We start from the raw sequence: 142,677 nt of genomic DNA on the forward strand, positions 1-142,677 counted from the left end.
GGCTACAAGGTGCCTCATCTTTGCCACATTCTACAGACTGGCCAGGAGACTGCAGGCCACTGCAGCTTCCTAATGCCACTCAGGACAAGGCCAGTCCGCAATTTGTTTCACTGTGAGACGGCTGCGCGGTCAGAGCCCAGACACGGTCATCAGACTCCCGGACTTGGATTCAGCTCCACATGGTGTCACCCTGGGTAAAGGATGTACATCTCTGCGTGCCTGGGTTTGTCACCTGGCAGCATGGATGTTCAGGCAACTGACCCGTTAGGACTGCAGCAAATGAACAGAAGCTGGGGGAGAGCGCGGGCTGGTGCTGTACGGAGCTCTGGCGCAGAAGGCGCTCACCAGGGGTGCCCAGAGCCGGGGTCTGTGCGCCGCGGGCTGGATCCGGGTCACAGGCTCTGGGTGGACAGAGTGAGAAGACAAAATGAGGATGTACTCCTCAGATGCTCACGAAAGGCCTCCTTCCCCTTCTTTGGGAACGACCCCCCCACCCCCTCCCCCCGACAGGCAGTCCCAGGCCGCGCCAGGACTCGGCCGCAGGCAACTCGGAGGAGCGCGAGCCCAGGAGCCTCGGGAGGGCCTCGGGAGTGGGGAGGTGAAGGGGGCGTCCGGAGGGCCGCGGGTGGGAGACGGGATAGGGAGGCGGGGAGACGGGGTGCGGGGTTGGGGAGGCGAGGAATGGAGGTGGGGAGGTGGGGAGGGGGGCTTCGGGAGGGCCGCGGGTGGGAGGGGGATGGGGAGGCGAGAAGCGGGGGCAGGGAGGCGGGGAGCGGGGCCTCGGGAGGGCCGCCAGTGGGAGGTGGGTGGGGAGGGGGGCCTGGGGAAGGTTGGAGCCCGCTGAAGGCAGGCGATGACGCGGGCCCAGTGTACGTCTCCTGGGGCTCCTTTCTAGGCCCAGGGAAGCTCCGTGTTGGTTTCTTTGTACTCATATCACACTCACTGTATTTCTTCTTTCCTTTCCTCTCCCAGCAGCTGTAAGCGCCCTACAGTTTGCATGGGAAGGCAACAGGGACTTCCCTTTTGCACTGTCTGCGGGTACCGCTGTTCCAGCCCTGAGAGGACGAGGGGACGCTGCGCTGTGGGGAAAGTCCGGGTGGCAGGAGGTGGCGGGGCTCCTGGAGGAGGTGTTGGGATGCGCTGCTGTGGCTGCTGAGAAAGGTCCCGAGGACGCAACCCGCCCCTTCCCCCGAGCTGCGAGGGAGCCCCGCGGGGAGGACGGGCAGGGTCTCTCGGAGGGAGGAACAGGGGAGCCCGGAGTCTCAGGGCGGCGGGGAGCAGAGGCTCTCAAGATGGCGAACGTCCCCAGACTGCCCTCCCTGCTCACTGCAGGGTCGCGCACCGGCTCTGCTCCGGGCCTCCCCTCAGCCCTGGCCTCCAGGCAGTTTCCATTTTTGCTAGGTGGATTCTGTGCGACTTCATTTATTCAGTATCTGGATCAACAAATGAACACTCAGAGAGGAAAAGGGTGTTTGGAGGGGTGGAGAGGTTTCCAAGCAGGTGCCCACCTGAGGGCCCCCTGAAAGGGGACTTAAAGCCGAGTTTCCAGCTGGGCCACCCTTTTTTTTTTCTTTCTTTCAGAAATATAAACAAAGAACTTGAATTATTTTGAAATAACTGTTGGTAGCTGGACTGTGTTCTCTCGACCGCAACATTGCTCTGGGACTGAACCGCGTGGGTCTCTGCTCTTCCTAAGTGTTACATAAGAATAGCGAACCCATGAGGTCAGCTTCTAAACCAGTTTCTTCCCATAACCTCCTGGACCAAGTCCCAGGCAAGGCCCAGAGGAGCTCAGGGTCCCACTCTCCCCGGGACACTCCTCACTCTCTAGTTGGAAAGAGGAGATGAATGTCCCCCAGTAATTGAAGGCTGCTCATGTTTGTGTAGAAAAGGCAAGCACAGGCCCATATTCTAGAGGATTGCTTGTGGCAGGCGGAAGGCCATCAAAGGCAAAACGAAACAAATGAAAAGGCATCTTTTGAAGCTAATGGAACAGATCAGGTGGTCAAAAATGGATAAACAATGGCATTTGGAGCAAAACTTTCAGCTTCTTCGTTTTAGTTAGACAGCCCCGGGAGGGCATGGAAGCTTCTCTCCCTCCTCATATGTCTTGCCCCAGGCATCTCTGTGTCTCTCTCCTCTGTAACATCCTTTATAGTAAGTGTAAGTAGGCCTTTCCCTGAGCTCTGTGAGCTGCTCTAGCAAATTAATCAAGTCTAAGGAGGCGTCCTGGGAACATTGATTCGTGGGAACGCCAGTGAGTCAGAAGCACAGGTAAGACCACCTTGCCATTGGCATTGGAAGTGGAGGGCGGGCTTGGGACATGAGGCTTGGGCTTGTGGAGTGTGAGGCCACCTCCAGGTAGAAGGTGTCGATGTTGGAATTGTCCGATGTAGAACTGCCTTCTTGCTTGTGGTGGAGAGAAAACCCACACATTTGGTCACAGAGGTCTTCTGTGTTGATTGTTGTTGAGTGAGAGAAAAAAAGTACTTTGGTTTGTTCTGATATTTTCAGAAAGGCTGTAATCAGTTCCTGGGCAATGCATCATAATACCTCCGCCTCAGTACACTCCCCATCCTGAGGGGTGGCGCTTGCCATTTCTGAAAGGATGCCTCTTTGGGGCCTGGGAGCAAGGCAAGGCTGTGTCATTTCAGTCCTCTCAGCCCAGTCTCCACCAGGCCCTGCCAGCCTAGAGTGAAAATGCATCTTATTGTCCTTCTGTCGCCTTCCAGAGCCAGACTCCTGACCAGAACACACATGCCACGCATGCATACACACACATTACACACACAGGCCCCACATGCATACACAGGCACCACACATTCATATGCACACAGCACGCAGGCATACACACATGCCACACATGCATACACACACACCACACCATCCCACCCACATCACATATGGTATACACAAGACACAACACACCGCACCATAGTCACATATGCTAAACATACCACATCATCCACAAGTGCACCTACACATGCCACACATCATGCCACACCATGTATGCTACTGCATGTTACACCATCCACACACACCAGACACACTACACACATCACACATACACCAGACATATTACAACATCCACACAAATATCCCACACATACCACACAATACACACACGCTTGCCACACACACACACCACAACACACACGCACACGATACCATGTATGCTATACACAAGTGCATGACATACCACCTAGACACACACATGCCACTCATACCACACTGGGCACACCACGCACACATCACAGGCACACACACCGCCTACTTGAATTCCACATTATACTTCCAGATACCACAGAAAACAGCATCCAAATCACACAAACACACAAACTGTGCACATAGACACATATACCACAAACATACCACACATCCACACACACTGCATACACACACCACATACAGAGACACAAGCCACATACACACCACAAAGTACACATTCCTACACCCAGCTCCTGCCATCGACACCGCAAACACGTTTTCACATGCTCATTCCACATACTTATGAAAACAAAAGCCGTCATAAACAGCACAGTTCAAACCTGGGTCAATTAAAAGAAGAACAAAACAGTTGTAAAAGAAACACAGTATTCTAACATGTTCACCTCCTCTCCTCCCACATAATAGTCATTTCTATTGTCATGTGCTTCACTCATCATTTTCTTTCCTTGAATAGGATCTCTGTGACATAGACAAAGCCACACTGAACTCATTTCCTCCAGAAAAGGCTGAATCCAAACTTCTCCCTGGCCACCTCTTCAGCTCTGGGGTATCCCCATCTGATATGAGAAGATAGGAGGAGGGAGGGAAGTAAAGATCTTTCTCTTCCAAAATTGTGTTTCATGGGAACCATTTCATTTTTTATAATTATAGCAAAATATAAGTTTAAGATTTTTTGTGTGTTGTATTTGGGTTTGTAAAACTGAAAAGTAATCACTGGAAAATATATCATTTATCCAATACCCAAATATTTCCAAATATATCCAACATCCAATATCCAATATATTTGGAAATATATCCAAATATATTCAATAGAAATTGGATAAATAACTTGCCAAATGCTGAACAAACAAAAGAGGAAAATATTACTGATCAACCCATTGAAAGAAAGGAAGATAAAGTCAGAAATACTGGAAATGTGATAAACGTAAAAGATAAAATAAGACTATTACTGAATGTATTGGTTATCAGAATACATCCAAAAATAAGTGGACTAAACTTCCCTATCCAAAAGCTAAGTACCTAGAGTGCTTCAAACAGCAAAACCTGATCCATCTAAAGTAAAATGAAGCATAGAGGTTGATACTTTGACATTTAGGAGTTAGGCAAGGATCTAGCAGATAAATTCAGATATAGACAAAGCAAGGAAGGGAACATTTATGTCAAATAGAGAAAGAAAGCCTAAAAATAGTCAATGAGGCAAAAATGATCATATTATTAATAAAATATACAATCCACAATGAAGACATTGAAGTCATGAACATTTGCATTTCAAATACTAGTCTCAGAGGAAATAATGTGAAAATACAAAACATAAAAATTTGATAAAATTGTTTGGTACTGAAAAGCTCTAACACATTGTACAGAATTTTGTGGATTAACGAGATAAAAAAGGACATACAAGGCGTGAATAATGTAATTAACAAACTTGGCATAGTACCTACATAGACAACATTGTAAGCCACAAAGAGACAAAGTAATATATTAACTCAATATTTATAAATATTGATAATGAATTAGGTCTAACAAAGTCTATTCTAAATAAGGTAGAAATTCTACAAGCCTTTTTCTGTCCGTACAAGTAGTAAATAATGACAAAAGGATTATGAATTTTAACCACATATAACTGTAAAACTACTTTTTTTGATCAAAGGACTCCAATCCCAAGGAGGGAAAGCTTTTTTCAAATGCAAATTACTTCCTTCCCACCTTCCTTCGGATCCCTTATAAGTAATCCAGGTCATAGGTGATTTTTATCAGACTTTGAGGGAAATAGTTCAGTATGATGCTATTTTAAAGTTCCCAAAGCATAGAAAGTTTAGAAATTGTTTGAAATTGATTATATAAGGCTAGCATCACATTTAAGCCCAAACTCAACAAAGATAACAATGAAAAGCATCTATAGAACAATTGCACTTAAGAGTATAGATATAACACTTCCTTATAAAATATTTTTACGTTAAATCCAGGAATAAATTCAAAGAATAATATACCACAAACTGCCCAGCTTTATTCCTGGGAATATGGAAATAATTTATTAGCATGACATATATTAATATAATTTATAATAATAATTTGTTAAAGGAGAAAATCCAAGTAATTATCACACTGATTACTTCAGTGGCAGATCATACAATTCAACAACTGCTCCTAAGTGTGTTTTCCTCACATCCTGGAGGGTATTTGTCAGAAGAGCTCAGCCAGCATTATACTGAGTGCTGAAGCACAGGAGAGATCCACGGTAAGGGTAGGAAGAAAATGAGGATGTCCACTCTCACTCAGCGTGATGTCTCAGCATTGCCATGCAGCCACATTCTAGCAACTTCAAGGAAGAAAGACAGATATGTTAATTATACAAATACTGGAAAGGAAGAAATAAAATGTTTGCTGTATTTAGATAACAAGACTATTCTAAATCTCTGCAAAGTAATCCATAAATATAGCAAAGTGTCAATTAACATCGCAACAGCATGCATTCTAAAAGTCATCTGGAAAAATGACTGAACTAGCAATACAAATGCTGATAACAGAAGAGAGGCACCGAGGGGCTTCCCCGGCAGGTTTTGCACTCTCACAATGCCAGGATGCCTTCCACTGTGCGGGGCACACAAGAGCACATACACATGTAAAGGTGTCTCTTTAAATCTCCAGGAAAAGGACAGATTAGTGGGGAATGCGTTGTGACGACCTACTAACCATCTTAGGGGAAAATAGTGTTACAGTCTTACCTCATACCTCACACCAAAATGAATTCCAGATGGGCTAAATATTTTTAATATTTAAAAAAAAAGAAATCATAAGGGCAGTAAAAGAAAACATTTAGTGAAAATTGTATGAATATCTGGGTGTGAAAGTGCTTTCTAAGCAGGCAACCAAAATCTGAAGTAATATAAGGAAAAGACTAATAGATGTTAATACATAAAAACTTAAAATGTGCTCTGAAATAAAACAAAAACCTGCCATGTACAAAATTAAGAGATAAGGAAAACTGGGGGAAATAGCGAGGAGGAAGGGAATTGCCAAATACATATAAAAGAATTAAAATTGCTATTACCTAAAAAGATCTTATAAAACTGTTAGGAAAAGGCAAACACACCAACTTTTAGAAGCAGAGAGAGAATACAAACAGGCAATTCAAATAAAACGAAATGCAAAAGACCAATAAATTTGTAAAAGCCCCAGTGAGGTATAATTTATAGCCCCAAACCAGCCTAGATTAAGGAGAATGTTAAATGTGCAAAAAGATTATGGACACCCTTGCCCATAAACAGCTGTTGGGGATAGAGTCACGGCCGACCTCCAGGACAACAGGCAGGAATTGGAAGCACACACTCCCTCAACTCCACCGTAGGAACTGCAGCCTCAGAACTGGTTCTAAAGAAAGAGTTCCAGGGTGCATAGCTATGCGATCAGGCAGTCCTCACAGTGCTTTCATTTTTAACAAAAAAAAAAAAAAGAAAGGAAAAATTTTAAATGACCATCAATATAGGTTTAAAGAAAACTCATAACCCTGTTCTATAAAATATTATCCAAAAATTTACATATGACACAAATCCATGTTTATGAACATAGAAATCTATTCATATTGACTACTAAATAAGGAAATCTGGATAAAGAACCGTATGGATAATATAATTAAAAAGTAGGGTGTGTGGGTCTGTCTGTCTAGAATAAAGCATGACCCCAAATATTACCAATGATTAAATTATGGCCTGAGCCTATTGACATAAGGCGGTACTCATTCATGCAATGTTAATTCAGAAGGCAAGTTGGATACAGAATGTAATCTCTAACTACCACCACTCTCAATTTGTCTCTCTATATAATGTGGATTTTTAAACTGTAAGAAAAATGACTGAAATAGTAACGGAAATTTTCTCTGGGTAGAGAGATTTAGAAAAAAAAGTCATTATTTTCACCATCTAAATTTGTGTATACCTCCTCAATTTTCTGTGGAAGGTGTATTAGTTTGCTAGGGCTACCATAACAAAATACCACAGATTGGGGGCTGAAACAATGAAAATTTATTCTCTCACAGTTGTGGAGGCTGGAAGTCTGAGCTCAAGGTGCTGGCAGAGTCCTGAGGCCTTTCTCTCTTCTTGGCTTGCAGATGCCCTGTGTCTTCACGTGGTCTTCCCCCTGTGTGTGTCTGTGTCCCCATCTTCTTAGAAGGACACCAGTCAAATTGGATGACAGCCCACCCTAATGACCTCATTTAACTTATTTACTTCTTTAAAGATCCTATCTCCAAATACAGTCACATTCTGAGGTGCTAGGGGTTAGGGCTTTAACACATGGATTTGTGGGTGGGAATGCCCAATTCAGCTCATAATAGTTGGCATGTGGTAATTCTATAATCTGAGGAAAACGTTAAAACAAAAGGAGAACAAGAGAGGGAGCAGAGGGTCAGGGCGTGTCCTTGTTGCCACCAGCACACAACCATGCCCCACTGCAGAACCAAGGCTGGGGGTGGTCATAAAGGACAGTCCGGGACAGCACTGTTCCAGAATGAAGAGCACAGGCTGGCTGCCTGGGCCTGCACCGTGGCGTGCACCAGGCCTTGCTAACACCCTTAGCTACTACTGGCACAATTCTGGTGGTCTGCACCAGGAATGCATGTGCCCAGAGGACTGACCCACCACCCTTTGAACCTTTTCCCAGAGGAGCCCTGGCACCTGGGAGAGACTTCCTAAAGCATTCTTTATAACAATCTAATGATAGGGACCACGCCATCTCTTAGAGATGTGTACGTTCAGGGTAAAATCTTTCAGGGGATGGCAAAATGTGTTGTTAATCCATCCTCAAAGATGTTTTTCTGTGCCATGCTACACACCTGGACATTAAAATTACTCACTGAAATGTTCTGGCCACAGGCTTTGCTAATATTGCTGGGTTTTGTTAAAGTCGTTTATCTTTCCTGGAGACATGAATGAGGTCCACCAACTCTGGAGTGGCCACAGGCAGCATCTCTCCTGCAGAGAGGCTGGGATGTTGAGAGGCTATTTTGCAGCCTGGTCTGCATCCCTGCACCCCACTTCCTCCCCGGCAGCTGATGTGCATGTGCCTGACCTGACCCCTAGCTACAAGAAAGGAGTCCAGGGTCCTGCAACTTTCTGGGGTTCCTTGGAGATTCCTGGTGTTGGGTAAAATGAGGGCATTCAGCCCTGCCAGAAGTGAAGAGAGTAAGTGAGGTGGAGACGAGGATGGGCCTGAATGAACACGTCCAGAAGCAGAGTTCTCCAGCCTTCCCACGGTGTTTCCATGGTGCCTGGTATAACAGAAAGCATGGCATTTTAACTGGATGCTGTGAGTCTCGTGTTTGTATCATTCCCCAAGAGACCCTGAGTTTCTTGATGGCAAGGGCCATTAAGGCCCAGCACAGTAGTTTCCTCATCTTTTGAGCTCAAAAAGATGTCCATTGAATGAATGAATACATGCATGACAACATAAAGAAATAAATCGAGGTATTTTTAGATGTAGGCATCACAATGCAAATCAATTATGATTGTTCATGTTATTACTACAGCTTACCTCACCAGATAGTCATCTGGCTACTTTTTGCTTGAGCAGAAGATGCCTAATTGCTGGAAACTAAATGACTCAGCATCTCACCAGCCTTAGTGACAGACATGCCCTCAGGCTGCAGCCTTGGCTCTGCTCCCTGGAATTAGATGTGGTCAATGGTTCTGATTCACAGAAGCTGGTTTACCGACTTGTCTGTCTGTCTTGATTTGAGATGTAGCTCACCTCACTGCCCGTCATCACTGGAGTTAAAATCCCTGTGGCCATGGTCTGATCAGTCATGATGGTCATGATGATGCTGGGAATTTGAGTGTGTGGGATCATTTGCATTCTATCGTAGAGAAAGCACAGCTGATCGCCACATCTCTCACAGCACCTGCTTCTCGCTTCCCTGGACCTAATTAATCTCCTTGTGTCAGAAATTTGTTGGCCCTGAGCCGACTCCAGGGGATGATGGTGCCAGCTCAGCCCACCAGCCAGGGCTGGGAGCCAGGAGCCAGCACAGGGGATGCAAGGCCTAGACAGCAAAAGGAGAGAGAGGAGCAGAAAGCTGGGAATGTTCCTAGGCTCTAGGACAGACTAGCAAGTATCAAAGGATGATTCTTGAGAAGAGAACCACCCCAAGATTTTTTAACAGCTCCAATAAGGAAATAATAAGGTCTGTGCTGAAGGAGGCCATGACAATGGCCTCCTTGATATCTAAGGCAGGATTTCAGGAAAACCTTTGGGAACAGTGAGAAGTAGGGGACATGTTGCTGCAGAGGTGCCCAGGCCTCTTGTCTGAAGGCACCATGGACTCTTCTGGATCAGAGCACTCAATGTGTCCACAATGTAGTCATTCAAAAAGTCTTTTTAATACAGCACACAGCAGGACAAGTTATTCTTTGTATGACACATGGCTGCTTGGCATTATTCCAGCTTTCTGTATTACTGTCACCAAATAAATTGAAAATTAAGAAATAGAGATATTTTGGATAATCAAGTGTTATTTTCCCTGCCCCCATCCCCATCTCTTCATTTCTGGAAAAGCCACAGCCCAGGTGCCTCTGTGCTGGGAGGTGAGAGTATTTCTGAAGAGGTGGTAGAAGAGAACTAATGGGATTATCCGCCAGAGTGATCATTTGCAAAGAGTAGCTCATGGTTGCTGGAAAGGTTTCCACTGCCATCACCATTGACCACAGTTATTTGCTCTACTTGGTGAAATGATTTTAATAAGTTATCTGAAATCAAGTATTATTAAGTTATGCCAGTCAAGGGGCTCTGCCCAGGTGGGCCTTAAAATGGCCCACTTAGAGGAGATAGGAAGCTGCATCCCACCAGAATTATGATGTGACCTTAGGCACATTGTTAACCTCAAGTTGTTGAATCTCCTGAGTCTCGTTTCATCATGTGTGAAATGAGAAAACAAGGCAGTTGTCAGGGTTCGAGGAGCTAAGAGATGTAAATCCCTTAGCATGGTGTCTTGTCACATGTGGGGGTGCTCAGTCAGGTCAGCTGCTGTTGTCATCATTACTACCGCTGATGTTAAACTGTTAGGCTTTGAACAAAGTAGCAATAGAAAGCATCATGTTCCTAGGTTAAAATTTCCCCTGTTAGGAAGATTAGAGCCAAAAAGAGAGATATCCCATCAAAGAAAAGCCCCAGGAACAGATTGAATCACTGCCAAATTCTACCAGACATTAAAGAATAAATACCAATCTTACTCAAACTCTTCAAAACAAATGGTGAGGAGGGAGTACTTCCAAGCTCATTCTAAGAGGCCAGCGTTACTCTGATAACAACACTAGACAAGGACACAACAACAACAAAAAACTTCAGGCCGATGTTACTAATGAATATAGATGCAGAAATCCTCAACAAAATATTAGCTAGCCAAATTCAACAACACATTGAAAAGATCATTCATCATGACCAAATGGGACTCATCCCAGTGATGCAAAGATGGGGCAATGCAAATAAACATACACATGCAACATATGCAAACAAACAAACATAATACATCACATTCACAGAATCAAGAACAAAAACCATATGATTATTTCAACAGATGCTGAAAAAGCATTAGATAAAATTCAATGTCCCTTTATGATAAAACCCTTATAAAAATGGGTAATCAAGGAACATACCTCAAACTAATAAAGGCCATATATGACAAAGCCACAGCTAACATAATACTGAAGGGGGAAAATTTGAAGGCCTTTCCTGTAAGAACTAAAATAAGACAAGGATGGCTATTTTCACCACTATTATTCAACATAATACTGGAGGTCTTGGTCAGAGCAATTAGGCAAGAGAAAGAAATAAAAGGCATCCAAATTGGAAAAGATGGAGTCAAATTAGTCTTGTTCACAGAAGGCATAATCTTGTACTTAGAAAAACCTAAAAATTCCACCAAAAAACTGTTAAAACTGATAAATGAATTCAACAACATTGCAAGATACAAAATCAATATATTAATACAATCTTGGTAACATTTATAAATGCCAACAGTGAACAATCTGAAAAAGAAATCAAGAAAGGAATCCTGTTTACAATAGCTATAAAAAATATAAAATACCTAGGAATCAATCTAACCAAGGAGGAATCAATCTAACAAAGGAAGTGAAAAATCTCTACAAGGAAAACCATAAAACTCTGATGAAGGAAATAGAAGAGGACACACATGCACGATAGAAAGATATTTAATGCTCATGGATTGGAAGAAATAACATTATTTAAATGACCATACTACCCAAACCAATTTACAGATTCAATGTAATCCCTGTCAAAACATCAATGATATTCTTCACAGAAACAGAAAAAAATCCTAAAATGTATATAGAACCCAAAAGACCCTGAATAGCTAAAGCAATTGATATGGTTTGGCTCTGTGTCCCCATCTAAATCTCATCTCGTATTGTAATCCCCATAATCCCCACGTGTGGGAGGGTGGGACCTCGTAGGAGGTGACTGGATCATGGGGGCCGTTTCCCCCATGCTGTTCTCATGATAGTGAGCGAGTTCTCATAGGATCTGATGGCTTTGTAAGTGTTTCACAGTTCCTCCCTCTCTCTCTTCTCTCTCTCTCTTTTGCCTGCCGCCATGTAAGACATGTCTGCTTCTCCTTTTGCCATGATTGTAAGTTTCCTGAGGCCACCCCACCCATGTGGATCTGTGAATCAATTTAAACCTCTTCCGTTTGTAGATTACCCAGTCTCAGGGAAGCTCTTTACAGCAGCATGAGAACAGACTAACACAGCAATCCTAAGCCAGAACAAGGCTGAGGCATCACATTAGCTGACTTCAAAATCTAGTACAAAGCTCTAGTAACCAAAACAGCACGGTACTGGCATAAAAATAGATACACAGACCAATAGAACCCAGAAATAAATCTACACATTTACAACAAACTCATCTTTGACAAAGACACTAAGATTATACAATGAAGAAAGAACAGTCTTTTCAATAAATGGTGCTGAGAAAACTGGATAACTATATGCAGAAGAATGAAACTCAATCAAATCAAATCAAATCAATATGGATTAAAGACTTAAATCTAAGACCAGAAACTATGAAACTACTTAAAGAAGACAGGGAAAATGCTCTAGAACATTGATCTAGGGCAAAGATTTTTTGTATAAGACCTCCAAAGCACAGGCACAAAAGCAAAAATAAACAAATGGGATTACATCAAGCTAAAAAGTTTCCACACAGTAACGGAAACAATAAAAAAAGTGAAGGGACAACCCACAGAATAGGAGAATATAATTGCAAGCCATCCATTTGGCAAGGGATTAATAACCAGAATATATAAGGAGCTCAAACCACTCAATAGCAAACTCTTCTCAGGAGAGTAGAGAAAGTCAAACAAAACAAAACAAAAACAAAAACAAATAATCTGATCAAAAATTGGATCAGACATTTCTCAAAACACGCAAATCATTGACAGAGATATTAAAAATACTAACATCACTAATGATTGGAGAAATTCAAGTCAGAACCACAATAGATATTATCTCACCCCAGTTAAAATGGCTCATGTCAAAAAGGTGAGCAATAACAGATGCTGGAGAGAATATGGAGAAAGGGGAACCCTCATGTGCTGTTGGTGGAAATGTAAATTTGTACAGCCAGAAAGAAGAACAGTATGGAAATTCCTCAAAAAAACTAAAAATAGAACTACCATATAATCCAGCAATTCCACTGCTGGGTATGTACTCAAAAGAAAGGGAATCTATCAGAGAGATATCTTCATTTGTAAGTTTATTGCAGCACTATTCATAATCACCAAGATTTGTAACAAACCTAAGTGCCCAAGGATGAATGAATTCTTAAAATATGGTATAAGTACCAATGGAATTTTATTTAGCCATAAAAATAAATGAAATTCTGTCATTTGGGGTAACATGGATGGAACTAGAGGCCATTTAAGTGATATAAACCAAGCACAGAAAGACAAATATCACATGTTCCCACTCATATGTGGGAGCTAAAAAGTAAATCTCATGAAGGTAGGGTACCTTAGTGGTTACCAGAGGCAGGAAGGGGAAGAGGAAGGAGACATGAAAGAAAATAAAAAGAATATAAATGCATTTATTACCATTGAATGTACACTTAAAATGGTGAAGATGGTAAATTATATATGTAAAAATTAATCTAATTTTAAAAAATAACAAAAAATAAATACAAAAAAAAAGAGATAGCAATTCCCACAAGAAAAAAAAAGTTAGAAAAGTGTTCTATATAGGAAGAGATCCAGGCCCAGCATGATCTTTTCTAGGGTTTATCAGTATAAATCGAGGCATGTATAAAAAAAATTTCTAGGGTAGTCAAGATTTTACTGTAAAGCCAGTAAAGGGACTGAAATGCAACCACCAAGAATATTAAGGAAAAGAAAGGATTAAATTTGATTATTAGTAAATTAGAACAATTTACTCCAGGGATGTTGAAAATGGATGAAATCACTCCCTTTGCCCCTTTAAAAATCACCAAATATAATTAACTTGGGTTCAAATGCACACATCAAAAAGCAGGAGCATTTATGAGAGTTGTGTGATGGGATTTGATGTGAAAGGAATCCACATAAAATGTTCCTTCCCCAACCACCGGGCCTGGAGGACATCAATCAGTCCCATAGTGATGGTGCCATCCAATGCCAAGGACAAGAGATCACACTCAAGGAGTCACCATGCTTCTCAGAGGACAGGTCAGAACGTTCCCCTGCCTTCCATGTGGATAGCAGTGTGGCACATACAAGTTGCATTACTTTACAGCCACTCTTGCTCTTTTGTTCCCATTCATTTTAAAGCTATGAAGGACGTTGAATGAGGCAGCCATGGTTTCAAGGAATTGGGTGACTTGCCCAAGAGAGCAGAGAAAGTCACTAGTGAAATTGACCTTAATTCCCTTCTCAAGATCTCCTGGCCTGGAAATAGCACACACTGATGCTGGACTTGAAACTTGAGCAGCAGGGTATGAGCTGTGTCACAATGTTTGGCACTAGTAAAAGGCCAGCCCACAGAAGTTGGGATGCTGAGAAGAATTGGAGAGTGGAACAAGGGAGAAGAAAAGTAGAAGACAACACTAAGAAACTAATAACCTCTTTTACAAAGTGGAGTGTCGAGAGTCTGTCAAAAGTTGTCTTAGTCCGTTTGTGTTGCTATGAAGGAATACCTAAGGCTGGGTAATTTATGAAGAAATGAGGCTTATTTGGCTCATTGTTCTACAGGCTGTACAGGAAGTGTGGTGCTAGCACCTGCTTCTGATGAGGGCCTCAGGAAGCTTACAATCATGGCAGAAAGTGAAGGTGGAGCAGGTGTGTCACATGGTGAGAAAGGAAGGAAGGGAGGGGAGGAGGTGCTAAGCCGTTTTTAACAATCAGGTCTCATAGTAAGTAACTGAGTGAGAACTAGAAGAGTGCCCACAGGAGGGCACCAAACCATTCATGAGGGATCCATCTCATGACCCAAACACCTACCAGAGGCCCACCTCCAACACTGGGGGGTCACATCTCAACATGAGATTTGGAGGGACCAATATCCAAGCTATCTGAAAAGTAAATGGAAATAGAAAGAAAAGGATGAGTGTATTATTTGAAGTTACAATATTATCAAGAGAGATGCTAGAAATAATCTAATTCTCAAACATTTCAAAGAACAGAGGCGGGAAAGGTTTGGTTGTCAGGGAAGCAAATCTTCTATATGCTTGACGAGATGTGGATAAATAGGTCAATAGAGATAAAGCATTTTATTTAGAACCGTGGGATAGGCCTCAGGACAATTACTAACAGAAATACTAAAAAATCTCTGTATTGTGGTTCTGGGCTGGGGTGGCATCTGGTGAGAGGCTGCTCTTTCGTATTATAAGCGCTTTGTAATATTGTATTTGATTTGTTACTATGAATGTCTATTACTTTAATTTAAAAAATGACACAAGATCAATTTTCTGTATTTCTAGCATAGAGACAGTTGCTGTCTTTTCACAAAGAACGTTTTAAAGAGAAATCCCTACAGAAATAATAAATAACATGCTTGTCATTCCTGACTCCCAGGGGACATGATTGCTTTAAAACATAGGTTTTATTCGTTTAGGTGTGGCAAGACCAACAGATAAGGAGGGGACTGCTGTTGAACAGATAGTCTGTCATGCACAGATCTGGAAAGGAGGCGAATGCCTTGCCATGGGGGCCACGCTCTGCCACGGGGGACCACATGGGGAAGCTCCAGCGTTGGTTAGAAGTGTGGGGGGAGCTCTAGCAAGAGCCTTTAATGTGGTTTTTGTGAGAAGGAACCAGCAAGGCAGTATAAGTAGACTTAGAATGGACTACTTTGAATAATTTTAGTGGGCTCTGGACACAGGGGTGTCATGAGTTGCCTGGTGCCTGGCCCTGGGGTGATTAGGGCAGGTGGCCGTGGCCCAGAGGGTGAGAGCCCAACGGAGGAGGTGGTTGGGAGGGCTCTGGAGTGGTTGGTTTGCATTGGAAAGCTGTGCTTGCCGAAGTCATTTACCATCTCTAGGGACTGGCCAGCCTGGGAGGGGCAGTCCCTCCAGGCCCAGCAAGGCACCGAGATTTCTACACCTTTTGAAATAGTTTAGTCAAAAAGCACCCAGTGTCTATTTCTTGTAACGGCAAAAACAATATTAAAAAGAAAGCACTGATTGCTAGATATTGCCACCCTAGGTAGTGGTCACAAAGACCATTAGCCCCTGAACCCTCATGGATGGGTGTTAACAGAATCTTCTGTTTCTACCTCTGCTGTCCTTTCAGCCTTTCCCATTGTCCCCTTTTCTGCCTCTGAACCAGAACAACATGCATAGTCCATTCAGTGGGCAGTGCGTCCTCAAGGTGAGTAGCTCTCCTGGACCTAAGTCCTTGCACAGCGAGCAACCTTCTGGCTTGCACTTGGCCACTGCAGAAAAAGGGAATATGCCAATCCTTTCCATGGGAGCATGGGACATCTCAGAGCTCATTAACAACTGATGCTTTGGTTACATATCAACTTTGTGTTTTTCATTATCACAAGCTAATTCCCACACCAACATTTTGGACCTCTAAGCAACTGGCCGGGTTAAGCTTAGCATCCTGGTTGATATTTGGTTGCTATCACTTTAATGTTAATAATAGTTTCAATCAACCAGCTGGCAATATGGTAATTAGATAAAACCTAGAAACAGGAAAAGACAGTAAAGGTGTCAACCTGGGATAGGGAAGCAGAGTGGCAGCCTTCTCTGTGAACCTACCTAGCTTGGCTAAATTTTCATAACACAAACAAATACAAGAGCACTCTGCTATTAAAAAAAAATCTGGGGCTCATCAACTTTCTTCTCGTTTTTCCAGTGAATGGTTGGCAGAAATCTTCCAAACTGTTTACTTGACAATTTGTTTAAAAGTATAGTTTTGCAGCTGGGTGATTTGTTTGCTCTTTTCCCTCCAAGAATCAAGTGTTACAATCAGGGATTGCTTGTTATGATGGAAGCCGTGCGGGCGGTTTGGATTTTGATGGGTGTCCCCACCCTGCTGGCAGGCAGCTGGCTTTGGAGGCCTGTTCTGGATCCCTCTCACTGACTGTATCTCCCCTCCCTTGGTCCAGGCTCCAGTTTACATGGCTCTGCCATCGGGAAGTGGAATGGCAAAGCATATGCAGCCGTGCTGCTCACCAGGTACAAATAAGAGTTGTGTTGCTGCTCATCTGGGGCTGCTGGCTGCCTAGAAAAATGAAATAAAGTGAGTTTGTAACAAGCAAAGTCCTGTGAATTGTGGCCTCTTTCAATCATAAACAGACAGTTTATCCACAGAAAAGATCATATGGCCCAAAGAATCAGAGTGCCTTTGGAAGAGTAATCCACGTGGTTTTATATTAACGAGGGGAGGGAGGGAAGGAGGTGGTCGGGGGAGGGAGAGAGAGAGAGAGCAAGCCAGGTTTCTCCACAGAAACAGAAACGATAGGATATACAGATATAGGTGGATGAGGAGAGCTGTTGTGAGAATTGGCTCACTCAATTGTGGATGCTGAGAAATTCCAGGCCACACCATCTACAAGCTGGAAGCAGGTCCAGGCCAGTCCAAAGACCTAAAATCCAGGGAGGAAGGGGACTGGTGTAAATCCCAGAATCCAAAGGCCTCAGAACCAGGAGCTCTGATGTCTGAGGGCAGGAGAAGGTGGATGTCTTAGCTCCAGAAGAGAGAGAGAATTCACCTTTCCTCTGCCCCTTTGTTCTCTCTGGGCCCCCAACAGGTTGACCAGTGCCACCTACATTGGTGAGGGTGGACCTTCTTACTCAGTCCACTGATTCAAATGCTTATCTCTTCTAGAAACGCCCTTACAGACACACTCACAAATAATGTTTTACCAGCCATCTGGGCATCCTCACCCCAGTCACGCTGACACCTAAAATTAACCATCTCAGAAAGCCAAAAGGTGGCTGGGGACGCGGGGGCAGCATCAGCCGGCTCCCCGCCCCCTGACCAGGAGAAGGTGTGCACCGTAAGCACTCCACCCTCCCATTCGGCCTCTGGACCCAGGTGGAGCCACTGGGGACTCATCCTGCCTGGTGCGGAACACTCCCTCCCTGTGATGTGCAGTCCGCAGGTGGAAGCCTGGAGGGCCCACACGCTTCCGAAGCAGGGTTGTCAGCGGAAGCTGTCTAGCGGGGATATGGCGGTGGCAGAAGTGAGGGGGCTGAGGGGCGGGGCGGATTTTAGCAGGAGGATAGAGGGGAATGTCTCTGTTTCATAAAGCTGAAGTGTGCCCAAGCAATGTCCTGGCATCTCTGTGAAAGGTTAGCTGCCTGGTGTGACTGAGAGACCGGAGGTTTGGCCCTGGAAGGTCAAGTGTGGTGGTCTTTTTCTTTTTTCCACTTTTTAACCTTTTTCTACTGTGGGGAGGTCGCCCAAGATTACTGAATTTGCTAACCCCACGGGAAGTAGGCATTTGAGTCTAACAGCGCCATCCTGCACTCCACAAAACCCTGTAGAGCAATGTTTGCTCTATGATGTGTGAAGGTGAAAAGCCACTCAGGAAACCAGAGAGATTTGGCACTAAAATATATGTTTTTCGTATCCAGGGCAGGTTGGGCTTCCCTTCATCACACACCAACAGATGCACACGGAGCCCCGCGCGGCCCATTCCTGAGGGCAGATTCCCCAGGGCAGGGCGAGAAAGGCCCTCGGGCCCCTGCCTGTGTGCCCATCTCTCCATCCTGGGTCGAGGATGAGCGAGTGTGCGCAGGCCCAGCGTGGGAGAGGCAGGCGGGCCAGGAGCCGCCCGCCAGAAAGGTGCCGCTCCGCCAGAGGCGGAGGGGAAGGGGAGAACCCTGGGCGGTGATGCTGCACGCTCCTGGGGAACTGCATGGAGAAGGGGAGGGCGCGCGGGGCCGGGTGGTCCAATGCGCTCCGGCGCGGCCCCGGCACCCGTGGGCACCGCCATGTCCTTCGCTCAGCTCCGCCGCGGCTACCTGCGGGGTCTGCGCGGGTGCGGTGGCCGGGTGAGCACGTCTATGCCCTTGCGCGGCCTGCTTTGTATGCTTCCTGCCCGGCCCGCGCTTCCCCTGCCTGCATCACCCGCTGCCGGCGTGGCTCGGAGCGCGCCCTCTGCTGGACCGGCCACGGCCGGCGGGCGGCTGCCTCCAGGCTCCACCACAGGAGGGGGAGCACGCGCCCTGCTGATCGCACGCCCACGTGGTATCGCCTTCTGCCATCGCAGAAAGCAGCGGTTCAGCCTCTCTGCCTGCACACTTGCGTGATGGGGAGCTCACAAGCAGTCCACTGTATTGCTGTCAACGCTGACCATTAGAAACAGCTTCCTTTAGAAACAGCTTCCTTATGTTGAGCCCTTTGTCGCTCACTCCATTTGTCCTACCTCTGCCCTCCAGGTCTCGCCTGCAAAGAGCTTAGCTTCTCATGACAACACTTAAAGCATTTCAACACAGCATTAGCACCACCTAACCCCAGTTCTTCTGCTCTGCCCAAACCTCCCCGGGCCCTCCAATCGTTGTGGTATGATGTAGCGTCACCATTCAGATGACTCACGTTAGGACACAAACCATCTACAGAGTCCCTTCTCTACTGTGGTGCCCAGGAGTACACCTGAGCCTGCAGGTAGGGTCTGCCCACTGCACAGGACGGGATGTCTCCTGCGGGACTCTAACCGCTGGCCTTCAGACACACAGGCAGAGGTCACAGCAGTTGATGTGCCAGAATCTTCACACTTCTCATGCACTCTGAGTTTAGGTTCAATTTTTATTATTTTCATATGTTCTGCTAAGTAATCCCATCCCTGAATCCAGCCAGCAAACATTTAATTCCTAACGAGTGCCAGACAGCTGCTATTATTGCTGTTCAATCTAAGGGTATATCTTCACAGTTTCTGCACTAAAGTTCATCCTGGCTTACCACGTCCATAATTCTCATTTATGTTAATCATTTGGGATGGTGATGTTTTAAAATATCCAATATATCTGTAATGGCTTCCAGATCCATCTAATTAGTGAGTTTGACAGGCAGCCTTCGTATGTCCTAGTGCTGTTAAAATACCGAAATCCAGCTTCATATTCCAGTAAAGAGGCTGCACAGCCCCTTTCCCCTTTGTGAAAGATTGCTTGACAAACTACCAAGGCTTTTATGAGGAGCCCATGAAGATCTTAACCTATTGTCTTTAAATTGATCAAAAAGCTTCCTCGTGTCACCTTGTCACATGCTTTACAGAAATCCAGAGACACTGAATCCACCACATTTCCCTGATGTGCAGCCCAGTAACTGCATTAGCATCTTGCTGCCCTGCTGGGCGGTTTTGACAGAACACCTGTCATTGCCTCTCCTGGTCTCTAAGCCTGTTGTTCTGCTGGGCAGGCTGGACACTGAGGTCCCACGACTGTGCACAGAGGCACACTCAGTTCTCAAACAACCACTCTACGCACTCCTGACTCAGAAAGGAGCCTGGGGCTCAAGCTTTGTCTCTGATGGTCCCCTGAGGAGGTGGGTGCTTTGTTCCTTTCTTGTGCTTAGCCATGCCTTGTCCCAGCAGAAGTGTCTCAAGTCATGGGGTTTCCCCGTGTCCCTGTAGAGGGTATTTTAGTCTAAGAATACATGGCATTCTTAACAAGGGCTTCCTGATATTCATCATAAATAGTCCTGCACTAATTTCACACTATTATTCTTTCTTACAACTTTTGTTTTTAATACAGCTGAACACCCATGTCCTCAGGCTGTGCCTGAATATGTGTGTGATGTGTATGGTATGTAGGACAAGGATCCTATAGGAGATAATGACTATTTTAAATATATAAGACATATTATTTACTATTATATATTTTTAAGGAGAGAGAAGATGTAGCATTTTCATTGCACTGGAAACTATACTGCAGTGATGGCTGAGGCCTAGATGTGTCCTTGAGGTGGAGGAGTGTTGGGGAGCAGGAGGTTGGGTGTGGGGAGTCTGCTCTGTCCTGCTTTCTGGCCTCAGCTTCCTAGTTTAGTGAATGGCTGGGATGGGATGATCCCAAACATCACTCCCAACTCTTCTACAACATCTGCAGGTCATCACTTACAATATATACCTATGGTCTCTGAGATTTGTAACTGACTTTTGTAAGAGTACTACTGCTACTAATGAGAATAGTGATTGACACTCACTCAATATGCATCTGTGACTTGGGCTTCAGCAATTTGCTGAGTTCTTATAACACATCTCTGAGATAGATGTACTACTCTATTTACAGATGAGAAAGACCCAGGTCTGGCATGCTCAAGCCACTCGTTCAAATGGAACATGCGGTTATGCAGCAGCCAGCAAGCCAGGTCTGTCTGCATCTTTTACATCCTCTGGCCAGAGGCTGCAGTGTGGAGATTCTACCTGAGGAGACATACAGAATCTAGAACTCTGCAGCCCAGTGTCCAATATGGGAGCCAGGCCGGGTGCGGTGGCTCACGCCTGCAATCCCAGCACTTTGGGAGGCCAAGGCAGGCGGATTACCTGAGGTCAGGAGTTCGAGACCAGCCTGACCAACATGGTGAAATCCTGTCTCTACTAAAAATACAAAAATTAGCTGGGCATGATGGTGCATCCCTGTAATCCCAGCTACTCAGGAGGCTGAGGCAGGAGAATCGCTTGAACCTGAAGGCGGAGCTCTGAGCCACCTCCCTCAGTCTGGGAGCCAAGTCCTTGGCTTCCATGGTTGACCCACTTCTTGACCTTCTCCACTAGGCAGCCAGTGGCTGCTTCATTACAGCTCCACACTTCAACAACTCCCAGAGAACCCAAATATCATTAAGCACTTTTATAGCAGTCTGGGGCTGACTGACAGTTCAGAAGTGGCTGCCGAGTTACTTGCCATCCAACAATTAGAAAACAGTCAAGCCCTTGGTGGGGGTGAGGGTGTTTAGCACAGGGCTGAGGGCACAAGTATAATGTCTAAGACCCTGCACAGAGTCCTGCCAAAGCCTTGGCAACAATCCCAGTGCTGTGTCTGGAGAAAATGACAAATGTTCCAGAAGTGGGAGGGCACATGTCTCTCCTGGAGAGACTCTGCTTGAGGCTGCATTTACACTAGGGCACCCTTTGGGTTACTGTGGAAAACTAGATGACTAGAACCCCAGTAAAAGCCGCCTACTGTGTGGAAACTGCATGCAGATAGTTCTGGCATGGGAGGGTGGCTTCCTGATTGAAACAATAATAATGCTGGCATGTGTGTCACTACAAGGAAAGAAAGGTGATTTGTGGAAATAACTACTCATACAGAAAGACAACTCAGCGTGATTAGGGAGAAGTAAGGAAGACAGGGTAAAGAATGATTTTCCTCACCTACCAATGCCAGGAGCAGCCCCAGGACCAAGTAAGGGATGTCACTTAAGGAAGTGCTCCTGCTTAGGGTAGTAGGGGTGCAAGGTCATCTCCTGAGAATGTGTGCCTCTTAAATGCTGGGCCCTGGGAGGGTGGTGTCTGCCTGGCTGTACCCTAGTCGCAGCCCTAAGCAGGGATTTAAGGATCTACTTTCTTTAGCTTATTTATTCCATATAAAAGCTTCATGGTGCAGAATTACTATCCCCATTTTATAAATAGAAGAAACGGAGGCTCAGGTTCAAAGTCACCCAGTGAATAAACTCAGACAAATAGCCTCATGATCTCATAGTCTGCTTAAAACCATTTCAGATTTTTTCCCAACATTAAAACAACTCTGGAGGGAAGATAGATTAATCTGGTCAGAGTCGTGTCCCAGCCACTTGTTTGACTTGAGGCCAATCACTTAATTTCTCTAGGACTCAAGTTTCTTGGTTTTAAGTGGGGAGTAATACTAGGACATGTATAGATTTGTTATGAGGCTGAAATGAGAACATGCACATAAAGTACTCAACAAAGTGCCTGGCACAGGATACAGGCAATGCTAATAGCCAATGAACAGCAAGAACCAAGAGTCACTCATTCAACAAAATGTTTCCATGCCCAGATGCCTCCAGCCAGTGACTACCCTCAAAGAGCTCATAATCTGGAGGCAGAACAGAAAAACAAATAAAGCACGAGGAGTGAATAGCATGAAATGAGGCTTGTGGGAGCCAGAAGATGAAATTTCCAAAAGTTGGAAGGAGACCCAGAAGCTACACAGAGGAGGTGACTTTGGAGATGAGTCTTGAAGGGCCACCCTGAGGCTTGCAGGCAGGAAGGGCACCCCGGGAAGCTGTGTTTCAGCTTGTAACCCCTTAGGAAACCCGAGCCAGCCTCAGGATGCCTGGAGTGGAAGGAGGGAAGAAGAGATAGGAGAGTTGGGTTCTAGAAAGTGTAGGGGTTCCAAACACAAATGTGTTTTGCCATGAGGACTTGCCCAGCCCAGACATGTGGTCCTTTTGCACTCTGATTTAGAGAGTGCCTGTAGTCCCAGCTACTTGGGAGGCTGAGGCGGGAGAATCGCTTGAATCCAGGAGGTGGAGGTTGCAGTGAGCCGAGATTGCTCCACTGCACTCTAGCCTGGAGACAGAGCGAGACTCCATCTCAAAAAAAAAAGAAAAAAGAAAAAAAAAAGAAAAAAGAAAAGAAAAAAGAAAAAAAAAAGAGTGCAATTCCTACATTCTAGTGCAAGAATGGTTTTGCTTAATCCTGGCACCCTAAAATCAGGGAATGGTGAGAGTCCAGGTTATAACCCAGAACCACCTTTCACTCTTTTCAGGACATAATCTTTCTTCTCTGTTCTTTTTCTTACAATCATGGGGCTGCTGTATCTACTCCACCATCGGCTTCGTATGTTTCCAAACATGTTGCTCACTGTTGGTGCTGTAGTCCAGCACGGATGCCTTCTGGACATCCTGGTCTGCACCCGTACCTAGCCGAGAAGGGGCTCCCTGGCAGCTGTGGGCTGACAGAGGCACTGGTGGCCTTTGGGGACGGAGGCAGTTTAGGAAGAAAGAACTGCAGAGACTCCTGGGGCTCCCTTAGGCAGGAGCCTCACTGGTCAGACCCTCGGATCTCTTCATGTCTACTGGCCACGCTGAAGCAGGAAGGCAACTTCTTCCTCTTGGGAGTGAAAGAGCGGTGTGATTACCAACAAGATCATTATTCTTATCTCCATTTCTCAGGTAAAGAGATATCACCTAGCTCACAGGTGGCAGAGTAGGGTTCGCATTCAATTTTTGCTGCCTTGGAAGTTACAGCAATATCAAACACTGCCAGGAGTCTTCTTGAGGCTGTGAGAAATGTTGCTTTTCTCCTTGCACTTCTGAAGGGACGTAGACCTGTGGGTCCCTGTCCTCCATCTTCTCCTGCTATTGTATTATTGTCTTATATTGTATTATACAATCTTCTGCCCCAGAGCACATTGCCCATTCTAGGCATCCGTTTTCTTGCCCAAAGTCCTGTTTCAGTTCATGGAGAAATTGATCACATGCACTTTTTTTGCACCCAGAATGTGAAAGTCAGAGATCTGGAGTACAACTGAAGCCCATTTGGCTGCAGAAAGCAAAATGGATCTCTGTATTTTCTACCTGATGCATCTTCATCAACATGATCCATTCTCTGATATGCACAGCACTCTACGAGTTGCCAATTTTCACATCCATTATTCTTATTTGATATTCACATATATGGTTAGAAAGTAAAAGTAGATGCAATTTCACCCCATGTTATAGAGGGGGAAATGAAGTCGAAGGCAGGCAAAATGCTTTTGTCAAACAAAGAAAGTGGTAGGTTTTCTGATATCTAGCCTAAACTATTTCAGATATACCAGGATGTACCAAAGAGAATATACTTGTCTGTTAGTCTATTACGTGCTAAGATATCACTATTTAGGTTCAAATATATTATACAGAGATAATGGGGAGAAATTGGCCTCTGCAACTTTGATGATGCCAATATAGCTTCAAAAAGCTCTTGAGGTATGTGAGAACTGGCAAATGAAACTGACTGGTAGTGAGAATCACATAAAAACTCAATCATGCAACTTGATAAATGGCACTTACAGAAAACCCATGGTACCATCTTACTGGTGAAATAATGGATGCTTTCCTTCTAAGATCAGGAACAATACCAGGATGTCTGTACTTGTCACTTCTATTTGACATCGTACTGGAGATTCTAGCAGGGTGGCAATTAGACAAGAAAAAGGAACAAAAGGGAGCCAGATGGGAAGGGAGAATTCAAACTACATTTGCAGATGCCATGATCTTGTATTTAAAAACTCCAAAGGAGTCCAGTGAGAAAGCATTAAAACTATTACAAATGAGTTCAGAAAGGTTTCTGGATACAAAATCAATGTACTCTCATTTATGATAGTAGCCCTTCCTTATCCACAGTTTTGCTTTCTGTGGTTTCAGTTATCCAAGGTCAACTGCAGTCAGAAAATAAGTGAGTACAATCCAACAAGATATTTTGAGAGACAGAGAGACTAATTCACATAACTTTTATTACTGTATATTGTTATAATTGTTCTATTTTATTATGTTAATTATGCTAATCTATTACTTGCCTAATTTATAAATCAAAATTATAGGTATGTTTGGAAAGGAAAAAACATAGGCTTCAGTACTATCTGTGGTTTCAGGCATGCACTGGGGGTCTTGGAAAGTATCCCCCACAGATAAAGGGGTCTATTGTGTTATTTCTATATACTAACAATGAACAACCTGAAAGTGAAACTAAACAATTCCGTTTACAATATCATCAAAAAGAATAGCATACTTAGGAATAAATTTAACAAAAGAAGTACCAGACTTTTACACCAAAAACTGCAAGATATCATTGAAATACATTTAATAAAACCTAAGTAAGGGCTGGGCATGGTGGTTCATACCAGTAATTCCAGCACTTTGGGAGGCCAAGGCAGATAGACCACCTGAGGTCAGGAGTTTGAGACCAGCCTCGTCAACACGGCAAAACCCCCTCTCTACTAAAAATACCAGCTGGGTGTGGTGACATGTGCCTGTAATCCCAGCTACTTGGGAGGCTGAAGCAGGAGAATCGCTTGAACCCGGGAGGTGAAGGTTGCAGTGAGCCGAGATCACGACATTGCACTCTAGCCTTGGTGCTAGAGCAAGACTCCTTCTCAAAAATAAAAAATAAAAAACTAAATAGGTGGAAGCACATCCCACATTCACGGATAAAATGAGTTAACCTTGTTAAAATGGCAATACTTCTTACATTAATCTACAGCTCAAATGCAGCTCCTATCAAATTCCCAACCTCCTCTTTTGCAGAAATAGACACACTGGTTCTCACATTTACATAGAATTGCAAGGAGATCCTAAATAGTTAAAACAGTCTTGCAAAAGAACAAAATGTGGAGGACTCACATTTCTTAATTTAAAATTTACTACAAAGCTATGACAATCGCAACAGTGTGGTACTTGGGTAAGGACAGTCAAAGAGATCAATGGACTAGAACTGAGAATCTGTAGATAAACCCTCACATTTATGACCAATTGATTTTTAATGAGAGTGTCAAGATCATTAAACGAGAACCACATAATCTTCTCAACAAATGGTGCTGAGACAACTGGATATCCACATGCAAAAGAATGAAGCTGGACCTCTATCTCACACACCATATAAAAAATTAGCTCAAAATGAATCAAAGACTTAAATGTAAGAACTAAGACTATAAAATTCTCATAGGAAAAAAATAGGGTATATCTTCATGACCTTGCATTTTAAGATATGACACCAAACACACACACACACACACACACACACACACACAATCAGACAAGTTGAACTTCATCAAAATTAAAAACGTGTATCACAAGATATTATCAAGAAAATGAAAAGACAACTCACTTGGGAGAAAATATTTGTATATAATATATTTGTTAAGAGTCTAGTATCCAGACAAATAATCTGATTTAAAAAATAGGTGAAGGATTTAAATAGCCATCACTCCAAAGATAAACAAATGGTCAATAAGCACATGAGAAGATCCTCAACTTCATTAGGTAAGTGCAAATCAAAACCACTTTATGCCTACAAGGACAACTATAATAAGAAGGAGAGATAAGAACAAGTGTTGGCAAGGATGTGGAGAAACTGAAATCCTCATGCACTGTTGGTGGGAATGTAAAATGGTGCAGCTATTTTGGAAAACAATTTGGCAGCTTCTCATTAAGTTAAAGTAGGATTACCATATGATCCAGCAATTCCACTGGATGTGTAATCAAGATAACTTAAAAATATGTCCACATAAAAACTTGTACATGAATGTTTATAGCAGAATTGTTCATAATACCCAAAAATGGAAACAACCTAAGTGTTCCATCAACTGATAAATGGATAAACAAAATGTAAGAACTAAGACTATAAAATTCTCATAGGAAAAACATGTGAAAGAAGTGACAAAGCCAGACACAAAAGGGCATATATATATATAATATATATATGGTTCATTTTACATAAGACGTCCAGAATAGAGAAATCCATAAAGACAGAAAATAGATTACTGGTTGCAAGGGGTGGTGGTATTTGGGATGGTAATGGAAAGTGACTGTTAATGCATATAGTTTCTTTTTTGGGGGGGGGAGATGAAAATATTCTGGAATGTTATTCCAGCAATGTCATTAAAAATAAAGTATTTGTCAGTGTCACTAAACTCTACCCTGTGTAAAGGCTGAAATTTCTGCTCCCTTTCCTAAGGGGATTTGATTCTGGTTGCCTAAGGGAAGGGAAGAAATCAGATTTCAATGTGATGACTAGATACCATATGTATGGCAGGTGAGTTCATTGTGTGGGTGAGCAGGGCTCCCGTTTATACAATGTGAGAGTCTACTTAAACTCTACCACCATAGGAGTGTGGATGTTGTTACCATTAGGATCAGGCAGTTGTCCCTGGGTGGACCTTCTCTTGTGGATGGCATGCTTCCCTTCTGTCACCACAAGTGAGATATGGAGTCCTAGGCCCTGAACAGGTTACCTTGATGCTGGTAACCCTAAAATCAAATACATTTTCAATAAGAGGTTCCATGGTCATGCTAGCTTTCTGTTTCCCTCAGATGATGGAGAGTAAATTGTTCAGATTCAGAGGCTAAACTTTGTCATGAGTGGATATAGACTATCCTAGAAGCTCAGCCCCTGAGAAGCACTGGGGGGCTTCCAAGCAGAGAAAAGCAGGGCCACTCTCGCTGAATCAAGAGCAGGAGTCACAGGGCTGCCTGCCCACCTTCTAGCATAGCCCATCATGGGCCCAGACCTCAGTTTGCCTCTGCCCTCACCATTGTGGCACCTTTGCACAAAGCATGGTTTAAATCCACTTTATTAAGACTGCTTTCAGTTACTAGACTAATTTCCATCATACCCCAAGGCATATATTCAAGGAAGAATCCTGCCTCCTCCAAACCCTGGTGCCTTTTTGAGTCATGAGGTGCATCATACATATTAGTTAATACATAATAAAGCATTTACATACACATAACAGGGAATTTTTTAGACTTCATTTTTTGAGAGCAGTTTTAGGTTCACAGCAAAATTAAGAGAAAGATACAGAGATTTCCTCATATATCCTCTGCTTCACACGGGCACAGCCCCCCCACCCTCATTGTCAACATCCCCCACCACAGTGGTGCATCTGTTACCACTGATGAGCTTACATTACACACCATTATCACCAGAGTCCACAGTTTACATTAGGGTTCACTCTTACTCTAATACATTCCAGGACTGAGCCTACTAGCTTAGGGCTCTCTTCCTCTTTTTAGAAAGCCACCATAGCTCCATTCCCCTGATAACCTATTAATCCATTAATCCACTAATCCATGAAAGGATTAATCCAATTATGGGTGCACCCTCATGACGCTGTCACCTCTTGAAAGTCCCACCTTTCAATACTGCCACATCGGGGATGAAGTTTCAACATGAGTTTTGGAGGGGACAAACATTCAAACCATAACAGTCTTGTTATCTTGCATACTTATCTTTTACTGAATCAACCACATTGTTTTTACTGTTATAACTTTATAATGACTCTTATCTGCTTTCCTTGTCCTTAAGCTAGTCATTTAATTTTACTGTTCTTACTTACTGTTTTACTTACTCCAGGAAAGGAGGCAGGTAGTGAGAGAAGAGTTCGTAAATAGTTGGAAGCAAAGCCATGAAGTCCAGAGAAGTTGTACTCATGAACAGGGAAGGTGCTGCTAAGCATTCAGAGTTCTTCAGGTCTATTTCTCAAGCTGTTGTTCCAGGCAAACTGGGTCTCCTAGGTCCAGTTGGTAGAAGACCCTACAATTTTCTGCAGCAACCTGAATGTGGGAAGAAGTTTCCACTTCTTTTCATCCAGGTCATACCTTTCCCTGGTGTAGCCCCAAATTCTTGTACTTCTTCCAGTTTACTACTACTAATAGCTACCATTTAATAACATTAAATTATTGCCTAACTTAATCCTCTCAATAACCCTATAACTTACACATAACCCATTCTATGGATGAGGAACCTCTGGTTTGAAGAACTTAAATGACTTTCCCAAGATCGGGTTACTTGGCGGTGTAGCTGAACATCAGTCCCAGGAAGGTCTGGCTGCTCAGGCTTGCCCACCTGCTTACTTTCTCTCCCAGCTGAGGAACAGTCTCAGAGCACTGGGTCCATTGTCTTGGGTATCCAGTCTGAAGAAAAAGGACTTACCTGAGGGCTTTGATTCATGGGTCAAGAGAGTGATTCTAGGGACTTTCTAGCAGAGATTTTTGTTGGGATAGGAGGTAGAGGGTGAGAACAGTGGGTAGCAGGGCACACAGTGGGCGACAGTGGTGGTGGAAGGAAAGAGGTTGGTGAGAGGCCAAGGTAGGTGTTCCCTGTTGCTTTTCTACTGTAGTGGGTTGAGTAATCCCCCCAAAACTCATGTCCACTTGGAACTTCAGAATATACTTGGAAATAGGGTCTTTCCAGTGTAATCAGTTAAGTTAAAATGAGGTCATACTGTATTAGGTATCCTAATCCTAGTAAATTCAATGACTTGTGTCCTTACAAGAAAAGGAGGCCAGATACAGTGGCTCACACCTCCCAGCACTTTGAGAAGCCAAAGCAGGAACATTGCTTGAGCTCTGGAGTTTGAGATCAGCTTGGGCAACACAGGGAGACTCTACCTCCATAAAAAATATAAAATTAGTAGGGCGTGATGGCACAGGCCTGTGGTCCCAGTCACTCAGAAGGCTGAGGCAGGAGGATTGCTTGAGCCCTGGAGGTGGAGGCTGCAGTGAGCTGTGATCCTACCACTGTACTCCAGCCTGGGCAACAGATTGAGACCCCATAAGAAAAGAAAGAAGAAAGAAAGGAAGAAAAAGAATGAAGGAAGGAAAGAAAGGAAGACAGAAAGGAAGAAAGAAAGAAGGAAAGAAAGAAGGAAAGAAGGAAAAGAAAGAAAGAAAGAAAAAGAGAAAGGAAGGAAGCAAGGAAGGAAGGAAGGAAGGGAAAGGGAAAGGGAAAGGGAAGGAAAGGAAAAGAAAGAAAAGGAAAAGGAAAAGAGAGAACTGAGAGACAGACACAGGGAGAAGAGGCTATGTGAGATGGAGATGGGAATTCTGTTCCCACAAGGCTGAGAAGGCTGAGGTTTGCCACAGCCACCAGCAGCTGGGTGAGACAAGGAAGGATCCTCTCTTAGAGGCACTGGAGGGAGTGCAGCTCACCTGACACCTTCATTTCTGCCTTCTGACCTCCAGAAGTGTGAGAGCATCAACTTCTGTCGTTTCAAGCCACCAAGTTTGTGGTGATTTTAGAATAGCCATGAGAACCTAAGAAACCTGCTGAAGAGCCAAGAGTGATGTCCCCGTTGAAATCATTGAAGTGACACCTGCAGATATCACTTATTTCCTATTCTTTTGATTACCTGGCTTGTAGAGTAATCTCTGCTTCTCAATATGTGAGACATAAATGAAACAAAACCTGCAGCTGCAGTCGCTTTCCAGTATGTTTGGTTTAGGCTGTGATATACTTCTCTAAATGAGAAGTGCTTGGCATGTAGTAGACCAGCATATGTAAATTCATTAAATGAATGAATGAACTTAGAGGAGGTGACTATGCCTGTCTGTGGAAATAAGACTTTATATTTTTCCTTGACACCGTTGTCTTTGGAGGACAGTCTGGTTTGCCATAGTCACAGAACACACACGCATGAGAGCCAGACAAACATAGAGTGAGTCACTGTAGGACTTTGAGCTGGTACCTGAGCTCCACTGAGCCTTTGTTTTCTCACCTGTGAGTGAAAGGACCATGCCTTCCTGGAAGGGTTACTGAGAGAATTAGTCGTCAGAGCACTTGGCATATCATATGCCAAGCTATGTGATCAGAGCTGTTATAATGCTGACCTACCTCACTCCTTTTCTCCAGCAGGAGGCAAGTAATGGTAGCACTCACAGTGGCTCTCTGGAAATATGAAATTGCATGCACGTGTTTTGTGGTGTGTGTGTGTGTTGGTACAGTGTGTGTATTTTTAGGTGTGAAGTGTGTTCATCAAACAGCTGTACTTAGATAAAAGTGAAAAACCATGACACCCTAGGCAGTTTAGCTCTAGAAACATCCAAGTTTTCCAAGCAGTCCTCCTTTGAGAGTAAGGCATCAAAGAATTAAGTCACTTAGTCACACATTTTCAATCTCTGTAACATTTTCCTCATTCATCCCAGGACTGTCAACACAGCTGTTACTAGGCCTAGGTGTAGACAGCTTTCTAAACGGAGTGGTAAGTCCATTGGTTCTGGTTTAATAGACAAGGTATTAGATGTTTTCCAATTTTGGCTACTGTACTCAATAAATCATCTTCTCTGGAGGAAATAAAAAGGAAAAAAAAAAAGGAGGAGAAGAGAAAAGACATCAATCTTGACTGATGACAATCCCCGGAGCTTCTCTTGCAGGGGAGCGTTTAGGAAGAGTATGTGAATGCGGTGCTGTGAGTGGACACAATTAACCTGTCCTGGGATCTGTGTGTCTACTTTTCTGACACTGAGCAGTGCCCCTGGAGAACACACTCCCAAAATGCTTGTAAGAGAGCAGTGGAAATTCTGACTGCCGAAAGCAGCAGCTCCGCGTACCTTGAAAGCAGATGTTGGCAAACAATTATTCCACAGGCCTGGTCTTCAGCCAGTTTCTTAAGCTTCACTAGATCCTATAACCAGAGCGAAGTGGCTTCAAGCTCCACTCAGCTGATGTTAAATCCAGACACATACACCAACCATTAGAAGACATTGAGTTGGTATTTTTACGGCTTTGTAAATCCATTCTTTGCTTAATGCCTTAGCCACCTTGGGTGGCTGGGAGGGGGGAAAGCAAGGAATCCCATAAACAAGGCAGCATCCCTGTTAAAACTAGATCATCTGATTCCAATCCCCATGCTCTTCCCACCATGGTGCACTGCTGTGGAGGTGGCAGATGTTGAAGGCCTCCCCCAATCTGGCCCCAGATTCTCTCCTTGATCTAATTTCCCATAAACCTACTCTTGCCTTCCAGGTCTCCAGCCACACTGAGTTCCTTGTCTTTCATGGATGTACCATTAGTTAGTGCTAAGTCAATGTCTTTGCTCTTGCTGTCCCTCCCTTCTATCTGGAACATTATCTGCTTAGAATAGTTTTTGTCCCCTTGGCTGCCTGCCAAATTTCTAAATAAAGGGCAGCCACTTCTGAAAAGTTTCCTTCAGCCCACTTTTTCCTGTCTCCTGGCTCCTTGTAGCTCCCTTTCCCATAGGACTTATCCCTGCATCTGTAATTGTTTGTTTACTTGGCTGCCTCTCTCACCAACCTGACACCTTCCCCTCTGCAGCACCTGACTCTGAGCACTGCTGGGCTCTAGTGGCTTTTGACAGAGATTACTTAATGAATGCAGGAATTAATGAATGATCAAATCCCGTGAGAGTCCCAAAAACCTCAAGGTGAGGTGAGCTATTATTATTACATGTCACCCTCATCATTATATATTATGTTAACTGAGCCCTGACTGAACCAGGTCTCCCTGAACCAGACTGTACATTTCTTTCTGAGAAGGCAGAAGTCCAGTTAGATTATAAACTAAGCATCAGAAATATGTAGCATTGCAGATATCAGCTAGTATAACCAATTAACTCATAGATCTAAGGAGGGAGTTTACTAATTCAGCTATTGGCTTAGTATGTGACCTTGGGCAAGTATCCATTCCTTAATCTTTCCACTTATAACAGACAGATAAAGACTTTGATCTTTACTTCAAGGACTAATGAAGTTGTGTCCGAAAGCTCTAAACATCTTGGGGGAAATGCTTGGTACAGGACTTATGGCCACGTACTTGCATCTCACTTGGGGCATAGAGGATGGTGAAGGTTGTCTCCATTCTTCTCTGCCAAGTAAGGCAGATAATCTGGATTCAATAGGTCACTGTGAGGAGGGCTGCAGTTAGATGGATAATTCTGGGTAAGGAAGAGATAGCGTTGACATTTCCATTGATGTATGTTTTCCCCAGCATGAGGTACAAAGGAAGGCCACTCCAGGTTTATAGGGCTAAATTTTGAGCACCCGTCCTGCAAACCATGGGAAGTTCTATCTTCCCTCTCAGGATTCCTTCCCATGATAAATTTGAGATGTGCTTTCTCACAGCCAGATGGTTGGTCCTGGTGACATTGCTATCTACTGCTCCACTGCTGTGGGTGCTGAGTTTTGTCAAAGCTTCCTCATGTGAAGGGTGGAGAGGATCCTGTACTTGGTTATGGGTGCTCTACCCCAAAGAAGCCTGGGTCCTGGGTGCTGTGTTTTTTGTAAGAGTCACATGCAGTTCCTGTAATGAGCCTTTCCCACAGTAAAACATAATAACATTTAGATCGGAGCTTCTCTCAATTCAAAAGAAGGAAGTTACTACAAATAAGCCAAGATGAGATCCTAAACAATTGTTCAAGTAACTCACAGAAAAGTAAGAAGAGAAACACAGGAATAAGGAAGACGAAACCAACAAAAAACAACAAAATGGCAGATGTAAGTCCTGATGTTCCAATAATGTAAATGATCTAAGTATACCAATGATCTAAGTACACTTTAAATGTAAATGATCTAAGTACACCAATTAAAAGAAATTGACAAAGTGAATTTTAAAACTTGGTGAAAAGTATTCTGTCTGCAAGACACATAAAATGAAATGACACACAGATTTCATAGCCAGTGAGTGATCTAGGTAGGTTGAAAGTGAAAGGATGGAAGAAGATATACCATTACACATAATTTTTATAAAGTAGAAGTAGATACATTAATATCTAGTAAAGTAGACCTGATAAGAAAGAAAAAAGTAACTAGAGACAAAAATGAGATCACATAATGATAAAAAGATTGATCCCCTAGGAAGCCAAGACGATCCTAAATATGTATCCACCAAAAAACAAAGCCTTAAAAAACATGAATAAAAAACTGATGGCACTGAAAGAAGAAATAGACAAATCCACAATTATAGTTACAAACTTCAACAACCCCACTCTCAGTAATTAGAAGAACTGAAGAACACCAACAAACAGGAACTGCCTGGCATTTATAGAGCACTGTAGTCAATGCCAACAGAATACACATTCTTTTCAAGCATCCATGAAGCATTCACCAAGACAGAGCATATTCCGAGTCATAAAACAAGCCTTAATATATTTAAAATAATAAGAATCATACTGCATATGTTCTTTGATCATAATGTAACTAAACTAGACATCAATAATGGAACAACAGAAAAATCTCCAACCTTTTGCAAATTAAACAAACAAAATTATAAATAACCCATAAGATGATGAAGAAGTCTTAAAAGAAATTTTTAAAAAAATGAAAATACAACACATCAAAATACATGAAATGCAGTTAATGTAGTGCTGAGGGGGAATTTATAGCCCTATATTTATTAGTTTAGAAAATCAGAGAAATCTCAAATTAATACTTTAAGCTCCTACGTCAAGAAACTGGGAGAATAAAAGAACAAAGTAAACCCAAAGCAAGCAGAAAAAAGAAAATAATAAAGAGCAGAAATTCACAAAATTGTAAATAGAAAAGCAATAGAAAAAAATCAATGAAGCAAAAAGCTGGTTCTTCAAAAAAAAAAAAATTTAATACAATTAGACCTCTAGCAAGGTTGATATGGTTTGGCTGTGTCCCCACCCAAATCGTATCTTAAACTGTAGCTCCCATAATCCCCACGCATCATGGCAAAGACCTGGTGGGAGGCAATTGAATCATGGGGGTGGGTTTTTCCTGTGCTTAGTGGATAAGTCTCGTGAGCTCTGATGGTTTTATAAAGTGTAGCTCCCCTGCACATGCTCTCTTGCCTGCTGCCATGTAAGATGTACCTTTGTTTCTCCTTTACCTTCTGCCATGATTGTGAGGCCTCCCAGCCATGTGGAACTGTGAGTCCATTAAACCTCTTTTCTTCTTTTTGTTTTTTAATAAATTACCCAGTCTCAGGTATTTCTTCATAGCAGTATGAAAATGGACTAATACAAAGGCTGACAAAATAAAAAATTTAAAAAACAGAGAGAGAAAAAACACACAAATAATATCAGGAATGAAATAGGGGATATAACTACAGATTCTGCAGTCATTAAAAAAGATAATAAGAAAATGCTATGAACAACTTAATACTTATGAGTTCTTTAACTTAGAAAAATAAACCTATTCCTCAAAGATCATCAACTAGAAAAATTCAGTAAGGATGAAATAGGCAACCTCAATTGTCCTATAACCATAAAAGGAGTGGAATTTGTAATTTAAAAGCTCCCAGAGGCTGGGCACTGTGGCTCACACCTGTAATCCAGGCACTTTGGGAGGCCAAGGGGGGCAGATCACAAGATCAGGAGTTCGAGACCAGCCTGGCCAATATGGTGAAACTCCGTCTTTACTAAAAATACAAAAATTAGCCAGATGTGGTGGCGGGCACCTGTAATCCCAACTACTTGGGAGGCTGAGGCAGGAGAATTGCTTGAACCCAGGAAGCAGAGGTTGCAGTGAGCCGAGATCACATCACTGCACTCCAGCCTGGAGGACAAAGCGAGACTCTGTCTTGAAAAAAAAAAAAAAGCTCCCAGAAATGTCCAGAACCAGACAGATTCCCAGGAGAATTCAACCCTACATTTAAAGACCAATTAACATCATTTTTTCACAATTAGTTCAGAGGAGGGAGCACATCCTAATTCATTTTGTAAAGCTGGTATTGTATTGATACAAAACCAAAGACAGTACCAAAATAATCATCATCATCATCATCTACAGACCAATACATCTCATGAACTTTGATGCAAAAATCCTAAACAAAATATTCACAAAGTGAATTCTGTAATGTATAAAAAGAATTATAAGCCATGACTAAGTGGGATTTATTTTAATTGTGCAAAGCTAGTTCAACATTTGAAAGTCAATCAGTGTAATCCACCATATCAGCAGGCTAGATAAGAAAAGCCACATGATCCTATCAATTGATGCAAAAATGCAAAAGCATTTGACAAAAAAGGAAAGTAAAATTCTCCACAGAAAACAAGTTGTGCTGGTCTTATCCAGCTGTGCAAAGGAGGAAATGAACAATCTTTGTGCTCTGGCCTTGGAAAAGAAGGAAGTGTAAACTGGGACACAGATACAGAGAAAGATGAAGATAAAGCACTTGGATTACAGGCTCAGAGAGGCTAAGTCATTTGCTTAATGTCACATTACCAGTAATTGAGAATCATATCTTTTGATGGAAAACCCACAGATATGTACACCAGGGTACCCTGGAATTATGCTCTTGATCAATGTCTTTCCAATTATATTTGTATATTCATATATATTTATTGGTCCATTTTCTACTGCTATAACAGAATACTACAAAGTAGTTTATTCATAAATAATAAAAGTTTATCTGGTTCATAGTTCTGAAGGCTAGGAAGTCCAAGATCAAGGGGCCACATCTGATGAGGGCCTTCATGTTGTGTCATCCCATGGTGGAAGGGGTCACATGGCTAGAGAGCACACACGAGGGAAGAAATCTGGGCCAAACTCATCCTTCTATCAAAAGCCCACTCCTGCCACAACTAACCCACTCTTATGATAATAGCGTTAATTCATTCATGAGGGCAGAGCCATCAGGCCCTAATCACCTCTTAAAGACCCTACCTCTTAATACTGTTGCAATGGCAATTAAGTTTTCAACACATGAAATTTTAGGGACATATTCAAACCACGGCATATAGATTTAGATATACAGATATTGATATAAGTTGAGTATCCCTTATTTGAAACACTTGGAACCAGAAGTGTTTCAGATTTCAGATTTTTTCAGATTTTGGAATAGTTGTACTGTAGTGGTCAAACATCTCAAATCAGAAAGTCTGAAATTTGAAATGCTCTAATGAGCATTTTCTTTGAGTGTCATGTAAGCATTCAAAAAGTTTCAGATTTTGAAACATTTTGGATTTAAAAATTTTAGATTTGGAATGCTCCACCTGCATACACACACATATGTGTGTATATATTGCAGAAATGAAGAACAGCATTTCTCAAGAGAAGAGAGTGAATACAGCAATTTGAAATTTTTGCAATAATTTGAACTAGTGAATTTCATTCTTAACATAATATTTTAGAGAAATAACTGGCATGACAGCACTTTTTCAGGGGCTCTTAGTTTTACAATGATGAAATTGAACTTCAGAACAGTAAGGCTTACCTGAAGTCACACAGCTTATGAAAGGCAGTAGGTAAAGTAGACCTAGTTTGCTGTCTTTCAAGAAAATGTTATCTGTGATTGCACACCTGTATTAATCATATGAGAACCACATGTATTTTTTAAATGCTCATGCCATGTAAAAATCCAGCCTCACTGTATCGTTAATTGGAATAAAAAATGTGGCTATAAACTGTCTCGAATTCTTTTAAAATTATGTGGGAAATGCTTTATAAACACACAGCCTTGGATCTCACATATTTGTTTTCTCAAATGAACATTCCAGCAAACATGGTAAATATCCATACATATTTAATAATAAAATCTGGTTAGTTTTAGAGGATGTGGAAGGGACTGGTTTGGGGGGATTGCCCATGTTATTCACAAAACTGTTCATAAAAATGGGAACAACGTCTTATTTTCTCTTCAATACATTTCCTCAAAGCAAACAGCTGCTTGGAATTCTTTCATTACTGTTCTTTTCTCAGGGATCATGGCAGGCATCCCCCATGATCCAAGGTTTGAACATTTGGAGGGGAAAACACTTCTTGAGTCTTGTATCATTAACATTAGTGATAACTTTGTGCACAACACAGTTCTTTGTAAATATATATTTTTTAATTCTCCAACTCTCTTTCAATGTAAGTATTATGATTATTCCAGTTTTACAGGAATTGGTTTACCCAATGTGTCAGCAGGCACGTGGGGAAGCTGGTCCCAAGATCCCAAGAGGTTTGGATTCAGAAGCCTGTGCTCCTTCTCAATCTTATTGTTGCACCCACAGTAGCCCTAGGCACTGGGGGACGGGGTGAAGTGACCTTCCAGGATGCTACTGAGGGAAAAGCCAAAGGGACTATTCAGGCAGAGAGGGGACCAGGGCAGTCTTTCAGGCAGTGAGGGGACCAGGGCAGTCTTTGGCGGTCATGTTCTCAGGCTGATGTGCCTGCCTAGAGTTTTGCAGAAATCTCAGGAGCACCTAGGAGCCAGGACGGTAACAGCCAACCACTATCTGGGAGTGCAACTGAAAGTGTTCTCACAAGCTATGCAGATTCATCGTACACAGCCAGCCAGGGACCCCCCAAACGTCCACCCAGAAAGCAGTGGCTACTGAGGGATGCATGAAGACTCCACTGAGCTTCTCCCCATCCCAGGTGCACCTGGCTTTGAGGATTGATCAGTCCTCTACTAATGTCTGTTCTTTTACTTCATATTTTCAAAAATTAGGGAGAAACTATAACTAGATCCAGGAGGAACAGGTAAGTGATTAAGGCAAAAAGTAACTAGATCATTGAAGAAAAGGTTAATGGGGAGGGGGTAATTGGTGGGAAAATGACACAGCCCAATGCTAATATCAACCATGGAGGAAAATTACTCTTGAAATAAATCTGAAGAGGAAGGATGCAAAAATATATGGTTCTGGACAAAAAGTGGTGGCACAGATCCTGTATTAGTCCCACTTTCCAGCTGTCCCTGGGGAATTCATTCGCTGTTTCTGACATTCCATAATCCTGGACCTAAAGAAGTGTTGGAGAAGTGGGTGTGATAATGGGTGGAAAGTGCTCTGCAAGCACTTTATGTATGTAAAAAATCATAGTAACTCTATGTCTGCTGAGGGTCCCTGAAAGATGATGGCTACCCCCTATCTTCTCTGTCCAGAGGTGATGCCACTCAGAAAAATAAACTTTTGTTCAGAAGGCAGGAAACCAGACAGCCCTGGAAGCACATGCTGGTGTCCCTGAAGAGCGAGAATCTGAGTGGCACTACGACATCACAGAGCCAAGCGACGCTGTCTCAGTCAATTCAAGGCTGCTACCACAGATATCTTAAACTGGGTAATTTATAGGCAACGGACATTTATTTCTCACAGTTCTGGAGGTTGAGAAGCCCAAGATGAAGATGCCAGCATGTTTGGTGCCTGGCAAGGACGTGTTCCTCACAGACAATGCTGTCTAGGAGGCCTCACGTGGCAAAGGGCAAAAGGGGCCTGTGAGGAGTGAGCACGCCATGCGGGTGGAGCCCTGGAGAAAGGGGTTGGTGTTCTTATGAAAGAAGCCCAGGGAGCTTAAACACAGTGTCCATCCGGTTCCACACTATCCTCAGTTTCAAGCATCCACTGGGGTCTTTGAAGGCGTGCCCCTGGGATAACAGGAGACTATTGCAGTCTATGTATCAACCATTTGTTGAGTACCAGTTAATTGGCTGATGCAGATCTGTTCTAAATGAAGAAATAGAGAAAGAGAAAGGGGAGAAAAGAAAACAAACCAGTGAAGCCTGACATTTTTCAGAAAGGAAAAGTAACGCCTCCTTCCACTCTGGCTATGCAGGTGGTCACAGGGCTGAGCTGGAGAGAAAGACGAAGGACAAGTCACACTGCAGAGGCCAAGCTCAGAAGCTCAAGGCTAAGTCGACCCTACACCCAGTAGTGTCCAGCCCAGTCCTTTGCAGTACCAGAGTGGAAGGCAGGCCTCCTGATTCCATGCCCAGCCCTGCCCCTGCAACTGGGTGACAGAGCAAAGGGCTTTTACCTAACCCTCGGAGTCTCCTCTGTTCCTTCCATGCCCTAAAAATTTAGACACTGAACTCTTCTTTTGGGGTCTCGCAGCCCTGAAGATTGCATCCTGCCTTTTAGCATGGATGTCTTTCTCCCAGGTGCAGCTGCCCAATCCAGAGGTTGCCACCGCCATAATTTACAGCTCAGACCCTGGACATTGGTGTGGTTGAGAAGGCCAAAGATCAGAAGGGGTGACCTATCCATTGGGGCTTGGATTTGCTCTCTTCTGACTTGCTCAGCTATAAATGCTGCTGCTCTGAATAATAAACTGGGGATAATTACTTTCAAACCCCAGCGTAAGGTGATCCCTGAAGGCCGCAATCACTTGCAGGTGCTGCCTCCTTTCTGTGCTGTGTGTTGTCATTTTCCTCTCTCTGTCTTTGTGGAGACTTTTGCAAGAATCCTATTCTGTCCCTTTTGCAATAACCCATAATGTGGGGGCAGCATCTGTCCCATCTGTGTTCTCTCTGAAAGCCCAAATAAAGACAGCTCAGTGCTCAGATTCCACGGGGTCCACCCCATGCTGAGGCTCCTCAGGTTTCCAGGCACACAGCCAAGAAGCCACCACCTTCTGTCCCTTTGTCTTGCCCCTGGATTACCTAGAAAACAAGAAACATCACAACTACCCACTTCCCTGGTCAGGCAACAAGAAGGACCAACTGGGCTCTCCTGGGTAAAGGAGCTCTGTGATTTGTGAGGTCTTGTGCTTGTACAGGGGTTAGCTGTTGTTATTATTAGCTGAGCGATGTCCATGACTCACAGGATACAATTAGGTTAATTCCTTGCTAAACCCCATGGTCCCCACAGCTGCAGTGAAACAGTCAGAAAAACAGGCTACAGAGAGGCCAGAGTGGCCATGGAGCTGCATGGTCAGCATTGCATCTGCGTGAGTTCCCAGCAGATATGCAGGTCACCTGCACCAGTCTAGCTTAGGAAGCTCAATAATGTAGGTGTGTGCATTTGCAAACGCTTCGCTTGGGGTTTTCCATTTAAGTTCTGGTCTAGAATGGACCACAAACATCAAGCGTATTACTGGTGTTAGTGAGAGGGCTGGTCTGAGGACATAATCTAATCTCCTGTGCCTCAGTTTCCCTGTCTGTAATGCAACAAGAGAGCAGGCCTCATTGGGTTGTGAGATGTTTATTGGAATACATGGGGAGCCCTCTTGCCTGGCACAGGATAAATGTTAGCTATTATTATTAAAATGATGCATGCACAGAACTTAAATTTAGACCTGTCTGGGGCAGTCTCCAGTTACAGACAGAGAGCCTTCGGTTCTCGTGTTCCTAAAATGAGTGCAGCCGCCTTCACGTCACAGATGGGCACAGAGCCGGTGATCACAATCAGTTAGGAAATTCTGGAGATGTGTCTCATGGGGACTGTGCCCCAGCCACTATATCAGCACAGAGAAGTTGGAGACTCCCGTCCCTAGCAAGCCCCAGGCTAGTGAGGGGTTTCAATTATGCAAAATGTAGGACAGGAGTAAGACAGGTTGGGGTAGACATCAGCAGGATCCATGTTCTGGGGCAAGTCTGGCAGCCTGGGGCAGATTTGCAACCTGAAGCTCCACCCACAGACCTGTGCTGCTGTGTGACCCACCCAGGCTGTGAGTCTTCTCTGGGCTTCACTTCCTCCTCTGCCTTGATTTCCACCTTCGTTCTTGAGAGGACGAGAGCATTCCAAGAAGGGCTTTGTGAGCTGCCGTGGCTAAAACCCAGGGGGTGTGGTCATCCTAGTGATGGGTTGGAGGTGGTTCCTGCTCTCCCATCTTTGGAAAGGATGAGAGGTGTTCATAGCAAAACCTACCTCATATAACCAAACCCAAGGCAGAGGACAATGGATGGGGAGAGCTCTCTGCACAGAGGAAGAGACACCAGCCCAGTCAAACCCTGGTGGAAGAATCTGGAATGGTTTTCTGCATTACATCTGGGCCTTTATCATGGGTCTGATATAAAAAAACCTCTAAGTTAAAGTGGGAAGGGTGAAAGGCATTCCAGCAAGGGGCATGAAGACAGGAAGGACCAGAAACCACTCAGGGAACATGTGCTAGTTTCTTTGCACATATGAGCACCTAATGTATGCTAGGTGTTGGGGTAGAAAGGTGAGTGGGAAATGGCCCCTACACTCCAGAGTTCTTACTGCATCAGCAGAGAATCTCAGAGGAACCAGTGAGTTGAAGGGAATGGTGGAGACACAGAGGGAGGCCCAGACGGGGGTCTGGACCCAGACCGGGGCTGCAGGGATAGTGCTGGGGTCAGCTGCCCCTTGTGGTCAGGACCCTTCAAAGCAGAGCAATTAGTCCCCCCACCCTGGACTTCCTATTACAGGCTGAATTATGTCCCCTGAAAAAATTCTTACGTTAAAGCCCTAACCCCCAATACCTCAGCATGGGACTGTATTTGAAGACAGGGTCTTTAAAGAGGTAATTATGTTAAAATAAGATCATTAAGGTGAGCCCTAATTTAATATCACTGGTGTTCTTATAAGATTAGGACATAGGCATCCACAGAGGGAAGACCACAGGGAGAAGACAGCATCTGCTCAGGGGAAACCCTGCTGACACCCTGATCTTAGACCTCCTGCCTCCAGAACTATGAGAAAATAAATCCTGTGGTGTAAGCCCCCAGTCTGTGGTACTTAGCTATGGCAGCCCAAGCAGACTAAAACGCTTGGTAAGAGCTACCCTTGAAACAAGAGGGTATGGGCAGACATTCACTCAGGGAGCTCAGCATGAGCAAAAACATAGAGATAGGTTGTGGCTTAGTAAAATACCAACATAGGCGGTTAGGCTGGAGACATAGACAGGACCCTGATACTAAAGGCTGTATGTGCCAGATTGGGGAGCTTGGAAATTGTCCTGGAGGATGACTGGCTGCTGGAATGTTTGGTGAGGTGTGAGATGTGGCCAGGTTTGAATTTAGCCAATGGCTCTGCTGGGTGAATTGGGGGCCCAGTGTACTCAGGACCCTGCCTCGGAGAGGACCAGCTGCACAGAGTGGCCCCTTTCACCTTTGTCCTTCCTGGCGTGTGTCTTAGGCAAGTTCCCCTGGCCTATGGCCCTTTTTCCCCAGAGGCAAATTGAAACCCTAAGGTGTGACCTTCACCGTCCTCCCACCTTGGTGGGGGGTGTCCTCCCTCAGAGCTCATGGTGCAGGATGTGATCACTGGACCCCAGCAGTCAAGCTTTCTGTTAGACATGGCTTTCTGTTCCTCCTCACACAGGAGCAAGAGGGGAGGGTGTGACAGTTTCAGCCTCACCAAGGTGTGCCCAGCTAGACCTCCCAGCTGCCTCCACTCTGGGAACCCCCACTTTACTCCTGGTGGAGAGAAGCTACAGTAGTGAGCACATGCATGCTCAGTGGAACTGCAGCTGATATATCTCACAGGCACAGGCCCGGGACAACTAACACAATCACAGATGCAAAGCAGAGAAGGAGAGGCGAATGAAGGCGCTCTGAGCCATGACGCTCAGAGCCCAGCCCAGAAGCTGAGAAATGCAGAGGACATTTGTGAATGCGGAAAGTCTTCTGACCCTCAATCTTGGCTGGGAAAAGAAGAAATTGTTGAAACAGGTGGGGAAAGTGGTAGCTTTGGGGGGAAGGTTCAGAGAGAGAAAATACAGCAAGATGTTACCTAAAACGTTCAAGGGCCAGACCCTTCCAGGTGGCCCCAAATTGCACATCCGGGATTCTAGAGAATGGCCCCTCTCCCTTCACCTCTGTGGCCTCTGCTGGGACCTCGGTAAGTGCGCTGAGTTATAGATTCAAGTTGAAGGGCAGGCGACCATCAGAGACAACACTAATCCCTGTGCCGTTAAGATCAGGGCTCAGCCACGTGTGCTCATAAGTGGCTGAAAATCCACTTGGAAGGGCTTGTCTGGGCCTCCACAAGTCCCTCAAGGCCAGTGGACCACACACTGATCAGTGAATAGATCTTTAAAAAATGTATTTATTAAAGTCTCCAGTGATTTATATCAGATAAATTGGCAGAGCCTAAGAGGCCTATAGGAGCTGGGGGCTCAAGGCTCTGTGGCCTCCATGGTTTCCTGCTCCCTCTGTCCCTCTGGCTCTGAGTCAGCCTCCAGACAGTCCTCTGTTGCTGAATTTTCCTCCATCAGAAAAGTCCTCTATGCTCTGGTACCTCCATGATCCCCACAGCAGCACAAATGAAATACTCCTTAAATATCCATGACCATCATCACATTCAGTAAGAACTGCCACATACTCTAAAGAGTCAAAAGAAGCAAGTTGTTGACAAATCTGTATATTTGGTGTGTTTACTGAATTAGTCGTTCAGCAAATTGATTGCTTACTTAATTGGCTTTCACTGAATTGGAAGAGCATCTGGGAGCAGCCCAGAAGCAGAGACAGGGAAATGTGCAACACTACAGTGTGGAATTGGGCCTAGAGACCAGAGACAGTGGGAAGCTTTGGGAGTGAATGGGCCAAGGAGAGGACATGGGATTGAGGGAGGGGAGGCGAGAAGCAGGAATCCTGGCACTTCCTGAGGGTGCACAGCCTGTACCATCCTCCAAATGCCTCCTCATCTCTTTTCTCATTTCATCCTCACACAATTGTGTGACACAAGACAAGTTTTTCAATCCCATTTGCAAGTGAATTAAGAGCCCTACAGATGTAATTTTCTAAGATTATAAAGTTAATGCTTTATAAAATTTAGAGCTCAGACCCAATTTATGAGGTTCTAAGACCCATGTTCTTGTCCATCTCACAGGTAAACTGGCAATGAAGGAGAGAGAGACCCAGAGGAGTGGCCATGATAATTCACCACTATGTTCCCAGAGCATTGCACATAGTGGGTGCACAGCAAATATAGCTTGGATGAATGAATGAGTGAGTAATAATGATAATGATAATGAGGGTGATAATAAAAGTGGCTGATAAGTATTGAGTGTGAAGAATTATCTCATTTAATTTTCAACCATATGTGGCAGATCATATTTTTAAACCCATTTTGCAAAGGTGGTTTAGAAAATTCAGTGGTCCTTGAGTCTAGCCAAAAGGCCTTGCAATGAAGCATGAAGGACTGAAAGAAAATGCTTGACCAAGCAATGCTTTCCCGGAGGCAAAATGCAGAGAGTTGCTTGATTATGTAATAGGAAACTGAGCCTGTAACCCAACCCCTGGGTCCTGAGTTTATACCTAGATTCCTGGGCCATGTGGTTCAAATATTTAGAGAAATTCTAAGTAGCTGGCTGTGCCTGTGAGCTCCACATGGGATGCTGTGAGGGAGAACTCGCTCTCCTCACCATCACCAAGTCCCAGGGCTGCAGGGCCCCAGTGCTGGGCCCTTCCTTCCTGCCCTCCTCCTCTCCTCCTGTGCTAGTTCAGCCCTGCATTACCCTTCCTTGGGGACAAAGGTTTGCTCTCTTATTTCAGTCTGCCCAGCACACCCCAGCCAGGGTGATCTGCTGAAGAGCAACTCAGATTATTGCACTCTCTCGCTCAAAACTGCTGGGTCCCCACCTCCCCTGCCCCCCATACCTAGGAGCAGAGGGTCTCAAACTCAAGGCTGTATCAGAATCCCCTAGAGCACTTGTTAAAACATAGGTCTAGGCTGGAGCTAAGAATGTGCATTTCTTGCAAGTTCCCAGGTGACGCTGATGCTGCTGATCCAGGGACCACTTGGAGAAACATAGCTTTAGATGAAAGCAAAAGGCCTCTACCTGGCATTTAAGCACTTTTATACCAGGTGCCAGTCCACATCTCCTTCATTTTCTTCTGTGAATCACTGTATGCACACTGGGCTGATATTAGGGTTACCAGGTATGTTCCTGCCTCCACATGTCCAGTGTCTCTGCCTAAAATACCTGCCCCCCATCCACCCTGCCACATTTTCCTGTCCCCCTCCAGCTTCTCTGCGCATCCTTATCTTACCCACTCTGCCAAGTCCACCTGCCATGGGAAGCCTTTTCTGACCTCTCTTAGTGGTACACGCCTATTCCTTGCCTGCTCTTGGAATAGTTTATTAGTTCTTTCTCGTGCCTTTCAATCTCAAATTCTGTTCCTATGTATCTATGTAGTATATGCCCTGCTAAAATATCGGCTACAGAGACGCAGGGTGGCAGGGTGGTCGTATGCACAGGTTTCAGACCCTGGCTGAGCTGGTTTCATGTCTCACTTCTGCTTGCTAGCTGTGTGCACCATCACAGTCAACTCAGCCTCTCAGGTTTTGGTTTCCTCATCTGTATAGTGAGAGAAATTCATGCTGCCTGTGATGGTTTTAAGACACATCTGCAAATTCTTTGATACTCCTTCCCCCAAATGAGGGCTGGCCTTTGTGACTCACTGGTGACAAACGGAATGCCGTGGAAGTGACACTTTGTGGTTCTGAGGTGAAGTCATAAGGGGCTACACAGCTTCTGCTAGACCCTCTTGGGATGTTCTTGCTTGGAGCCAAGCAGCCACCCGGAGACCCCACACAGCCTTTCCAGCTGACAGCCCCAGCTGAGGTCCCAGCAGATGGCACATCCACAGTGAGTGGGTGAGCCTGGAGAGAACTCCTGCCCTCATTGCCCTCTGACCACAGCTAAGGCAGAGCCCGGCCGAGCCTACTCTACCCCAGGACCACGAGGGTGGATGATGAAATGACTGTTAGAGTGATTTGTTCTACAATAGATTCCTGAGACACTACTCTACATGCTTATTTCAAAGGTTAAATGAGACCATGAAAGAGTTTATTGTACTACCTAGTGCACAGGGAGCAGAGGGAGGACCTTGTCGCCCATGTGTTCAGCCACCCAACAACCTAATCCACAAAATGTTAGGTTTTGCCTCTACGCCCTCTCCAAATTGCCTACTGTGTCATCCAGATATTGAGATCCCATGGCCTGTGCCACAGGTTTCTCCCAAAGCTCAGGGGCAGTAGTTAACCTTGACGACTTGGTCCTACAGAGACATCGGTGCAAATGGGCTCCTCCTAAGAGGATGTGTTCAGAGGCTGTGCAATGGTGCTGGGGCTCTTAGCACAGGTGTGTCTTCCTCTCTGCTCTTCACCCAGCTCCCTAGACAATTACTGGGAACCCTTGCCCTCTGTATGGTCCTGGCTGTCAAAGGGCCACTGCAGTTTCATGGTGTGGAGGCTGAAAACTATGGTTCCACATTCCTTGACATTCCTCCCCTGGAGAGGTAGGCTATGTCCCCTCCCCCTGAATCTGGGCTCCACCAAAAAGCCTGGGGAAGTGACCTGGACACTTCAGTCTTCATCTCCTCTAATAATCTCCCTTGAGACTCTCTCCCGGGCCCCTATCGATTACTGTTTCTTAAACTGAACTAATAGGGTGTGTGTGTGTGGGTGTGTGGGGGTGTGTGTGTATGTGTGTGTGTGTGTACAGCGAGATCTACCTTAAGGAATCCACTCCCACAATTGTGGATACCAGTAAGTACAACATCTGCAAAGCAGGCTGTCAGGCTGCAGATCTAGGAAACAGCTGGTGCTGCAACTTGAACCCAAACACAGTCGGGAGGCAGAATTCCCTCTTCCTCAGGGTACCTCAGTCTTTTCGCTATATGACCTTCAACTGACTGGGCGAGGCCCCCCACATGATAAAGCGTGATTGACTTCAAGTATACTGATTTAAATGCTCATATCATCTAAAAATGCCATCACAGTGACAGCTAGGCTGGTGTTTGACCAAGTATCTGCTATGGCCTACCCAAGATGACACATAAAATATTCCATCACAGGCCCTCTTTTTAGAATCCAGCCACCACGCTATGAGCCACCTAACCAGGCAAAAAGGTGAGGAGGAGGAACTGTGGTCAGCACTCCAACAGGACCCAGCCTCCCAGCTGTCAAGCCCAGGCATTGAGTGACAGCACCTGCAGAAGGCCCTGCTCAGCCCCAGCCCTCAGCATCACACCTGACCACTCAAGTCTTTCCAGCTGAGGCCTTAGAGACTGAGGAGGGGAGGCCACCCCCTTCCATCCTGTTCAGACTCATGACCCACTGAATTCACAAGCACAGTGAAATGGGGGCGGGTTTATGGCACTACATGTTGGGATGGTTTGATACACAGTGATACATAACCAGAATACTAAATCTTTAGCAGAAAAATTCTCATGTAGCCCTCACATGTAGTCAAAGGAGGCTTTTACAGGCATGGCTGAAAGCCACAGCTCCCCAAACAGTCCTCATTAAACCAAATTATATGACCTCTGCTTCTTCCCATCTCATCTTTCTTTGTTTTTCTTTCCCAGAAATGAAGCCTTCTCTGAACCAGTCCCAAGAAGTCTCAACTTAAAGCATTAACTCCCCAAATGAACTCGCTTTCATTTCATCTTCTCATATGTCATTGCATTCTCAACAAACCAGATCTATAGGATGGATCAGTCAAAGCTTACAAAGAAATCTAATTAGGTATGGAATATGAACTTTTTATTTGATAAATAACTTAGCTGGAGATACATTGAGAGTTACTCTATTAGAATAAAAGAAAGAAGCGTCATAATTGCTGGAGTTCATGAGTGATTCTCTCTGTCCATGGGGCTGTCTTATGAATGTTATGGGTTAGCCCCGGGCTGGCCTGCAGCCAGCTGCCATGGAGGCACTGAGAACCCACACACAAATAGTGAAGTTGCTTTGCAGGGAAACACATTTGTTGAGGAAGGAGAGGGAGAAACAGAGCTGGTTGTTTCCTACTCTGCACTGCCCAGACTGGTATAAAAGAGGAAGGCTCACTTTTGTTGAGGGGGGGGAGGATAGGGCAGGAAAACCTGGCTTTCTCGCCACATCCTGAGTGCAGAAGAACTCGTGGTTCACCTGTGTCCTTCTCTGGGAAAGAATGTTTGGGAAATGAGAACCCTGGCACATCTCTAACATGTAGAAACATCCATGGACTGAAAGGCGGGACACAGCAGGCAAAGGCAGGCTTGGTTTCCACATGGGGCATAAGCCAGTCTTGGTCCAGCTAAGAGAGGAAGGGATGATGATCAGGTTGGTAAATGAAGGGGGATCCTGATTCCACCTCTCTCCTGGGGAGATCTCAGAGCCCCGTGTTCTTAGTCCAAACTCAATTCTATAAGAAACCTGAAAAATCTGAACAGCACAGAAGAAAGCCATGGCCATGGTGAAATTAAGACAGGTCTTAAGGGAATGAAGGGACAGAAAGCAGTGAGTCCGAGGCACGACCTGTCTGCCAGGTCTCTCATCTCCTGCTGATGGGGGAAAGAAGCCTGCCTGCTAAAAGGGCACTTGGGATGTTCGCCAACTTAAGCCTTTCTTTTTTTTTTTTTTTTTTTTTTGAGACAGAGTCTTGCTCTGTCGCCCAGGCTGGAGTGCAGCGGCACAATCTTGGCTCACTGCAACCTCTGCCTCCCGGGTTCAGGCAATTCTCCTGCCTCAGCCTCCTGAGTAGCTGGAGGCTTTTGAGCACACAAAGCTGGGAGGAGATCCTAGGTGACAGAACTAAGATCCAAAATTTACTTGACCAACCTAGAGAAATGGACAAAATTTTACAAAATGAAAGTCCAAAGAAGAAATCTTTGGGCTTGAATGTGCCTCCCAAGCCCTACTGCAGAGGAAGACAGGTAAGCATTTGAAAGCTTACAAAGCAGCTAGATCACCAGGAAGTTGCCTGGGGCCTGAAAATCAGCAGCAGTTCTTTGAATGCGTGGGCAGTTCTCTCTACTACTCAGGGCGTAAGCCCTTCCAACCCCTGGTTCCAAGGACTACAGCTCTGTAAGGGTAGAATCCCCCAGTGTCTGGGGATAGGGCAGTCCCACAGGGCTGTTAAGTGCTCTTTCACTTCCCGGAGGGCAGACAGGGCTGAGAAGGGTGCCAAGCACCTGTGGATCCAGATCTGGGAACCATGCTGCCCAAAAGAACCTACTCTTTTTTCCCAGTTACTAGCACAGCTTCCCAGCATAACTTTCCCTGCATTTAACTTGTGTACTTTCTTCCAGGGTAGGGCTTGGAAGCATCAGGCTAGCACAGATTCCTCTGAATTTTCTGCACTTGTTAAGTTGCCCCTGGAAACTCTTTTGGGGAAAAATCTTGAGACTATTTTGGCTCGGAGAACAGAAGGAAGGGATTCTTAGTGGTTAAAAAACAGACAAACAAACAAAAAAAACCCACATACCCTGCACTTTTAAAAATTAATCAATGTGTTTTTACAGTCAGGTTCGTACCAACCACCTGCTCTGCCTCAAGGGTGTCTTTTTAACGTAGGGTCACTAGGAACCTGGCAGAACACAGGCGTGCTTTCGAATTTCAATAAACTGGGGAAAGAGAGAACTTGAGATTTCAGGGGCTTAAAAAGAAATAGAAGAAACTTGCCTGCGAACTCTTAATTCGTATACTGAATATTTATTTTTAACTCATGATTATTTTTAATGACCTAGAGTAATGAATTTGGTGTTTTAAAACACCAAATTGCTCAGCTGGGAAGAGGGTTACTGTGTGTCGTGAAAGAGTGATCCATTATTTCTCCCCTGGGGTTCTTATGAAGAGGTTTGGACATTCTGACCTCCTTGGCCACAGGCTGGCGAGATGGAGATCTCCTTCCTGGAGATGTGGAGGTAGATGGCCTCTCTTTAAGGAAGATTCACGTGGGCTCTGAGGAAGAACTTTCCTTCTGGTCACGCATTGAATGCTGCTGAGAATGCAGAGGCGGCTGGGAGGCCCCCTGCAGGTGAGGGCATGGGAGAGGCCATTTCTCCCTGCTCCAGAGCCTGGGAGAGGCGATGGTGCCACCACGGCACACCTCAGGAGGCCATGGTCAGCACAGGAGCACTACTACAGGGCCCACGGTAAGGTTACGCAGACATATTTTCACAAGGAGGTTCCAGGTAGTGCATGATCTTAGCCCTCCACAAGAGGTGGGAGTTGAACATGGGGAGAAAAGACCCTCCTTTAAGCAAGGGGAGGAGCAAAGCCAGCATGAGGGAAGAGCCCCAAGTTGCCAAGTCGGACGCTAACGGAGAGATCCACCTGGAAAGAGGCTGGGAAGAGACAGAAAGTTCTGGAATGTCAGATTGAAGGACCTATTATTTCTCTGCACACTTTGGGGAGCAATTAAAAATGTTTGAATGAGAAGCTCTTATTTTTTTACAAGATGGTCGTCGGGTGCAGCCACAGGAGGAGACACAGGGGAGGCTTGGGGAGAGTCCATTACACTCACGGGTCCTAGAGCCAGGAGGGTGCTGTGCTGGGCCATGTGGGAAGGACACCAGGGCAGTCAGGAGCAGAAGGCAGGGCCAGGGGAAGGCTGGGCTAAGACCTTTACTGGGGTTTCTGTGGGAAAGACAAGGCAGGGCAGGGCGAGGAGTTTCGGAGTCACTGTGATGGGCTTTGAACATAGATGGTGCCTAGTTGTCTGGTGCCTGGCTGTCTCAGTTCATGCAGGCTACTGTAAAAAATACCACGGGCTGGGGGACTGATAAACAACAGCCATTTATTTCTCACAGTTCTAGAGGTTGGGAAGTCCAAGATCAAGGTGCTGGCAGATGCAGTGTCTGATGAGGGCCTCTTCCTGGGTCACAGAGGGTGCCCTCTTGCTGTGTCCTCACACGGTATGAGGGGCGAATGAGCTCCCTCAGGCCTCTTTTATAAGGGCACTAATCCCAGAGCCCCCATGACCTGATCACCTTCCAGAGGCCCCACCTCCTAATACCATCACCTCGGGGGATTAAGGTTTTGACATACATATTTTTCGGGGATAGGAACATCCAGACCACAGAACTGTCCCTGGGATGGTTAGGGCAGCGGGTATTGCCTCCTGGGGTGCAAGGCCCAGGTAAAGGAGGGAGAGCTCTGATGGGTCAGTTTGCACCTCAAAGGCATGCTCACCACTGGGCCCTTTCCTCTTTCTAAGAACTGGCCCAGGAGCTGCAGTCTCTCCTCAGCTAGAAAGGTTTTTTTAGATATCAAAACATGGCAATATGCAGAAAATTAAAAATATATACAACGTACAGCCCAACAGAACAGTGCTGTGACCAGGTGCCCATGTGTGGGGACAGTGTATGCTCCGCCTGCATGGCTAGGGAGCTGTGCTGCCTCTCCACTCAGCTTTCTCCCCTGTAGCGAGGGGACAGTGAGTCCTGGCCTCACACGGCGACTTTGAAGAGCAGGCACGCAGCTGTGTATGAGGCCCTCAGCCCAGGGCCAGGCACACAGTCGGTACACGTGTTTACATGACAAATACTAGGACACCTTGGCTTGAGAAAGACTTAATCAGCAAAATGGATTGGAGTGGGGAAGCTGAAAAGGGGAGACCAATTAAGATCCTGTAGCTCAGAGACAAGGCAGTGAGGGCCTGAGCTAGGGTGGCCTGAGCGGAGTAGGAAGGAAGGCGTGGTGGGACTCCCCAGGTTTCACCGCTGAGGGGATGCTGGAGCCCTTCATGAAGGCATTCATCAGGGAGCAGCTATGAAGTGCCCACTGCATGCCCAGTGCCAAGTGATGTGCGGGGAGGTGGGGACGCTGTGGACCAAAATGCTGCTCCTCCAAAACCATTGTCTTCCCATTTCTTGCTTTTTGCCCTATTCCCCTCTATCCCTGTACATCGCTTGATGTTCAAAGGTTAGATTTAATAAGTTTGAGGCATCCTTGGGATTTCATGCTGGTGGTGGCAATAGAAAATGTGAGACTGGATTTTGGAAGTGAAAATGGGAACAAGGTGGAGAATTGGGAGTGATTGACATGAAACTATTGGAATATTTGAGGTCAGCAAGAGGGGAAGTGTAGGGAAAAGAAAGCAGGGGAGTATCATCGGTGTGGGGCTAGACCCTTTAATTCCCCCTCCCAGGTCAGCATGAAGCTCCCTGAGGTGACAGCTCACCATCCTGTGTCCCCCAGCACCCTAGACTTGATGGCAGCAGAGGACGGAGTAGGTCCTCAGCCTCAGGAGCTTAAACGACACATCCCGCCATGTTTTGCATATGTTTGCCTGCTTGACAGCTACCAAAGTTTTTCATCTTATTTTAAAAACAAAACATCCGTGTACATTTAAATGGATGTAGGCATCAGAGCTTATAAATCGGTTGATTTAGAGTATCCTGTTGGCATCCATAGTCCAAGTCACACAGGGCTCAGATACCAGCTAGAAGTGCCAGTCTCCTCCCACCACCTACTGCCCTCTCAGGCAACAGCACTTTTACTGAGGGGTGTGTGTTAGATTTTTAGATGGGAAGAACAGTGGAGAACCAGACTGAGAACTAGAAAAAAGGCAGGATGAGGACCAGGGTTGCCTCGGGGGCTGGGAGCCCCCTGCCTTCCCTCTCAGAAACCAGCACCAGAAGGAACACCATCCAGGTACTGTGTCTCACCTTGACTCTCTGGATTGAGGGTCATATCTCCCAGCAGCACATCCCTTGGCCTGGCTTGGAAGTCAAAGACCTGCTGGATGAGAGCAGGGACAGGGAAAGAAGATTCTGCAAAACAGAGTCGTGCTGTTAGGGAGGAGGAATGGGTGCTGGGAAATCAGAGAAACAACCATGCTCAGGGAGCTCTTTATGACACCAGGACCCTGGGCATAATCAAGTACCAGAGGCCTTCAGTGTCCCAGGTACCCAGAGGCCTGCGGGGGGCACTGAAGCGCTCAGAGCTTTTGGGAAGCAGCATCAGCACTGAGCACCACAGAGAGCCCAGAAAAGCCTCAGCCCCCGGGAGGCATCACTTTGGAGAAGTTTCTACATTTACTCTCTGCATTGTGTGCCAGGGAGTATTTGACAAACACCACAGCCTCATTCATTGGGTCTCCTTGTAACTCCCCTATTCTGAATACCTTGAAACCATTCTGTCAAACTTAGAGTCAGCCACAGAAATGCAGCTTAAGATACCATTGCCCCAGGTGTGCTGCTGGAGTCTGGGCCCTCACCTGCACTCCCTGAGAGCTCCATGCCCTGGAGAAAGGCCTCTGTGAGGGAGGGAAGGGCACCGACCCTGGACATAGGCTGTGTGGCCTCAGAGTGGAGAAGGTGTTCTGTGGTCCTCCCGGGGAGGCTGACCTATGAGACGGCCATCACCCTGCCCTGGACGCCTTGCCTGAGGGTGTCTGTGTTGCTGCTGGGTGAGTGCCAGCCCTCAGCTCACTCAAAAGCTTCTGGGCTATTTGCCTGACAGCAGACGTGACCAGCTTTCCTCACCGGGGTCTGTGGAAAGGGAGGGAGAGCATGTATCATGCTCCTTACCTCTGTTTGGCAATACTTGCTGCTGCCTTCATAGAGATTCAGGTATAGATATCAGGTGTGAATCTGCCTGTCCAGATTGCAGTGGGAAAGCATCGTTTTCCTTTACCTGTTTCAAATAAATTTTATTCTGTTCCCAAGCTACTACTTATCAGAGAAGACGAGGCACCCAGAATCAATCAGCCTTGGACTCAGCCTGCCATGACCATGTGCTGGCCTCTGTCTCCTCATTGTGCTGTCCTCTAAGAAGGGTGGGTGAGGCTGGCCCACGGGCTGTGGTGAACGCTCTCCCCTCCACACACTCCACCGGGCCATCCTCTCTGCTCACCTTGTCCAGTCTCAGCACTTTCCCCATCAAGAACACAGGTCTAGGGGACAAGAGGCTGTGCTGTTTTCAAACCCAGAAAGGCCTTCCAGCACAGCATGGAGGACCAAGCAGACATTCACTACTTACCCTTCATTCAATACACGCATCACGTATTGACATGATCCTAAGTAGTCACTGTTTCCTTTCTGTCTGTGCCACTTGGATGTAGACTTCATATTCCTGGCCCATTCATTCATTGCTGCATCCTGCATCCTCAGTGCCTACATCAGGCCCCAGGATTTATTTGGGAATCTGAGTGCAGGAATCACAGTGTGGGCAGGGAGAAGCAGCTACCTGAATGAGGAAGCCCAGCACATATAGATGAACCATCAAACAACAACAAGAGAAAATAAAGGGTGAAATAGACAGCAGAAGAAGTAGACACAAATGATAGAAAGAGGCTGCCTGCAGAAGTGAGCCTGTGTGTGGACAGTGGGGCTGAGGGGGCCGCTTTTTATTGTAAGCTCTGCTGTGACATTGAGTTGTTACCATGTCCATACAGCATCGTGCTTAGCAAAGACATTCCTCCTTAATAATCAATTAATGTTAATTAATGTTCCTATGTTGGCTGGGCCAACATAGGAAGATACTGATATTTACATATTTCCACCCTACCATTGTCATGGTTCCTCATCTCTTATGATGGTGGCTCCTATAGTCTCCATATTTGTCTTCCTGTCTCAATTTGCTTCCCCCACTAATTTAGCCCCCATATTGTGATTAGATACATCTTTCCAGAGCACAAATCAGATCCTGCTATTGCCCTGCTCTGAAAATTGTCATTTTTCTTAAGGTAAAGTTCACCTTGCCATATTAAACATTTATTGAACTATGGTCCTGGAGATTCAAAGATGCAAATCCTAATTCTTGCCCTCAGGGAATTCATAGTCTAGTGATAACAGACAATATGCACAAAGCATTAGCTAAGTGTTGTGGAACCGGCAGACACTAAGAGAGCCGGGTATAGAAGAAAGGCACCAGGAGAGGAGGCCTGAATTAGTCAGCTGAAAATGGGGAGAATACGTTGGTTGGTTCTGCCTAGCCATCATTCACCCTTTTCTTCTGATAATGGAACTCTCACTTTTCCTTTGGGTAATTGCTCCTTCTCCATTCCCCCTGCAGCCTTCAGGACATTGGCACTCAAGTTTCAACTGCCCCAACCATCCAGGGATGAGCACATGATCTCAGCATGGCTTGTCATATTCCTCCCACCTCTCTCTCTCAAGTATAATATGTCCTTCACCTTGTGGGACTACTATATAGCATGGACAGTTGAGCAGGTTGGACACTGCACTCCTATCCCACTCCTATAGCATCACGTACACAACATCTTGCTCATTTTTGTACCTATTTTCTTCCTGCTCCTCAATGTCCTCAAAGTCAAGAACATGTCCTCTTCTTATTCTGAGGCCTCTTTGTGCAGTAGTTATGGGTGAATATGTGGGAACTAGCAGCCACTAGTAGGCTTTGTCTCCTAATGATTTAATGACATTTGGCTTTAACTCAACCTAATGGAGCATCAGGTCCTCTCTCTGGAAAATGGAATAATACTGTTGTAGTCTGTTTTCTGCTGCTATAACAGAATACCACAGACCAGGTAATTTATAAACAATAGAAGTTTATTTGGCTTCTGATTCTGGAGGCTGGGATATCCAAGAGCATGGTGCCAGCATCTGGGAAGGGCCTTTGTGCTGCACCATCCCAAGGTAGAGGGTGAAACAGCAAGCAAGTATACACAGAGCAAGAGAGCAAGAGGGGGCTGAACGTGCTTTAATAACAAGCCCACTCTCTTGATAACTAATTCATTCCCATGACAATGACATTGAGAGCAGAGTTCTCATAAACTAATCACCTCTTGCTAGGCCTCACTCCCAACACTGTTGCATTGGGGTTCAAGTTTCCAACACGATTTGTGGGGACACATTCAAAGCATAGCAAATACCCGTCATACAGGACTATGGGAGGAGTAAAGAAGGCAGATCTGTAAAGCAAGCAGCCTCTTTACACAACACCAAGCCTGGGGTGTAGTATGTGCCCAGTTAGGCAGATAAGTCTTGAAAACCTAGGAGATATACCTTTGCTTTGTGCTGGGCACTTGGAACAGATGGAAAGTCTGCCAGATCCCCCTTCTTTGTAGGGAGCACACACTTTATCTAAGGCCTTTTCAGCATGTGACCTAGCCACCTGCCTGCTTGCATGCACCACATAATATAGACGTGTGTGGCCTACAGGCAACTTTGCTATCTGATTTCCCTGTGGGCATGGCACACTTTGGTTGCAGATAACTTGCCCTTGCTTATTCCTTCTGAAATTTAACAGTAACCCTGAAAGGTAGACACTCTCATTCTCCCTATTTCACAAATGAAGAAACTAAGGCTCAAGATGGTGAAGGATTCCCTGTGGGTCTCTAGGAGCAGGTAGCTACTAGCGGTGTGGTCTCACCTCCAAAAGGGGTTTCTTTCCTTTCTTTCTTTCTCTCCCTTTCTCTTTCTTTCTTTCTTTCTTTCTTTTCTTTTCTTTCTTTCTTTCTTTCTTTTCTTTCTCTCTTTCCCTTTCTTTCTTTCTTTTCTTTCTTTTTTCTTTCTTTCTTTCGAGACAAAGTCTCCAAAAGGTGTTTCTTTCCTTTCTTTCTTTCTCTCTCTCTCTCTTTCTTTCCTTTGAGACAAAGTCTCCCTCTCTCGCCCAGGCTGGAGTGCAGTGGCGCCATCTCAGCTCACTGCAACCTCCGCCTCCCGGGTTCAAGCGATTCTCCTGCCTTAGCCTCCTGAGTAGCTGGGATTATAGGCATGCACCACCATGCCCAGGTAACTTTTTTTGTATTTTAGTAGAAACAGGGTTTCTGCATGTTGGTCAGGCTTGTCTCGAACTCCTGACTTCAGGTGATCTGCCCACCTAGGCCTCCCAAAGTGCTGGGATTACAGGAGTGAGCCACTGCGTCCAGCCCTTTCCCCTCTTTCACACTATCTTTTTCATTTGAAGAGCACAGTCACCAGGATTCACTTGAACTCCAGCATGACCAGTCCCAAAGTGGCAGCAACTCTCTACCCAAGTCCCTCTGTTTTTAGGGGTCACCATGCTAGAGAGCAACAGGGAGGCCTCTGTGGGTGCCAGGACCACCAGGTATTGATCCCCGAGGGAACAAGGGCCACATCCGAGGCCCTGAGAAACCAGGTGAGAGCATGGGATTCCTGGTGAGACCCGCTTCTGAAGGATGATGTCTCTGACTTCCGTGCTTTAAAAGCATGGAGTGAACAGAAGAGGTCGGTCATGGGTTGATCCCCCCAGAGTAGCTCTGGCATTCCTCAGCTCCTTTTGGGCTAGCTGCTTTGCATTAGAGAAACTACAGGGTCATTCAGCTCACTCTTCACCTCTCTCCTGGGGCCACACTCTCTTTGCTTCTCTTCTTATTTTCTTCCCCTCCTCACTCTTTGTCTCCCTCGTGTTTCTGTTTTTTCCTTCCCTCCTCCCTCATCCGTCTCTCCGGTTCTCTCTGTCACCTCTTGCTCCCATCCTCTCCCTCTTTCTGGTGCCTGGTGATTGAGTCAGGAAGGTGTGGAATCTGCTTTCCTGCCCCCAGAACTGTGACTTCAAACCAAGGGAGGAACTGTTTGGGAGAAAGACTGAGGAGGGTTTAGCAGTTATCAAAGGCCCATCAGCGTTGGGGCGGTAGACTTCCTGTTTATACAGCCCTCCTCCTCCTGGGAGGCTCAGCTGAGCCTGGCCAGCTGTGGCCTGGGCAAGCCGCCGGCTCCAAGGCTCAGGATCCCACTGAACTGGTGTCAGGCCCGGCCTTTTACGCTTGGGCCCAGGCTCATTGAGAAGCCCTGGGATTCCTTACACCTGCTGCTGGCTTCCTCTGAACATTTCCTTGCATCTCCCAGTCTTTCTCTATCAGGGGGTCCTGGGAGTGCACACTTTTTAGGAGGAAGATGCTGGTGCATCCACCCTTACCCCTGCAGTGCACAGAGGGGCTTGTTTAGTGGAATGCCTCTGACCCTCTGTCTTAAAGGCAGGAGCCCTGTGTCTCTAAACTGGAAAGCCACCTGGGAATTCATGCATCTGTCCAGCCCTCACATACTGATTAAATACCATTCAGGTGTGAAATATCGAACTGTTCTCCTGCTCCTTCTAAGGCCCTGGTGACACAGATGGAGAAAGGCAAGGATCTCCATCGGCCCTATGCTCTCCTGAAGTTCACGTGCTGAAGAGGACATAGGCAGTGGGCAAGGAAACAAGGGACTGTCAATGGTGACGCTGCTGTGGGGCAGCTCAATGGGGACAGGGGCAGGGCTGGGGTGCAGAGGGCGGTCTGCCTGACCTGACCAGGGGTGCAGGGATTTGTGGAATTGAGACCTGAAGAGTGAAGAGGAGACAGCCATAAGCAGATGGGGGCGCTCCAGGCAAAGGTCCTAAGGGGGCCCAGGCTTGATGGCGTGGAGGCCTGGGTAGTTTGGAGAGGGGCTCGAGGAACCCTGGAAGGTAACCAGAGGCACACCTCACTGGACCTGCGGGCCCTGGAAAAGAGTCTGGATTTGATTCCAGTGGCATGGAAAAGCCATTGGAAAATTTCTCTCCAGAGGAAAGGCAGCACCAAATTTATGATTTAAAGCCCAAACTGGCTGGCAGGAGCTGCTGGAGAGTCTGTCTCCACAGAGGACCCTGTTGTATGACCTGCACCATCCAGCAGGGGTCTGGGCCCTGTATCAGTGATGACCATGAACTAGGCCCTGAGGGGCTTGGATATCACACACACGAGCTCCTCAGTACTCCCAGAAACGGCCACCCATGAACAGAGAGAGACAGCTAGGGGTAGAAAGCATCGAGGGTGGCATAGTCAATGAAACACCAATTGTCCCTCAAGTGCCACCCCTAAAACCTCTTGTGAGTGTTTGCTCCAGGCCCATCTGGGTTGGAGGAGAAAGCAACTTCCCCTTGCAGGCTGAGGGCATGCACAGCTTCAGGCCAACCCTTTCCACCTCCGCACCCGGTGGCTCCATATTGCTGGCGTGGAATGTGTTGTATTGACTCACACGGGAAGTGGGGCCCTTTCACCACGGGCACAGAGTGCCTTGATGGAGATGGGTAGGCAGCAAAGACAGGGGTGCCATCTTAGAACCTGTGTCCCCATGGCTGCCCATGGCGGGGCTCCCCTTGAATCTTCACTTGGAAAAAGCCTCTTCCTGAACAACAAATGTTTAAAACGGCCTTGTGACCCCACCGAGCCAGTCATGGAGCCCTCAGGTGACCTGCCGCAAGACACTTGTCCCAAGCCAGCCTCCCCAGTGGGCAGTCAGCATTCTGGGGACCTTATCAGAGGACATGTCCTTCGTTGGCATCAGGTGATCCAGCCTCCGGGCATATGGGAACTGTGGGGGTTGCATGTGCCGAGACTGAAGATTTCCCTTATCAGTGATAAAGACATTGATAAAAGGCTTTGCCACCCTAGGCCTCAGGGTCATATTGCAGAGGGCAGGCAGAATAGGTTCTGAAAATGATGAGAGGAGCCCAGGCCAGATTGGGAAGAGAGCACCTTCTTGCAACACTTGCCCTGTTAAAAAGAAGCTGGGAGCTGATGTATCTTCACCTCCCATGGTGTGCTGTATACAAGAGTAGTATTTAGAATAATGATAATGAGAATCATCTTCACGCTTTGAGTATGTATTAAGTGCTTATTATGCTAAACATTTTTCATATATTTTCTCAATTAGTTCTCCCCTAAATTTAGAAATATTTTGAGATGACAAGGTTGGAGCTCAGAGAAGTCAAGTGACTTGTCTGAGGTCACACTCACACAGGCTAAGTCTGGACTATAGCTCAGGTCTTCCTAACTCCAAAGTCTAGGCTTGTAATGCCTAAATTTAATTCAGACTAAAGTTGTAAAGTTCCTATTCCAGAGTGTGAATTGATTCATTCTCAGCAAGTCCTTTGGGCATTGTTGTAACTCATTAAGCTAAAATCCCCTTGGGGAATTTTTACACACAGTGCTGGAACTGGGTCAGCTTGTGTCCCCTTTGGAGTTGAAACCTGGGCCCAGAGTGAGCCGAGTTAGGAAGCAGCTCCCCTTGCAGAGTGCTGAATACTGCCTCTTCTTGTTTTATTTTTACTGTTTACATGTACTATAAAAGTAGTGCAGGCTTGTTTCAAGAAATGCAAACATCATGGAAAAATATCATCTGAAATTGTAACAATCTGTACGCTAATCAGCGTCCCAGCAGAAAACAGATGGCACACTCAAAATAGGGTCATTTCAGAGGAGTTTAGTAAAGGCACTACTTGCAAAGGTGCAAGCAGGTCACAGGGTGGGGAAGCGGTCATCCAACACAAAGGCAGGGTGCTCTGGGTAGATGGCTCCCCTGGACAGTGCAACCAGCCTCCATCAGCAGAAACCGGGAGTAACCTGGCTGCAGGGCTCCGGGGAAGAAACATCCTGACCTCAGCTCTTCCTGTTGTCTCCATATTTTCTGGTGCTGCAGATAGCAGTGCCCATGAGTGGTCCCAGGACAGAGGTCTGGGCTGAGACAGTAGGGTTTAGATTCAGAGGGGCCAGAAGGTATTCCTCACAGCCCTCAGAATTTTACCTCATAAAGTAACCTCTGTGGGCAGTGATGTCTCTAAACTCACTCCTGGGGACTCAGTCCAAAGGTCACTCGCCCACCCGGATTGTTCTCCCACGGAAGCCCCTGCAGTTGGCTGCCCTCTAGTATGGCAAGGAATTGAGAAAGTAGAACACAGTCTTTGTTGCATACACAGAGAATACCATGAACCCAATGAGAGTAATGGAAACATGAAAGAGGGTCAGGGAGGCGGCGGCACAGAGGCTGGGTCCCCAGAGATGGGCTGAGAAGCAGAGAGGAGGATAGGCCAGCATCCCCATCCAGGCTGCAGGGCTGGGTCCCCACATGCTGCTTCCGGAAACCCTCACCTCCACTAACTGGCTCCCTGCTGGCTCCATACACACACGTGTACAAACACACACACACACACACACAAGTGCATAGAAAGCTCCCCGTGCAGCCAGGGGAGGCAGCAGGAGAGGGCAGGTGTGATCACACATGGAGGCCCAGAGAGTTCTAGGAAGCTATTGGAGTTTGAGTTTGATTGAAAGCCACAATGGCTTTGATGATGGAAAGGGGTGTGTGTGTGTGTGTGTGTGTGTGTGTGTGTGTGTGTGTGCGCGCGCGCGCGCTAGGGGTGGGATGCAATCATGGTAGCTCCAGGTTTTTGGCTGGTGATACCGCAAGACAAGGAAGCTGGGAGTTAGATGTGCTTAAGTGGTAAGGGGGATGTGAGAATCAAGCTTTCTCTTGGTCTCTGCAAAGGTTGAAATGCCTTCGACATCCAAGTAGGTAACTGAATAAATGAGTTGGAAGCTCAGCTGAGAAGTGAGGACCCAAGATATACATGTAAGATTTTCAGTATCTGGACGTAGGACATGGACTCTAGACGGTGCCCCACTCCGAGCGCTTCTGTGGCTAGGAGGCGGGTAGGCTTACCTGCTTCAGCACTGGGTAGGGACCTGTGTGTGTGTGTACGTGTGTGTGTGCGTGCGCATGTGCATGTGCATGTTTCTGTCTCTTTCTGTCTCTCTCTGCCTCTTTCTCTCTCTCTCACACCATCCCAGGACAGGTGGGAAGTCGAGGAGGGGAGGATGCACCCGCGGAATGGGCCCTGCATGCCTTCCCTCTGGGCATCGAGGCAGAGCAAAGGGAATGAGAAGAAATCAGAGAGAAAGGAGACCAGGAGCAGCCTCAGAGCCAGAGCTCAGGATGAGCGCTCCCCGCCAAGCCCTGGGCGAGGGCAGACAAAACAGGGCTCTCCTGGGACCTCAGGCCCAGCATCCAGAAAGGGCTGGCTTAGCACCCCCTAGAGAGAGAGAAAACCCTTCAAGGCTTCAAGGATCCCAGGCACAGCAGCATGGGTTTCCTCTGATTTACAGGTGGCTGCTGTAGATTCCAGGCAGCCGAAAAGGCCCTGGGAAGTCACTGGGCTCAGGAACAAGGAGGGGCTTTTTTAGGATCTCTAGTGACAGAAACGAGACCGAGTTTTACATGCCGTCTGGTGCTACCCCTCACCCCAGCAGTCCTCTTTGTATTTGTGGGGGCTGGTTAGAAAGGGAGCAGCTGCAGGGACTTCCCCTTGGGGAGGGAAACATGCCTGAGTGTGAGCCGGCGGAGGCCAGGAACCAGGGAAGAGCACCCATGACTCTTTGCAAGACGTCTTGGGGAGATGTTTGAATAAGAAACCCAGACCGTAACTCCCCGGTCCGCTCATCAGCTGGACAATGGAACCTCTACTCCCAGGGGCACTGAGTTCAGTGAGGAAGATCTGCCAGGCAAGCTCAGCCCGGTCTAATGGATGATCTCACAGTAATCAAACCTGGAAGAAATGCCCTGGACTCCCCTGGGAAGGAGGGGTGCTCATTGAGTGGGTGAGCAAGAGGCAGGATTAACACCCCGGAGTTGGGCATCTCTTTCAATCTTGAAGTCTCATGTTTCTCTGGTCCTGTGGCCCTGGACAGTACACAGTCGCCACCGGCACACTGACCAGCCCCACACAACAAGGCTGCATGCCCACGGTCCGGAGCACAGGCTCCCTCTCACCTTGTGGCCCTGGACCTGTCAGAAATGCATATGCCTAGGTTCCACCCCGACCTGCCGAGCCAGAACCTCTGGGGACAATCAAGAACCCTGTGTCTCAGCTAACTCTGAGGCTCCCTCAAGTTTAAGAGCCACTGGTCTAGAGCAGTGACTTCACACCATGGCTGGGCACCGAGATCGCCCACAGAGCTTTAAAAAGCACTGCCCCCGGTTCCACCCGGGGCTCTGATTTCACTGGTCACCCAGTGTGGATTTCACGAGCCAAATGGGAAGCCCAGGCTGAGAGCCCAGGCCCAGACCTTCCCCCAGGAGGCCCCTGTTTTCCTAGACTTGCTTTTCTCATCCCTTTCCTTTGCTGTATTTCTTTCACTAGATTTTTTTTTCAGATTTGTCTACTTCTCTTTTCTTTCATCCATTTCACTGAAAGTAGGTTAGGGTGATAGTCTCTTTTCCAAATATTCTTGGAGAAAAAGTACTAAACAAGGGACTTATGAGCAAGTTCTTTGTCTAGGGTTTTGCACTTGGATAGAAAAAATAGTAGATTCCATTTTTCTGAATGCTTCTGTCTGTCATACCGGGGAGTTTCAGCATTCTGTATTAAACTGGCTAAGGCATATTATTTGTTTGTTAAATAAAATGAATATATTTTATGTTAACATATTTCCCTTGGAAATGTAACTATAAGAAAGTCTTAAGAGAAATATTAGCTTGACATATTATTCAAATTATCATAATGTAGCCAATGCAAAATCCTCAGGGCATATGGGCAACACTGAGAAAAACGGGGCACTGCTTTGTAAATATCTAATGTGGGACAGTTTTGCTGCCTTTCTTCTTGGGATAGTAAATCGGGCTTTAACCCGGGAGAAGGTAAACAAACTTGAACTTGGCTGCATAAAGACTTTCAGAGAGGCGAGATGTGGAACAGCCAGCTGCCCTGACAGGGCCCAGCAGCAGGCATGGCAGGGATGGCAGGGAGGAAGGTGTGGGCCTGGTGGAGCTCACATCCAGTGGGGAGGACGAACCATGGGCACACGAGCAAGGAAATCAGATGATGCAGAGAGCTCAGGCTGGGAAGGCAGTGGCGTGGCGCAGAAAAGATGACCCAGGAGGCATCTCACTCATTATAGGGGAGGGCCCAGCTGCAGCCTCAGTGGTGTCATGGGGCTGCCAGGCTGAAAAGAGGTCCTGGGCAGGGGAGGATGCATTTGAAGACAGCGGGGAGGCAGGAGTGAGCCTTGTGTGGCCGAGGGGAAGGGAAGCTGGAGAGGGCTGCTGCTGGGTGTTCTTAAAGGGTTTTGAACTGTATTTGCAGTCCTTTAGACTGGAAAGGTCCATGCAGAGCATTTTTACTTAGTTCCTGCAGTAAGCTTCTACTGTATCAGGCACGGGTGGGGAACCTAAAAGCTGAGGGAGAGGATCTTTTTGCTCCAGAATCTAACACATTGCTGCCTTTAAAGCACTTTTCAGTTTCCTTAGAGGAAAGAAATTAGTTGGATCCACAATCCTAAATAATTCAAGATAGTGATAAAGGCTCTACTCACATCGTTTAAAATTAAATGTTTAATATGATTTTATAAATTCTATTTTTTACTCATTTCAACTTTATTTGTCCCCCACTCCCCAGACTTTCCCTAGTCTCTGCATATTTTTTAATACCACGGATGACCCCCGCTGCCACGCACTGTGAGTCGGGCAGCCTCCTCGTTTCTGTTTCAGGACACTGGGAAGTGCAAAGGTGCCTGGACTTTGGGGCGTGCCCAGAGCGTCACCATCTGAGGCTGGAGCTGTCTCTAGAGCGGGCAGCTCCCTCTGGTTTACATGAGCATTCAGACTAGATTGTGGGCTTGGCACGGGGTCTCTCCTAGCTTCTTTACTTCCTGCCTAGATTCCAAGCCCAAACTTGCCAAAGACACTTTTTTCCTGTCTTATTTTGTTTCACCTTCATGTTCAGTGGTGTGAACATGTGAATGAAAATTATGAGGAAGGACATATCAGTGCTGGGAACCTAAAACGTGTGCTGTGCTTTGATTCGATTCCTGTAAAACAGCTCATGGTGTGGGTTGAAAGGAGACGGAGATGAAAATCTTACTTCCAAGCTGCACTGGACATTTCGATTTATCCTTGTAAACAACCTCTAGTGGGGAGCCAGGTTGAGAGGTGGGCATGGGGGATCCTGGTGGACAGCTCTTGGCCCTGGCTGTTTGTCTTATTTTACTTGGAAACCTTTTTTTTTTTTTGGGTGGGAGACCATCTGGCTATGCTGAGAAGGGATCCGTCTTTGTCACACTGGCATGAGCTGGTGCTGGACTCCCTGGCAGGACAGCTGGTGGGGTGAATTTGCTGTGGAACCATTGGGAGTAGAAGGCAAAGCTGGGAATCTGAACTCCCAAGAACACGGACATCCAAACCCGTATGTGGAAATCTGTGGTTTGTGAACCAGCAGCACAAGTAGGAAAGGGTAGAATTGGGAGGAAAGATTTTCTATTCACAGGTGAAAAAAGCAAAAGTAATTTCAAACTCTGTCCTTGGCAGCTGAATTACAACTGGATGTGCCCTTGTCTCTTACAGAGACAGGCGTCTTTAATCAGCCACTGAGGCTACCCCATCCCATTTGAAGTTGTAGGTCAGAGAGCTGCAATGGGTGGCAATTTACATATCCTCAGGTTGTTTGTTTAAATAGTGTGTTCAACAAGTAATTAAAATGTCTTGCAATGAGCTCATGATGGTTTAGGGTAGAATTTTAGGAGCTGGAAATTTCCATGAAATTGGGAAGAGGTGATGACTCTGGCTGATAAATTGAGGAATGGATGCAGCTTAAAGCCCTGGATGTGGGGCACATTCTGGAGGTGGCTGAGCTAGGAATTAGGTAGCCCCTGGTGTACCCAAGACCGAGGCCAGACCCTAGAGCACATGCATTTAGGATGATTCCTGAACCCCAACTTCCTAGTAATGTCCCGCCCTTGGGCATTTCAAAGAGCCCTGACTCCCACAGCCAGAGCACACTGGGGAAAAGTAAGGCAACTGCAATCTTGAATCCCTGCCTGACCTGCAGCTAAGGAATGTCTTTAACACAGGCAGCCAAAGAGATGTCACCAAGAGCACCTGTCACTCACTAAGAGATGAGTGATGACAACGGACATAGAAGTACCCCAAGAATTGAGGGAAGAACATGCATGTTTGAAGGATTCCAGGGACAAAGCCAGGGAGGGGAATCTCACCTTAACACTGCATACCCTGGCCAGGCAGCATATCCAGCCTCAGGGCCCCAATGCTAGCTCAAGCCAACACAGGTAGAGATGCTGGGGAGGGACCCAGTTCTGATAGGCAACCGTAGGTGGTCCTGTGCAAGTCATTCTCTTTCTCTTGCCTCTAGAGCAGCCAGTCTTGAGTGTGGCACAAAATTGGCACTTGGGAAGACTTAGCTGGCATAATTTTTATTGTTATTATCCCCCTTATTTTTTACCAGTCTCCTGGCTCCTGTGTTCATGCTAACTGGTCAAGGCAGAGTCTAACCATTCCTTTTTCCAACTCCAGAATACATTTCTAGCTCCCCTCTTCTGAGCTCAGGGCTGCTCAGAGCCCAGGCCAAGTGTCAGCCAACATCGTCACATTGCATGGCCCTGCATGTGCTGGACCCCTTGAGAGTCCAAGTCATGTCACCCTCCACTCGGGGGCAGCTCATAGCCCAGCAGAAGTCAAAGAAGTGTCTGATGCACTTTTGGCTCAAGGTGACCCCCTCTCATCATCACAATCCATCCCTACCCCCTGATACCTTCATTTATCCCTCCATGGCTGTGGCTCAGACACACAGGAAGGAGGAACTGCCTGGTGATGGAGACAACTCAATAAAAAATGTGGAGACTCAAGCTTCAGCTACTTTTCCGTACATGGCTTAGGAAAGTGCTAACCTTGCCCGTTTTCTCAACTGCAAAACAGAAATATCATCTCCCCTGCAGGGAGCAGGGAGCAGGGAGCATTATTCAGAATGTGCTAAGTGCCTGGCATGTAGAAGGGTGCAATGAACGCTAGGTTGGTATTCTTACCTGCACTCAGGCTCCAGCTCTGCCCACCTCCAGGCAGTCCAGGGCTGTCCCTTCTCCCTGCTCAGGGTGAAATGGATGAGGAACCACAGACAAGGAGACCAGAGCTTGTAGAGCCTCGGAGACTTCCCTTCCCAGATCTCCACTGTGGTTTGTGATGGGTGAAGACTGATCACATTGACTACATGACTGGCATTCCACCTCAAACCCTGTGGAACTCTAACTTCTCTCTTCCTGGGCTGGTTTCCCTGCCTGTACCTGGTTTACAGGGAGTATGAGGAGCCCCAGGCCAGGCCAGGGATTCAGATGCTCCAGAAAGCAGCTCCAAGTTTGGGTGAAGAGAAGAGACATCCAGGGAGGAAGTGTAGCAAGAACCTAGGGCTTCACCAGGCTTTCCTGGAGGAGGAGGGGAGGGTGATGGAAGAGGGCTGGAGGAACAGGAAGCTTTGTATTTCCAGCCATGAGCGCAGCAGATCCCACAAACTCCCTCAATCTTTGACAGGCTGGCCATACAGTTTATCATTGAAACCAGGACATTCTGACAGAGAAGAGGGCTCTGTCCTTCATTTTCCTGCAACAACAGGCAATACTGGGACAGTATGGTCACTTTGTTCCTCCAGGACTTTGAAAGGGATCTGAATAGCATCTCAGAGACCACTGATTGTCCAGGGCAATGACCCCCTCAAGTCCCCTCTTGGGAATCTTGGAGTTTGGGTCCCCACATTTCCAGGAAGCCATGCTTTGGTCTCTGCCCCTGTGGCTTCCTGAGAAGTCAGCAGAGGGCTCCATGAGCCTTGCCCCACTGGATCAGGCTCCCTGAGAAGGTTCTGTGTTGGGGTTCAAGATGAGCCACACTCATCATTGGGTTTGTGTACACAAGAGCAGTACACTTTTTTGACCACAACCTATGATAAACATTGTATTTTACATCATCATCATCATCATCATCATCATCAGGTGTTCACCAACCCCCCCCACACACACTCAAGACTTGTTCTTCCCCATAGTAGATGTGACACTTGCAAAATTTCTCATTTTATTCTCTTCCTTCTTTTCTATTTGAAAACACATTTTTCTTTCTTTTCTATTTTGTTTTTTAACATTGCTGCTTCTACTCGTTTATGTTAATTTCACAGCCTGACTTTGTCCAGCATTTCCCATACATGGATTCTCATTTAAACCCCAGAAATATCCCTGTGCCATACAAGGCAAACCATGGACCTGAGCCTGGCAGCCCCTGTGCTGGCACATCTGGAAGGCCCCAGATGTGGCTGCATCTGGGGCCTTCCAGACTGACCAAGGCCGGAGACTGCCTTGCAAACCACAAGAGAAGGTTATTTAGTGCATTGGCCCCAAACAGCCCAAGGATGGGCTCCTGCCTCCCATATCCCAGCTCTGAGACGTAGGGCTCACGGCTACTCTGAAGCTCCTTGTCTGTGTCCATCACATGGAGAGGGCTAGTAGCTCATGAGATTATCAGGACAACTGGAGGAGATGGTACCTGAAAGTCCTGTGTGGGCCTGGCAGGCACAGGCTGCCCTGGAAGGCACATGACCTAGGTGTTGGTCTGTCCCCAGCAGGAGCTCTGTCCTGAACAAAGGAAACATGCAGTGAATGCATTAGGCTCCAGTTTCCCTTGGCCTCCTGAGCAGGGGGAAGCCCACACGGCCTGAAGGGCAGGTGCTCTCTCAGAGGAGGAACTGGAACGAGCTGGTCCCTGGCAGGCCTCCTTCCCCAGCGAAGGCACCAACAGGGCCCTGGAGGGTTCCCATAGTGGGCGGAAGGAAAGCCGCCTCCCCCAAGGCTCAGGAATGCCCAGAATGGTTGTTTCCTCACGGCCTACAAGCCCATGTGACCCAGGCTGAGGGTCCCATGTTTGGGGAAGTGCCTGGGAAGGGGAAAGGACAAGGGTAGCCCGTGGCTGCATCTGGGGCCTTCCAGACTGACCAAGGCCGGTCGCTCCTCCTCCCCATCAGCTTGTCTGGCTGCAGCATTGAGTTTGGCCGCTGCCTGGGAAAGCTGAGCACAGCCACCGCTGCCAGCCACTGTCCTGAGTTCTTGGCCCTTCCCTCAGCTCCTCCCCGGAGGTCGGCCATCTTGCTCAGGTCTGGCTGGGAGCATCAGCCTTTAGGCCAAGCCAGCAGCAGCCAGGGTGGCCTAAGGCCTCCACCTGGCAGGGCAGTGGGGAAGGTATAGAGAACCCTAGAGGGGAGGCAGGGGGGTCCTATGGTTACAGGCTCAGGTTTGGAGCCAAACAGACTCACGTCCGAATCCTCACTCTGTCACTTCCCAGCTGTGTCCATTTTTGGAAAGACTCAGCCTCGGCTTCCAGTACTGATTTCGTGGAGAACTCCACTTGGTGGTGTCTCTGCCCTCTAGGGCCCTGGCTATGTCCTGAGGTCTGGCCAGCCACCCACTGCCCCATGTCAGGCCTGTCCTGAAGCACCAGCAGCAGAGATCTGTTCCAAGGCTCAGGAATGGGACCTGCAGCCACTGTGGTTGTCCCCTGGGGCCACCAGCTGCAAAGCCCAGACCAGCTGTGTCTGTCCCAATGCTGGCCTGTGATTTGCACAGGCAGCATGTGCAGGCCCCACTGGGAGCAGGGAAGCCTTGGAAGGGGGTGCCTCTAGGGAAGGGATGGTTCTTTAATTTAGGCTCACGGGGAATAAACACTATAGTGTTTCTCATGTGCTGGGATTCCAGGGGGAAGGGCCAGACACAGGGGAGTCTGCAGAAGGAGCAGTGCGGGTAACCACTGTTGTACAAACATTGGAGTGAGATGGATTTGGGTACCAGTGCGACCTTGGGTGTGCAAATGAATGCACAACCCTGGAGGTGAGTTGCTGCCCTCATTGCAGAGATGAGTGGAGAAAGCATCCAACATGTTAACATCCTATTTAGCTATTGTGCCATCATTCCAAAATTACTGTTGTACCTTCTATGTGCCAGCCACAGCAACTGATAGGCAAACACAACAGACCATGTACCCCCTTGCTGCACAGCACAGGAAAGCAGGCAAGAAACAAACAGATGTGGTCAGGCAATGCGATAGAGAGGAGCACCAGCAGGAGGAGGCCGGGGCGCAGCAGCGTGGGAGGAGGGGGCCTCTGCAAAGGCTTTTCTGACAAGGCCATGGTGAGCAGAGGCTGCAGGAAGGGAGGGGTGAACCACGTGATGATATGCAGGCCAAGAGACCATCTACTGCAAAAGTCCTCTGCCAGGGGTGGGCCTGACCTGTTGAAGTAAGAGGAGGCCAGTGTGGCTGGAGCAGGGAGGGCTGAGTTCAGAGACACGCCAGGCTGGTGGGGCAAACCTTTGTAGGCTGTTACACCACATGGGGTGGGAAGCCACAGGAAGGCTTGAGGAGGTGGGCTGCAGCCAGCCATCATCACAGGCCACTTCAGCTGCTTCTGAAAGAGCCTGACGGTGGACAGTCAGGGGCTAGCACAGTGATTTAGGCAGGAGATCCCTGTGACTTGGACCAAGACAGTAACAGTGAAAAGTGACTGGATTCTGGAAATATTTTCATGATAACTAATTGGGTTTGTTAATGGTTTAGCTTGGGGTTGTGTGAGAATAAAATCAATCAAAGATAAATATAAGGGCTTTGGCCTGAGCCACTGAAAGGATGGAGTTGCTATTTGCAGAAATGGGGTTAAGCAGGTGGAAATTCAGAGTTTCATTCTGCATATGGTGCATTTCAGAGGAGGAGCTGGATGTACACGTTTGGGCTGGAGACAGCACTCTGGAATTCCTTCATGTTTCCATGGTGTTCAAGGCCAAAAGAACAAGTGAGTACAACTGGTGCTCAAGAAGAGCTAGGGGCCGGGTGCAGTGGCTCCCGCCTGTAATCCCAGCACTTCGGGAGGCTGAGGCGGGCGGATTACCTGAGGTCAGGAGCTCGAGACCAGGCTGGCCAACATGGTGAAACCCCATCTCTACTAAAAATACAAAAATTAGCCAGGCATGGTGGTGCATGCCTGTAATCCCAGCTACTCAGGAGGCTGAGGCAGGAGAATCGCTTGAACCCGGGAGGCAGAGGTTGCAGTGAGCCAAGATCATGCCACTGCACTCCAGCCAGGGTGACAGAACGAGACTCTGTCTCAAAAAAAAAAGAAAAGAAAAGAAAAGAAAAACAAAAACAACAAAAAAATAAGACAAGCTAGGAGCACTGAACCCTGGACGCTCTCATGGTGAGCTGTCTGGAGGAGAAAGAGGAAGCAGTGAAGGGGAATGAGAGGGTGTGAAGCAAAGAAACAGGCCAGAGTGGCCTCCTAAAGGCCAACCAGAAAATGTGCTTCGAGGAGGGCGATCAACAATGTCAGGTGATGCCAAGGGACCAAGGAAGCTTAGCATTGACAACTGGCCTTTGGATTTCCCAGCATGGGACTGACTGGCAGCCTAGTGCCCGAGCAGCTCCAGCACATGAGCCAAAGGGTCAAAATGCTAACGGAAGTGGGCTCAACGAAGGGAGAGGCAGAGAGACAGTGGGCATGGGGAACACAGACAACCCTTTTGAGGGCTTGTGTGTGATAAGAAGCAGAGATACTGCAGAAGATGCAGTGGGATATAGTTCAGAGATCGTTTTCAATGTTGCTTTGCTTTGTTTTTGATAGGAGATATTATAACATGTTGGCAGGTTAATGTAAGCAGTGAAAAAATTATGGTGTAGCAGAAAGGGTAAGTCAGAAGAGGCGTCCTTGTGCGGGTGAGGAATGCTGATCTCCAAGTCCCAGGTGTTGGGTGGCAGGGAGGTGGGTGACAGCAGCTACAGTGCGTACATATTGGAAGAGTGGGTGGACGAGAGGTGAAGCTTGTGAAAACCCCCTTCTTCTTTTTTTTTTTTTAAACTTTTAAGTTCAGGAGTACATGTGCAGATTTGTTGTACAGGTGAACTCGTGTCATGGGGGTTTGCTGTGCAGATTATTTCATCCACAGGTATTAAGCCCAGTACCCATTAGTCATTTTTTCTGATCCTCTCCCTCCTCCTACTCTCCACCTTCTGACAGGCCCCAGTGTGTGTTGTTCCCCTCTATGTGTCCATGTCTTCTCATCATCTAGCTTCCACTTATAAGTGAGAACATGTGGTGTTTGGGAAACCCCCTTCCGTAATGCTCCCTTTGATTCTGTGACAGAGGAAGCCAGATCATGAGCTGCAAGTTGACAAAGGAGAGGAGGAAGAAAGCTTAAGGAAAGAGAAGCAAGCATGGAACAAGCCCCTAGGAGTAGGAAGGGAAAACAGAAGGGCTGAGTAGGATCAGGCGGCTAAGTATGAATTTTGAGAGTGGACAGCAGGGAAGAATTTTTTCTAAGCTCCAATCAGCTTTGGAGGTGCAGGTGCAGGGTGGACTAAGTGAGACTTAGCTGGAGAAGGTTAAACAGCAATTGACAGCTGGGTCCTTCATTCTAAGCCTGAGGCTCTTTCCACTCAGCTACCATGTCCACAAGCCCCACTTGCCACCCCAGGCCCCTCCATTCACAGCAAGAATAGGAGGGTTGGGGAGTTCAGAGCCTTCATCTATGGCTTCACTCAGCTTTGTTTCTTTTTGGTTTCATGGGCCAAGAGGTGGACGCAATTCCTTATGCTCTTACATGTAGCAGGGCAATGGCCTTGAAATCTGAGAGCAGCTAAGATGGGAACCCCAGGGCTGGGCTGTGACTTGACCAGAGGCTGCTGCCCAGGGCCTGGTGCTGCCTTGCAGCCTGAAGAGTCACTTACTCATTAAGTCTGTGAAACACCCATGATGAGGCACTGGCAGGAAACCCTGAAAAGGCATTGTGGAGCTTCCTCCTAGTGGGGAATGTCTAGGAGCAGACTCCACCTGAGGACAGCTGAGGACTTAGCTATCTCCAGTTTGCTCTGCTCAGCGGATACACAGGCTGTGCAGTAGGCCCAAGCCTTCCCTGCACAAACCTGGTGGCTGGGCCAGAGCTCTCCCAGGCTGACGGATGTTCACCCGTCTCTTCACAGCTGATGCTGGGCAGGCAGGGTGGGTGCTACATGGGTCCTGTGTGCCTTATGTGGAGAGAGGCTCGGGGAATGCCTCAGGGTCTTTGATCAATCCTAATGGGTAGCAGGCACAGCTAAGGAATCTGTGTGGTCTAAATCAGGGGTCCCCAATCCCCAGGCTGCAGACCAGTAGGGGTCCATGGCCTGTTAGGAACTGGACTGCACAGCAGGACATGAGCGGTGGGTGAGGGAGCAGTCCACTTGAGCTCGCCTCCTGTCATGATGATCAGCAACAGCATTTGATTCTCCTAGGAGTGAGAACCCTATTGTGAACTGTGTGTGCGAAGGACCTAGGTTGCGTGCTGCTTATGAGAATCTAACTCATGCCTGATCCTCTGAGGTGGAAATTTCATCCCGAAACCACACCCACCCCACCCTGCACTGCCCGTGGAAAAATTGTCTTCCAAGAAACTGATCCCTGGTGTCAAAAAGGTTGGGGACCGCTGATCTAAATGGTCTTTCTTTGGAGCTTGCAAGTTGACCCTGGTGATGATTATTTGAGTGTAAATAACAGAAATCCTCATTTTAGCTCCAAGAGGATTTACTTGGAACATGCAGAACCCAAGGCAGGGAGTGTGGCCAGACCTCACCAGCGACCAATGAATGCCCTCCGAGGTTCTCCAGGCCCTCCATGGGCAGCCACAGGTTGCTTCCCTGGTCTTGCATCCCCACTTCTCTCTCTGAATCTGTTTCAAGCAGTGGGGGCTCCCTCCGCTTCTGTCTCCCGGCAGCCCACACTCCAGAGTGCCCAGTCCTCAGCTGCAGGCACAGAGAAAGGGAGCAAAGCCTGATGCTGTTGAATCACAGCCTTGTACTCCTGTGGCAGAAAATCAGATTGGCCTGCAATATGCATCCAGTGTCCACTCCATGCAATCAGCCGTGCTGAGGGGACCCCATCACCGTGGGAGTCCAGCTTTCTCAGCTGTATTTGTGCCTCCCACAAGTGATGGGAATGAGGAGGCTGAAACCCAGTGCCCTGTGCCCCCCGTGCCAGACTCCCTGTGTGAGCCACACTTCCAGCTTCTAGAGTAAGTTCCCTTTCCAATTCACAGGAGGTTACCACCTGGGGTCTCCATACCAGCCCTCATGGGCTCAGTAGACTACCCCTCCAAAGAATCCACTTTTCTCACGTCTCACCTTCACCAGCGCTTTTTAAGCAAATCCTCACTGATGCCTAAGTTAGGGGTCTTTTCTGTTTTACGCTTCCCTGATGCCTGAATGCACCACAATCTATGAAAATACCCGCTTCTCACACGGCAGCTGCCAGACTGCAGGCTTCATGGAATTAGAGCGAGTGTCTTGCTCCCCACACTCCTGCGGTGCAGGAGAGGCATCACAGCTGTTGTTGGCCGAGTAAATGAGGGAAGAATGCAAGCATGCCAGGGCTCAGGCTTTCTTTTCTGATGCCAGGTCATTTTGAAGGGTTGGCCCATTGTTGATTCCCAGTGCTAGGATAGCAGTGTGGTGTGCCGGAGATACAGGGGATGCGACCCAGTGACTTCTCCCTATCCTTTAGCTGAGGGGCAGGCTCAGCTTCCAGGTCACTTCCTGCTCCCTTGGTCTCTGAGCTTTGTTAAGGGGCTCAGCAGAGGCAGATGTGGGTCTTATTCTAGCTCTGAGGACCTCAGGAAACAGAAGGTGGAGAGAGGGAGCAAAATGGGGAACTTTCGGGGTGGAGGGGTGGGCTTTGTCCTGTCCCTCAAAAGCTAGCTTCTTCCACACACTCTCCCAGTCTAATCCTCTTGACCGTTGGCAGTAATAAGCTTCAGTGTTGCAGCTGGGAGACTGGAACTCAGAGAGATCAAGGGATGCATCTCAAATCACAGAGGGAACAGAGAGTGAATGGGATGCAAGCCCCAGTCTACTGATCTTCACATCTGCACAGGTCCCCTGACACCACGCTGCCCTTCCCGGCCTGCTCTAACCCTTCTTCCTTCCCCAGTCCATCTACAACTTAGCGCCCACGTGACGGCCATCCCATTAAGTCATGGGAAGGTTTGGCATGGGATGATGTGATCACATCTGGACCAATGGGGAAGAGGGCTTGGAGGACCGGACAATCTGACTCAGACATTCGGAACTTTCGTGCTGACTCTCCTTTCCAACAAGGTTGACTGTGGATGACAGAGAATGTGCTAGAGAGTGTTAAGGGCTGACCTCTGTGAGGACCAGAACCTGTCTGCTGGGCTCATCTCCTATGCCCCATGTCCAGGACAGTGCTGGCTAGCCATTGCTAGGTGAGAGAATCGTGTCTGGCTTCCAGCAGGGTCACTGTGCAGTGCAGGAAACACACAGAGTGCTGGTCCTCAGCAATTACCATCAGGGTGAGACCTCTGTTGCATTCTCCCAGGACTGAGAAGGGCAGAGTGGAAGCTTTCCTCCTCACAGCTGTCAGGAAATACCTGAGACCCTTGCACAAAACCATCCCTTGTGGAGTGGAGGACAGGCTGGCCTTTCAGTAGCAATTCTAGCAAAACCAAGGACACTCAGAGAAAAGGGAGCACCTTTCCCTGCTAAGGATCAGCTGTCCAGAAGAGGCAAGTATGCCTCCAGAATTCTCAGCTGTGATTAGCATGATTACAATGCCCTGTTTTCCATGAACCACTGTAGCTAGGATTACACAACCCTCAGTTTTGGGTTTGAGGGGAAAAAAAGCATGTCCAGAAAATTCCAAGTAGTAACACTAATTTCAAACTGTTGGTGGCTACATTTGAGTACAGAACTTTATTAGGAAAATTATAAGTGCATATACATTTTTTAATTGGTATGACTTCAAAGTAGAAATTGTTGTTTCTCAAAGAGTTGTTTCTTATTTATTTTTTAAAGCACACTGCGTATAGGAATTGGCCTTCTCCTGGACCATTTTCACATTATTTGGGAAATGCAATTGAAACAATACAAAATACAGTATTCATCACATTTAACACTGAATCCTTCACTGCTCAGAGACTGAGAGTCCAGCGAGGTTGCACAATAACAAATTTTCTACATGGTTTTGTCAGTGGTCTGCTTAGGGGATTTGGAAGTTTCTAGGGAGTATTTCCCAGGAATGGGGCTCCTTCAGAATGGGCCAGGGAAGCTCTGTAGAGGGATCAGAGCACTCAAATTCTCATCCAGCTGGAAAAGGGTGTAGCACCTGGGAAAGGCCATCAACTCCCAGTCAGGGATCCCACGGTGATAACACCAGTCAGAAGATCACACCATGGAAGGGTCCAATGAGATCCAATGGAAAGACTTAGAACATCTAAGGTTGGGGGAGGTGCAACCTTCTGCTATTCAGTCCCTCTGCTCCAAGCTGAACCTTTTTTCTCAGGAGGTAATCTCTAATAACAAGCAGAGTGCCCTCTGGAGCCTCCTCGCTGGTGTCTCAGTGCCTGGACAGAGGGGGACACACAACAGCACAAACACGTGGCACAGACTCAATCCCAACACACAGCCAGTCAACGAGCCTCTGGCCCCTTCCTCTGGGTCCTGATGCAGAGCTGGCAGCGAGGGCCTCCGAAGAGGTTACAGGGAGCCCAAGAGAGTGTCAGGTAGAGGCAGCACCAGGTCCCGGAGGGACAGATGAGGGATCCCTAGTCAACAGCTCGCTGATGCACTTGACTAGCAGTTCGAAAGCAAAAAGAGATTCGGATTACAAGAGACTTTTCCCTTGCAAATGGAAGATTGTATTTAAATGCATATTGCTTTAGCTGGGCAGTCTCCACCAAGGAGCTGATTGTTAGTAGAGGAATCGTTATGCAAATAATTTTCCCTGCAGTTCCTACTCTTATCTATTTTCTCCCATGGAAGAGAAATAGAAATGATTCCTTTCCTGACTGTAGTCAAGATTTAGGGTCAAGTTTGTTTCCTCAACCAAGAATTCAGTGGTCTTGGTTTATGGATTGGGGGCAGGTACATCCAAGTTCTACATGACAGATTTTAAAATATCTTGGATTACCTGGAAAATGACTGCCCCACTGAAAACTCAACTATACTGGTATAGTGAGAGGTTAATTTCAAAAGGTTTTGAAAGAGTTCTGTATCTTTATAACTAGTAAAGATCCCTCAGCCTCTATTTTTTCAATATAACATAGCTGGATTGAGGATTTTAATTTTTGTTTAAGGGACAATTTTGGTTGATGGGTTTGCCTTCTGCCATGAAGATCCAATTTGAAATACTTATGAAAATACTTAACACATGTTACTAATTACCCTATAGATTATTAAATTCAGAAACAGATTACATCACTATAATTTACTTCCTACATGTTGCATACAGTTTCCTTGCTTTGACTTCCTTGTTTTCCACTTTCTTCATTAAAAATTTTTTTTTAACCGGGGTCTTTAATCAAAGGGGAAAAGTATTCATAAGACTGAATGAAAAACAAAACAAAACCCGCAAGTGCTTGCCTTTGTCAAAAGTGAACATTTTAAGTGGCTTAATACAGCTCTATCGACTGCCCTCAGTGGAAGGGGAACACTCCAATTGTCAGGCAGGTTGACTTACTCTTCACATAGCACATTGTTCTCTTAGAGAAATGTCCTGTGGGAAGGGCCCAAAGCACAGGTGACACGCAGAGCAGAGAGGGCCCAGGGAGGAAGGCAGGAGATGATGGCATTGCCAAATGGTGAAGAAGATGAGGTTAGATGTGAATTGGGAAAGAATCTTCATGTCCAGGATTGATTATTTTGTGGGCTGGGTTTTAAAAACCAAAAACAAGTTGTGAATGCTTGTTTTCCTCAAGCAGTGCTGGGCTTGGCCCTAGTTTGAAGGTACTGACAAGTGAGGGAGCACTGATGGGGCAGCAATCCTCTGGGGTCAACCCTGGTGCACACCGAATTCCCTTGGGCTCTGCCCATAGACCCACCATGTTTTTGTGATCAGTGGGGGAACCAAGGTAGTTCACCCCAAAGGACCACAGCTCTGATCAGGACCGCACTCAAAGGGCCCAAGGGGCATCTCCTCGCTCAGCAGCTGCATAGGGGGAACAGTGCATGCATCAAGACATTGGTCACAGAGGAGGACGCTGGCTTTGAACAAAAACACAGGATTGGACAATGGACAATATTCCAAACAAGACACAGATGTGCACAGTGTTTTCAGGTAACACAAGACATTTTCATTTCCTGCTTGGTGTGCAGTTTACATGAAAGTTTGGTCCTGAGAGTCCTTTTGCAGGGCCATGGAGACAGTCGTGGACACACATGATGATGGATGAGACAGAGAATGATGAGCAGAACATGGAGGATGTGGAGGTGCTCGGGATGAGGGCTGGGTCTCACTCTGCCCTGGCCTCACACTGCTGCCTCAGCTCAGGGTAGCCCTGCTGCCCTCCCAGAAGAGGCAGACACGGCTCTCACGTGGATGGAGAAGGGGGTGAGCCTCCCATGTGGCCCTCCACCATCCCATCCCACAGAGAGAAGCCTTCACTAGGCTTTGCCAGGTTGACTGGTCCTGGCACCCCCAGGCATCCCTCCTGGTGGCTCTCCACCCTAGGGCTGACCATGGGGGCCAGGCTCCCTCAGCCCAGTCTCCCCACCTGCACAGCTCAGAGAATACAAAACCCAGGAGCCCTGAGTCGGAGGAGTGGCTCCGTGGAAAGACATTCTAATAAGGCAAGTACAATAATGGCCTTAGTCTAAGCTCCTATGTGTCACCAGTGACATTGAATAATCAAACTAAATGAAAAATAAATGTCATGTATTTTGCTACATTATCAAATCGTGAAAATATGGCAAAGTGTGCAAAACAAAGCCCTTGGCAATGCCTGGGGCCCTGCCCTGGCAGGGGAGGCTGTGGCAGGCCCTTCCCTAACACTGGTTTCAGAGCTGGGCTCCTACTGTAAGGGTTCCTCAGGCGTCTGACCCTCTCACATCTTGAACCTCCTGTTGACAAGAACAGAGGGAAACACCATTAAGGCAGGCTCCCCCCACACCCAGCCGGCTCCAGCAGGACAGTGGCCTGCGCAGAGGCCCTGGGGCCAATCCCTACTTCTGAATTGCCACCTTGGCCATGCATCTCCCTTCAGAGGCCCTGCAACAACAGACGGGAGGGGAGTGCAAGATGCAGCCAGGCTGAAGCGGAGGGACCCATGGACGGCAGAAAGCAGAGGACACACACATGGCAAGCACTGGGCGTGGCAGACGCACGAAGGCACAGAGAGGTCCATCAGAGTGGTCATACGACGGGGACAGGGCACACTGCTTACCCGGCACCGGCGTGGGGCTGAGGCTCAGGATGCTGCCGCCCTGCATCCTGGCCTCTGCTCTCTCAAGAGGCACTTTCGTGGCTTCCAGTAACCCCTCGCCCTCGGGGCCTCTCAGCCAGGGGCCATGCCACTGCAGGTGGCCCCAGGTGGGGCTGCTGGAGGTGGCACAGGGGTGGGTGCACAGGCGGCCAGGACCTCCCAGGAGGAACGCATGCTGGACAGAGCAGGGACCATAGCACACCCCTCATTTGGCTCTGACTGGTGTAAGCACTTCCTAGTTTCAACCCACCAGGAATCCCAGTCAGGCTCTTCGCTCCATGGTGACCCTGTCTTCAGCACTGGGTGTACCACCTGCTCCCAGGAGCTTCACAAGCCACTTGTAAGCCACAGTGAGCCCCCAGGGCATGTACAGTCACACCAAGACATCAAGACAGGACAGACCTTGCATGCATTCTCAAGGTGGGGCCCACTCTCAGTCCCTGCAGACCCTGCTCCCCAGGAGTGGGATAGCAAGCAGTTTGTATCCTCAGGCAGCCTCAGCTGGGCCCTCCGTCCCTAGGGGGCCAACAGCTTTTCATGCTGACCAGGACAGACTGGCCATCCCTCCCCAGGCACAGAGCCCTGCTGCGTGTGGAGTCCGAAGAATGCAGGCGAGTACGGGGGCACAGGTTGGCCCTCTCGGGGCGCTTTTGTCAAGAGTCCCATGGACTAGAGTGGCTACTGGCTTCCACGGGAAGGATGGCAGCCCCAGGCAGCCCACCCAACAGCCCTGTGCCTTAAGAGGTGGGGAGGGCAGAAGACTAGGGCACCCCTGTACCCAGGACTCAGGCCTGTGACCCCCCAGTGCTGGCAAGAGGAACGTGGGCCAGGAGAGTTGTCCAGATAAAAGGGATAGCAGCAGGAAACAAAGGTCTTTGGCTGAAGCATCCTAGGACGCCTCCCCAAGGAGGAGAAGGCATGGCTGTGATCACAGGGAGCTCATTAAAGCTCAAGGGGACACGGCGCTCCAGGACGGGGTGTGTCTGACATGAGGGGGTCTTTGTGGGTTTTCTCCTGAATTCCATGTGCTCCATCCTCCAACCACTTCCTCTTTCTGCATTTATTAAAATTATGACCCAGGATCAGGGTGCAGGGTGGGCGGGTGTTTATGTGACGTGGAGAAGGGCTAAGAAATTCAATGCATCCTTTTTCCGAGCACTACTGAAATGGGGTCCTTGCTCTTCCATCCTTCCGGTCCAGATTAGAGAAACTTGGCAAAAAATCTCACACATACATCTACAGGGGCAGAGAAGGAGGGTGCAGGAAAGTTCTAGAGCTTAAGTGGTATTTGCTTTAGGCAGATAAGGTATTTCCCATGAATAAGGACAGAGGCAGCTGTGCCCTGCAGTCGGAGCACACACCATCACGCAGGAGGCGGGAGGGGACAGGCTGGGATCCCCAGGGATTCAGGACCCTTGCAAAGTTCCATAGCACATCTGTCCTCCACGTGGGGGACCCGTTTAAAGACTCTAAAGAGAATTGCCCAAAGAGGAGCTCCCTGAGAAGTGTTTCCACATCTGCTCTCTGAGAATGCAGCATTCCCTCCGGCTCACCCCACACAGTTTGCAGAAACCCACCCAGGCTTGGGGATAAAGCCACTCCCACAACCCAGAAGAAGGGGCTGAAGAAGCCCCTTCCCAGGTGGCAGAGTGGTGGAGGGAAAGGCAATGGGTATTTGGAAAAAGCCAGGGTCCATCCCTAAGGGACAGTCAGTTTTCACCTTTCCTGAGGGCCACAGAGGGGTGGTACCCCCCCTTCCTGGCGAGGCCACCTCTGCTGGGCTAGCAGGTTGCCCTGCACACTGGCCAGGTGGCCACAGCCTGCTCTCCACAGGAATGCAGACTGCAAGTGTGTGGAGCTGGTGAGCTCCCCAGTGAGCGCAGGCCTTCTAAGAGAGGAAGTGGAGGGCGGGCTGGGGGGCTCAGCAACCTGGGCATTCCTGGAGCTTCCAGGCTATTCTGGACAGAGTCCTGAGCACACAGGCTCCGCATCACAGACCCCCGCCCCAGTCTCTGCACAACTACTTTCTTCATAACTTAGCAGACCAATAAGGGCCTTAAAAAGCACATAAATACAGAAGCCGGTGTGGCTGGCAGGGCAGCAAAGCACTGCTCCCCCACGGAAGTCTGAGCCCCTGCCCGGTCTGCATGGGGGTCTGTCCTGGAGGAGGATCGAGCAAATTTACAAAGCGCCGAGAGCAAGTGAACTGTGGTCCATCTCGAGGTGGCAGATAACTAGTTTTTCCTTTTGTGGGCAGCCTTTCTCTTCTTCTGTCGCTTCTTTTTTCCTATCTTTTCTTTTTTCCCCACTTTTTCTTCTCTGCGCCCCCTTAGATAAAATTAGTAGAACCATTAATAATGTGGAAATAAACAAAAGTTCGTCTCAGTCTGCATAAGATTTAACACTGGCCCGTGTACTGGTTAAACTGTGCCTTCAGTCTCAGGCCTGGAGGCCCCTGGTCAAAGCACTGTTTATTAGTAATTCATTAAAATAAATTGGACATTTCCTTCCATTCAAACAAATATTCAATGGGCTCCTAGAACACCTTTGTGAATGGGTTACAGTGACTGCCAATCTGCCAACCTGAACCTGGTTCCCACTGGGGACAAGGAATCCACATCTCAGGGTACACCCAGGGCCAGGCTGGCTATCGTGGTCCTTGCCACCCCGCCCTGCCCTGCTCTCATGGGACTTTTTCTTCTTCTCAATGCAGGGCTGAACTCTTAGCTTTCTCTAAGAAATGTCTGCATTTCAAATTGAATAACGTTTTGGAGGCTGCGGGCCCCAGGTTCAGACTGCCATTCAGAAGAGGAGAAAAAAGGCAGTGGTCCCACCTTCCCCTTTCTAGACGCCTGTGAACACTCCTGGGAATGAATGCGATTGTTCTGGAGAGCAAGGGAGAGAGCTGGTTAGCAGAATTTTATTAGAGCAACTGGCTCGTGACTGTCACATTAAAATGATTCAAGCTGAATGGTATTTAATGATTTATGGGGTGAGGCCACCTGTCCCTGTGAAAGCTTGATATTAACCATGGCCTGGAGTCATAGGATTTTTACATGGGAAAATGTGAAAGGTTGATATTACTAGGGTTGAGTCTCCGGGGATTACATGGGGATGTTAGGAGAACCAAGGAGGAGGAGGGAGGGAAGAGGAATTAGTGAGTCAAATATTATTCTTCAGAAAACCAGCACTGCTATTTCAATTGGGTTTAAAAAAAAAAAAAAAAAAAGATCCAAAAACTTGAGCTGCAGATCTAATCTGCTCATGAGAAAAGCCCATACACTGTCACACATGGGCTGTGAGAAGGGGTCTCAGGCATCTGACTGCAGGCATGCTTAACTATATAAACCAGAAACGTCTATGAGCTCCATCACTAACAACTAATGAATTTTATTTCAGGTAAATAAATTCCCACATACAGTAGGAGGTTTATACCATGAAACAATTAGCATTTTATTGCTAGTGCATATAATGTCACATTTGATACAATTTTAGTACAAGTGAAAAAATACACTGTGGCTAACATTGAAAAGCTGCAATCACATTTATATATCATATATATTTCTTTACAAATTGCCAGTAGTTTGAGATAATAGAGAAGTATAAACTACTGACATTCATATGGCTCCACTTCAAATATATGAATTGTTCGACTATAAATATATTTTGAAATACATTTGTTTTCTAAAGAAACATAAAAAAAATGTGCACAAAAATATATATAAAAAATGCCTTGCAAAAAGTTACAAATACCACCAGGACCATCTGTGGATCGCATTTATGCATGGAAATGTCATCTTGCCAACAGTTCTGATTGGAACCTGAAACCCTGCTGTGGCTTCAGGAGGGGGTGGTGGCAAGATGATGGTTTATTCATTGATTTTTTCACTTCTGATTTCAGAAACCTCAGTTTGTTAGTGCCTCCATGGCATACATAGGCTTTAGAGGCAATCACAAAACCCAATCACTCAAAGCGAGCTCTCAGATTTAAAATTGCATTTGATTCTGTAAAGACTTGTCTTTTGTGGGTAAGCAGGGGGACCATTACACATCCCCAGGAGAGGGCCAGCTCCATTCTGGAGGAGGCCAAAGATGGATCTCACAGAGGGCCCGAGCTGTGGGGCAGGCCCTGGGAGGAGAGGGATGCAAGGCACGAGCCCCAGTGACCACCCTCTTCCCGGCTGGTGCGGCGCTGATCAGGCTACAGAAATGAGAAGCAGAAGCAGGATTAAGCATGCTCTTGGAGTCGGGGAAAGGGTAGGAATAGCTGGGAGAGGGGTCTCTGAGCACAGTCCCAGTGACAGTGGCTTCTACATGGAGCCCACAGAGCCAATCACTGAGGTTGAAAGAGGAGGTGAAGGCGGTGGCAGCGCCCAACCCCGGTCAGTATCTGAGTGCCACAGAGGCCTTCCTCTTGAGAGGGGCGCTGCTGCGGGAGCCTCAGTGTCTGAAGAAAGGACACTTTTTCCAGCTCCCTGTTGAGCCACCACCTGACTATGCCCAGACTCCCCAGGGGAGCAGAGGAGATGCTCCAACAAGCCAAATTCAGATCTTGAAGTACTCGTTGATTTAAAAAATGAGAATGAGAATGATGATGATTGTGATGATCATGAAGGAACTAACTGCTTGGAAATGCTGTTGATAATACAATTTCTTTCTTAGAAAAACCCCAGTAATAAAAGTTCCAACGTGCACGGGTACAGGGCATGGATGAATACAAGCTGCAATATCATACCGTATGCTATAAATGCAGTGTCTAAATGCTGGCAAACCTCAGGCCCGATCCCAGATCAATGTGCCCACCCCACACACACACCTGGTCCTCATGGTTAAGGCCCCCTCCCCCATGTCTTTGCCCTTTCATCTCTCACAAGGTTTTAGTTTTCCTCGAGTGGGTCTAGCGGAAAGTCCTTTTTGGCTGTTGTGCTTACTTGTTTAAAGCTTTCTCCAGGTACTCCTGAATCCACTTTAGCTTCGGGTCAATGCACACTTGTCTGTTGTTGTTCTTCAGCCGGGCTCTGTGAAAACAGAATGGCAACAGTGTGCGGCTGCACAGGAGGAAGGCGCGGCTGCAACATGTGCATCCGCTCCCCCAACACCCATCTAGGGCCCTCGCTGGCACCCCGTGCTCCACTTGGCACGCTCAGGCTCCAGAGGTGCTCCCGGTGTGCTGGGGAAAGCTCACCGCTGGCAGTGCAGGAAGTTCCATTGCAGAGACATACAAATGTGAACAGAAGCCTTTCCGGGGCAGCGCAGGGGATTCATGTAAGGGAACATTTGAGCTGCCTTTGAAGGACAAGTAGGAGCTTGGAGAGTAAATAAAGGGGAATGGAAAATCAGGAGCAAATACGCCAGGGGGGTCAGCAAAGCACACAGAGGACACTGAGGAAGGGGAGGACAGGATGCTCTAGGCGCCTGGGGAGGGGAGAATGGAGAGCAACAGAGCAGAGGTTTATTTGGATGGGTCATCTTGATAGACATAGGGCCGACTTAAGGATGGGCGTGAGGAAGCCTGGAGGAAGGAGGCCTGCCAGAAGTCACTGCAGTCTGACCGGGAGGGTGACCAGCCAGGGAGGGGAGGGGCAGTGCAGGTGGCTTACCAGAAAATAGTTTCTAGAAAGATTTTACAAGTTCACTGAATGTTTCTTGGTCTCATTTGTTTTTTAAAAGTTCACACTCTTAAAAGCTTCCCTACACGCAAATTCCTGGGGAGGGCCTGATTTCATCTCTCTGGATCTCTTGCCAGAAAGCCCTAGGTGCCGGGTAATCTCACGCAGCCCAAGTACTTAAGGGTCTTGAGGACAGCTAAGCCCCAGCACAGTGGCTCAGGGGCACCCAGGGAGTCTTCAAGCAGCCTGTCCATTAGGTGAAGAGCGGTGCAGAGGTGGGTGTGGCTCGGAGCAACCCACATTGGGGTCCACATCTGGGCCCTGCTGTTTGTTAATTTAGTGTCTGCTCAGACCTGAGAATTGCATTTGGCATCTTCAACTTCAAGGTGCATTTCCAGGCCAGTAAACCAGCATGATCAGTGCTGTAAAGCAGGTCCATGCTAGCTAAATTCAGCATCTTTAAAATACTCTTCAAAAGAGATAAAGTATCATGTTGTAGGCAAAGTACCGAAAAAACATTCATTTTCTAGGGCCCTAAAACATACTTTAAATAACAAACACATTCAAGGCAGTAAAGGGTTAACTCAAAACTAAAAACAGTTTTCTAAAATCAAAAGTAAAAACAGTTGGTGTTGGGTGGAAAAGTCTTGGGAAAGTTGTAGCTTTGGTTCCAACTGCTGTCTCCCCACCCCATTTTTAGCACTAGAACTTCTGAGCAATCAAATCCTCTCCAGGAGACTCCCTGAGCCCTCGCTTCCCCGTGTTCAGACACAGGAACTCTTGAGCATGAGAGGGCCAAGCTATGGGCTTTCAAGCACATGGCTTTCTTCCTGCATTTCTCGCGGTCTTCTGCACCCAGCTGAGATCTTCCTGTCTTGTGGATGTGTGATTTTGGTCTTTGTTTCCCAAATGAATAAAATCAAATGTTAGTGGCTGCCATCCACACCAAATAACACCAAAACCTCGTATGTTATACTTGAGAAAATACAGGCAAGTGAGCTGAAAATGTTGAAGTTTCACCCAATGGTTAAAGAGGACTTAAACTGAATTTGGGTCTTGTGAGTTAATGTAGGGCATCAGATCCCCGAAACTGGCAGGCCATTCATCACTGTTATTAGCTAAGGGCTGGCTAATTTACTAGGCTTCAGCCAAAACCTTGGTGAAGCCCATAGTTTCTCTAGCATCCAGCTGTGCTGTGCTGAAGAACACAGGTTTGGAAAGAAGAGAGAACTACTACCAGCACAGCAGGGTGCCCAGGCCAAGAGCAGCTTTTAAAATTAATGCCTGGTGGCATACTAAAGGTCCTCGTGATAAGAATAGCTGCCACTAATTATGCCAAGTTCAAGGTTGGACACTTGGCTTGTCACTTCTACACCTTTAATAAGACTCGGGTTAGATGTTACTATCTTCATTAGATGCAACTATGTTCGTTAGATGATGTTCAATTTCAAGACTTACACAATCTGAAGGGCACAGTTTGGAGTGTTAAGAATTTTGAGATGCTTGACGTTGGCTCTGGCAACATGGCTTTCGAAGAATCGGCATGGGCATCTGTAGCTCAGGCTGACGGGCTTCCCTAGAAGAGGTAAGGAGAACAAGGCACTTTACTACCCTGCCAGATTTTGGTAATGTGTGTCTGGACTGCAGCAGTTGGTGCAGCGATTAAGGATCAAGAGACGGCATCACTGGGGTAAGTTCCAGGTTACTGGTGCATTTTGGGAAAGGCCATCTCCTCAGGCAGCACAGTGAGTTCTGGCTGAGCTCAGGCTCAGCTTCTACAGGGCAAGGAGCCCAACAGGCCTGGGGAGAGCCGGAGCCTAGATGAGGGGGGAGATTAAATTAGAAGCCACCTGCTCAGTGTCTCAAGATAAAGGTAGTAATTATAGTAGATAACGGTTTCAGTCCAAGGTACTGAGATTCCCAGTTACTCTTTGTAAAATAAATTCCTCAAGGGACAACTGAGAAAGAGCTCTCTACTCAGGGAAAAGAAAGGGGGACAAGAGGCTCCAGTCTCCCTGGCCTCTCTCCTCTGGCACAGGCCTGTAGCCAGGAAGCACAGTAGCACTCAGGAATGCTGCCCTCCCCCACCCCAGAGCCCCCTCCTCACATTCACCTAAAGCTCTGGAAGGCACAAAAGAATCCTGGCTGGCTTCCTACCTTGAGTCCCCTGAGAGCAGGCCAAGGACCCACCTTCTGCCCAGCACTTAAACATTAGTGGAGCTGGAGTTAAATGTGGTTTTCATTGCCTAGGCAGGGATGTTGTAGCCTCAGGAATTGTATTAAGATCTTTGCAAAATCACCAATTTACAAAATGCCATAATTGACACTCATTAGTGTAAATTAGCAAGGGGCTCCTGCAGAACCCACTGCTCACTCTTTAAATATAGAATTGCAAGCCCTGGAGGGCTGGGATTTGTGTGTGCTTTTTTTTTTTTTTCCTTGCAGATTTTATCCAAACCCCACTTAATACCCCGAATTATTTGAACTTGTGGATCCTTTCATCAGAGATTAAATGTATGTCTAAGAATATTTAGTCCAGAGATTTTTTTTCTTTTTTCTTTTTTTTAAGTTTGCCTGTTTACAAAGTTCTGAGAGGCCTCTGTGGTTCTGAAGTTCTGCACCTTTGGGAAAGAATGCTGCGGAAGTACGAGGAAATCTTGAGTAAGGGGCTCATTTTATTTTATTTTTTCTACAGGCTGCAGTCAATTGAGGGATGATGTGAACTAGGAATTGCACTGTGTATTCAGCCACTAAGTTGCAGGAAAAGCGGACCACTTGTCCCCCCACTTCCTTGTCCCCAGGACCAAATGCAACTCCCTGAAAACCAGGAAAAAGCCGAGCATCAGGGTGCTGATGACTCATGGCACTAGAGAGACCTAAAGCAGCCTTCACATTTATACCTGATCTAACTCCAGAAAGGCACCTCTGGGGCCGGCTTCCAGCAGCTGCACTGGGACCCTGCAGGGGAAGTCAGCACTGCACTGTAACCAGATCACCTGGGAAAGCCACCCCCAGGGCCGGGGCCTGCAGCCTGGGTAACTGAGGAGCTAAACGCTCCTGAGTGTTGTGCCTCCAGGTTTCCCTGGATTTCTTTTGGGCCCTTCCAAGCTGAGGCAGGGGGTGGGTTGGGGGTGAAGCAGGAGAATAGGAGCCTGGTAGTGAGGCACAAGCCCCCTCCCAGCAACAGTGAGCTTGAAGATATGCAGCCAAGGGCAAGTGCTGCAGCCGCCCCCGCTGGGATGGGTGGGGCTGTGACTCTCCAGCGCCCAGAGAAGAGAAGCTCCTCTGGCCCCCCTAACCAAGCAGTGGTGATCAGGCCAGCAATCAGAGCCTATTCAGAGCTCAACACACAGGCTCTCTCTCCTCTCCCCCTCCACCCCCTGGGATTATCCATTTCCCTCAAAAGCAATTCTTGCTTCTACTCCCAGGACCTAAGGCCCGCCTGTGAAGCAGCGAATTTCAACAGGTCTTTTTAAAGTGACAGAGCCCCCAGGTGTGCTTACCAAAAGAACAGGGTTTCGTGTGTACCTCATGTGCTCCTTCCTCCAGCTTTTTGTCAGTAAGACTAACTTTCCCAACCGTTCTGGATGTAAATCCGTGTACCGGCAAGAGTCCTGACTGGCTCTGATAGTACTCCGGATTTGGGACCGGGTGAGCTTGGCTCCAGGAGTTTTCAGAAAGCCTTCCAGTCTAATGCAGAGACAGGAGCCTAGCTGGCCCTCCAAGCAGGCTTGGGAAGGGGGCCCATCCTGAGTTTAAGCCCGGGAAACCCAGGGGCCCAGCTGCCTGACGGAAGTCAGCCAATGGGGGAGGGGCAGGACCCCTGGCCAAGCTCTCTGTAGTGCAGCTTGAGGACTAAGTGTGGGGATAGAGGGCACATAGGCACTGCGAGGTGAGGAGAAAACAAAACAAAACAAAACATTCTGGCGATGTGTGTAAGAAGCAGATCTGCCTGGAGCCCAGGCTCCTGCCCTGGTTACTTGGCTGCCAATGGGGCAACTCTGAGGACCATGTCACCCTTCCCAGGCCAGGAGGAGTCTGGGATGGACCCCACGTCTCTGTGCTTCCCCCAGGTCAGCTGCACCCATAACTCAAAGACCGAGGTCCCTCATTCCAATCCTCTCTCCAGCCCTCCGGGGAGGGGGCAGCACCATTTCCCAGAGCGGCGCACTGTGACACCTCCACCCTCATCCCACCAATCAGTCAATAACCGCCCAAACCAGAGCCCTTATAGGAACAGAAGAATATCCAGCAATAAAAACTAGAAACATGCCCCATGACTTGGGGGGGTCAGTGTGCAGACACTGCCTCAGGGACTTTTCATCAACGACGAACATTCCCAATTGCCTTCAGTCTGTGTCCTTAACACTTAGGCAGTCCGCCACGACCCCAGGCTGCCCAGCCTCTCCTGCCCGACTCAGCTGCGCTGGTCCTGCTCACACCAGCGGACAGTCCAAGCCAGCGAGGACGCCGAGGCCACGTCTGCACGAACCCAGCCAAGGGCTCGAGGCGCGCTGGGCCCGCACAGCCCACGGCTGCAAAGCACTCAGGGTGTCCTTCAACTCTTTGCAGGAAACTTCACAGCCAAGGAAGCTCAGCGGCCTGAGCCACAGGGTTTTGTTTTGTGTGTTCAGAGGCAACAGTTTATTTTGGTTTGCAGCGGTGTCCTGTGACAGCGCAGCGAGTTTCTTTTCAGCGAAAGAAAAGAAAAAAGCCCTCTCCCAGTGAAACGGGACACCACGGTTCCCAGTGGCCCAGGGCCTCGGAGATTGAACTTTGTTGCAGCTCTCTTTCCGGGGCAAAGCGCTTGGCCGGCTGGTGACAAAAGAGCCTGTCTGCAGGTGTGTTCGGGGAGCTGGGGAGGGGGCGTGTGAGGCTCGGAGGGTCCCTGGGCCTCTCTCAGGTGAACCCGAGAAGAGGCAGGGAGGCAGCGGCTGGACGCGCGCCCAGGTCCGCGTCGCTGCGGACCGCGGAGCTGTGCAGAAGCGCGGCCTGGCGGGTGGCACAAGCCCGACAGCTGCGCCGCGCAGCCGGCCCGCGCCTGGCCAAGAGCCCCATGAGGGTGTGGGGAGAGGATCGGCTTCGCAGGGAGCGAAGGCTGCGCGGCTGCATCGGACCTCACAGCCTCAAGTCGCGGCATGAGGCGAACTTTGCAAAGCGCGCTCTCGCCATGCACCGCCCGACTTCCAGCACTGTGCGCAGCAGGACCTCGGAGCCCATTCGCCTGTGGAAACCGAGCCCGGCGCGGGAAGGCACTGGGTGGGGGGTGGGAGGGCAGGGGTCTGGGGTCCGCGGCTCCCCACCCTCGCGCCTTCCCGCGCCAGCCCCGAACGCTCCCTCGGGGCGTTCCTGCCCAGTTGTCCCGCCTGACCTCGCTCTGCAGCCAGCTTGAGGACGGGCGGTCGCTCTCTGCAGGTCACAAAGCCTCGGCGCAAAAGTAGGGCTTTGGACGCGACACCGCACCGGAGCGCCCAGCGAAGCGAGCTGCCTCCACCCCCACTGTGTCGGGCGGCGCAAACTGCGGACGCAGGCAGAGGAGCCGCGGCTCTGCGCCGGGCGGGAGCCGAAGCCCAGAGCCTCGCCAGGGCCTCCCCGCCGAGCGCACTCACCGTCGCTGAGGCAGAGCGCGGTCAGCACGAGAGCCAGCACGACCACGACCTTGGCGTTCATGGCGCGGGCGGGCAGGCGGATGAGCGCGGGTCGCGGGCCGGACGCGGAGCGGGCAATGCGGCTGACGGAGAGTGAAAGTGCGGCGGTGGGAGGCGCGCGCCGGGCGCTTTAGAGGGGAGAGCTGGGCGGGGCGCGCGGTGAGGGGCGGGCCCGGAGCCGAGTGCTGGCCGTGGCCGGGGTCTCTGACGCGCGACTCCCTCGGCGGCACCCCCCACCCATCCCCCCCCGCCCCTCCTCCGCTCACGCTGTGTTCCGGAGGCGCAGTGCGCTCCGGCCTTTGACCTTCTCAGGCTCCGCTGGGCCCCGCACCGCGGACCCGGTCTGCAGTGAGGTCCGCAGCCCGGGCGACGCCGGCTGGAGGGCCGCTTATTGTCCCTGTGACAGGACCCCACTGGAGAGACTGAGGACCTTAGGCGTACAGTGGGGCGCGCGTGGAAAGCTGCGGGACGGGGCCTTTCGATGGCGGGAACTGAATGAGAACCAATGAAAAGCAAACAAGTTAGTCCCGAGGCGGAGGGCCTGTTGGCGGTGGCGGCCCAAGGCAGCCGAGGGGGGTCCTGCTTTCTGTGCGTTGGGGCTCAAGCTCGCCACCTGCCCGGCTTGCGGCGCAGCCGCCGGCAGAGCTCGATCTGCGGGAATGAGACCGGTTTTTGCAGTCAGCGTAGCTGGGACTCCAAGCCCACGGCGCCACCAGCCCAGCCTCAGTTTCCTCGCCTGTACAAAGCAGAAGGCGCCGGCGGCTCTCAGTAAAAGCGAATGTAGCCTTTGTACCTCCGACCCCTCAACTGTGAAATGAGCTAATCACAGGCCCACCCCGCGGAGTGGGACGGGAGATTCAATGAGACCCGCCCCACGCTGCGAAATCCTTTGCGTCGTGTCTGACAAGCAGACAGTACTCAATAAATGGTAGCTGTAAGTAAGTCCTTTAAACCTAAGTACTTACTGCCTTACCCAAGAAAAGCTCCGTGCGACCCAAAGAGCTAAGAACTCCCCCACCCCGACCTCCGACTCCTAGGACAATACTACTGGCGTCTGCCTTCTGGGTCCAGAAAACTCTTCCTTCGGAGCCGTCCCTCGGCGGTGCTTAGCCCTCCGGATACCCCCGAGACACCCCAGATGGCCCCAGTCCGGCGGCGAAGGGAGAGGGTGCAGGCCGGCACCCAGGAGGTGCAGGGGTGAGGAGAACGCCCCTTTGGGCCTCGCTTTGTGACCGCAGGCTGCCCCAGCCACCTCTCTGTGTCCTTCCCAGCACAGCATCCAGCGGAGTGGGGTCAGTCGCCGCGTCCATCCAGGGGCCTGCCCTGGGGACACGTCCCTGTCCCTGGGGAGTCCTGGCCGGGGGAGTGGGCGGTCAGCGGCTCCATTAGGCGGGAGCGGTCAACAGGAGGCTGCGAGGGCTCCGGAACTCCGCTGGTGGGGGTAGGTGTCTTCTGTGCGTTTTTTTTCCAAAACCACTTTGGCCGTTAGATGGCTGTGGGCGGGCACTCCATCCATCCATCCGTCCATCCATCCATCCATCCATCCATCCATCCATCCACCCACCCACCCATCCTGGGCACTGGGCTTGGAGCCGGGAACCCCACTGCTTGGCCCCTGCCCTTAAAGAACTGAAGGCAGTGAGGTCCAGTGAAGAAGGCAGCCGTCGGGCGTCCCCAGCCCTTTGCTGGGCTGGGCGGGGGAGCCTGGCCGCTCACCGACCGCAGCGCTGGGGCTCCGGCGCCCTCTGGTGGCGGCACCTCCCTCCCGGCTCCCCAGAGCTCTGGCCGGCTCCATTCCTGCGCAGCTGACGAAACCCAGGAGGGCGAAGGGGCCCTCAGGAAATCTACACCCGGGCGGAGGGGCGCCCTGGACCTCGGAGATCCGACCCCGCGGGAGCCGCGCGCAGCCTCGCTTTCCCTTAAATCTGGCCAAAGCAAACGCCATCGCCTCTCGCTTCTTCTTCTTTTTTTTTTTTCCTTTGCCACAAAATCAGGTAGGCAGCTGGACCTAGGATCTGTCCCAGAAGCCTGAAAGGCCCGCGTGGCCTGAGTCGAGGGCGAACCAGGGCTTCAGGCCTGGCCGCCGCCCCTCCCGCAGGCGCGCTGAGGCCCCAGAACAGAAGCTAGTGTGGCACCCATGGGGCCATCCCTTCCGCTAGTCGTTCGTTAAATACTTACTGAGCACCCACTATGTGCTAGACCTGGGCTACATGTTTGAAGTACTTCAGAAAAGGCACTAAACGTTTAGAAGCACATGGCGCTAAGCATAAGTAATTACGCATAAAATACTTAGAAGGCCATTAAATGCTAGGGGAAGATAGAGCAGAGGAAAGTGGGGTGGGAGTTAGGATTTTAAATAGGGTGGCCAAGGATCCATATTTTAGGTACAAGCCTCACAATTTTACAATTGGCGATTGAAATTTTAAACCCTGGCCGGGCACAGTGGCTCACGCCTGTAATCCCAGCACTTTGGGAGGCCGAGGCGGGCGGATCACGAGGTCAGGAGTTCGAGACCATCCTGGCTAACACGGCGAAACCCCGTGTCTACTAAAAATACAAAAAAATTAGCCGGGCGTGGTGGTGGGCGCCTGTAGTCCCAGCTACTCGGGAGGCTGAGGCAGGAGAATGGCGTGAACCAGGGAGGCGGCGCTTCCAGTGAGCCGAGATGACGCCACTGCACTCCAGCCTGGGTGACAAAGCGAGACTCCGTCTCAAAAATAAATAAATAAATAAATAAATATGTAAATAAAATAAAATAAAACGCTGTACACTCTGGGGGCCTCCGCACCGCCTGCACAGGCAGGCGGCCATCAGACCAGGCCATTTTAACATGACTCCAGCTCACTCGGCCACAGGGGTACCTCTCAAATTCGGGTCTGTGTCCTTTGCTTATGCTTATGCTCAAAAGACTCCACCTTTCTTTCTCTGCCTGGGGACTCTTACTCCCAATAGAGCTACACCTTCTCCTGAGGTCTTCAGACTCTGTGCCGCTCCACCAGGTAATGCAGGGCACAGCGGCTCCTCAGGGATGCCTTGTTAAGCACAGTTCAAGGTGGGAGGCAGGGGGTCTGGCTGCTGAGTTAAAGGCAGGGCATCTCCTGAGCTGGCATGTGTGCTATGGTCTCTAGACCCCTGGGCAGCATCTGCCCACCCCCTTTTGCCTGGCCTGGGCCGTTCATTTCCCCAGGGCTCAACGGCTGGGCCTGCAAGAGGGTTCCCAGTAGGGATTAAAGGTTTACACTAAATCCATGTTGTACAGTCTGTAATTGACAAGGTGACTTCAAGTGGTACTCTGAAATCTATAAAATATAGATTTATGTATTTATTTTTTTAAGTAATAAGAAAAAATATAACTGGCACAGTAAAGGCAGATATTTCAGATATTGCTCAGGTTTTTTTTTTAATATATGGTTCAAGTTTTAAAAAGTAAGTCAATTGAAACTAACATAGCAAGTACTAGTCTAGGTGGCTGGAGACATAGCAAAAATTTTGACAGCAATACAAATAGATCTGAAATTTGAAAACCTTTTCTACGTGAAGAATATTTTTTGTATTATTTGACACCCTCCCACCCCAATCCCCCTTTTGAAATAAATATTTGGCTCCAAAGTGCTGAAACATAAAATCACACAAAGGAGGCACGATGTCTTCCTCACTCGCCTGCCAGGTGAGGCTGGAGAACGCTGGTCCAGGAGCGCTCAGGTCGTAGGAAGACCGTGGGGCCCTATGGGATCCCTGGATACCCTTGGCCCTGCCACCCCTCCGGGAGTGCTCCTCTCCCAACTCCCATGCAGTCCTGGAGGGACCCCTCCCAACCACCCACATCTGCCCTCACTTCTTTGGCACCTGGCCCTGGGGTTCAGGAGCAGGTGGCCTATTCCAGGAACCAGGAAGCCTGGTGAGGAAGACAAATCCTCACCGCCTTGCTGATGTCATCTGTGCAGCAGGTACATTAGCTGACATGGTGGATTTAGTCAGTGTGAAACCACTTGGCCCAGAGAAGGCCCTTAGGAAGATATTGAACAGTGAACTTACATAGGACTTTAGTTTGCCTTCTTTGAATTTGTCAATTTGGTACTTTCAAAGACCAAGCTTGCAGTATAAGCCCCACTGTCGCAGCTTTGAAGACATGGAACCCAAGTCTCCATGGGCTCTGAGCCCAAGGCTCAGAGTTGAGGGCCTCAGCCAACATGACAGAGCCAGGCAGGAGCAAGGGTGCATCTCTCTGGGGCCAATGTCTCTGGATCCTGGAACATCAGCCAGGTCCTGGAAGCACGCTTGGGGACATAAGTCACTCCCATGGCAGTCATCCAGGGAGCCTTTTGGAATCCGTACCTTGGCATTTGACCAGCTGGCCATGTTTTTCCTGTCTAGATCCCCACTGGCCTCAAGAGCCAGTTGCAAACAGCCCCAGGCTGCCCTAGAGGGAAGGACCCTTGAGAGGCAGAGCTGGTCCCCACTGGCTCTGGGCACATGTGTAGGCAAGCAAGGCTTACCGTCAGGGTATGTGCACGTCTAGCAGGCCAGGACTTCTGTCTGAGCAGGCCCTGCCCAAAGACTCCCTTGCTGGACAGTGCTGAGGCAGGGGGATCTGAGAATGTAAGAATAACAAACTCAGTTTCTCCTTACTCTCACAACACAAAATACTTCTGTGACTTCAGATGTGTGTGTGTGGGGGCGGGGGGGATTTCCCCACATACAAAGCCAGTAGTCCTTCAGCTGCAGACACCAGCTGGCTGTCCTCTAATTCAATTCAACTCTGAGACGATCTACCTGGAGGTAGGCTCAGGTCCCACAGGTTGAGGCCCCAGTCCCACAAGGCTGCTCCTACTTCAGATACCAGTTGCAAGCCCTGGGTTGTTTTCCCCGAGCTTCTAACCAAATGACCATAAATTAGGGTTTCTACAACCCCATCCTTGGGTTTCATTAATTTGCTACCACAGCTCATGGAACTCAGGGAAGCACTTATGATTAGTGGTTTATTAAAAAGGTTATTATGGGCTGGGCGAGGTGGCTCACGGCTGTAATCTCAGCACTTTGGGAGGCTGATGTGGGTGGATCACCTGAGGTCAGGAGTTGGAGACCAGCCTGGCCAACATGGTGAAACCCTGTCTCTACTAAAAATACAAAAATCAACTGGGCTTGGTGGCAGGCACCTGTAATCCTAGCTACTTGGGAGGCTGAGGCAGGAGAATCTCTTGAACCTGCGAGGCGGAGGTTGCAGTGAGCCAAGATCACACCACTGCACTCCAGCCTAGGTGACAAGAGCAAAACTCTGTCTCCAAAAAAAAAGGTATTACGAAGGCTACAGAGGAAGAGATGCATAGGGTGAGGTATGGGGGAAGGGGACATGAAGTCTCCATGCCCTCTCTAGGCACCATCCTCCAGGAACCTCCACTGTCGTGAAGCCCTCTGAACCCTGCTTTGTTGTGTTTGTATAGAAGCTTCATTACGTAGGCATGATTGATTACATCACTGGCCATGGGTAACTTAGCCTTCAGCCCTATTTCCTTCCTCAGAGGCTGATGGGGTGGGGCTGTAAGTTCCCGCCTTCTAATCCTGCTTGGTGTTTCTGATGACTAGCCCCCATCCCGAAGCTACCCACGGGTTGCCAGCCATCAGTCAAGTAAACGAAAGATTTTAGGAGTTGCATGCCAGGAAGCTGGGACAAAGACCAAATATATATTTCACAATAGCACAGTTGGTATTTCCTGGGACATTCCCTGGGACTGTCGGACTACCAGGGCTCAGATCTGTGCCCCCAATCCCCACACCAGTTCCCAGGAACCAAGTAGTGAACCTTCCTGTGCTCAGTCACCACAATCAGGCCTGGATTCCTTCTGCCTCCCTTTCCTAGCCCCACCCCTCTCTCCTATTCCCCTTGCCTCTGGGCAGACTGGACTCAGCAGCCAGGGCTCCACTGAAGGTTCTGATACTGGAGTATACATCAGTCCCTACCTATCAGAAACCCCAGAGTGTGCACACTGAGAGTGTGAACAGCATTGACACTGGAGTCACCCTGTGCTGGGCGCCTTCTGTCACCTTTCTCCTTGCATCTAGCTGATGAGGTGAGTTCAATGTAGCAAGCCCATTCCCTGAACTAAGGGACAGAGATCACAAAACTGTTATTTGTCAGGGCTGGAGTTTAAATCCACTCTGAAGTAGGGCTGTTCCTGGTGAAGGAGAAAGAGCTGGTTTGCCACATAAAACACAGCACGCCCAGTTATGTTTGAATTTCACAGAAAAGCGAGGGTTTTTTGTTTGTTTGTTTTTTGTTCATTTGTTTGTTTTTAAGTATCAATGTGTCCCAAACATTGCATGGGGTGTGGGGCATACTTATTAAAAAGAATTATCAGTGTTTGTCTGAAATTCAGGTTTAATGGAGCATCCGGTATTTTCATTTGCTGAGTCTATGCTCGTCACATTGCCATAGCCCCCCGCCTTGCGGTCTTCTGCCTGGCCCTTCAGAACATGTGGTTGAGGTTGGGAAGGGAAGTTACGGAGTCACTTATTTTTTTCATTGAGAGGATTTCTTGAGTTTTATTAACACAGAGATGCTAGAAAGTGGTGCATGAAAGCAATATAGGAATGATCTTTTCTTGTTCTCCTTTCTGGGATGAACAGTGTAACACAGCACCTGCACCAACCCTACCCTTCCAGAAATAGTCCTAGCCATGCCTGAAGCAAGGGTAGGCAGGTCTCTTATCCCCAATATCACCAGCCGTGCTCTTCCTCTGATCCCGTCAGATGTGTATGATGCCCGTCTATTGACACTCTTTCCATCTCTTTCAGGTGGGTGAGCTATGTGTGGAGAAGGAGAGGAGGGGAGAAGTATCTCAGGAAAGAGGGCCACGTAAGCAATATCCTGGGCTGGTGGGATTCTGCAGGAGAGGAAAGAGCTCAAGAGCTGCTGTGGATTGTAAGGGAGGAGCTGGGTCTGCTGCCTGCACAGATGGTCCCTTCCAATTAGAGAAGCCAGGATTCCAGCTCCACTGGCCCTCCTTGTTCGGAAGAGGAGTTTTTACTTCTTTCTTCACCCTACATCCCTGTGGCAGGGTGTCTGTAGTCTTACTGCATGGATGATCTGGACTGGGCTGTACACAGAGGCTGCTGAGAGAGGCTTTCAAGGCTGAGTGCAAATGCAGGCTTCACCAGCAGCCTGGCCTAGGGGATGTAAGTGGGAGATGGACTCAGGTGGGGATACCTCTGAGGTATCCATCCATTCATCTACTCACCTACCCATATATTAATCCATTCATCTGTTCACCCACTGAAACACCCAGTCATCCATCCATACATCCATCCAACACATGCACCCATCCGTCCATCCATTCATCCACCCACCTACCCATACATTAATCCATTCATCATTCACCCTCCAAAACACCCAATCATCCATCTATATATCCATCCAACACCATCTACCCAGCCATCCGTCCATTCATTCATCCATGCCTCCATTCATCCATGCACCCCTCCATCTATCCAGCCAATTATCCATCTGCTCATCCATCCACTCATCCATCACTCCATCCATCCTACACCATCCATCCATCCAGCCAGCCAGTCATCTCTCCATCTGTCTGTCCAGCCAACTGTCTATCCACCCATCCATCTGGCTCTCCCCTTCACCCCCTCCACACCAGTCCTCTCCAACTGCTTTAGTCCTGAGTGATATTTTCCATAAGGAACAGAAAGACATGCTTCCTGCTTCCTGGACCACAGGAAAAAAGAAGCAAGTACCAAAAGCTCAAAACCTGGAGATCACTCAGCAAATTTTAGCCTTGAAATAGATCAAAACCTTCACCTTTCTCTGCTGAAGGAATGGCCTTCTCTTATAGGCAGGGAGGGTTTCCTAGGGAAAGCCCACCCAGGCAGGAGATGAGGAGAGCAGCATCTGAGCACACTTCACCCCACAGTGCCCATCCCATGAGTATCCTCCATAAATTACAAAGAAAGAAAAAAAAATAGGGAAAAAACAAACCTTTATTTCTCTGTTTACTTCTCGGCATTTAATGAGCAGTTGTTAACATGACTGAAACCATCTGATGATTTTTACCAAATGGAAAAATCTGCCTACAGGGGCAATAAAATAAATATTCAGGATAGAGAGAGGCAGTCATAAAAGACATTACCCGGTTGTAAACGGAGGCGGGTGGTGGTGATCTATTACCCCTGCCTCGGCAGCTTTCAACAGAGTTCTGGGATTCCAGGAGGGGCCCTGACCCAAGGCAATATTTACTTCTGTGGCTTCTTCATCAGGTCAGCATGGGTATAATTCTGTCTACCAGTTGACTGGAGCTGAGGTTTCGAGCAGGAAGTGCAAACCCTGAGCGCTTATAACTCAGGAGGAGTGAGGCACCCCTTCCCGGAGTATGCCAAGAAAAGCACATTGTACTGTCCTGGCTGCAGGGGTGAGGCCCCTGCACATCCAGGCCATTATCAGCTTTGTGCCCTGGCTAACAGTGCCTCTAGTTGGTGCATTTGTCAGCTGTATTTTACCCCAGAGCTCTGGGAGGCTCATCCTTTTTTGGTATACCACCACGTGGAGAGAGCAGGGTTTTAGTAGTGTGGCTGCTTCATGCACCTTGGTAGAGCTAATTAGACCCAGAAAAGATCTTGAAGTCTGAGCGGAAGTTTAAAATCAAAGCTTAAACTTGCAAAGACAGGCATTCCTTCTCCAGGGACCAAACACGAAGCTGCCTTTGGAGGTGGCCACAGTTGTGCCAGCCCCTATAACAACCTCAGCGTGCCCAGATGTTAGATAGACCCAAAGGATCGCATAGGCAGGCCACACCAGCAGCTCACATGAACTTAGCAGCGGCATTGCAGAGCAAGCGTGCTTATCCCATTTTCAGATCAGAGAGGGAGGTAACTTCCCAACACCACAGGAACCAGCAGTGCAGCTGAGGCTCTGACCAGGGCTCATGCTATGACCCTGCCTGTTCCCCTCATGATCCCCAGTCTGGCTGCAGAAGTGTTTGGTTTTTGGTTGCTTTGGATGCAGAAGTGCAGACTCCCCCCGACCCTCTGGCCTACTTCAGGGTGCATTCACTGGTATGGGGTAGGGATCTGTTGCATCACAGCTAGGCTCTGCCTGAGAGCTTGGAGGAGTTTAATAAACTTAGAGAACAGCTGACCACAAAGACCAGAATAAGGCTTGGATCCCTTTGGTGTGTGCCCACAGCCAGTCATGGGGTCTGCACAGCCTCAGAGGCCCAGGCTGGCTGGAGGCTGCAGCATGGGATGGGTTGGTCACCCAGGTGTGCCACAGCACCTGCTCCCACTTTTACATGCCAGTCAGCACCTTCCTGGGGGGCACCAGGCGTGGCTCTCAGTCCTCCTGAAGAGGGGCTCCTTCAGCCTTGCCCTTGAAGACCTGAAATGCTCATGGGTAAGGTCATGTGCAGACACCAATTCTTAGAATGGAATAATTCAAAGAGCCTTTGGGTGGTTAGAGGACCTGGAGGTGGGGGTGAGGGTCTGCTTTTTTTTTTGTGGAGGCACCAGAAGCTTTGAGGATGACATTTTTCTGTCCTGCAGAAGTGCAGGGAATTACAGCATTTTAAAATTTTTCATCTTTGCTTCTTCTCATGGAGAGCTCTAGTTGGTTTATGAAAGAACTGTCCTGTGCATTTTTCTTTCCCATGGAACTACCGGGTTCCCATCCCCATTTCGCCAGTGAGGACTCTGGGACTACAGACCTGAAGGAGGTTACTCAGGTGGTCGTGGGACACCAGGGCACCTGGGGGGGTTCACACCCTGGCTTCTGTGGTCTCTGAAGGTAGGTGCAGAGCTGAGAGGGCTGGGAGCGCGGTCAGGTTTTGCAAAGAGTAGCTTGTTGGGTGCTTCTGCAGGATCCCTTTTAGATGCGACCTTAGCAAGACACAAGACAATCTCCTTCCAACAGTCACTGCCTCGCTCCTACAGGCTCCCTGGGTTTCTGAAGCCACCTTAGTCTTAACACAAGGGGGATTTCAGGCCGGTGTCTGCACACAACCAGGCCTGGGGCACTCCTGAGTGTTAAGGAAAACAGGTTTGAAGTCCCCATGCCATTGCTGCTTTCAGCTCAGCCCCCTGAACAGGTCCTTAAATGGGAGTTTGTTTTCTGTAATCACCACCCCCTGGAATCTGGGCAATCATGGTTTCTGTGGGAACCAGTCTGTCTGCAGGCCCAGGAACCATGGAAGATGAGAGCGAAGATAAATTGGTCTCTTTACCCAGGGGCCAGCCCTCCATGAGTATTGAAGAAGGGAAGGGAGTCGGGGGAGGCAGACGGGGCCTTAGGGAAGGAAGAGGAGAGGACTGCGCAGAGGTCCAGAGAGGGAATACATTTTCCAGGAGCAGCCCTGTGGTAGGAGGTGGAGGGTGCACATGTGTGTCTGTGTCCATCCTCATTGTTGGACAAGGCTTTGCCTCCAGGAGCCCAGCGGGAGCAGCTGAGGGCAGGGCCAGGCTGGGGTGTGCTTGTCACCTGTTTCTCCCTCCCTCCCAGGCCATAGAAATGAGGTCCTTCTCTTCCCTTCCCCCTGTCCCTATAAGCCCAGGTGTGTGCTGGTGCCTGCCCCAGAGGACATCTGGGGCCAGGAGGTACCTAGGTGGTGAACAGCTGGACTGATTTCTGGGAATGACAGAGGACAAAAAAAAAAAAAAGGAACTTGTTTATTCAGATGGAAATGCTTCACGTGTGCAAAATTTGACCTCCATCTCCCTAGGTTGCCAGATGGTGGATGTATTTCGTTTGTACGTAAGAAAAAGGAAGAAACTGGATGGAGAGCCAGCAGTCAGGCCTTACAGTGGCCCACTCCCCACTTTGGGCTCAGAGGGACACTGTCCATGCCAAGAGAAGTGGGGAGCCACTGGGTGCCCCTGGGAAAAGCCTTTGCTGCCCAGCCTGGCCTGGCTCCCAGTGTCCTCTGCAGGACTGAGAGAGCTGCTTGGCAGATGCCAAGTTTAGCTCAGATCCTAACCAAGGAGGGGAGAGGTGCATTGGGCATCTCCACCCCACACCCAGGCCTCTAAGGCAGAACTCATTTGGCCTTTTTGGTTGTGGATTTGGGGGCCTTCAGAGGCCACATTTCCACCTCCAGCAGGTCAGCCTGGAGAGAGAGGCTCAGTGGTGAGCCAGGCCAGCTGGCAGCCACTGTTCAGCTCTGCACTCCTGTCCAGTAAGCCCCTGCTTCCCGGGATCGGTTTGGAGAAAGAACCTAAAAAGTCGGGCCACTCTTGTCCTGGAACACTCAACAGCTTCCCTGCTCCTCCCCATGCTCACTTTTCCTGAGTTTGCTTTTCCCAAGTGACCTGATTGGCATCCCAGTGCCTACATGTTGTTGGAGACAAGGAAAGCGAGGCTCAGGGAGTTTGTTACCAGTGAGTGGAAAAGACGGGATCTGAACTCATGGTCAGCTACAAATCCCAGCTTTCCCTGTCATGCTGCACAAGCCGTCTCAGGGCAGGAAGGAGGAGGCCTCTCAGCATGACTGACTGCTTCTCAGCTGGGCCTGGAGTCTTGGGCTACAACTAGAATTTGCAAGAGTCCCAGGACAACAGCCGGGGAGAGCGCGGCAGAGCCGAGTGGGTTGCCCCTGGGGCAATTTGAAAGGTTTCATGAAGGAGGGGATCTGAGCTAAATGTTGAAGGAGGCAAAGATTAAAAAGTAGAGATGTGGTGGGTGGAGCAAGAGGGTTTCGGAAGCAAAGAATGAGGGTGAGGCCATGGGGCTTGTGCTGGGGGCAGCCAGGAGAGCAGTTTGGTGTGTAGGGGGTGCCTGAGGGGCCATCTTCAGGCTCCTCGGGGAAGGCTGGTGGCCGTCAGCCAGGAGCTCTCCCAGCACTGGGGGGAAGCTCGTCCTTCAGACCTGGTGGTCCCTGGTGGGGAATCACAGCATGCACAGTCTACCCCTTGCTCTGCCAAACCCTGGCTCAGGAGGGTTTTGTGTTAGAAGAGGAGCCCGGCCAGGGAAGGCATAGGACATGGACTTTCAGGAGTCCCTGCACGCAGGAGGCCCCTGTGTGTGGGCAGCCAGCTTGGACAGGAGGGTGATGGGACCTCTGTGAAGTCTCTGGGAATTCGATGGAGTTTCATGGGCCAGGTTTAAGATGAAATGTATTTTAAAGAGCTTTTTATGATGGAAATAGCAGGAATATAAAAATTCTACCGGCTTGTTGGAACAGTGTGTCTACAAACCTTTTGCGAGGGCTTTCGTATTAGTTAAACAGTTTTACAGTCACGGGTGACTAAAATCCAACAGAATTAACTTAGGCCAAGGTGGAGGAATGGGCCGGGATGTGATGGTACAGTAAGGGAAGGGAAAGAGGGGAGGGGAGGAGAGGGGAGGAGACGGGAGGGGAGGGGAGACAAGACTAAATCTCCCTCTCTCCCATCTCTCTGTCTACTCTCACGTACTTGAAATGGAGGATGAGAGCCCTGCAGCCTGGCCCCAGCCTCTGAGGAGGGATTGTGCACTGGGCTCAGCCAGGGCTTCAGTAGAGCTGGGTCATGTGGCCACTGCTGCCTGGTCCTGGTGGAGGGTCCCTGCACTTAGCTTCCCTCACTCCTCCTCTCCCATCCAGCTGTTAGGATGAATGCAGATGAGGCCTGGGGCAGGGAATGGGGGAGGGCTGTTGCTGGAGGTCAGCAAAGTTTGAAGTCTGACCTAGGCTCTCACAGCTGGCCCGGGGCTGCCACGGGGCTCCAGGACAAGCACTGGTCCCTTGTCCTTACTACTGGCTTTTTTCAAAACCTAGTAGGATACTTGGGACATCTGGGCATAGGCAATCATGCCCTTCATCTGAGTCATCAGCCTGGCAAGCCCAGCGTGGGTAAAGAGTGGTGTCAGGGGTTCATATGGCTACCTTGTAAGTTCCAGAACTCCAGGTCCACAGGAGCCCCTTGGTCCTGAGCCTACAGCAGGCAGCTCCAGACACAGGCGGCACAGGTGACATCAGCCACCTAGTCCGAGCACCACAGGCTTGCAGGCAGATATGCTACGAAGCCCATGGTTGACCATTCTCTTTCTCAACATTGTCTTCAAAGGTTGGCACAATACTTTCAGCATGTGAACACCACACGGGAAAGAAGCTGGCATTGAACTTAGGTTTCTGGAGCATCTCTTATGGTCTGCACCCTCCTGGGAAACAGGCATATGTTATCTATGGTAATTGACACAAGGATACTACGAAACAGGCGATTTTATCACCATTTGTTAAATTAAGAAAGAAATCGGCTTAAGCAACATAAGTAACTCACCCAGCTCACCCAATGAGTGGCTGGGATGAATCTGGGCTGTCTGGTCGGAGCCTGTGAGAGCCACACTGCCTGCTTTTGTCAGGTGGCAGCTCCTCCTGCTGTGTTCTGGGGAAAGTGCTGGGGAAAGTCAATTAACAGCACTGGACCTGACCTGTGAGCCAGCATCCTCACTTGCAAATAAGGCTGAGTGGAGCCTTTTGATGCAAAGATTAAGTGTATGTGAAGGTGCATTGTAAACTGTGAAGTGGCATGCACATGGCACACAGAGGTGTCAGGATGCTTACCGTCTCAGCTGGTCAGTACACAGGACTATGAAGATGACAAGGTCAAGCCCTGCTTGCTTTGCATTTATTTTAAAAGCCCCTCTAGCATGAGAGAATAAGGTGAACCGATGGCTCCTCATTCCACTCCTGAATGCAGCTCATTTTTCATCTGCAGGCAGGCAGTTTTGCAAACGAGGCTCTGAACTTGAAGCTCAGAGGGTGAGCGAGACCTCGTGCCCCCTGGGGCCTCTGCTTGCTCCATGTTGGTGCCCCAACGTCCAGGGATGCAAAGCACAGGGGACCCTTAGAGGCCACACCTGGAAGTGCTCATTCAATGGACCGAGGGATGAAAGTGAGGAGAGAGTTAGAGGAGCTGTGCAAAGTAAGTAGGGGCTGGAAATGGGATGTGACCCAGGACATTCAGGGTGGTCAGATTTGGCCAGGAGAGCTGTGAAAATAGGGGAAACTGGTCCCCAAACCCCACAACCTTTTAAAAAATCAGCCCTGGTGGGCACAGTGGCAGAAGGACCTGAGTTTGTTACAAAGACCTCAGCAATCCTCTCCCTCTCCTGACCTGTAAACACCGAGAGCTGGAGACAATACAAGTGTCAGACGCTTCTCCACCCCCAATGAGGCCTGGGAAGCCCAAGTTGATTGGCTTTCTTTCCAGGAAGGCAGAGCCCAGACGCACTTCAAGGTGGGTATTTCTGTTTGTTTCTTCCTCAAGGAAAGCACAGCTGAAGGGCTCACATATTCCACACCCTCTTTTCAAGGCTCATTAATAAGGAGCCCAGGGCAAAATCATAAACGTGGCAAACTCCACAACCACCAAGGCCGGCAGAGCAGTGAGAGCTGCATTAATGGGGAATTTCAGTGAAATGCCGCCCAGCTCCTAAATTCATACCAGATGAGTTCCAGAAGATTAAAGTTATTACAATAAAGCCCCAGGGAATCAATCACGCTCTGCCTTGTAACCTTCTTGGTTTTCCGCATCATTCACACTAACCACTTTCTACGGGGCACTGGGGTGTTCCCTAGCTGGGCTGGACCCACAGGCCTCAATAAAGCACTTCAGGTTAGAAAGCCTAGCAAGAGGACAGGCTTGGTTCAGGTAAGTGGCTGGGGTCTGGCAAGTGGCTTGTTTAGTGACCAGTAACAATGAGGTGTGGGAGCCCGGGGGGAGGGGTGGGCTTCCTAACCCCCAGCCTGCCTGAGGCACGCCCCTGGGGGTGGTCGCTGTTGGAACCTTGATAAAAAAACAGCCTGAAAGTTGGAAAGTGGCTTGGTAAAGAGTGGAACACCGCACAGTTCTCTTTGATACTGTTTTTATGTTTTCATTTTTTATCATTTTTTTTTTTCCCAAAGTGCCTCCCAGCCATCGAGGATCAATCTCAAGTCCTTGTGTGCTCAACCAGGCTCCTGGTGAGCCAGTGATCCTGCGCCATTCTCCCCCAGAACCCCTGGTGGCCACCCGCACTGTCCCTGAACTCCTGTCCCTGAGTGTGAACACCGTCCTCATTCTGCATTGCACCCCTGGGAGCAGGCATCAGCTCTCTCTGCCTCCACTTCTATGAGAGTTCCAGATGATAGAGGTACAGAATAATTCACTAACGAGTCTGCAACCTCTAAGGCCCAGACCTGCCCTGGGGTCTCTGCCCCGGCCGTCTGCTATCTCCCTCCCAACTCCAAGCTCTACAAAAGTCTCAAGTTTGTCCACGTTTTGGTGTTCAAGCCCCCAAACTCTCTGCCCCATCCTGAATGCTCCTTCCTGCTTCAAGATATTGAGTAGGACCATCCATTCCCTTCAGAGAAGTCCCACGCTCAGCTTCAGAAATGTAGCTTGGTCCAGTGACCAAGCAAGATATTCACAAAGCTGACTGACACAGGTGCATTTCACACTTCTTATTTCTTTATTCTTATTTATGATAATATTTAACTTAGGATCAATGCTCAGCATTTGTGAGAGCTATCTAGAGTTTCCTTTTTCTGTGCAACTTTTTTTGGTTTTGATGTCAGAATTCTATTAGCTTTCCAAAGAATAATCTACAGACTCTCCCCTCCCCCAACATTCCTGCTCTTGGTCAGTTTAAACAGAATTCAGCATTTGAAAAACCCCATCCTGAAAACACTGAAGTCAGTGTTTTTGAGGGCTGTAGTTGTTTTACAACTGTTTGATTTGCCATTTAGGCATTCCTATCTCTTCTTGAGTCCATTTTATCATTTGCATGTTCCTAGAAAATGGCTTTTCATTCAGGTTTTCAGAGTCATTGATATGTTTAAGTAATTCTGTTTTCCTCTTTTTCATACTCTGGTTATTTGTGCTTTCTCATACTCTGTTTCTTTGCCCCCTGCCTCCTTCCCTCCCTCCCTTTCTCTCTCCTTGCTTTCTTTTTCTTTTACTAGTTTTTGTTTTCCTTGACTGGGCGAATTAATATTTTGTTGCACTCCATTCTGTTTCATTCTATTCCATTCTCCTCCCCCACCAAAGACATACCTTTCACCTCATTGTCAATTGTATGAGGCTTTTCTGTTGTCACTGTGATTCTATTTTTAATATTCTTTTTAGTGACCTTAACCAAAAGAATTATTATGTAAAATACCTAGTTCATTTGTTTTTATTGGTTCATATTTTTACTGAAAATATTAATGGCTATATATTTTTCTATGAGCACAGCTTTAATAGTATTCCAAAGATTCTGAAAAGGAATATTGGTTTTAAGGAAATTCCATGAGGGACTTTCAGTTTTTCTTTCACTGAAGTATTGTTTAGGGAAGAGCTTTTAAAATTTCAGAATTGTTCTGTGTTATTATTGCAATTAGTAAACTTTTATTATGCATTTTTAGTTTTCCTTTATTGATATTAAAGAAGGTGGTTTTTGTTATTTTTCTTTTTTCTTTTGAGTTTGAGGTTTTCTTTGTGAACAATAGAAAAGGATACACATTTTCTGTTCACAAGGCATAGGGACATATATAAAATGTCACACATGTTTATATGAATATATGTGTGTGTTATATATATGATCAATCTATTAATGGAATTATTTGGATTCTCTGTGTTTCACTCTTCCTTAATTTCTTGACATACAGGATTGAGTGAGAGAGCTACACTAAAGTCTTCCAATGATTTTGTGCTTTGTCAAATTTATCCTTTTATTTGTTCCAGTTTTTGCTACATTTATTAATGCTATGATGCTATGTAGTAAATAAAGGTTCTTGACAGCTATATCTTTAAATCAATCGAGCAATAAACATTATAAAATATTTTATATTTTATGTTGAACATGTATATCAAATACAATATTTTTTATATTGAACACAATTTCAATATTTTTTGGTCATGAATGTAACTGTGTATAATATTGACACTCAGCTTTCTATTTGTTTACATTGAATTGGAATATTTTTGCTCTTCATTCTGCTCTCAGTCTTTCTAAGTTCCTTTATTTTAATTTCATATTTTGTAGAATACAAGTAACCTGGAATTAGGTTATTTTGTTTTGGTCCTGACTGATGTCTCTTCTCCTTTGGGTTAGGTTTATACACTCATATTTATTGCATAAGATATACACTGTAAGACCTAGCTTTGGTGTTTCTACTTGAAAGCTTCCTTGGTTTTTAATTTTTTCTGTCTTTTGAACTAGAGTTTGTGTTCTGCCTCCTAAAAAACATCACCAGTAATTAAGAAGCAAGAATGTCGTTTTTAAACCAAAATGTTGATTTTAAACTTCACATTGTGAAATTAGATACAATGTTGTATAACATTTGACACCTTGGTGAGAAGTCAGATTAGAAAATTGCCCACGGCTCTGAACTTTCTGTGATTTGACTTCAGTGTATTTTTCCCAATAGAGCTGTTGCCTATTACAATGAAGTTAGATGTCTCCTGACCTCAGCCCATCTGTGAAGTTAAAAACCCTGTTGGATAAAAAGTTTCTGCTTTAGTCTTGCTGTCCATGCCCATGGAAGAAGCTACAACGGGTGATTTACTCTCCTGGCCCAAATCAGGTCCAGCTTCTGGGCCTCCATGCTCCATGCTGGGGGATACTGGACATTCAGAGTGCCTTTCTGTCAGCCCTGCAACACAGCCCCACTGGGGTGGCTGACTTTGTGCTGACCTTGTGTCTCTGAGCTCAGTTTCAACTGGCGTGTATCTGAGGGTTAGTCTTCAGCGACCTTGGAATGAGGTAAGGCTTTCCTAGTTCCATGTAGGTGATTATTTTTCCTTTTGTCTATATTGAGTTATTTTGGTTCATTTGAGAAGTAACTTGGCAGGAGGCTTGTTGACATTTACTTGAAATGCCATCCTTTGTCACCTCTAAATCAATCTGTCCTCTTCTCCAGGATGGGATCTCTTTGAAACAAGAGTAGTTTCATTTTCAAGGTCGGGGCTCTAGCACCTAGCCCAGTGTATGGCAGGCAGGGAGTGCTCAGGGCATGTTTGTGGGGACTTTTCTCAACAGTGTGCAGGGCTGAATGAGGGAGTGGAAGCCTCTACTCTGCAGCGAAGACAAGACAATTATGATCAGCCTCTGAATTCCCATCACCATTGCCACCAGCTGGGCCATAGGCACTTGTGCAGCCACATGGAATACCTCCTTTGTTAGAAGTACTCAGTTTGGACACTGTGGCCCTTTGGTTAGCTTTCATTTTCATTGTATCTCTTCATACATTTTTAGATTTAAAAAAAAGCTTTATTTAATAAAAATAAAACATTATTTCTTTAAAGCAAGCATTTAAAACATTTAGTGTGTATTTCTTCTGATATTGATTTTATTATTAAAAAAGACCAGAAATTCCTTGGAAAACATAATTAATGGCCAATGTTGAGGATGGAAAGTTTAACTTTCACTGAAGAAGAACCATTTTCAAGTTCATATAGACAGTAAATTACCCTCTGGAGCAATGATACTGTACTCAAGAGCCCCAGCCATCTGGAGAAGCGGTTTCCATGCGAAAATTTACAATTGCATGGTTGTATTTTAGTGCTTTCAGTTTGGTTTCTCTTGAGAAATTTCCTTCTTTTGGTGAAGTTATTTAAATTTGGACATGGCTTACATGGCAACCAGATTTCCAAATTCTCATTATAAGGGAGTCAATGCCTTGCCATATGTTCATGATTCCTTCTGTTGATAAAGTCTCCTGATGAATAATACCCATTTTTTTTCTAAAGGAAATTACTATTCCAAATTTGATAAGAGTACTTCGAGTTTCTATTTCAATAATTCTGACAACCCTGATGGAGAAATCACTTTATTTTCTCCCTCCCTCTTTTTCTTCATTGTCATGAGTGATCAATGAATTAATCAGTTTAAAGAAGTGAATGTTGCAACAGTAAGAAGATAATTTTGTACATGTCTGTTTCACTACTTGGTAATTTTTTATTGTTTAGAAGTAGAAGATGAATTAAAAAGATAAAAGCCATCAGTGTAATATACAATATAAGGCATATTGTAGCTTGTCATTAATAAATATCCCACATCATTTAGGTTTTGCTTTGGTCAACAAACTTTTACCAAATTTGCCTAGTGTTTTTGATGAAACTGCTTGACCACTATTGACTTGGAGGATTAGTGATAGAACTGAAAGATCAAGGAAATTATTCGGAGAATTCATTCTATGAGTGGACTTTTCTAGCAACAAAAGGAAGAGCTGATTTTTGCACAAGCTATGGACAAATTAGGTAGTTGTGGACACTGATTCCACACAATACACTGGAATTTAACCCAGTGGTTCTTCCCACTCCTTGCAGTGCTCATCCCTACCTTGCCTGCTTAGATTAAGTTGAAATAAATCTTTGCCTAGTCTATTTCATCTGTTCTATTGACTTGTTACACACACACACAAACAGACACACATATGTGTGTGTGTGTATATATATGTGTGTGTGTAATATATACATATATTTAGTGATTGCCCTAGGGTTTGAAATATATATTTTCAAATAATCTGAGTTTACCTTCAGGTACTATTAAATCACTTCACATCTAGTGCGAACAGCTTTCTTCCCAATTGTTGCTCCTACCTTTTGTGCCACTGTTGTCACTTATTTTACTTTTATATAAGTTATGAATATACAATCTATTGTTACCATTACTGTTTTAAATTTTTGGCTATCTTTTAGAGCAATTTAAATTAGGAAAAAAAGAGAATTTTACCTTCACTTTTTCCATTTCCAACACTCTTCATTTCTTTGTGTAGATACAGTTTTCTAACCAATGCCATATTCCTTCTTCCTGAATAAGTACCTTTAAAGATTTTCTGTGGAGGGAGTCAGCTAGGATGAATTATGTCTGTTTTCATTTGCCTGTGAACGTCTTTTTTTTTTTTTTTTTCATTTTTGGAGGATATTTTCACTGGCTATAGAATTCTGGGCCAATGGTTTTTTTCTTTCAACATTTTAAATATATCACTCAATTGTTATTGTTTCTGACAAGAAGTCTGTTGTAATTCTTACCCTTGTTTCTCCCTAGGCAATGTGTCATTTTTCTCTGCCTTCAAGATTTTTCTCTTTGCTTTTAGTTTTCAGAGATTTGAATATATGTCAAAGTGTATTTTGTTTGTTTCTTTTATGTTGTTTCCATGTTTATCCTATTTGTGTGTTGTGAGTTTCTTGGATTTGTGGTCTGGTGTCTGTCATTAATTTTGGAAAATTCTTAGATGCTATTTCTTCAACTATTTCTTCTACTCCACTGTCTTTCTCTTTCCCTAGGATTTTAACTACATGTGTCTTAGAATATTTGATATGATCCACAGCTCTTGGATGTACTTTTTTTTTTTATTGTTATTATACTTTTAGTTCTGGGTTACAGGTACAGAATGTGCAGTTTTGTTACATAGGTATACATGTGTCATGGTGGTTTGCTGCACCCATCAACCCATCACCTACATTAGGTATTTCTCCTAATGTTATCCCTCCCATATCCTCCCACCCCCAACAGGCTCCAGTGTGTGATGTTCCCCTCCCTGTGTCCATGTGTTCTCATTATTCAGCTCCCACTTATGAATGAGAACATGTGGTGTTTGGTTTTCTGATCTTGTGATAGTTTGCTGAGAATGATGGTTTCCAACTTCATCCATGTCCCTGCAAAAGAGGTAAACACATCCTTTTTTATGGATGCATAGTATTCCATGGTGTATATGTGCCACATTTTCTTAATCCAGTCTATCATTGATGGACATTTGGGTTGGTTCCAAGTATTTGCTATTGCGAATAGTGCCACTATAAACATACATGTGCATGTGTCTTTATCGGAGAATGATTTATAATCTTTTGAGTATATGCCCGGTAATGGGAATGCTGGGTCAAATGGTATTCCTGGTTCTGGATCCTTGAGGAATCGCCACACTGTCTTCCACAATGGTTGAACTAATTTACACTCCCACCAACAGTGTAAAAGTGTTCCTATTTTTCCACAACCTCTCCAGCATCTGTTGTTTCCTCACTTTTTAATGATTGCCATTCTAACTGGCATGAGATGGTATCTCATTGTGGTTTTGATTTGCATTTCTCTAATGATCAGTGATGTTGAGCATTTTTTCATATGTATGTTGGTTACATAAATGTCTTCTTTTGAGAAGTGTCTGTTCATATCCTTTGCTCATTTTGTTGATGGGGTTGTTTGCTTTTTTTCTTGTAAATTTGTTTAAGTTCTTTGTAGATTCTGGATATTAGCCCTTTGTCAGATGGATAGATTGCCAAAATTTTCTCCCATTCTGTAGGTTGCCTGTTCACTCTGATGATAGTTTCTTTTGCTGTGCAGATGTTTTTTACTTGAATTAGATCCCATTTGTCAAGTTTGGCTTCTGTTGCCATTGCTTTTTGTGTTTTAGGCATGAAGCCTTTGCCCATGCCTACGTCCAGAATGGTATTGTCCAGGTTTTCTTCTAGGATTTTTATGATTTTAGGTCTTATGTTTAAGTCTTTGATCCATCTTGAGTTAATTTTTGTATAAGGTGTAAGGAAGGGGTCCAGTTTCAGTTTTCTGCATATGGCTAGCCAGTTTTCCCAACACCGTTTATTAAACAGGGAATCTTTTCCCCATTGCTTGTGTGCATCAGGTTTGTCAAAGATCAGATGTTGGTAGATGTGTGGTGTTATTTCTGAGGCCTCTGTTCTGGTCCATTGGTCTATATATCTGTTTTGGTACCAGTACCATGCTGTTTTTGTTACTGTAGCCTTGTAGTATAGATTGAAGTCAGGTAGCGTGATGCCTCCAGCTTTGCTCTTCTTGCCCAGGATTGTCTTGGCTATGCAGGCTCTTTTTTGGTTCCATATGAAGTTTAAAGTAGTTTTTCCAATTCTATGAAGAAAGTCAGTGGTAGCTTGATGGGGATAGCATTGAATCTATAAATTACTTTGGGCAGTAAGGCCATTTTCACAATATCGCATCCACCTGTCCATGAGCATGAAATGTTTTTCCATTTGTTTGTGTCCTCTCTTATTTCTTTGAGCAGTGGTTTGTAGTTCTCCTTGAAGAGGTCCTTCACATCTTTTGTAAGTTGTATTCCTAGGTGTTTTATTCTCCTTGTAGCTATTGTGAACGGGAGTTCACTCATGATTTGGCACTCTGTTTGTCTGTTATTTGTGTATAGGAATGCTTGTGATTTTTGCACATTAATTTTGTATCCTGAGATTTTGCTGAAGTTGCTTATCAGCTTAAGGAGATTTGGGGCTGAGACGATGGCGTTTTCTAAATATACAATCATGTCATCTGCAAACAGAGACAATTTGACTTCCTCTCTTCCTATTTGAATACCCTTTATTGCTTTCTCTTGCCTGATTGCCCTGGCCAGAACTTCCAACACTGTGTTGAATAGGAGTGGTGAGAGAGGGCATCCCTGTCTTGTGCCAGTTTTCAAAGGGAATGCTTCCAGTTTTTGCCCATTCAGTATGATATTGGCTGTGGGTTTGTCATAAATAGCTCTTATTATTTTGAGATATATTCCATCAATACCTAGTTTATTGTGAGTTTTTAGCATGAAAGGCTGTTGAATTTTGTTGAAGGCCTTTGCTGCATCTATTGAGATAATCATGTGGTTTTTGTCATTTGATCTGTTTGTGTGATGGATTACATTTATTGATTTGTGTGTTTGAACCAGCCTTGCATCCCAGGGATGAAGCCGACTTGATCGTGATGGATAAGTTTTTGACGTGCTGCTGGATTCAGTTTGTCAGTATTTGATTGAGGATTTTCACATCAATGTTCATCAGGGACATTGGCCTAAAATTGTCTTTTTCTGTTGTGTCTCTGCCAGGTTTTGGTATCAGGATGATACTGGCCTCATAAAATGAGTTAGGATTCTTTCTTTTTCTATTGATTGGAATAGTTTCAGAAAGAATGGTACCAGCTCCTTTTTGTATGTCTGGTAGAATTTGGCTGTGAATCCGTCTGGTCCTGGACTATTTTTGGTTGGTAGGCTATTAATTATTGCCTCAATTTCAGAGCCTGTTATTGGTCTATTCGGAGATTCAGCTTCTTCCTGGTTTAGTCTTGGGAGGGTGTATGTGTCCAGCAATTCGTCCATTTCTTCTAGATTTTCTAGTTTATTTGCATAGACGTGTTTATAGTACTCTCTGATGGTAGTTTGTATTTCTGTGGGATCAGTGGTGATATCGTGATATCCCCTTTATCATTTTTTATTGCATGAATTTGATTCTTCTCTCTTTTCTTCTTTATTAGTCTTTCTAGTGGTCTATCTATTTTGTTGATCTTTTCAAAAAACCAGCTCCTGGATTCATTGATTTTTTGAAGGGTTTTTTTGTGTCTCTATCTCCTTTACTTCTGCTCTGATCTTAGTTATTTCTTTTCTTTTGCTAGCTTTTGAATTTGTTTGCTCTTGTTTCTCTTGTTCTTTAATTGTGATGTTAAGGTGTCAATTTTAGATCTTCCCTGCTTTCTCTTGTAGGCATTTAGTGCTATAAATTTCCCTCTACACACTGCTTTAAATGTGTCCCAGAGATTCTGGTATGTTGTGTCTTTGTTCTCATTGGTTTCAAAGAACAGCTTTATTTCTTCCTTCATTTTGTTATTTACCCAGTAGTCGTTCAGGAGCAGGTTGTTCAGTTTCCATGTAGTTGTGCAGTTTTGATTGAGTTTCTTAATCCTGAGTTCTAATTTGATTACTCTGTGGTATGACAGACAGTTTGTTGTGATTTCTGTTCTTTTACATTTGCTGAGCAGTGCTTTACTTCCAATTATGTGGTCAATTTTAGAATAAGTGTGATGTGGTGCTGAGAAGAATGCATATTCTATTGATTTGGGGTGTAGAGTTCTGTAGATGTCTATTAGGTCTGCTTGGTCTAGAGCTGAGTTCAAGTTCCTGGATATCCTTGCTAAGTTTCTGTCTCGTTGACCTGTCTAATATTGACAGTGGGGTGTTAAAGTTTCCCATTATTCTTGTGTGGGAGTCTAAGTCTCTTTTTAGGTCTCTAAGAACTTGCTTTATGAGTCTGGGTGCTCCTGTATTGGGTGCATATATATTTAGGATAGTTAGCTCTTCTTGTTGCATTGTTCCCTTTACCATTATGCAATGGCCTTCTTTGTCTCTTTTGGTCTTCGTTGGTTTAAAGTCTGTTTTATCAGAGACCAGGATTGCAACCCCTGCTTTTTTTTTTTTTTTTTTCTTTCATTTGCTTGGTAGATCTTCCTCCATCCCTTTATTTTGAGCCTATGTGTGTCTTTACATGTGAGATGGGTCTCCTGAATACAGCACACTGCTGGGTCTTAACTGTTTATCCAATTTTCCAGTCTGTGTCTTTTAATTGGAGCATTTAGCCCATTTACATTTAAGGTTAATATTGTTCTGTGTGAATCCGATCCTGGCATTATGATGCTAGCTGGCTATTTTGCTTGTTAATTGATGCAGTTTCTTCATAGCTTGGATGGTCTCTACAATTTGGCATGTTTTTGCAGTGACTGGTATCAGTTGTTCCTTTCCACGTTTAGTGCTTCCTTCAGGAGCTCTTGTAAGGCAGGCCTGGTGGTGACAAAATCTCTCAGCATTTGCTTGTCTGTAAAGGATTTTATTTCTCCTTCACTTATGAAGCTTAGTTTCGCTGGATATGAAATTCTGGGTTGAAAATTCTTTTCTTTAGGAATGTTGAATATTGGCCCTCATTCTTTTCTGGCTTGTAGGGTTTCTGCTGAGAGATCTGCTTTTAGTCTGATGGGCTTCCTTTGTGGGTAACTTGACCTTTCTCTCTGGCTGCCCTTAACACTTTTTCCTTCATTTCAACCTTGGTGAATCTAACAATTATGTGTCTTGGGGTTGCTCTTCTCGAGGAGTATCTTTGTGGTGTTCTCTGTATTTCCTTAATTTGAATGTTGGCTTGCCTTCTAGGTTGGGTAAGTTCTCCTGGATAATATCCTAAAGATTGTTTTCCAACTTGTTTTCATTCTCCCTGTCACTTTCAGACACACCAATCAAATGTTGATTTGGTCTTTTCACATAGGCCCATATTTCTTGGAGGCTTTGTTAGTTTCTTTTCACTCTTTTTTCTCTAATCTTGTCTTCTAGCTTTATTTCATTAATTTGATCTTCAATCACTGATATACTTTCTTCTGCTTGATTGAATCGGCTATTGAAGCTTGTGTATCCTTCACGAAGTTCTTGTGCTGTGGTTTTCAGCTCCATCAGGTCATTGAAGCTCTTCTCTACACTGCTTATTCTAGTTAGCCATTCATCTAACCTTTTTTCAAGGTTTTTATCTTCTTTGTGATGGGTTAGAATATGCCCCTTTAGCTCAGAGAAGTTTGTTTTTACTGACCTTCAGAAGCCTACTTCTGTCAACTTGTCAAACTCATTCTCCATCAAGTTTTGTCCCTTGCTGGCAAGGAACTGTGATCCTTTGGAGGAGAAGAGGCGTTCTGGTTTTTGGAATTTTCAGCCTCTTTGCACTGGTTTCTCCCCATCTTCACGGATTTATCTACCTTTGGTCTTTGATGGTGGTGACCTTTGGATGAGGTCTCTGAGTGGACATCCCTTTTGTTGATGTTGATACTAGTTAGTTTTCCTTCTAACAGTCAGGCCCCTCTGCTCCAGGTCTGCTGGAGTTTGCTGGAGTTTCACTCCAGACCCTATTTGGCTGATTATCACCAGTGGAGGCTGCAGAACAGCAAAGATTGCTGCCTGTTCCTTCCTCTGGAAGCTTTGTCCCAGAGGGGCACCCACCTGTATGAAGTGTCTGTTGGCCCCTACTGGGAGGTGTCTCCCAGTCAGGCTACACAGGAGTCAGGGACCCAGTTGAGGAGGCAGTCTGTCCATTATCGGAGCTTGAATGCCATGCTGGGGGAACCACTGCTCTCTTCAGAGCTGTCAGGCAGGGATGTGTAAGTCTGGAGAAGCTGTCTGCTGCCTTTTGTTCAGATATGCCCTGCCCTCAGAGGTGGAATCTACAGAGGCAGTAGGCCTTGCTGAGCTGCAGTGGGCTCTACCCAGTTAAGAGCTTCCTGGCTGCTTTGTTTACACTGTGAGCATAGAACTGCCTCCTCAAGCCTCAGCAATTGCAGACGCCCCTCCCTCCATGCTCCAGCATCCCAGGTAGATATCAGACTGCTGCACTAGCAGCGAGGAAGGCTCTGTGGGCATGGGACCCACCAAGCCAGGCACAGGAGGGAATCTCCTGGTCTGCTGGTTGTGAAGACTGTGGGGAAAGTGCAGTGTTTGGGCAGGAGTGTACCGCTTCTCCAGGTACAGCCACTCACGGCTTCTTTTGGCTAGGAAAGGGAAATCCCCCAACCCCTTGTGCTTCCCGGGTGAGGCAACACCCCGCCCTGCTTCGGCTCGCCCTCCATGGGCTGCATCCACTGTCCAACCAGTCTTAATGAGATGAACCAGGTACCTCAGCTGGAAATGCAGAAATCACCCATCTTCTGTGTCAATCTCGCTAGGAGCTGTAGACTAGAGCTATTTTTATTCAGCCATCTTTGAAGCAACTTGATGTACTGTTTTTAAAATTCATTTTATGTTTCTCATCACATTTCCATTTAGCTAATTTCTATTGCTGTATCTTCAGATTCACTGATTCTTTCCTCAGCTGTGTCATATCCACTGAAGAGCATGTTGAGACATTCTTCATCTATGTTACTGTATTTTTTGTCTTTTCTGTTTCTATTTGATTGTAGGATTTCTGCCTGTCTTCAGAAATTACCCATCTGCTACTGCATGTTGAACCTTTCACATTAGAACCTCTAAAGTATTAATCACAGTCATTTCCCATCTCCTGTCTGACAGTTCCAACCTTGGTGCCATGTCGGATTCTGGTTCGGATGCCTACCTTGTCTCCTAGACTGAGCTCTGAGCTCTTCTTGTGTTTCACATGCCTCCTGTTTTTGTTATTGTTGCTTTGTTGGAAGTTGAACATCTTATGGAGGGTGGTGGGTACGGAAGCAATTTTTTTACACTGAACATGAGCATGCCTTTCCTTCTGCTAGACCTTCAGCATGGAGGGTTGTGTTAATGCTGTCACCAGTTTGGCTGAATTTGAAGTTTGTTGTGCTCTGGTTATCCTCAGAGCCAGAGAGTTCCAATTCCTCTGGTTATACCTTGTGTTTAGGGTGTGAACTACTTTTCCAGAGGGTTTTCCCCACTGCCTGTATTCTGCCTGGCTTAGAAGTCTGGCTGGGTGGTTTTGGGTCTTCTCTTTGTGTTGCTCCCTGTGAAGAATCTGTTGTTGCAGTTCTCCTGGCTAGGCACCACTGCCATGTGTGCCTGATGTCTGTTAGCATGGTGTTGGGGGAAGGGAGAAGGGTACCTCAAACATTCTGAGTAGGCCTGGACTCAGGCAGGCTCAGTGAAACTGATGCTTTCCTAAGTGCCCTGTACCTGCTCTAGCTCTGATGAGGGATCTCACGTGTTTCCCTGCCTTCCCCAGGTATGCAGATTTCCTTTAATATCCCCTTCCCCCAGCTGCAGTGGGTTTCCACCCATGCCCCCAGGCAGCAGGGTGCATTGCTCTTCCTCTGAAGATTAAGGCTGCTGTTCCCTTCTCTAAGCAGGATGGGGAGGGAGCTGTCTCAGCATTCTCAGTGATCTTCCCTGGGAGTGGATTTTGGGCTTCATGTAGGAAAACCCTGCAAGTGGTGCTAATGCCTCTGAATCTCCATCCCCTTCAGGTGTCCTCCTTCTCATGCTAGCCAAGCAAAAGTTGTAAGATTCAAAATAGAGTCACTTGTGTCAAATCCTGGCCTAAATTGTGGGTGCAGTGAAGTGGATGAGGGGCGATGGGCTGAGGTGAGTTTGGAGAAAGGGCCAGAAGCCAGGTCATGCAGGGCCATGGGGGCCAAAGAAAGGAACTGATGTCATGCTAAGGGAGCCAGGGGAGGAACTGGAATTTGGCACTTCCTTGATCTTATTTACTTTTAAAGGAGGCTAGTCTGAAAGTTTGGGAGAGGTTGAGTGGGCAGCATGGTTTATAAGTTCCGTACTCAACCCCAAATCCCATGACCCTGTCCCATGTCTATATCTACTGCAGGATAATGGGCTTCTGCTTCCATCTCTCTCAAAATACTACTTATCTATCTCAAAAAAAAAAAATACTACTTATCCTTTACAAATACTACTTATCCTTTACAACAGAGCTGGGGAAGGCCATGAAGGGAGGACTCTCACCCATAATTTAACTGATAACAGGAGCTATCACAAAAAGTTATTCCAAACCACAGCTTACTACGTGAGTCACACAAGGACAGAGAGCTGCAGATACAAAAACTCCTGCCTGACACTGTCTTATAAGCCCAACCCCAAACTGCAAGGGCCTAACCCGAACTCCAAGAGCACAAGTCCTATCTAACAACCACTGACACCAATCAGAACTCTCCGGCTCTTGTAAAAAGCCATGAGCTGTCTTCTTTTTGGTGTCTGCAAGAAACCATTTGGTTTTTCCTTCCAACTTTTAGGTTCAGGGGATTCATGTGGAGGCTTATTACATGGGTAAATTGCGTGATGCTGGGGTTTGGTGTACAAATTATTTCATTACCCAGGTAGTGAGAATAGTACCTGACTGGTAGTTTTAGATCCTCATTCTCTTTCCAACTTCCACCATCAGGTAGACCTCAGTGTGTACTGTTCCCTTCTTTATGTCCATGTGTACTCAATGTTTAACTCCTACATGAGAACATGTGGTGTTTGATTTTCTATTCCTGCATTAATTCTCTCAGGATACTGGTCTTTAGTTGCATCTATGTTGCTGCAAAAAACATGATCCTCATTCTTTTTTTTAAGGCTATGTAGTATTTCATGGTGTATGTGTACCACATTTTCTTTATCCAGTTCACCATTGATGGACACCTAAGTTGATTCCATGTCTTTGCTATTGTGAGTAGTGCTGTGACGAACATAAGCAAGTGTGTCTTTATGGTACAACGACTTATATTCTTTTGGGTATATACTCAGTAATATACCCAGAGGATTCCTTATATTCCAAAGGACTATAAGTTGTTCTACCATAAAGACACACATGCATATGTCAAAATGGGTCAAATGGTAGTTCTGTTGTTGTTGTTTTTTTTCCAAATCAATAGGTCTTTTATTGCATCATTTAAATATCACAAGTAGGTCTTAGGAGTCACCCGGCATCTTGTTTCTGTAGCTGGGCAACTCTTAGATCTTATTCATCAGCATGCTGAGCAGTTTCTTTTTCAGAGACATAGATACCATCCAAAAATTTCCTGATATGCTTGTTTTTAACTGTTGTGGCTTGCTGAATCAAAGCCGCTGAATTTGAAACAAGCTCAATGTCATTTCCTTCAAGGATTAATTCATATTTCTGGGTTTGACATACTGAACAAGCAACACCTGGTCTCATCCGAACCCTGCGGATGTATTTTTCACCCAAGAAATTTCGGATTTCAACAAAAGACCCATTCTCCTGGATAACAACATTGATGGGGAAGTGAGCATACACAGACCTCATCTTGTAATGGAAGCCCAGTGTAACACCCTTGATCATGTTCTGTACATGACTACAAATAGTTCGAACCATAGCCAGTTCCTTTCTGTTACCTCACCACAAATGTTGTCAAGCCGGAGCCTCTTTTTTTTCTTTCCAAGAAGACTGAGATCTACACTGATGTGATTGAAGTCCCTCCACAGGGTTCCTCTCGGGCCCTTCACAATAACTGTGCGTCCCTTCAGAGTAATGACATTTTCCGGAATGTCGACAGTCTGATTGCTGAGAATGGTCTTCATTCTTGCAGTAAACACGGCAAATAAAGTGGTAGTTCTATTTTAAGTTCTTAGAGAAATCTTCAAACTGATTTTCACAGTGACTGAACTAATTTACATTCCCACCAGCAGTGTGCAAGCATTCCCTTTTCTCTGTAACCTTGCCAGCATTTGTTATTTTTTGGCTCTTTAATAACAGCCATTCTGACTTGTGTGAGATGGTATTTTATTGTGGTTTTGACTTGCATTTCTCTAATGATTAGTGATGTTGAGCATTTTTTTCATATGCTTGTTGGCCACGTGTATATCTAATCTTCTTTTGAAAAGTGCCTGTTCATGTCTTTTGCCCACTGTTTAATGAGGTTGTTTTTTGCTTGTTGATTTGTTTAAGTTCCTTTTAGATTTTGGCTATTAGACCTATGTCAGATGCATAGTTTGCAAATATTTTCTCCCATTCTGTAGGTTGTCTGTTTACTCTGTTGATAGTTTATTTTGCTGTGCAGAAGCTCTTTAGTTTAATTGGGTCCCACTTGTCAATTTTTGTTTTTGTTGCAATTGCTTTTGGAGTCTTCATGAAATCTTTGCCAGGGTCTATGTCCAGAATGGTATTTCCTAGGTTTTCTTCCAGGGTTTTTATAGTCTTAGATTTCACATTTAATTCTTTAAGCCATCTTCAACTTTTTCAAAACAACTTGTGTAATCTCCTCTTTCCCTAGTAACACCCTAAACTTTTCCTTTGTTCTCTAGACATTCCAGAGGCCACCCTGGTCTGTGTGTATGTCCTGAATTGCAATCCCACTTCTTGTTTATTATTCCCAAATAAAACCTTCCTATTTAGAGATTTACCTCTTTATATTTTTTATGTTGACAATTAATTCATTTAAAAATTTTAGCTGAATCTTCTTACCAGTTTATATGGCACCTAATGGTGTCTGCCTAGGTAAACAAATACTCAAATCCTGTTTCTTTTGGCATGAAGCTGTGTCTCCCTGGATTTTGGGTTAGTTGGTTGACCTGTGACCTCAGTACTCTGATGGGTTCAAGAAAAGTCATGATTGTGCAATTTGTCTGGCTTTTTTTTTCTGGTTGTAAGAGGGATACATTGTTCTAACTCTCTACATTTTCTGAGCTGACACAGGAAGCCCTTTCCTCAGGTCTAAACACATAGAAAGCAAGATTTTCTCAGATATTTGTGCCAGAACTACTGCTTTCCTCTTTTTCCAGGAGAGAAGACTTATGTAAATGGGTTTGCAAGGCTCTGCTCTTGTTTTGAAAAACACATCTGCACATGTCCATGCTTGCCAGAAACCTCAAATTGTTCAGCCAGTCTCCTGAGCACTGTAGCTTTCCCATTTTGGAAAAGCCTTTGGAAAATAGGAGTGAAGATTGAGTTGTGTTTTAACCAGGGTTTCTGTACTCCAACCAGAGGAGTGCCGGCTGGAAGAATCATTATGGAAAGGATGGGGCTGAGGCAGAAACTGAGCGGGCCATCAGGATGTCAGGGCTGGCCCTGGAGGGCTGTGTGAGCCCTGGGGCTGCAGCTGGGCTCCTGGCTCCCTGGCAAGGTTCTGGTAATAGTGGCTTGAGAAAGGAAGTGAAAGCTTCCCTTTCTAAGCTATGTTGTAAACTCCCTCAGCAAAGTTGTTTATAGGAAGTGGTAGAACAAATATTATTTAAGGAACAGTGTGGGGAGATTAGGACTCTAATCTCACCTGAGGGAAGTGAATATGTCCAGCTGCTGAAGAATGTTAAATAGGCCAGCTCAGGAAGGGCCCCCAGGCTGTTTGCCTAATGCTGTCCCCAAGAGAGGGTTGGAAAGTGCCCTCCTTCTAGGACCAGGGAGAGCAGAAAGTGGGGAGCACAGGAGGGTAGCTTGGGGATCATCTCACACACTCCTCCTGTGAGTTTGCTAAAGCTTTGTTAACAAACCATCACAAACTGGATGGCTTAAACAACAGAAAATTATCATTGCCCAGTTCGAGAGGTGGGAAGTTTGAAAATGAAGTGTTGGCAGGGTTGGTTCCTTCTGAGAGCTGTGAGCAGGGATCTGCTCCAGGTCTCCTCCCTTGGCTTGTAGATGGCTGTTTCCTCCCTGTGTCTTTTCACAGGGTCTTCTCTCTGTGAGTGTTTGCCTCTGTACCACAATTTCTCCTTTTCATAAGGACTGTAGCCGTATTGGCATACTGGCTTAGTGGCCCACCCTGCTCCAGTATGGCCTCATGTTAACTGATTAATTTACAAAGATCCTCCTTCCAAATAAGGCCAGATGCTGAGGGCTGGGGGTTAGGACTTCAGTACGTGGATCTGGGAGGGACATAGTTCATCCCACACGATTCCTCATTTTAAAGAAGTCATGCTGAGACTGAGGAGGAAAGAGAAGTGGAATGGAGCATTTAACAGCAGATATTTATGGGGGAGCGGGTAACCATGTGGCACTGTCTGGCGCTAGGGCCATCATCAAGTCTAAGCTGCCTCCTGCTCTCCCAGAGTCACATCTTAGTGAGGAGATGAAGACCATTCACAGAAAGTGAAGGCAACTCCAGGGAGGGACAAGTATTTTGAAAATCATCAAAGACGCCAACTACCTCAAGCTTGAGGTCACCTGCACATGTGTTGGGCAAGAGGTCCTTGAACCAGGGTTGCTGGGACTCAGTAAATCCTGGATCGTGGGAAGGAGACTGTCGCAGAGCCACCTGCCAGGAAAGTGCTCCAGAGATGGGGGCATCTTGTGCAAAGGCCCTGAGGTAGGAACATGCTTTGTGCGTATGAGAAAAGGAAGAAGGCCAGTGTGGCTGCGGTGATGTGGACAAGGGAACATGGATTGAGGTGAGGTTGGAGAAAGGGCCCGGAACCAGGTCATACAGGCCTGTAGGGGCTGAGGGAAGGGGACAGTGGAGGGACTGGAATTTGGTACTTACTTACCTTTATTTACTTTTAAAGAAGTCCACTATGAAGGTTGGGGGGAAGGATGGGTGGACAGAGTGTTCCATAAGGTCCCTTCTAGACCCCAAACCCCATGGCTTTATCCCATCTCTATATCCAATGCAGGGTAATGGGCATTTAGCCTCTTCTGCTTCCATTTCTCAACATACTATCTCTCCTTAGGTCTCCTTTAGGCCCAGGATAAATGCCACTGTGCTGCTGAGCTGACTCGGTATGGTTTCCCAGTTGGATATTGGGTCCTTTCTCCACTGGCTCTGAGCACTCAGCTGGTTTCCCCTCCTGGACTTTTATACCCTGCGAGCGGGAGGGGTTCTGTGCAGGCTCCTCTTCCCCAGAAGCAGACACCTTAAGGTGGAGCTCAGTCTACCACCAGACCTTGCTGGGCCCTTCACTGGTTAAGGGTGGGGACAGTGTTTGAGGAGAAGAGGAAAGGAGAAAGGAGGGATGGAGGCAAAAAGAAGAAAGGAGGGAAGGAAGGAAGGAAGGAAGGAGAGTACTTATTAATCAAATACTTTGGTCATATTGCAGGCTTAAGTTGGCATGGTAAGCATCTATGAATGGGTGTGTGTGTGTGCGCGAGACAGGGCAGGACAGAGGTGAAGAACCAGCCTGGATCCCAGCTCCACCAAGCACCAACTACACGGCCCTGGGCAGGTGACAGGGTGATCACGTCCACCATGGGGATGATACCCTTGCCTGCCTTCTTGGGTTGCTGTGGCAATAGATACAGGTGCTCAGGAAGGATCAGCTCCTATTGGCTGCGTCCCATCAAACAGCTTGTATGCTAGGGTGAGTCCCATCTTGAGCCTCTTTTCTTGATTCTACTTTAAAGAGCAGACATTACCATGCTTTCCCATGACGTCCCAGAGGCCTAAATGCTGAGTATGAAAACAAGCCCTTGAAGATCTTTCTTCTTTCCCAGCAAACCTTGTGTGGACTGCTTCCTCTTGGTTGGAGGAATGCAACAAGCCAGTTCTCTCTATTGTCCTTTTTTCCCACAGCCTGGAAGGCAGGAGCTCAGAGTTGCATCTTTGTGCTGTAGCTTAATAATGGTGTTGCACAGAGCTGGCACTCTGGAACCAGCCTTTTCCGAGGGGGAATCCTGGCTCTGTTGCTTTCTGGAAAGCTATTGAACCTCTCAGAGCCCTGGTCTCCTCTCCACGATGCCTCCCTCATGGGCTTCTGTGAGTGTTAGGTGAGATAATGATGGGGGTTCAAAGGGGAGCACTTCAGCCTTTTCTCTTCCTCCCATCCCACTTGCAAATTATCCCCACAGTGAGCCATGTGATGCTGGGGGTGTCAGAGCCCTCGGGGATTCTGGGAGGAGGAACAAGTTGGGACTCACTAAGGTACTGCTGGCATACAGAGTCATTCTTGGTAGCACCTTGGGCAGGTATCAGTTCCTTGCCCCACTGAAGAGCGTGACACATAGCACAGAAGGGAGATAGATTTGTTCTCTTCTTGCCTAAATACTGTGTTCCTCCCAGGGGAGTTCTCAGGCCAGACCAGGAGATGGTCTCCTGCCCGCCTCCTGTTTTTTGACGCTGGTACAATTCTGCCCTCCATTGGTGAGCCCAGGATCACTGATTGTGATACTGGACTTCCAGCCTGGACCTCTGGCTGGCTCCCCCAAGGTTGTGCCTCTGGGAACTGTTCCAGCCTCCATGACCTGTATTTGGGCTGCTGGTCTCATGGAAGTCATGTCCTCATGGAGATATGAGAAGGATCGTCTGTTTATATCTCTAAGCCTGAGCTGCAGATTGTTGGGTTGCTGTGGTAAGAATTCTCCATGGGTGTGGAGAAGGCCATTTTTTCCATAGCTGGGAAAAATGCATCTGGGCAAATTTGTTCTGGAGCTCCAGGCATGGGCAGGTGCACCAAGGCAGTAAGTCAGGGAAGCATGTTCTCTGCGGAGGAGGAGAGGAAGGCTCAGAGGGGGGCACCTGCGGAAGACATGCACTGGAGAGGCCCGTGCCACTCCCAGCCTTGATATGTGGTGAAGGAAGGAAATAGAGGGCTTGGCTGGAGGCTTCCTGAAGGCTGGCAGGGAGGAGCTCACAAGCCTATATGTCTACAGTTAATCTTAGCCAAAAGGCAAAGAAGCAACACAAGCTCATGTGCCTGAAGAGCCAGAAGAATTAGGCTTCACCAAGATAGCGGAGCAAGAAGTCCTACCTGTGTCTAACTTGCCTGTGCAATGGAGCAGAGTGGGGTGCATTGGGGGTTGCAGGAACACCCAGGGGTTTACACAGAAGCTCATGCATGACAGGCTTTAACACTCAGCTTAGGAAAAGTACAGATGATTTCAGGGAAGTGAATAAACTTTGCAGATTAAAGTTGAGGTCAAGTCTACACACTTAACACTTGCTGTTGTATTATATAGCAGTTTCTCCTGAGGAAACTTCTTCATGTAGCTTTGCAGGAGATGTCTTTATCCCAGCAGATATTCCGAGAACTACTGGAGAGGTGGCGATTGTATTCCATTTTGGAATATTGTCTGAAGTAGTTATTATGGAGGAAGTTAATAAAACTTGCATTGGCTGCTGCGTTGCACACAGTGCCCTGCATTTGGAAGGCAGGCCCATGATACACAACACTTCCTTTCAGTATGATTGTTCCCATTGCTTTTATTCATCAAAACTCTTCTGGAAACCCAGTTTCTCTAGCAGGTCTTCTCAGACTTATTAAAGCAATCATTTCCCATCAGCATGTGCACCATGAGGCACTTTGTGACAATTCATACGACTACCAGCTCCTGAGAACTGCTGCATGGTGAACACTTAGCTGTGGGGTTCACTTTTGTCATGTCTTCTTATTTAATTCTCGTGACTCCTACCTCTCATACCTTACCTGATCCTCAGGGCAACTTTGAATTTAGGCAGTGCTATTACCCCTGTATTACAGATGAGGAATCTGAGGCCCAGAGAGGCCAAGTTTCCTGAGACCACACAGCTACTAATTAAAGACAGGACCAGGGCTTGCACTCGGCATGGTCTGGTCTGCCCCAGCCCCCAGAAAACCATGGAACTATAGCTCAGCGCTGCAGAGGGCTGCTGACCGGGCTGGGGTGAACACACACTGACAAACAGCCTGGGCATCTCAACTTTAAAGGAAGGGATTATTAATCACGGACTCCAAGGGAGGTGACTGAGAGTACAAAGCGCTACCATATGACAAAACCAGATAACAGCAGTGGCCGGGCATTCTGCATGGCAGGTAGGTAGGGGTTCAGGGATCCAGTGACCTAAATGCACAAATCAGTGTTCAAACGATTCCCCCTCCAGGCAGTGGGGAGAGATGCGTGGGGAGGGGAGAGGAGTATTTCCAAGCTCTGTGTTTTTGATGCTGCATTTCTCTTCCCTCTATTCTGGTCCTCGGGGGCTCTCTAGCCATGCACACCTGCCCGTCACCTCCTTCCAGGGGCAAAACCATCAGCATGTTCTTCTGGCTGGCTCCCCACCCCGGCCGGGCTCCACTCCCCTCTGAATGTTTACCGTGTCTAGGTTACAGGTGGAAAACTGTAAAAGCAAAAGCAAAACATGATTGTTGTTTTTGCACATAAAACTGAATCTGACAGTGTAATTGTACAGGTCAGGCAATTGGAAAACACAGGGCTCAAGGCCACTGTCAGAGGCAGCTGACTTGGGCTGTCATGGCCTGGGTGTCAGGACTGTTGAGCTTCTCTTGCTCAGTTCATGAGCATCCCATCAGCCCCAGTCATGGGAAAGGGGGACCAGAACAGGGAGGGGCTGAGGGCCTCTCCTCCACCCACCTGCCACATGTAAACAGTGCCCACATTTTGGGGGCCTCAGTCATTAGACTTTCCAGAGTGAGAGGCACGTGAACTCTACATTGACTTTCCATGGATTGGTTTACCTGAGTGTTTGCCTTGGTAGGACCATTGTTGTCTACAGTAAAACTATTTTTTAAAAAATCGTTAATGTGTTTTGTGTGTACACATCTTGTCTATGTGATTAAATTGGTTTGGTATGAGAGATAAAGCAACATAGAGGTGTGATTATTGGTGAGAAGTTGTTCATTGATTTTGGACAGAGGAAAGGACCAGTGTCTGGAATGGCTGACCCAGCAGGATAGTCAGGAAAAGAAGGGTTCTGCCTCAGCCAAGCTGGCTTTAGTTAGAAGAAGAGACTCAGATGTTTTCAGATGCTGTGAGCAGGGCTGTGTCAGAGCTGCTGTGTCCACCAGCTGCTACCCACCCATGGGCAAGCTCAGGACCCTACAGGTCCAGCTAGGCTGGCTTCAGGTCTAGGGCCAGGGTGTCTTCCCAGAGCCAGTCTTGTAACCCGACCCAGGTGACCTCCGTGCCTAAGGTTTATCTCCTCTCTTTGCATGTCATTTGTTCATGCATCTCTCTCTGAACCTTCTCCTTTGGGGCTGAATTATGCAGCTTTTTCTCCCTGAACACATGGAATGCCTTCATCTTCCAGCTTTGACAGAGATCTTGACAGCTCCCTGGGATCTTCTGCTTCAGGATTTCCCTGCCAGCTCTCTGCACTCATGGTTAAATGGGCCCTTCCCTTCCAGACCAAATCACCCAAGCCCCGAGGCTCCTGGCCCCTCCTCTTTCTGTTGAGAATTCCCTGGACAGAGCAGCGGAATGAGGATCTTGCCCCACTCATCGCTCCTTGCTCACAGGCACACAAGTATCTGCATCTGTGCAAGTCACCACGGACTCAGCCCAGCCAAGAAAGGGGGAACCCAGTGAACAAAATCAACCAGCAAACACGGGAGGTGGTCAAAGGCAGTGAGAGATGGATACAGTTTAGAGGCAGCTATTGGATGTTTCCCCGGTATATGAGGCATAAACGCACTTAGCTTTCAGAGTCCCAGTTATTAGGGCCTTCCCACCCTCTCTGATTCTGCAAAGACTCATGTGTGTATGGGATGGGAGTGGTGGGGGGATATCTGGGCCTGGCCAAGGCTTCAGTCAAGAGCATCTGTGCCGTTCACCCTCACAGCAAATCCCAACCATGTGTCTCCAAACAGTCGTTGAAATTTCATGTTCTCGAGTTAGGTAGTTCTTGCCCCAGTTTCAAAACCAGTCATTATCAAGTTTAAGTAAAGGGATGTTTTCCCTTCCTAATGAACAACCTTCCAGCCTGTCTTGTATCTTCATATCTGTGAGTCTCAGTGAGAATTACTACAGAAGGATTTGTGTTAGAAAACGAGCATAAAACTAGGGTTAGAGTTAGGGTACCCTAACTGTGGTAACAAGGGGAACGAGGAGATCCCTTTAGTTACGACAAAGCCAGCCTGTGAGTCAGATCCAAGGGCACACTGGATGCCTACTGTGTGCACCCCACTGAGTTCTCTACACTTTTTGTGGGACACACTTAGCGTGCTCTCAAGTCCGAGGTGTTTATTCAACCAGTTAAAGAAGGAGTTTAGGCTGGACATGGTGGCTCACGCCTGTAATCCCAGCACTTTGGGAGGCTGAGGTGGGCAGATCATTTGAGGTCAGGAGTTCTAGACCAGCCTGGCCAACATGGTGAAACCCTGTCTCTACTAAAACTACAAAAAAATTAGCTGGGCGTGGTAGCACACACTTGTAATCTCAGCTACTTGGGAGGCTGAGGCATGAGAATCACTTGAACCCAGGAGGCGGAGGTTGTAGTGAGCCGAGATCACACCACTGCACTCCAGCCTAAGTGACACAGCGAGACCATGTCTCAAAAAATAAATAAATAAATAAATAAATAAATAAATAAATAAATAAAAATAAAAGAAGGAGTTTACACCTGGCCTGGAAGTCCATTTTCATTTTTGCTTGTAAGTTTATAATCACACTTCGGAGATGTGGCACAGGCATTCAGGGGAGCAAGTTATGTTAAGTCAAAGCCCAGCCTCCTTCACCCTCAGGGCTGGGGCCAGCTCTCCAGCCACTGCTCCTTCCTCATTCATTCATTCATTCCATCAGCATGAATGGGCGGAGCTCAGTCTAACACCAGACCTTGCTGGGCCCTTCACTGGTTAAGGGTTGGGACAGTGAGGAGAAGAGTCACATCTTAGTGAGGAGATGGAGACCTCACTGCAGGTCCAATGTGTAAATTAACATGAGCTGATGCCTACCCATGAGGAGCCACCAGCAGAAGGGGCAGAAGCCCAGGAGACAGACAACTCATATAGCAGAGAAGTGCAAAGGTCAGGGCACCTGGGCAGGGGGCCGAGCTTGCTTCTGAGGCTTCGGGAGGGAGGGTGAGATGCCTGAGATTTGTTTAACAAAGGATGGGGGAAGGGCGTTCCGGGCTAAGGGACAGTGAACAAAGGCCTGGAAAAGCAGCACAGCCTGGCACTGATGGGTGGAGAGAGGCCACGGGAGGGCCCACCATGCAGGCTTCCTGGTGGGATTGAGCAGCCGGCCCACTCCACAAAGCTTCCACCCACCACCTAGGGGGTGCCCAGGAATGGGCAGTGCGTCTGCTCCCCGTGTCCCCATTCATCTGGCTGCCTTAGCTCCCTGAGCCTTCTTCCATCCCAGCACTTTGCTGCTGGACTTTCCTCTCATTCCTTGGTGCTCTTTACCTCCGCTTTTTGAGCCTTGGCTTTGGCTTCTGCCTTCTGATGAGGAGCTGGGGTGACAAGTGAACCTCCCTATATCTCTAAATTTTTCTCCCACCCCTGACCCTGCCCTGCTGTCTCCCACATGTGCCCCATAATGACCAGGACACAAAAACCCTCAACATGCATATTGCATATAGGACAGTGAGAAAGATTATGCTTTGGGAACTCATTTAGACCTCAAAGTCCTCTATGCCATCAAAGTCACCATGAAGTAGAGCCCAGCTTCTGAGGTGCTAAAGAAGAGGTCCATATGTTGGTTTCACTCCCCAGTTTTCCTTTCATATTTTAACAATAATGACCCCTAGGACATCTGACCCCAATGTTTACCCGAGACTTATTATTGTGACCTCACTGCTTATTAAGAAAACAACACTAGGCGTCAGCCCCGCATGGCATGTCCCCGTCGGGACGAGTGTCCGTCTGGCTCTGGTGCTGATGGATGGGCCCAAGGAGGAACTCCTCAGCGCATCCACCACTGCTTTGGTGGCCCACGGTGGCTTCCCTCCATCAGGGTCAATCTTAAAAAAATGATTATTACTTTGGCCATAAGCCTAGTGACAAATGTGGCTTTTGTCCAACAACAACCCACAGGCAGAAGTCTGTTATTTCTCCCCCACCCCAGATGCTGGGACTTCACACAAAGGATGCTGTGGACACCACCAAATCAGAACCTGATTTTGGATCCACACTCTCCTTTTACGGCTTGCAAGTGACACCTAGGGGAGCAGCTGAGCTCCCCACGGCTTTTGGGGGCTCCTGAAATGGTGTCCACAGGGTGGGCCCTTACAGAGCTGAAGGAATCAGAAACAGAGATAGGCTGGGTTTAGGTCATCACCCGGCCCCTCCACTGGATCCCCCCCGGGAGTGCAAGTTGGGGAGGGAAGAGCATGGCTTTGTGGTTGAGGGTCCCTGGGGGACAGCCATGGCTCAGCCCTCACCAGATGCATGACCCTGGGTGGGCGTTTGAGCTCCCTGTGTCAGTTTTCTCCTCTGTGAATGTGGTCAGGGCAATACCAACCTTACAGCTGTTCACAGTGGCTGCAGGACATGGCACCTGTGGCACAGCCCGGCACAGTCTCTAGCACCTGGGCAGTGTAGATGGACGTGGGCTTCCCTTCTTGGATATCCATTCCATCCTGCCCCTGTTGGCTCCTCATAACAACCATTCTCCTCCATGTGTCATTTGCATGTCCTACTAGAAGGTGCAGAATCCCCCTGTCAACTTCTCTTAGAGCCCCCTGCCCCCAGGTTGGCCTTGTCCACCTCACAGAGAGACCCAGCTGTGGGGATGGGACAGGAGTTCAGTGTCAGCTCTGGGGTTGGGAGTGCTGACAGTGGAGTGGCTCCTGCTGTGGCTGGTCTGGTGGTGTGGTGTCTGTGGGGAGCGCACAGGCAGGACTGCACCTGGAGCCTATGGGGAAGCCATCCTGCCCTGGCTCCTGGGGAGGAGAAGCAGAACTGGGCTCACACCTCATTTCATCTCCATTTTTCCTCAGTAAAGGTGAGAGGATCCCAGGGAGAGCCTGTGGCTGCCAAGTGTCTGCTTATCTCGGTTCTTGCAGTGAAGAAGGCCCAGGAGACCTGGGTACCTCTGGGGTGCCATCTGCCTCTCTCCAGGCCCTTCTGCAATGCCCAAAGCAGGACACATTAGCTCCACCATGCCACCTAGTCAGGTGTCTCGGGCAGGACTGTGGACATGGGAATACCTGAGCAGACAGTAAAGGGCACAGGCTGTTGGAAGAGGGAGTGTGGTGCCTGGCCGGCCTCTGCAGCAGGTTTTGGGAACACTGGGGCTACCTGGACTTCAGGGACCAAAATGAGGGAATGCCTCTTTGCTGGCTTTGTGTATTTGGTCCTTTCCCACAAGTGCCTTCTGGTCTCTGGTCTGTCAGCTGTAAGTTTCTGATCTTGGCAGATTCTAGGCTCCTATCTCCCTCCCTCCCTCTTTTCACAACCCACTGGAACATGGGCCACAATGGGCTTTGGCACTCAGGGAAGGCTGTGTGGGATGTGGGCCAAGGAGCTCCAAAGAGCCCAGAGGCCCCATTCCTGTCTTCAACTTGGTCACTCACATCTTAGGTTGTGACCAAAGTTTGGAAATAGGTCACAGGACTGTGAGCAGATAGGAAGCCTACCATGCTGAGTTGGGTGTGTGGAGGGCTGGGGAACTCGGGCCACCCAGCTCTTCATGTGGGGTGTGGGAGGGGCTAAGCTAACATCAGTTCTGCTAGTGGGAAAAGGCCACTGTGTTCTTAGATCAGCCCTGAGCACCCAGTGGGTGAGCACCCCTTGTCTTATACATACTGTGCACTCTACTGGATGCAGTATGGACATCCATGAAGACTGCAGATGGAGGCTGACCTGGCATCTCGCAGTGTCCTGGGGACGTCTGGGGGGGTACCTCAGAGAGATATCAGTTTTCCTGGCCCTGTCCTACCTGGCTGTCCTGACCCTCAGAGCTATGTCTGGCCCTCGGGACCTGGCTTGGGCTCTACATGCTGGCAGAGAGGCTGGTCCTGCTCTGAGGAAGCCAACCCTTGCTGGGAGCTGCTGTTTAAGCCAAGATGCAGGAAGCCTTTCTCCATGCAGGCCTCACGTTCAAGTTGTGCCACTTGGAGCTTAGGGGTCTTTGAAGGTAGCTTCAGTCTGGGATGTGGCTGGGGCCATTTCCTGCAGGGCAGTTTTGGAGCTGCACATGCTCTGAGAAATCCCAGTCCTGGAAGCCACTGAAGGGGTAAGGGTCCCAGGAGAGATGACTGATGGAAATGGTTTCTCACCTGGCCTGGTGTTGCCCATCCTCAAACTCCAGGTCCTGGACCTCCTGCTGCTCCCTGCAAGACTGTGCCAGGTGAGGAGGCCCAGGGGTCCCTGAAGCAGTTGGTGGTCAAGCCTGGGTCCCCTCACAGGCCTGATCCGGGGAAGTCCCAGGGAAGCCTGGGATGAGACAAGAGTGGGAGGAAAGACACACAGGGCTGAAGGACCAGTTACCACTCTCAAGGGACCTGGGGCCACATGTAGGGCCTGGGTGCCTCCTCAGTCACCCTCTCTGTTGAGCTCCTGGACCTCCTTCCCTCCCCTTGTCTGGGGTTGCAGGACTTGGGTTCACAGCTGTCTTTGCAGCTGCACCCTCATCCCTCTGTGAGGGCAGTCAGAGGCTCCTCCTGGTCTCTGTCAGTGCCAACAGCCTCCTGACTTTTCCTTAAGCATTTGCTCTGAGATTTCTGGTGAAAGATGGAGCAGGTACTGGAGGGCAGGAGTGGCCCCAGCCCACAGGGCTCCCAGTGAGTCTCTCAGCCTCTTGAAAGAGAGGACAATCACATCTCACTGGGGCCCTGAATGTGTCTAGCTGAATCTTTACAGCCTGTAGACCAGCTGCATATTGTCAACCCTTTCTTAAAATATGGGGAAACTGAGGTTCCAGGCAAGGAAATTGCCAGGGTGAGGTCATCCACCGGGAAGCAAGCAGAAAGAGGTGTGACCACATCCACTTGACCACTGCTCCAGTTACCGTTCTGTGCCCCTCCTGGGTTGGAAAGGGCCTCCCATTCGAGGCTGAACCTCTGCCAGGAGAGGTCCTCCAGCTCTTGTCTGCATCTTCACCCTCTAGGAGGAAGGGAAGGGTGGGAGGGCAATTAATTTCAATAGGGTTTTGGGGCACGGGTGGTGTTTGGTTACATGGAAAAGTTCTTTAGTGGTGATTTCTGAGACTTTTGTGCACCCATCACCCAAGCAGTGTACACTGTACCCAATGTGTAGTCTTTTATCCCTAACCACCCCTCCACCCCTTCCCCTAGTCCCCAAAGTCCATTGTGTAATTCTTATGCCTTTGCACCCTCATAGCTTAGCTCCCACTTGTGAGTGAGAACATAAGATGTTTGGTTTTCCATTCCTGAGTTACTTTACTTAGAATAATGGTCTCCAATTCCATCTGGGTTGCTATGAATGTCATTATTTCATTCCTTTTTATGGCTGAGTAGTATTCCATTATATAAATAAGACAATTTCTTTATCCACTGTTTGATTGATGGGTTGGTTCCATATTTTTGCAATTGCAAATTGTACTGTTATGAACATGCATGTGCAAGTATCTTTTTCATATAATGACTTCTTTTCCTCTGGGTAGATACCCAGTAGTGGGACTGCTGGATCAAATGGTAGTACTTTAAGGAATCTCCACACTTTTTTACATAGTGGTTGTACTAGTTTACATTCGTATCAGCAGTGTAAAAGTGCTCTCTTTTCACCACATCTACACCAACATCTATTATTTTTTGATTTTTTGATTATGGTCATCCTTGCAGGAGTAAGGTGTTATTGCATTGTGGTTTTGATTTGCATTTCCCTGATCATTAAGGATGTTGAGCATTGTTTCGTATGTTTGTTGGCCATTTGTGTATCTTCTTTTGAGAATTGTCTATTCATGTACTTAGCCCACTTTTTGATGGGGTTGTTTGTTTTTTTCTTGCAGATTTGTTTGAGATCCTTGAAGATTCTGGGTATTAGTCCTTTGTCAGATGTATAGATTGTGAAGATATTTTTCCCAATATGGGTTGTCTGTTTACTCTGCTGATTGTTTCTTTTGCTGTGCAGAAGATTTTTAGTTTAATTAAGTCCCATCAATTTATCTTTGTTTTGTTGCATTTGCTTTTGGGTTCTTGGTCATAAAGTCTCTGCCTAAGCCAATGTCTAGAAGTGTTTTTCTGATGTTATTTTCTAGAGTTTTTATGTTTTCAGGCCTTAGGTTTAAGTCTTTGATCCATTGTGAGTTGATTTTTATATAAAGCGAGAGATGAGGATCCAGTTTCATTCTTCTACATGTGGCTTGCCAATTATCCCAGCACCATTTGTTGAATAGGGTGTTGCTTTCCACACTTTTTGTTTTTGTTTACTTTGTCAAAGATCAGTTGGCTACAATTATTGGCTTTATTTCTGGGTTCTCTATTCTGTTCCATTGGTCTATGTGCCTATTTTTATACCAGTACCACGCTGTTTTGGTGACTGTGGCCTTATAGTATAGCTTAGTTTGAAGTCAGGTAATGTGATGCCTCCAGATTTGTTCTTTTGGCTTTGTCTTGTTTTGGCTATGTGGGCTCTTTTTTGGCTCCATATGAAATTTAGAATTTTCTTTCTAGTTCTGTGAAGAATGATGGTGGTATTTTGATGAGAATCACATTGAATTTGTAGATTGCTTTTGGCAGTATGGTCTTTTCACAATATTAAGTCTATCTATCCATGAGCATGGGATGTGTTTCCACTCATTTGTGTATTTCATCAGTGTTTTGTAGTTTTCTCCTTGTAGAGGTTTTTCACCTCCTTGATTAGGTATATTCCTAATTATTTTATTTTTATCACAGCTATTGTAAAAGGGGTTGACTTCTTGATTTGATTCTCAGCTTGGTTGCTTTTGGTGTATAGCGGAGCTACTAATTTATCGACATTAATTTTATATCCTGGAACTTTGCTGAATTCATTTATCAGTTCTTGGAGCTTTTTGGATGAGTCTTTAGGGTTTTCTAGGTATTCAATCATATCATCAGCAAACAGCGACAGTTTGATTTCCTCTTTATGGATTTGGATGCCCTTGTTTTCTTTCTCTTGTTTGATTGCTCTGGCCAGGACTTCTAGTACTATGTTGAATAGAAGTGGTGAAAGTGAGCATTCTTGTCTTGTTCCAGTTCTCAGGGGGAATGCTTTCAACTTTTCCCCATTCGGTATAATGTTTGCTGTGGGCTTCTCATAGATGGCTTTTATTACCTTAAGATATGTGCTTGGAGCAAGCCCCCCAAAATCTGACCATAAACTGGCCCCAAAACTGGCCATAAACAAAATCTCTGCAGCACTGTAACATGTTCATAATGGCCTTAATGCCCATGCTGGAAGGTTGCGGGTTTACCAGAATGATGGCAAGGAACGCCTGGCCTGCCCAGGGTGGAAAACCTCTTAAAGGCATTCTTAAGCCACAAACAATAGCATGAGCAATCTGTGCATTAAGGACATGCTCCTGCTGCAGTTAACTAGCCCAACCTATTCCTTTAATTTGCCCCATCCCTTCATTTCCCATAAGGGATACTTTTAGTTAATTTAATATCTATAGAAACAATGCTAATGACTGGTTTGCTGTTAATAAATATGTGAGTAAATCTCCTTTTGGGGCTCTCAGCTCTGAAGGCTGTGAGACCCCTGATTTCCCACTTCAGACCTCTATATTTCTGTGTGTGTGTCTTTAATTCCTCTAGTGCCGCTGGGTTAGGGTCTCCCTGACCGAGCTGGTCTCGGCAGGTATGTCACTTCTATGCTGATTTTGCTGAGAGTTTTAATCATGAAGTCATGCTGGATTTTATCAAATGCTTTTTCTGCATCTATTGGAATGATCATGTAATTTTTGCTTTTAATTATGTTTATGTGGTGTATCACATTTATTGACTTGTGTATGTTAAACCATTATTGTATCCTTGGTATGCAACACATTTGATCATGGTAGATTATCTTTTTGATATGCTGCTGATTCAGTTGGCTAGTATTTTGTTAAAGATTTTTGCATCTGTGTTCATCAGGGATATTAGTCTGTAGTTTGTTGTTGTTTTTGTTGTTGTTTTTGTTGTTGTTGTTGTTGTGTCCTTTCTTGGTTTTTGTATTAGGGTTATATTGGCTTCATAGAATGATTTAGGGAGGATTCCTTCTTTCTCTATCTTGTGGAATAGCATCAATGGAATTGATACCAATTCTCCTTTGAATGTCTGATAGAAATCAGCTGTGAATCCATCTAGTCCTGGACTTTTTTTGTTGGCAATTTTTAAAATTACCATTTCAATCTAGCTGCTTGTTATTGGCCTGTTCAGAGCTTATATTTCTTTCTGGTTTAATCTAGGAGGGTTGTATATTTTCAAAAATTTTTCAGTCTCCTCTAGGTTTTCTAGTTTATGTGCACAAAGGTGTTTGTAATCTTGAATGTTCTTTTGTATTTCTGTGGTATCAGTTGTAATATCTCCTGTTTTATTTCTTTTTTTTTTTTTTTTTTTTTTTTTGAGATGGAGCCTCACCCTGTCTCCCAGGCTGGAGTGCAGTGGCATGACCTTGGCTCAGTGAAACCTCCACCTCCCAGGTTCAAGTGATTCTCCTGCCTCAGCCTGCTGAGTAGCTGGGATTACAGGTGCCCATGACCACACCCAGCTATTTTTTGTATTTTTAGTAGAGACGAGTTTTCACTGTGTTGGCCAGGCTGGTCTGGAACTCCTGACCCTGTGATTCACCCCATTTCTAATTGAGGTTATTTGGATCTTCTCTCTTCTTTTCTTGGTTAACCTCACTAATCATCTTTCAACTTTGTTTATCTTTTCAAAGAACCAGCTTTTTGTTACATTTATCTTTTGTATTTATTTTATTTCAATTTCATTTAGTTCTGCTCTGATTTTTGTTATTTGTTTTCTTCTGCTTAGTTTGGTTTGTTCTTGTTTCTCTAGTTCCTTGAAGTGTGACCTTAGATTGTTTATTTGTGCTCTTTCAGACTTTTTGATGTAAGCATTTAAGTCTATGAACTTTCCTCTTAGCAGCACCTTTGCCGTATTCAAGAGGTTTTGGTAGGTTGTGTCACTACTATCATTCAGTTCAAAGAATTATTTAATTTCCATCTTGATTCCATGTATTTGCATGGTTTTGAAGGTTCATTTTAGAGTTGATTTCCAGTTTTATTCCACTGTGGTCTGAGAGAGTACTTGATACAATTTCAATTTTTAAAAATTTATTGAGACTTGTTTTGTGGACTATCATATGGTCTATCTTGGAGAATGTTCCATGTGCTGATAAATAGAATGCATATTCTGCAGTTGTTAGAATGTTCTGTAAATATCTGTTAAGTTCATTTGTTCTAAGGTGTAGTTTAAATACATTGTTTCTTTGTTGACTTTCTGTCTTGGTGGCCTGTCTAGTGCTGTCAGTGGAATACTAAAGTCCCCCACTATTATTGTGTTGCTGTCTATCTCATTTCTTAAGTCTAGTAGTAATTGTTTTATAAATTTGGGAGCTCCAGTGTTAGGTGCATATATATTTAGGCTTGTGATATTTTCCTGTTGAACAAATCCTGTTATCATCATATAATGTCGTCTTTGTCTTTTTAAACTGTTGTTGCTTTAAAATCTGCTTTACGTGATATAAGAATAGCTACTCCTGCTCACTTTTGGTGTTCATTTGCATAGAATATGTTTTTCCACCCCTTTACTTTAAGTTTATGTGAGTCTTCATGTGTTAGGTGAGTCTCTTGAACACAGCAGATACTTGGTTGGTGAATTATAATACATTCTACCATTCTGTGTCTTTTAAGTGGAGCATTCAAGCCATTTACGTTCAACTGTTAGTATTGAGATGTGAAGTACTATTCTATTCATCATGCTATTTGTTGCCTGAACACCTTGTTGTCTTTTTCATTGTGTTTTGTTTTACAGATCCTGTGAGATTTATGCTCTAAGCAGGTTCTATTTTGGCTTATTTTCAGGATTTGTTTCAAGATTTAGAGCTTCTTTTAGCAGTTCTTGTAGTGCTGGCTTGGTACTGGTGAATTCTCTCAGTATTTGTTTGTCTGAAAAAGACTGCGCCTTTCCCTTATTTCTGAAGCTTAGTTTTGCTGGATACAAAATTCTTGGCTGATAATTATTTTGTTTAAGGAGGCAAAGATAAGGCCCCAATCCCTTCTCACTCGGAGGATTTCTGCTGAGAAATCTACTGTTAATCTCATAGGTTTTCCTTTATAGGTTACCTGCTGCTTTTGTCTCACAGCTCTTAAGATTCTTTCTTTCATCTCGACTTTAGATAACCTGATGACTATTTGCCTAGATGGTTATCTTTTTGTGATAAATTTCCCAGGTGTTCTTTGAGCTTCTTGTATTTGGATGTCTAGATATCTAGCTAGCCAAGGGTAAGTTTTCCTCTATTATTCCCTCAAATATGTTTTCCAAACTTTTATGTTTCTCTTCTTCCTAGGGAACACTAATTATTCTTAGGTTTTAACATAATCCCAAACTTCTTGGAGGCTTTGTTCATCTTTTAAAATTCTTTTCCTTTGTCTTTGTTGGATTGAGTTACTTCAAAAGCCTTGTCTTTGAACTCTGAAGTTCTGTCTTGTGCTTGCTTAATTTTATTGCTGAGACTTTCCAATGTATTTTGCATTTCTCTAAGTGTGTCCTTCACTTCTAGAAGTTGTGATTGTTTTTTATTTATGCTTTCTATTTCACTTAAGATTTTTCCCTTTGTAGCTTGTATCAGTTTTGTTTGTTTTTGTTTTTGTTTTTGTTTAAATTTCATTAAAGTTGGACTTCACATTTCTCTGGTGCCTCCTTGATTAGCTTAATAATTGACCTTCTGAATTCTTTTTCTGGCAATTCAGAGATTTCTCCTTGGTTTGGATCTGTTGCTGGTGAGCTAGTGTGATCTTTTGGGCATGTTAAAGAACCTTGTTTTGTCATATTACCAGAATTGTTCTTCTGACTCTTTCTTATTTGGGTAGGCTTTTTCAGAAGGAAGATCTGGGGCTCAAGGGCTGCTGTTCAGATTTTTTTTTTTTGGTCCCATGGGGTGCTCCTTGGATGTGGTGCTGTCACCTTTACCCTAGGGATAGGGCTTCCTGAGAGCTGAACTGGAGTGATTTTGGTTTCTCCTTTAGATCTAGCCACCTAGTGGAGCTACCAGTCTCTGATCTGGTATTGGAGAGGGTCTGCACTGAGTCCTGTGATGTGAACTGAACTGTCTCCAGGTCTCTCAGTTGTGGATACCAGCACTTGCTTCACTGGAGGTAGCAGGGGAGTGAAGAGGACTCTGCAAGGGTCCTTGGTCGTAGTTTTGTTTATTGCACCATTTTTGTGTTGGTTGGCTTCCAGCCAGGAGGAGGCAATTTCAAGAGTGCATTAGCTGCCATAGTATAGGGAGGATCAGGTGGTGGGCAGGGCCCTAGAGCTCTGAAGAGATTATGTCCTTTGTCTTCTGGGTTTTTTGGCTGTCTCTGGGCACCTGCAGCAGCAATCCACTTCCTTCAAAGGGTCTGTGGATTGTCTCGGCTTTCTGGGTATGTTGCTATGGTAGTTCTTGGAGCAAAAGTTCACGATGTGAGTCTCCATACACTGCTCTGTCCAACCGAGTGGGAGCTGCAAGTTAGTCCTGCCTCCTATCTGCCATTTTTCCAGGGTTCTGATCATCTGTCTTTTCTTCTGTACAGTCTTAGGCTGGGGAGGTGCAGGAGAAGGGGAAGTGGGTACCCTGATATGTAGTTTTCCTGACCAGGGTCTCCAGTTCTTTGGGACTTTGAGCCAACTAAGACAGAGGTAGAGACAGGAGCTCCATGCCACCTGTTCTCTGCCCACAGCACTGGCAGGGCCCCCAGGGACCTCTGCTTTTTGGGACCAACAGACACATTTGCTCTTCACTCCTCTAAAGTAGCCCTGAAGGCCAGGGCTTTCAGCCTCAGCCTCCTGCCTGCCTGGCTGGCCTCAGCCTCGCTTGTTGCAACGTCTCAGGTATTTCACCTTCCTACCCTCAAGTGGGCAATCAGCTCAAGGAGTCAAAAGAGATATTTCTTTTTCCACTCGGGTCACTGTCCAGTGTCCCCAAAGCATTGATGGATCCTAGGTGAGAACCTCTGTGGACTGAGAGAGGCAGTGGTGATGCATGTCCTTGACAAGCTGGGACTAGACTGGACACACCAGCTTCTGTCCAGATCTGCTTACTCATCAACTTCACTTGGCTTCTGCTTTGCTCTGCACCCTGGTTCTGGTAACTGCAGGGACATTGAACTCACATTTCAATGGCACCATCGTGCCTCGGCTGCCAGAACCTAAACGTTGGAATCTGGCTCTTCCCTCTCCCCCTTGCCTCACTTTTCACCAAATCCTGATCATGCCTCCTCCACCACAGCGAGAGCTCTTTCCCTCCTTGCTGCCCGCCTGCCCTCTGCCTGGTTTAGCCTCGTGGCTTCCTTCCTGCATTATTTTAATGACCACCTGCCTGTGTACCCCTCGTCCCCAGGCTCCCTCCTCCAGGACACCTTCCCTTAGCAGTGAGAGAGATCTTTCCAAGGCATAGCTGGGGTCCCCACTTTCTAGGAAGAAAATGCAATGTCTCTCAAATAACATTCATAGGATTTTCCTGGTTCTTGAGGGAGAAACGGGAATCCACATATCTCACCTGCCTTTATAGACCAGAGAAGAGGCAGCAGACTGCCCATTCCCTGCAGAGGCCCTGGGATGGAAGCCTCCATCCCTGTCCTAGCCACTTGTTCTTCCCCTCCATCTGTGGCCTCCGGGCTAGTGTGCTTAGGGATCTGACTGCTGCCTTGGCACCCTCAGCCCCGTCATCCTTCCCATGAAGTGCCCTTTCTCGATGAGTAGCCTCATGCACCACCGTCACCCAAACCCCAGGCCCATCCTTTGCTGTATCTTCCCTCCTTATCCAGCTGGTTGAAGCTGCCTCTGAGTGCAGTTAATCTGCTCTTGATGCCCTCTTGTCTCCTGGCCCACCCTCACCTCTGGATACCTGGTGCTGCCTCTCCAAGGCCATCCCTCCCACCAGTGTTTGCCTTACCCCTGTTCCCTGCCTCCCAAGTCAGAGGTAATCCCTGCTGCTGCTAGGGTGATCTGTCTAGTGATAAAAATCCAACCTGCTGGTACAGCCTGCAAGCCTTGCTTGGTCCTCCCCTCCCCTCCACCTCAGCTCCCAACATCCTTGTGCACCTGTGGCCAACCATGCCCAGCTCTTTCTCATGTGCATTGGCCTTTGAACATGAGCTATCTTTGCCTGGAGCATCTTTTCCCTCCTGACACTGGCAAGCTGCTGCTGGGCCTGCCCTTCTCAGCATGATTTTGCCTCTCCCAGGAAGCTCTCCAGGGTACCTTAGGCTGGGTCTCATGTGCTGGCTCTTGCTTCCTCAGCACTCTGTTCATGCTGGAGAAATAAAGAGGCATAAAGTAGAGTCCTGCTCCTTAAGGTTCGAGTGTAGACCTCTGACTGCTCCTGCAACAATCACTTCTATCACCAGCATCAGCAGGTTTTCCCTTGCCACTGCATCTTTCCAACAGCACATCAGCTCGCAGTGAAAGCTTGGTCTTTAAAAATAGGAATATGAAGCTTGTTTCCTGCCTCAGGACCTTTTTCCTGACCCTACTCCTTCCTGGATGGCCCCCTTGCAGGTCTCCTCAGGGTCATCTTGACTCCGCATCCCTCCTGCAATCACCATCCCACTTCTCTGCTCCTCTCTAAAGGAACATCTGCAGAAGTGGCATGTCTAATACCAAACTGTTGGTTCCTACCCCAGAACTGCCCCATCCCCACAACCCTGTTCTACCTAGACAGGGTCCGCATCTCACCGAGGGCACTGCCATCTTCCTGTTTGACCTCCCCACCCAGGAGCTCCTACTGCTGCCTACCCTACTTCCCATAGTGCTTGGGGTTATGATCTCCATGTGCTTCTATTCCAAACCACCTATAGTTTCCTGTCCCTCCCAGAAGAAAATCCAATCCCAACACCGTGGCCTGTAAGGCCCTGACCACCTCCTGCCATGCCTTCACTTGCCCTGTTCCAGCTACACTGACTGTGAGATTCCTACAACATGAAGCTGTTTTTTCTCACTCCAGGACCTTTGCACTGACTCCACTCCTTCCTGGAGGGCCTTCCAGGCTCTTCTCAGGGTGTCTCCCTCACGTTGCTCAAGCACGTCCCCTCAGAGAGGCCTTCCCGCACCTCTGGACCTGGTGTTCCTGGCCATGTCCTCTCCTGCTCCCTGAACACAGCAAGCTTCCTTCCATTCATATTATTTCTGAGGACCTGAAATGGTCAATTTATTCACTTATTTATTGTCTGTTTCTCCTTCTGGAAATATAAACTTCTGGGCAGGGACCTCATGTGCCTTATTTATCACCTAAACCCAGGGCCTGGCTGGTACTGGAGGAGCTGATGGGCCCTGGGGGTTCCTCCCAGCTTCATGACATGGTCCACCGCTGGCCTTCTGCATCAA

General features: G+C 47.0%; 3 protein-coding genes and 1 pseudogene across 6 annotated transcripts; 2 read left to right on the plus strand and 2 right to left on the minus strand.

The window, feature by feature from the left end:
* The first annotated feature begins 240 nt into the window (after positions 1–240).
* LOC129006248 (collagen, type I, alpha 1b-like) lies at positions 241–1,559 on the plus strand. The gene is made up of 2 exons (XM_054435762.1): positions 241–598; positions 976–1,559. Exons 1-2 carry the CDS (start codon positions 241–243, stop codon positions 1,521–1,523), a joined length of 906 nt encoding a protein of 301 aa, XP_054291737.1. The 3' UTR covers positions 1,524–1,559.
* Positions 1,560–4,549: 2,990 nt separating this feature from the next.
* Positions 4,550–90,702, minus strand: CXCL12 (C-X-C motif chemokine ligand 12). 4 transcript variants are annotated; one of them, XR_008491959.2, is made up of 5 exons: positions 90,447–90,658; positions 86,296–86,413; positions 84,160–84,246; positions 7,263–8,494; positions 4,550–5,548 (listed from the first exon to the last, which is right to left on the minus strand). XR_008491959.2 is itself a non-coding variant. In XM_054435765.2 (4 exons), the coding sequence occupies exons 1-4, from the start codon at positions 90,505–90,507 to the stop codon at positions 78,851–78,853; spliced, it is 282 nt and encodes a 93-aa protein (XP_054291740.1). In that variant the 5' UTR covers positions 90,508–90,702; the 3' UTR covers positions 75,704–78,850. The 4 variants fall into 4 exon arrangements, 3 of the variants coding, with proteins under 3 accessions (XP_054291740.1, XP_054291739.1, XP_054291741.1); XM_054435765.2 differs by lacking the exons at positions 4,550–5,548; positions 7,263–8,494 and adding an exon at positions 75,704–78,866 and having other exon boundaries at positions 90,447–90,702; XM_054435764.2 differs by lacking the exons at positions 4,550–5,548; positions 7,263–8,494 and adding an exon at positions 75,704–81,556 and having other exon boundaries at positions 90,447–90,623.
* A 288-nt stretch (positions 90,703–90,990) lies between these two features.
* On the plus strand, positions 90,991–108,658 carry LOC129045008 (uncharacterized). The gene is made up of 9 exons (XM_054503309.1): positions 90,991–91,253; positions 91,557–91,653; positions 91,724–91,926; positions 97,278–97,338; positions 103,521–103,641; positions 104,172–104,378; positions 105,362–105,588; positions 107,846–108,180; positions 108,457–108,658. Exons 1-7 carry the CDS (start codon positions 90,991–90,993, stop codon positions 105,568–105,570), a joined length of 1,161 nt encoding a protein of 386 aa, XP_054359284.1. The 3' UTR covers positions 105,571–105,588; positions 107,846–108,180; positions 108,457–108,658.
* Positions 108,659–119,603: 10,945 nt separating this feature from the next.
* LOC129006406 (large ribosomal subunit protein uL6-like) lies at positions 119,604–120,184 on the minus strand (annotated as a pseudogene).
* Positions 120,185–142,677: the final 22,493 nt, after the last annotated feature.

This window comes from Pongo pygmaeus, chromosome 8, assembly GCF_028885625.2.
Source record: "Pongo pygmaeus isolate AG05252 chromosome 8, NHGRI_mPonPyg2-v2.0_pri, whole genome shotgun sequence".
NCBI lineage: Eukaryota > Metazoa > Chordata > Mammalia > Primates > Hominidae > Pongo > Pongo pygmaeus.

Bases quoted from the DNA above. Each gene is read 5' to 3' on its own strand.
- LOC129006248 (XM_054435762.1), top strand. From the start codon at position 241: ATGGATGTTCAGGCAACTGACCCGTTAGGACTGCAGCAAATGAACAGA. The intron at 599-975 runs GTGAAGGGGGCG...CTCTCCCAGCAG, and splicing joins AGGGCCTCGGGAGTGGGGAG to CTGTAAGCGCCCTACAGTTT.
- CXCL12 (XM_054435766.2), bottom strand. From the start codon at position 90,507: ATGAACGCCAAGGTCGTGGTCGTGCTGGCTCTCGTGCTGACCGCGCTC. The intron at 84,247-86,295 runs GTAAGTCTTGAA...CTGTTTTCACAG, and splicing joins AACTGTGCCCTTCAGATTGT to AGCCCGGCTGAAGAACAACA. The intron at 83,430-84,159 runs GTAAGCACAACA...TCATTTCTGTAG, and splicing joins CTGGAGAAAGCTTTAAACAA to CCTGATCAGCGCCGCACCAG.
- LOC129045008 (XM_054503309.1), top strand. From the start codon at position 90,991: ATGAAAAGCAAACAAGTTAGTCCCGAGGCGGAGGGCCTGTTGGCGGTG. The intron at 91,254-91,556 runs GTAAAAGCGAAT...TTCTGGGTCCAG, and splicing joins GAAGGCGCCGGCGGCTCTCA to AAAACTCTTCCTTCGGAGCC. The intron at 104,379-105,361 runs GTAAGTAGGGGC...TTTTTCCCAAAG, and splicing joins AGTTAGAGGAGCTGTGCAAA to TGCCTCCCAGCCATCGAGGA.